Raw genomic sequence first — 143,342 nt, forward strand, 5'->3', positions numbered from 1 at the left:
GATAGGCCATCGTCCCAAACTCGGACACCACAATCCGGTTTGCCTCGATGTTGGCGGTGTAGGTGCTGCTTCTCAGGTATTTGCTCCTGTAGTAGACTTCACCTGAAAGAGAAGATGCAGCAGGTGTCAGGCTGACACTTCTGCAGGGATGAGCATTCCATCTCAGCCATTCCAGAGCTTTCCCTGAGAGGCATGGGGTTAGTTAAAGGACCATCTCATTTACTGCTCCTGAAACAACCAGAACTTGGGGGTGCTTTCAGCACATCTAACCTGAGACCCACAGCCATGTTCTCAGGGCTGAAGGAACTAAAGCTCTTAAACCAATCACCTCTCTCGGTGGTGCCCATTGGAGCGGCATCAAACCAGTCATGGACCTGCATTCCACATACTGGTGTCCCTCTAACTCAAGGCCAGATTTAGAGCACTAGTCCAGGCAGCTGCATATCTGGACTGGATTGCCCCAAGGGTACCCTCCCATCCTGTGAGCTCTACTTTCAAACACTACTTAGTTGACCACTGCAACCCAGTGGAGTAACATTCGTTATCTACTCCCACCAAGGGGTGATCTAACTCCCAAATCTGTGTTTGATAGAGTTAATCCATGGATGCCTACACCCTTGGGTTAACCAACCTGGATTCATGCACCTGACAATTATTATGAGCCAGGAAGTGTAGGTAAAATAACAATCATGATAGGCAAGTTCCTTGGCCCTGGGGAGCTTGAAGTCTCCGTATGGACTAGGATCTTTGCTGTGATTATTCATAGACTGTCTTCATGGATTGTCTATCAGCTATATGCTTGATCTTGTGTCCAGGTCAAGCCTCACCCTCTTCCCTGGACATGAGGGTCAAAAGGCTTTTTTAAGAGGTTGCTGTGTCATTTAAGTCTTATCCAGTGGGTCCAATGAGGTGGACAGACGCCACTGCCACAACAAAGAACTCAAAGACGCAAAGGAACAAAAGATGTGCAGGGCCAGAGAGCACTTCAGTGTGTTGTACACAGATTAGAACTGACTCATGGCAGCGGGCACCACACCACCAAAGGCGCCCAGAACACAGTAAGTGTTCAGTAAAGACTAGAGTGCAGCTTGGGAGTGCAGTGGACATGGCGGACAAAATCTTGGCTCCAGGGTCAGTTAGAATCCACACTATGGCCTTTTCAGGATATCTCTTAATATCATTATGTTTCTGCTTCCTCATCTTGAAATTGAGAGCCTCTTATTCCACCCCTCACAGGGCTGGGAGTTTTGAATGAGATGAAAGAAGATATTTAACTTAGTGGTTAGCACACAGCATGCCCTTGATAGGTGCAGGCTGCGATCATCATCAAAAGAATTCTAATGTCAAAGAGATGCTCCTGGAGGTTTATTTTTTTTTATTAAATTTTATTAGTTTTAATGAACATTTACAGGGATTTGGGGTTTTCATTCCTTCATTGCTGCACCATTCTCTCTACCCTCCTCCCCAGTTTGTTCTTCTTCCCTGCCATCCGAATGTCTGTTTTGCTCCTGGAGGTTTATGAGGCACACGGACACCTGTCTCAGGACCACCTTGGTCACTTTCTGAAGGACAGTGTCTACTAGGCACTGACTGAGGCTCTGAGAGCTCTGGAGAGCACTTTGTCTGACACACTTAGTTCTGTTCATTTGAAATGTAAACACTCAACCTATTTCCTCTGACCAAGCACCCTCTGAGCTCCTGGGGACTCGGAATAATGTGTCTCTGGAATCACTCAAGTTTGGTGCAAGGCTCTGAGGTCCAGCGGAAAAGGGGAGTCCTGCACATCCCTCCCATTCTGAGAAGGGTGCAATTAACACATTCCTCCCAAGGCAGATCAAAGAAACAGATATGCTACAGCCAGGGAGCTCCTAGAATGTATACAAATGTGTATCTTTTTTGGTGGAAGGAGGGAAGAATTTTATCTTGGGGGGGAAGGGGAAGGGTAAACATTCCAAAAGGCTACTTTGGAACAACCATGGCTGAGAGGCCAAGCTGTGCAAAGACAGAGTTCTCAAGAGCTCATCTAATCTGAGCCCTAGTGACTCTGAACCTTGGAATCACATGTTCAAATCTACGCAGGACAATGGCCACAACTCTGTTTCAAACTAGACTCTTGGACATTATTTTCCATGGGAGAAATGGCTCTGTAATTTCAATGCCTAGTTAATATGTGGCATAAGTCTTTTTTTTTAAAAGTGATTTAAATGAAAGTTTACAAAGCATACTGATTTTTTTTGCCAATCATTCTCTATACTTACATTAAAAAAAAATATTAACGACTATTTTAGACCCTCGGGGAAAACCTCTAGAAAAGAGAGTTCCTAGATATCATTTATGCACCTTGATCAACTCCATCCAATTTTATTTGTTCATTTTGTAAGATGAACTTGCTACTTGGCCAAAGGACACTGGCCACCTTGCTAAGGAAAAACACTTGTGCTGGAGGTAGGCTAAATAATGGACCTCCAGCAAAGTTCTCAGCCTAAGTCCTGAACTTCTTGGATATGTTACTTGGCATGGCAAAAGGGACTTTTCAGATGTAGTTAAGGATTCTGAGATGAGAAGGTACACCAGATTATCCATGGAGGTCAATGTAATCACAAGAATCCTAATAATAAGGAGAAAGGAGGGTCTGAATCAGAGAGAAGAGATGAGGATAGAGGCAGTGAGAAAAAAGAGATTGAAAAAATGTTATGTTGTTAGCTCTGAAGGTAAAGATGGGGCCACCATCCCTCAGGAAGGCAGGTGTCCCCCAAAAGCTGGAAAGATCAGGATGGATTCTCCTCTAAAGCCTGCAGAAGATATGCAGCTTTGCCAACAATACCCTGAGGTTCTTTTAAGCTACTTAGTTTATATTTTAAGTTGTTATATCAGCAACAGGAAACTCATACAGGTCTCTTACTGTCTCGAATCGTGAAGCTGTGCAGCAAGGCCAGGCCATCAAACCAGTGGTTGTACCTGGTCTCTCCCACCGTGTGCATCCCAGGCCCATTCCGAAGCAGAGTGCCCTGCAGCCATGTTGGGATCTTGCCTGTTAAGAGAAAGAATACTTAGTTTCCAGTTTACAAGGCCAAGCCTAAAAGGCTGGAAGACTTGGCCTTGGCACTGAGGCCACAGATCATCACGAGAACAACTCTGTCTTGGAGAAGGCGCAGCCAGAATGCTCCTTAGAAGCAAGGATGATCTACAACAATGAATGAATGGAAATTCAAAGCCTCTGTAAATTTTCACTGAAATTAATAACAAATTTAAATTAAAAAAAAAAGAATTAAGTTAGAGTAAAGATGGTAATGGAACCACCTTACCTCTGTAACTTGATTTGTGCCACTATTAGAACCTCTACTCAGAATATTATTGCTTTTCAATTTTTGACTCATGCACTTTTAACTTGTTAGTTAAATTTTGTATCTTCTAGGCTGCAACACTTCCATGATACATCTTCAAGGATATGAACATGTACGGCTAAGCACAACTGATAACAGTGCATCTAAATTCCAAAATCAATCTCCATAATAGTCTATGTGTTTCCTACTGCCAAGGGGGCCCTTTAGAGTAGTGAGAGAAGACCTTCACCCTGAAACCCACAGCGTCCCTTTTCAGCAGGAAGTAGCTAAGAGAATACACCATCCCCTTTTCCTTATGAACCAGGGTGAAGTCTCTCTCAGGGAGGAGTGATAGGGAATGGCAAAGGACACACTAACAAAGGAGATTAATCAGAACTGACTTTGACAAGCACTGTGGCAATTGGATAATTAAAACAGACATGGGGGGGGGAAGAAGAACGAACTGGGGAGGAGGGTGGAGAAAACAGTGCAACAATGAATGAATGAAAACCCAAAATCTCTGTAAATGTTCATTAAAACTAATAAAATTTAATAAAAAAAAGATCAAAAAAAAACCCCAAGCAAACAAAAAAAAGAAGCAAGGATGGTATCGCTCCTCAGCCTTTTACTAAGATCAAGTATGGAAGGAAGGATGGTGAGGCTTGATCTTACACACTTTGGTCGTGAATTGGGGGGGCCAGTCCCTTAAGAAAGTCACTGTGATTGGTAAAATAGTGCCACTGAGTGACTGTGAACACCAGGTCATGCAGCGTCCTCATAACCTCCGCCATGGTCAAGTCCATTGTTGCAGTCCATCTCACTGAGGGGCTTCCCCTTTTTTCACCGCCCCTCTAAAGTCTAGATAAAAGGTCATGAGAAAGAGGAAAGCCCTGAGCGAGAGGGTTCATACAGAGGCTATGACAATGAGCTCAAGCTAGCTGTGATGGTGAGGCTGGCACAGACCAGTCAGTGCTTCATCCTGCTCTACACAGAGTCGCCATAAACACAAACCAACCGGACACCTAACAGGCATCACCTCGGTTATGTGGGGGAGCCAAGTCTAGAGCAAATGTCATCAGACTTGGAATCATTTGGAGGGTTTGTGGGAACAATGTCAGTCCCCACCCCAGTGCCAAGGGGTCTGTAGGGGGGCCCAGGAATTTGCTTCCAACCAGGTCTCATATGATACTGATGCTGCAGGTCTGGGGACAGTATGCTAGGAGCTGATTTGTATTTACTTCTATGTTATCATTTGTACTTCTTAACTTTATATACAAATGGTCAAAGCACTCAGCTGCTATCATAAGGTTGGAGGTTTGAGTCTACCCAGAAGCAAGGTCTGCAAATCTAGTTTTGGAAAACCAGTCACTAGAAATCCTACAGAGGTGGCTTATTGTATAATGGACTGTGCTGTCAGCCCAAAGGTAGGGAGTTCAAATCCACCAGTTTCTCTGAGAGATAAAGATGAGTAATTTCTTCTCCTGTAATTTATAGCCCCTGAAAGCCCACAGGAGGGCCAGCAATGAGTCTGTTCTGACTCAACAGCAACAAATGAGTGAATGGAAATCCTACAGAGTACAATTCACTCTGACATGCAGGAGTCAGAGGAGGTCAGTACAATTCCACGTTGACACGTAGGAGTGAGATGAGGTCAGAGGATGTTTCTCATTACAAAGGTAAGGTACAAAAATACATTGACTAATATTTTAAATATGTATATTTCTATTATATTGTATATAGCTACATTATAATTTATTATGTTTATGTTCTAAAAATATAATATAGTTGTACATTTTATTATCACTTAATACAATATAATAAAAAATAATATTTTATATCTATGATTACCTTTATAATCAGAAAAAATAATTCAAGACAAATCTCCAGTTAGAAATCTCCAGTTTTCCCTTCCTGCCCCCCTCAAAATGTGGAGTTTGTCCTCAGGGAGGTTCACTGCTAGCCCAAAGGCCACGCTTTCCTGGTCATTCACATCCATCAGTGGTTTCAAGGGAGAAAGTTGGCAGTCTCCTCTCGTGCCTCAGAAACCCAATGGAGAGTCAACTATGGGTTGGTTCTGACCCCGGAACCGAGAAAGAAAGAGAGAGAGAGAGAGAGATTGTCCTCTTCTGAAAAAGCTTCATGCCTTTAGCCAGAAGATCCAACACGTCCCCCACTCGCCTGATGCCATCTCACTGCTGCAGTCAGCAGCTACCCTCAGACCACTGGCCAGTGCCACTAACACACTGATGCCCAAGGGTTCAGACCCAGACACTGCCCTTCAGAGTGTAAAACAAAGTGGTGCCAAGAAAGCAGTACCCCAAAAGAGGAGAGAAAATAGGAGGTGAAGAAAGCTTTGTTCCTGAAGAGTGCTCCTCTCTGGGCCTTTGTTATCAATTGTGCAAACACACACATATTGAAATCACACCCATGGCGACTGGAAAGAAAATGACTGACACCAGCAATGCCCTCCATGTGTGCACACGCAGGAGTGGGACCCGTGCAAGCTCCCTGTCTGTTCTGAGATGATGGACTCGTGATGCCTACATTTGCACAATACATCATGCACTTGGAAGAGCTAACATTTTGGAGCATAGTCTGATTGTAAATATATATTACAGAATATGTTTTACATAGCAATTATGGATTTACATATTGTTGTTGGGTGTCACAGAGCAGATTCCAAGTCACAGTGACCCTGTATCAAAGCAGAACTGTCCCATAGAATTTCTGGACTATAATCTTTTCATTAGATCTTAAATCTCAGAGTTACTGGGTGGGTTTGAACCACCAAGATTTTTCATGTTTTTGTCACTTTATAATGATGGAAATTAAATGAAAATCTATGTATTGAATGTGGGAGGATAAGTGTGTGATGTGTGTGAACGTGGGGCATCAATTTGGAGCATTCCTGGAACTTTCCTTCTGGACATAGTGATGGTTACTCTGCCCTCAGGCACGGGGAGCATAAAGCAAATCAACATCCCTAGATTTTCACCAAGAATGTAGCTGAGTTATAGGTCCCTTTGCTCTATATACTGTCCTCTAGATATTACACAAATTATTACACAGAAAAAAGGTCCAGCTCTAACCACACAAGACAGACTTGATTTTGCACAGAAGTGGCCAATGCTCACCCGTCACGTGGGCCTTCACGGGCTCCAGTTGTTCCTTCTTATTCCTGCCAAATATGAGCTCCATGTCAGGTGTCCAGAGGGTGACAGTGCACAGTCTGCAGCCTTCAGAGAAACTGGCCCCAGTTCCTCCTCCCTCCCTCTGGCCAGCTTCCCTTGCTCCCCTGCCCCTCCGCTGCCTCCTTCACCTCCTTCACGCTCCCCTTCCTGCCCAGAGGGCCTGCTCTCCCTTCCACACTGGGAGAAGCTGCACTGGCTTATTTCTAAATGAATGGCCAAAGGTCAATGCCCTGGCCCTGGGCCAGAGCTAATCTTTAATCCTCTCCCACTCTGTCCCCAACTCTCCCTCTTCAGTTTCACTTTTGACTCAACCAAGACAAGCCTGGGTCTGAACCCACCCCCAGGATCAGCTTTCAGCTCAACAGCTGAGAGGCCTACAGAGTGAACACCACTGTGCCAAGTGGGGAGCTGACTCAAAATACAGACCACACAAGACCCAGAGGATAGCGTTTGCCCAAGGACAAAGCTCAGAAGGCAGAAAAGGATGAATGGAGATGAGGAAGCCAGAGAGGAAGTAGGAAGAAGGCTGATCCCCTGAAGAGACTGCAACTAATGTGATGAAATAAATCACTGTAACTCACTTGGGAGGAGACTGCCCAAACGTCTTCCTCAGAGAAGCTGGTGGATTTGAACCAGCTGTGGACTGGCAGTGCAGCTCCTTCCTCCTGGACCACCAGAGCTTCCTGTCAGTTGTTGAATGGGAAGTTAATATGCTCTGTGAACTTTCATCCAGAGCACAAGAAAGAAAAACAAGTCTCTTGCTAGTCTCTAGATTGGTGGTGCCAATTCAGTGTTTCGAGCTTGACGATGCTGCTGACATGGTCCATCCACAGAGATGGAGTTGGTTGATATCTACAAGTAGAGAGAGCAGATCAGGGTGAATGCAAAGTCACAGAGACTTCAGGAAACCCAGAGCTGGTCAGCCCCATGAATTTCTGATTTTGGGGAGGATGGTAATAGTGATACAAATGGAAACATTTTATTGGCAGTCTTTCATTTACTCCCTATGTTTCCCTCTGAGAGAGTTACTGTTACTTGTTAGCTGCTGTAAAGTCACTTCTGACTCACAAGCCCACAGGAGGCCACAGGCCCTGTTGCTCTCACCACCTTGTTGTGTGCCACCCTCACAATCACTGCTTTGCATCCATGTGTCAACTCATCTTCTTCACGATCTTTTACATTTCTGCTGACCCTCTAGGTTACCATCTATGATGTCCTTCTCCAGGGCTTGGTAATCAAAGTATGTGAGCTCAAGTCTCATCACTCTCACCTGTAGGGAGCGTCTTGGTTGCATTTCTCCTGAGACACTTTTGTTTGTTCCTTCATCAGTCAATGGGATACTGAGTACAACTCAAAGACCTCAATCCTTCTTCAGCCTTTCTTATTCATTGTCCAACTTTCACATGCACATGAGGAAACAATTGGAAACACCACGGCTTGGGTCAGATGCACCGTGGTCTTTAAACTGACAGCCCTGCTCTTCAGCACTGTCAATCTGTTCTTCAGTAGACTCACTCACCACACCTGTCATTTGACTTTGTAACTGCTGTTCCCATGGGTGCTGGTGGCCAAATCTTCACCTTTTCTCCATTCATCACACTGTTGCTTATCTGTCCACTTGTGAGTACTTTTGTTTTCCTAATGCTAAGATGGAAGGCTCTATTCTTTGATCTTCTTCAGTAAGTACTTCAAGTCTTTGTTTTCAGCCTGCATTCTTGACTCTACAACTCCTCAGATGCAGAAGCTGGCCTGCACCATTGTTTTGGGGGTTGGGGGTGATCATCCACTGTTTCAGAATGGGACTGGGCACTGATCACTGTGTAGGAGAGCGCAGGGCAGTGGTAACACATAGCAGACGTGCAGTCCCATGCCAGACTCTTGGTTATTTCTTGCTGTGCAACAAACTCCCTCTGTGGCTTCAGACAACCGCTGTGTCTATTCTGCTGCACTCTGCAGTGTGCTGTCTGGGCTCAGCTGGGCAGTGCTTCTGCTTCTCCTCCTTGAGAACACTAATGCGGTTGCAATACAGACAGCAGTTGATGGGGACGCTGAGAAGCCTAGACCTGGGCTGTTATGTCTCCCAGGTAACTTCAGGACCTTCCCTGGAGTAGAGATCTCTCCAGCAGGGGACTGCGTTTCTTAAAAGGGAGCTCATTCAGCACTGAGGTCCAAGCTCCCAGGAAGTGTCCGATTACTCAAGAAACAAGCGTGCCCTTTCTCACTAATGTGGATAAGCAACTTCTTATTTTTTGCCAAAGATTCTGCTTCCAGGTACGGCTGTCTTCTGTCCCTCCCAACCCCACGACAGGATTCAAAGCCCCTTTTCCAAGTCTACATTCCCTCACAGGCACAGAGAACCCAGAAAGCAAGGCAAACCAGGCTCACTTGTGCTTGCTTACTAATCTGTAGTGGTCAGTTTCACAGATCTGGTCGTTTCTCCTTCTCCTTCTTCTTACTATATCCAAGGATATGGTGAAAACCATGTGGAATCGTTCACTACAGATAAGCGTGTTCATTAAAGATGAATACGTACGCACAAGTAGGCCCATGCTCTGACCTTGCTCACTGGGTAATCCACCCTGATCCCAGAACAGAGGACAAAAATGTCAGTCTCCTTGAAGGCTAGGCCCAAACTGAAATAGTCTCACATCCATGGGATTCTACTGCTTAACGCGAGTCTGAGGACCAGCCCAGGTCCACTGAGGAGGGGGCTACATCAGTGCAGGTGGGTCTGGCATAGGAGGTCCGCTGGGAACCATCTTTGGGGACCAGTCAGCCTATGAAACCCATTTGGATTTGAGCCTCAGCTCTTGCTCCTCTCTTACGGTTTATGGCCTCAAGCCACTTACTTATGTCTTAGACCCTAAATTTCCTGATCTCTAAAACAGGAATTGCAAGAACTGCTTCACAGAGAATCCACAAAGTTTAAATTCAATATTGTAAGTACCACTTTTCAGGTCTGTCATGGTGCTTAGAAGATAGTAAGCACTCTGCATATTCCTTTCCCAGCTCTTCTTTAAAAAGATCACCCAACAGGAGAATTCAATTATTTTTTTTAAAGTGTGCGTGCAAAGAGGTCTGACTGGTTGTTGGAAGGAAAAGACCTCATCTTGGAAGTCCAGTGTCTTCTAATCTGGCTGTAGAGTGAAGATGTGTCCACAGGACTGCATAACTGTGACCTAACACATATTAAGAATCTTAAGGATGCACTAGGAGGAGAAATTGCTTAAACTGAGAGAACTAGGAAAGAAGGCTACCTGGAGGAGGAGGCGTGAAATACAATCCATAATAGCATGCATTACTAGAGTGGGCAAAGAAGAGAGCCATTATGAACAACGGCATGGAGGTGGACCAGGCTGACCAGGGACAAGCCTTTCTTCTGTGGCACCTCTGAGTGGTCTTGAACCATCAACCTTTCGGTTAGCAGTGAGAAGAGAGGGCTGGCACGTCATGGAAATGTTTGCGGAAAAATCCCTTCTCTGTGTTGGGTTGAGCAGCTTCTGAGGATCCTCCCAAATTTCATGCATGTTTGTACGAGCTGACAGTGCCATCCTGGAGAGCGACCCAGAGACCCAGCACGCGAGTCCCACCTTGAGGAGAAAAGACTTGGGACAGAATCACATAGTCTGCTCTTCAGAGACTTGCTCAGAGGAAGTGGGAAAGCGTCCTCTCCTCTTTTTAAGATAGAGGTAGAACATGAACATTGGGGTTAGACAAAGACGAGACTCCACTTTGTCATGTGCCCCTGGTCTGGATTTTGCACAAATATGTCTTCTAAGTATCACTCAAACTCTGAGAAACAGATTACTATGATTCTCTCCAACGTAAAGACAAAGCAACTGAAGCTTAGTGAGGTTATGCCCCTGGAATTGTAAAATAAGACTTATTTTTTTCATAATACAAAAATAGTTTATACTTCTCCCCCCTTCCTCCCCTAATTCCGCTTTCACTTCTTTACTTCATGACTATTCTATAAATTCAATCCATCTCAGGCAAAGTATGACTTTAGGGAAATGTAGCCTTCTCTCCCTACTCCTCCATGGAAATGTTGTTGTTGTTGTTAGGTGTCATCATACAGTAAGGGGCAGAAGTGAAAGATCTGAACAAATGCAGGAAATATAATCAGAATGGATGGTGAGACTTTATCTCATGTACTCTGGACAAGTTACCAAGAGGAACCAGCCCCTTGAAAGGACATCATGCCTGCTAAAACAGAGGGTCACTGAAAAGGAGGAAGGCCCTCAATGATACGGGCTGACATGTGGCTGAGAAAGATGGACTCCAACACACCAAGCACTGATTGTAAACACTCTGTAGGACCGGGCAGCATTTTGCCCTGTGTACACAGGAACGCTATGAGTTGTGGCCAACTTAATGCACCAAACAGCAAAACCTCAGAGCAGGCAGGAATAGAGAAAAAGAGACTATCTTTCCCTGAAGGTACATTTGGCATGAAATGGATTGTACTTATGAAGGTTAAAAAGTGAAAGATGAATTGAGAAAAAAACATTTTTTATGCTATTAAAAAACCAAGAATCTTGCTTTTCAATTTTGTAGTTCCTATCATAAAGTTATGGCCTAAAAGAAGTTAATATTTTCCTTTTAAAGGTAAGTCATCATATCTAAATTACAGTGCTGTTTTCCAATTAAGTTAGCCTTTAAATGGTGTCTCCAATTAGCCAGCCAGATAAGCTCAGGAGATACTGTTGAAGTTGTGGATAGCAGGGTTGAAGGTGACAGGCAAAGTCCCTGCAGAGCAGAGGGACTGAGAACAGCTTTCCTGAGAGAGCAGCCTCCCTGAGGGAGAGCAGCTTCCCTGAGAGAGAGGAGCCTCCCTGAGGGAGAGCAGCCTCCCTGAGGGAGCGCAGCCTCCCTGAGAGAGTGCAGTGCTGGTGCCCAAAGAGTAAAGCTTTGTTGTTGTCACAATGTGAAGAACGCAGTCAACGTCCCAGAACTGTACGTGTTGGTATAAGTTTTCTGAATCCATTTTTTATATAACAGTGGGGTGGGGAATATAAAGGAACACTGAGTTATCAGGGAGCTCTGGTGGCCTAGTGGTGAGGAGTTGTGCTGCCACCTCAGATGCACAAGGCTTGAATCCACTTGTTGCTCTGCAGATGTAAGATGGGCAGCTCCCTCCTAAGCAATTTACTGTTTCTGAAAAGCTGCTGGAAGGTCAGCTCTGAGTTGGTTTCCACTGAGTGGCACATAACAGCAATACTAATGACAGCAACTGAGCTACCTTCTGAATTCTGATCCTGAAATATCTTCCTCCAAGTAACCTTTCAGGTGTTCTACCGGCCAGCCCCCTAATCGCTGCCCTCACACTTCTTGACCGCTTGGAATAGCTGCCTCGCAGGTCTCCCAGAGACCAGTCCCAGCCCCTCCAGCTCACATTTGCCTTTTCCACCAGGTGGCCTGGCTGTGATTTGACCCTGACTGTGTCACTCTTCTGTGTAAAATCCAGAGTTTAGCTAAGTCTCTAGCACACAATAGGTACTCAGTAAATTATTACTGGGTGTGCCGAGTAAAGAAATGAACAAGTGTGTGAATAGCATGGTGCTGCCTGAGGTAACCACAATCTTAAACTGGTAATAGAAGAAGCTACAAGTGGATTTTTCTGTTTTCTGTGCTGCTTTCCCTGCTTTTTCTTTTTCCTTCCTGTCTTCTGCATAAATGCTGCCCTTTTGATCTTTAATGGCTGACTGTTCTAAGGACTGATCATTACAGGTCTGCTATTTGGCTAAAATTTGTGCCATGGGGGTGAGTTCAGTTCCAGGCTCAAAAGGTCTCTAGGGGCCTCTGTCTCCAGGATTCTCCCCGTCTTTGGCCATCTGCATGACTTTGCATTTTTGTCCCAGTGTTCTCTCCCTCTCTAGCTAAGATCCTCTACTATGATCCTTTATAAGAGCTCAGCAGTGGCAGCTGGGCACCATCTAGTTCTTCTGGTTTCAGGTCACCAAGGTGGAAGTTGATAGGTGTGCCTCTAAGTCAGAACCAACTCATGGTTGACCTTCCAGCAGGTTTTCGGAAGGTGTACGTTGCCCAGGAGGAGACCGCCCGTCTTTCTCCTACAGAGTAACTTATAGTGCTACGACTAATGATTTTCCATATGATCTTGGTTTCCTTCACTCTTTTTTGCTCCAAAAGAAAGGATCAATAGTTCACCTTAGATGGCCTCTTGTAAGTTTTTAAGATCTCATTCTTTCCTCAGCAAAGCAGGATACAGATACAGGATGTTGTCTTTTGGGCTATGCCATCCTGCCATGCCAATAACTTGATGTCTCTCAACACAACAGTCATGAGGCCTCATGATTAGTTGTAGGGTTTTTTTGTTGTTGTTGTTTGTGTTGTTTTTTTTAATAGCCCAGTTCTGGTAATTTCTCTTTCACTGTCTCTTACACATCTTTATACAGTGCTAAAATAGAAGCACACAGAAGTGTTAAAATAAACTTTCCGTAAGGTGCAGAAGATGAGGCTGTTGATTCCAGCACACCTTGGAAACCTTCCAAGAAGAAGCTGAGATTTAAGTGTTTATGCAAGTGCACAGGGAAGGTGTTCTCAGTAGAGGAAATACACACAGAAGCGTGGAGATGACGGGGAGTGGCCACCTTCCCAACGGGAACTTCTGTGGGATCCTTGTAGTGTAGGAAGGACCAGGACCAGGACACAGAAGAAACGAGGCTTCGGTTTCCAGGGACCTCTCTCATTTCCACTAGCTCTCTCCTGACCCCAACCTCAACTTATCTAGTTTTTCAAGATCCGTCTTGAGAGGCACCACACAAGATTAGTCAATCAAGCAAAGTATGGATCACCTACATACTGGTTCAGAAAACCAAGAGCATGCCACACTCCATGCCACTCCAGACCTAATGTTATCAACTGCTCTGGCATAGCTCTCAGTTGAAACAATCAGGAAATAAAATTCTTTCTCTTTGTGTGTGTGCGTGTTTCCTAGGATTTGATAAGAGTCTGAATTCATCAGTGGGCCCAGCACCATGTGCAACAGAAAGATAAGTAATCTGGTTTCAATAGGGCATTGAGTTAGTAGCATGAGTCATGTCTGTGCCCTGTGGTCCATCATCCCAGTCCTAAGAATATGCGTGTCCTCTGTGGCATGAGGAGGGCTGATATCACCAGGGCAGTAAATCATGTGCCACCCACCTGGTGGGCAGGGTGGTCAGCACATTCCTCCTGAACCCTGATGGTCCAGCTCCTTCTGATCTGCCCCTACGTTGAGCCTCCCCAAAGTGTCCCACCTCTCTCATTGGCCAAAGCAGAGATTCTCCTGATGGCAACTTGACTGATCGGAGGTGGGTGACAAGTTACCACAGTGGATGAATGGCGACACCTGCCTTAGCAGCCCTCCGTCACTGACCCACGCCTGCCCATCACTGCTGCCAAGGAGCCTCAGGCCATTTTGGCATCACCTCTCTGACAATGTTAAGGGGTGTAGTCACTCCCTGGGGGTGCCACTACCTAAGTACCCAGACTGAGATAAGGATTCCCGTCAAAGTACTTTATTTTGGAGATGAACTAACATGTCCCAGCATGTATGGAAAAGCAGCCTTAACAGTATATTCTCAAGGGCCATGTCCTTGTGCTTTTGGGGACACTCATGACTTTGGGGTGTGGCCCAGACTGACAGGTACACTCTGAGCCTGGGAGGTCTGGGCCACCAGCACACACATCTCTATTGTTCTTTCCATGGATCCCTGCTCAGCCCTACCCACTTTCGCTCTCCTGTTTGCATGTTGCTAATTCCGCTTGTAGGCACAGGCACCTGGACCAGACACTGGAAACCAGCACTAGCAGGACCAGTCATGTCCTGCCTGCTCTCAGCAGAGTGCCATTTGCACAGAGCTCAAGGGAAGCTGGGAGCTGGGAGCTGACATCACCTAGGCCCATCCCATGTCGCGAGCCTGCAGACTGTCAGGCCGTCAAGCAGAGTCTAGCCTGTCGACTTGCATTTGTTATCAGCCATCTCCAAGCACACTCTGTGCGGGAAATAAACGAAGCCTTTTCCCAGGAGATACATTATCGCTGCACGTGACTGGCCACATAGTTTTCTAATGGAAGTCATTAGAGGTTCGGCCTCAGAGACAACAGGCCAGCTTGACCCAGTCTGTGAATTAGCCACAGCACACACACATCCTTTCCTGGATATAGGCCCTCTCTTTGGCCATCTTCCAGCTTTGTAGAAGGTCAGCCAGGGATTCTGGGAAAGGGAAGGCCAGAGAGGTCAGCACTAGTACCCCAGAGATGGGGATAGGTGGGCAAGGGCTAAAGGGACAGACAATAATGAAGAGGTGTGCCCCTGGAAGCTTATCAGTGGTCACCAGGGTCTGGAGAGAGGGGAGAGGTGGAGTTATCATAAAGGGAACACAGAGTTTCAAGAAGGGTAATGGAAAAGTCTGGAAATGGACAGTGGTGATGTTTATACAATGTGATGATCAGAATGGAACATCCTGGAATTATACACACAAAAAAGGTAAACCTACATACATTTTACACACACACACACGCAGATAGTATGGATGCACCACACTGACTGCATGGGGGACACTGAGGTGGTCTACTGTGTGTTTCTTGAGAGGAGAGACTCAAGTGCCCCCAAGCTGATCAGGGATACATAAGCACAGTACATCCACACAGCAGAATGCTATTCATAGATAAACCAGGAAGGAATTACCACACATGGACAGGCCTCAAACACGTGATCATCATCTCACTGCCACTGGCAGACAGAACCATCTCACAGCTGACCCCCTGACAGGTTTGCGAGACTGTAAACCTCATGGAAGTAGATGCCTGTCTCTCTCCCTTGGACTCTCTGGTGGTTCTGAACCCCCAGAGGGGCACTGTCTTTCGGTTAGCAGTGCAACTCCCTACCTCCGCATGTCTTTTCCAGGACAGGCCCCTCCTGACAACATGCCCAAGGTATGAGAGATCAAGTTTTGCCATCTTTTCCTCCAGCGAGCACCCTGCAGCCACTTCCCATCAGCAGAGCCACCACCTGGCAGTGGAGGCTTGTATGTTGCCATGATGCTGAATAGGCTTCAGCAGAGCTTCCAGACTAGAAGAGACTAGGAAGAAAGGTCTGGTAATCTACTTCTAAGAACTCATCAATAAACATAGTTCACAGAGATCTGAGCAGCATAGTAGGTACATTGTATCTCAGTAAAGCTGTTATGACAAAGGAAAAAAAGGACTCCAGGAATGACAGCAGTAAGGAGTATGATATGAGACAAGCTCTGCAGCGTCCACAAAGGAGCAATGTTTTGAGATGAGTCTCTGAGGATTGAAGGGTGGGCAGGGCAGGAGAGGGAGAAGAGGGAACAGCGCCCCCACAGGTGTGGAGGACAATCTCCACAATGAGTTATAGTAATTCCAAGGAATTACTAAACCTTTTGGGTTTATGGAGGGGGACAACGGGTCAAAGAATTTTTTTTCCAAATTCATTCTTTTTGAACAGGTAAGGCAGTCCCATAGCAAAAATTAGGAAATCTGCAACAAAGTAGTTAATGTAACCAAAGAGGCCCCCCTTCCTCTGTCTCCCACCACTCAGTCCCCCAGCCCCACCTCAGGCAATCACTGCAACCCAATTCCACTGCCTTCCAGTAAATTTATACTCAAAGACTGTGTAAGATCAAGTAGAACTTCTCTAAAGAGTTTCCAAGACTACAAATCTTTGCAGAAGTGCACTGCAGTATCTTTCTCCCCCAGAGCTCCTGGGAGACTAGGACTGTCAATCTTCTCTCAGTCGCTAAGCACTTTAATCACCACATCAGGTTGTATGATACACATACAAATAAATCCTTACTCATGGTTTTGTATAAAGGGAATAGACTCTCTACTGTCTTATATTTTCTTTGTACTATTAATAAAACTCTTAGAGATCTTTCTAAAGTCATATATAATTTGTTCATTTTTTAAATTTTTGTGTGGAATGTGTCACATTTTGTTAATCATTTAGGTACAAATAGGCTTTTAAGGCTGTTGCCACTATTTTCTTCTTACAAAACGATGCGATGAGTGACTCTATACCAGGGCCATTTCACACAGGTTTGAGTGTATCTGCAGGTAGAATTCCTAGGCCGTTGTCAGTGTGCTGTCCTGTGATGGTTTATGTGTTGCTGTGATGTTGGAAGCTATGTCACTAGTATTTAAAATGCCAACAGGGTCACCCATGGTAGACAGGTTTCAACTGAGCGCCCACATTAAGACGGACTAGGAGGAAATGCTGGTGGTCTACATCTAGTCATTAGACAATGAAACTTTATGGATCAGGACAAAATATTATCCAAGCTAGTGCTGCAAGATTAGACCCCTGGATAGAAAGACAAGCCATACAAAAGTCACAACGAATTCAAACACGCCAGCAATCATAAAGAAGGCACATTTCACTGTTATATAGAAGGTCGCAGTGAGTCAGAGCCAAAGTAGCCAACAACACAAAATTTCAGCCAAAAAAACCAAAAATTCCTAGAGGTGTGACTGTTGGGCCATAGAGTTGTGCATTTTAAGCGTTGATATATACCGTCCAACCGCCTGTTATACTGGCAACACCAATTTAAGATCCTCATCGCCCATAGGTTAAAGTTCCTGTTTCCCCACCCACTGTTTTGAAGTATTGTCTGGGCCCTGATGGTACAGAGCATTGTATGTAAGCTTGAACTTGATTCACCTACCGTGGACAGCCATTGGAGGGATTAGGCAGGGGATACGGGTGGTCAGGTTTGATTCTCTAAAGGAAGCCTGTCTTCATGATGCCATCGAATACATTTTATGGTTAATTTTTATTCTCCAGCAGGCCTGAGTGATAACATGATGAATCGAGGGGCTGCAAATAGCCATGAAGATTTAAGCCATGCTGGGGAGAGAGAGGATGGTTATCATTTGAGTGCAACTACTGCTGAGAACAAAAGAGCTGTGCATGAGTGCACCTTGGCTTCTTTGCCACCCCATAAATCTAACCATCTTTCCATTTTTATTTTATCACATGCTTCCCACATGCTTATGAGTCCTCAATAAATAGCACCCAAGAACAACGACAAAGATCAAGAGAAAAGAATTTTTTATCAGAAGTTAAACACTTGACTGAATGACAGAGAGGTGACAGAGCAACAATATGGTTCTCCAGAAGACCATTTTGCTAATTAATTAGAATTGGAGTGTTGAACAAAGAGCTGGGTGAGGCAAAATGCAGACACATTCATTCAGAGTCTTTTGTGTACAGAACCAAAGGAAGTCAGCATTATGTGAAGCAAAGAGAGCAGGAGAGATTGCTGGTGGGTGGTAGTGAAGCACCAGCATATGAGGGACCGGGAGAGCACCCCAGCAAATGCGCCAACAGCCGTTCAAGGATGAGCGCCTTGCACTTAGCACTCTTGGGTTTCCTTCTGAGTTTTAGGGCCACTGCTGCTGGACCAGAGGGTGACTTTTGCTCTAAGAACCAGGTGGCCTTCAGAGACAGTTGCTATGACTTTGTACCACTTGGACGCACCTTCCATGGTGCCCAAGCCTGGTGTGAGGGACAAGGAGGCCACCTGGTCTTCATTCAGAATGAAGGCACCCAGAAATTTCTGCAGAAACACATCTCCCAGGACAGGGAGTGGTGGATTGGACTCACAGGGAGCTTGGCGCCAAGTGAAACTGTAGAAGGTAAGGGCTGGGCTGGCCATGTTTTCTGGGAGGCTGTGGTTATCACCATCTGTCATTTCTCATCTGGAGCTCCACAGAGCAAAGTGATCTTTTCAGCTGTCATGGTAAGTATACCTTTCTCTGTGACTGAAAAGAAAGGAAGTCATTCAGGCACAGATCTTGGTACAGGAAGAACGCAGATGGCATAATGGCTAAGTGACCAGCTACTAACTAAACAATCGTTGGTTTCAATCTACCTAATAGCTCTTTGGGGGAAAGGGTTGGTGGTCTGCTCCTGGAAAGGTAAAGCCTGCGGGGCAGTTCTGTCCTGTCACTTGATGTCATTATTAGCAGAAAACTGACTTGGCAGCACGCAGCAACGGCAGCCACCCAGCACAGAACACAGCACACAGAGGAGAGACTGGCAATGCCCACAGGGAGCAGTGGCAGGTTGGAGTCCAACAGCTGCTCTGCAGGAGAAACAGGGGCTGTCTCCTTCTGTTAAGAGCTATAGCCGTGGCATTCTGAAGGAGGGTTTTCATGAGCTGGAAATGACAGCAGGTGCTTTTGGGTGACTAAAATAATAACTTCTTCCTTGACGTGTGCGGGACACTCTCCTGAGTGCTTTCTATGCCTTGTTGTCTTGAATTCTTAGAAGTGATGAGATCATTTTCATTGTCATCAGTGATGCAGAACCTGAGACTCTGAAAGTTATTGTGCAGCATTTTCAAAGGGCTTCCATCTGTTCCTACTTGTAATGAGATGAGAAAGGTTGGGTGTCCAGCCCTGCTCAATGCACACTGCAGTCTCAGTTCACTGGGCTCCCCGGAACCTCTGACAACATTCACACTGCAATCCACTCAGCACCTGTCCTGGCTGCAGGCAGGGAAGCCCTTGGTGTGCCTGCGGGTCCTGTCCACTCTTCTTGGAGGACACTCAGGACCTGACTCAACGTCCAGGCATCTCTCTAGCCATCCAGCCCCCATGTGGTGCTATGAGTCCTTCAAGGAAAGGAAGCATATTCTGGCCAATTTTGTTCTCCTCTAACACATAGCAGAGAGCAAACTAATCAGCATTTGCATTTCATCTTTATGCCAAACCCAATGAGATGGACATTGATACCCTTGAAATAATTTTTTTCCACTCTTCACTGCTGGCTGTCAAGTAGATCTAACTCCCAGGAGTGCATCATCATTTCTGAGGCTGTAAATCTTTACAAGAGGGAGCCTGTCCATTTTCTCCTTCAGAGTAGCTTGTGCATTTGAACTACTAAGCTTCCAGTTAGCAGCCAAGCACATTAAGCACTGCTTATATTTGCTGTGGAAAAACATAAATAACAAATAAATAACCACCTCTCCAATTTGGTGATGCACTTACATATGACTGCATGAAGACGACAAGTAGAAGTGCCCCTTCCCTGGCAGCGAAAAGAGAGCCTCCAGCCCCTCAGCATTAATGAGCCCCTACTGCACACCTGGACTTGCACTCTCCAGGTGAGCTCTGCACACAGAAGGGTGAGTAGGAAGTTGCTGATCATGTTCCCCTCACAGGTCCAGGGACCTGGCTGGATGCCTCCAATGTGACCTACAGCAACTGGGGTGGAGGGCAGGCCATGGCCGCCCCTGGCACCTGCGGCTACATCGGGAGAGGCCCTTCCTCCAGGTGGGCCGTCACAGACAACTGCTCCCAGGATTTTGCCTTTATATGTCAATCAGGTGAGGTACTTGCCACCACCACCTCCGCTCCATCACCGCCTCCCCACTGCCCCGGCCTGCCTCTCTGCTAGGCCTTTCTTTCCTTCTTCTGCCTCCACTCTTGGCATCTGGCTTTCCCTTCTCCCCCTTCCCTGTCTCCCTTCATTAGCTTTCTTTCCTTCTCTCTGACACCTTCTGCTCCCGTGCCCTCCTGTTCCCATGTCTCTGGCTCTGGCCCTGCGTCTGTGTATTCTCTCTCTCTGACTCCTGTTTGAGTGTCTGTCTCTCAGGCTTTCCTTTATCTCTCATTCTCACTTTTTAGTCCCTGTCTTTCTTTCCAAGGTCTACCACCCTCTCTTGCTCCTCAGCACTTTGGAGCAGTCCCTAACAGTGGGCTTGCCCAATGCAATACATCTCCCCTCCTCACCGCCCTGTCTCACATACTGTGGGCATGTTGTTAGGAGAGGCTATTCTTGGAAAGGGATATCATGCTTGGAAAGGTGATGATGGGTCAACAAATGAGAGGAAGACCCTCAGTGAGATGGATTATCACAGAGACTACAGCAATGGCTTCAAGTGTATCTCCCTTTCACACTCACTCTGTGTGCACATGCCCACTGTCCTGTCTTGACTCTGTGTCTCCACTCATACACACACCCAGAGGACAGCACTTTCAGCTCCACTTACCCCGAGATCCTGTAAGGGGAGACAGGTACTGTTGGGGGCTGCCCCCATCACCCCAAAACCTTTATTCTGCCAGCCAGGGCTTCCTCTCCCACTCTGACCTCCTCAGTCCCCTAAATGCCTTTCCTAGAAATGCCCACTTGGGCTTCACCTGCAGGCCCTGGTGGCCTCTCTTGGGAACCAGTGTGAGGGTTCCAGCAGCAGCCACATGTGGGCCCCATCCAGGTGCTGCTTGCCATGTCAGGCCTCTCTGGTAGTTTGAACCCACCTGCAGCTCTGAGAGAGAAGGAAGAGCACTCCTCTGGGCCTCGGAAACCCAGTGGAAGGCCAGCCCTGAGCTTTCAGGCAGATCAACTCAAGAGCAAGGAGTCTGAGTTTTCTGGGTTTTCTAACTCTGTATGTGGAGCCTGCTGGCACAGTCATTAAAGTACTTGGTTACTTGCCGCAAGATCCGCACCCACCAGTGCTCTGTGGGAGGAAGCGGAGGCAGTTTCTCCCATTGAGATTTAGTCCTGGAAACCCTATGGGGGCCATTCTATCCTGTCCTACAGGGCTGCTGTGAACCAGAATTAGCTTGAAGGCTGTGCAAACAATGGCATAAGGAGTTCTGGTGCCACAGTGATTTAGCAATTGGCTGACAGTCAAAGGGTTAGTGGTTCAAACTCACTCAGAGGTATCTCAGAAGATGAGCTGGACTGCTTCTGAAAGGCCACAGCCTTTGAAACCCTGTAGAGCCTGTTCTGTGGTGACACGTGTGGTGAGAACGACACCAACAGCTCTGTGGGCACTGGTCTGTCAGAGGAGACACAGTGCTAACTCTGGTGGCCACACAGCCAGTGCGGCGCTGGGCTGGACCTGAGCTGCGCAGTCTGGCTCCACTGGGAAGATCCTGACCATCACCTTGCACTTCGCCCACCTCCTGACCCCTGTGGAATCTCAGTCCAGACCCCTGAGAACCTTCCAGACACAGCCCCTGTGGCATGCACCTTCCCACGGTGTTGCTGTTTTTCTCCACAGGGCTTGGATGGAGCCTGGCCTGTGACGGTTTCAACGCCACCCTGTACTGTGGCTCGGGGGAGGTGATCCAGATGCAAGACGCCTTCTATGGGCGCCAGAGCCCTCATTACTGTGCCCGGCATGCTGGGCATCCCATGGGCCTGGACAACAAGTGCAGCTGGGTCAGCGTGAAGGATGAGGTGGCAGGTAGGACCCCAGGGCTCCACAGTTCCTGGATTCTGTGCTGAGAGGGTCTGACAAAGGCTCCCAGAAAGCTCTAACTCCCTTCACCTCTGAGTCTGGGCCTCAAACACTCAGGGAAATCAGCTGTTCCTGTCCACACCACAGAGCAGGGCACAGATACTGGGCTCAGTGGATCGATTGAGCCTTTTGCTAGAAACATCACTCTATTTTCCACATTTTTTAAAACTTTAAAATGTTCTAAATTAACTTTCATTTAAAAAATCACAATTTTAAAAATAAAAGAAAGATAAATGTTTAAAACTACCGACAGAAGAAGCAAGTTCAATGAACTTGTATACATCCCTGATGGTATCTCTCAACCCGATGGGAGACTCCCTGGAGGACTCAGTTTTTCAGAATCACATGAAATCTGACTCTTTGAGGCATTTGATACAGTGACAAGGATTCTAGGGGGTCTCCCTGTGCTTCTCAGGGGGTGTGATGGCCTCAGGAATCCCGGGCCAAGGCACTGGAAGCCCCACCTCTCTCTGCTGTGGCCACTGTCCAGCTGTAGGGTTCTGTGACAGCAGGTGGCCTGCTTGTAACTAGGGGCACATGCCCTTCAGCTATTTGGCAAGGCTTGGCGTCCACTCAAGGAAGAACCAGGACCCCAGGAGATATTTCCATGGCACATAGACCCTGCAGCTGGTCTCCCTCCCCACATTGAGGACACACCCCTCCTTGGGACAATGTCATCCAGGCTCCCCCCAGAATAGCAAATGCTGGAATCAGTGGGCTGTTTCCCTCCACATCACCTTGTTATCCCGGCATCCCCACAGCTGTGGTTCCCCATTAAAGGAGGGCTCTGGACTGCAGAGGTTGGTGGAAATATCTTCCTCATTGGGCACTGATGGGCCAACCAGATGGCTTCCTAAAAGGTCCAGCTGTAAGTTTCCAGTCAACTTTGCAGTCAAGCCCTAGAGAAAACTGTCAGTAGGAACCTCACACCCAGCTGTTAAGGGTCCACAGAGATCTGGGCTGGCCCTGGGGGTGTACATCTGTCTTTAAGTGCCCCACTGACTCATTCACTCATTCATTAAATCAATCAATAAATATTTACTGAGTGCCAGCATTGAACCATCAACTCCTGGCTATGTGCGTACAAACCAAAACCCTCCAGAACTCTCTGCTGTAAATTGATTCTGGCTCCCAGTGACCCCATAAGGAAGTATGGAACTGCTCCATTGAGCTCTGAGGCGTGGGGGGAGCAGAGAGCCTCATTTTTCTCCAGGGATGTTGCACATCCAGAGATTACTGAAGCAGAGCCTGTTTTCCAAAGAGCTCACAGCTTCATGGGAAGACAAATATGTGCACAGTTACATAACCTTGTGCCAAAGGCTGCAAGAGGGGGAGCAAAAGGTACTGCTTATCAGCCCATGTGGAATTGTTTATTGAGTGCTTGCTGTATGCCAGGGACTGCCGCATGTGCAGGGGAGATAGTAGTGAACAAAGAAAATAAACCCTCAGTTGTCTCAGAGATTGGAGTCTAGAGCAGAGGCTGCGCACAGTAGGAATACACCCTTCCGACTGAGGTGTGTCAACAGGTCCCATCAGGAAAGGCGCATCCACGCCGGATCTTTCATCAGAAGGAAGTGGAAGCAAGGAGTTGGCTTCTCATCTGATGGAGATGAGGAGAAGCCCAACAGAGGCTGACGGTGGGACTCTACAATCAGGGCAACACAAAGTGGCTGCTACCCCGAGGGGCTACAGGGACAACAGAAGGAGAGATTCTTGTCAAGACTGGAAGGCAGGGCCTGTAGAGGATGCGGGAACCAGCGGCGGGGTGTGCGGTTTGAGAAAGCTCTTAGTGCTTCTTTAGAAAGTGGGAATAGACATTCCATTTGATCCTGCAATTTCCACTACTATGTATATGTCCCAAAGAAATAAAGGCTGTGACACAACCGGACATATGTACATCTGTGCTAGAGTAGCTTTCTCTATAAAAGCAAGGATTTGGAAACAACCCAAGTGTCCATCCACAGTGGTGTGGTGGTTGTGTGTTTTCTAATAGGAACCCACTCATAGCTGACCCTCCAGTGAGTTTTCAGAGGCAGTAAATTGCATGAGAGGAGATTGTCCACCTCTCTCCCAGGGAACAGCTAGTGGAGCTGAAGCCCATGCCTTTGGGTTGGCAATGCAACTCCTTACCCACTAGGCTGCTAGAGCTCTCAGTGGACATGTGGCTAAAGAAACTGTGGTACATTCACACAATAGAGTAGTATGCATCACTAAAAAAGTATCGAGAATTTGTGAACTACTTCACAACATAGATAAACCTAGGACAAATTATGTTGAGTGACGTAAGTCAGTCACAAAAGGACAATTATGGTGATTGCACTGCTGGGAAGTAGCTTATTCTGTGCAGCTCTGTCTGAAACACATTCTCTTTTTGTCTTTTGCCTTGCTCTTGCTTCTGCTGGGATGTGGGTGCCTCCCAGAGCAATGCCAGGGGCTGCAGGCATGCCAGGTGGCAGCGGACAGTACTTACTTTGGAGAACTTTGTCCCACTCTGGGCAGCTACCTGTGGGTGCACTACCAGTGTCTGGAAGGTGAGTCCCTATCTTGTTGGGGGTGGGAGTTTCCTTCGCATTTCTGCAGCAGGATGCGCTTCCCTCTGGAGACGGCTCCCATTTACATGGGTCCACTGTGCCCCAGAGACTTCCTCACCCAAAGGAGCTGCCCTGAGGCCAGACCGTCCACCTCAAGGACCCTCTTAGCATAAACCATCCAAGGCTCCCATTGCACGTGTTTTTAACAGAAACAAACTAGAAATTTAAAACATTTTAATCCTAGGATCCTTCTAACTAAATCACATGGGTAACCCAGTAAGTAACCAAAGCAAACCCGACTGCCTTCGAGCCTACACCTCCCCCCAGCAACCCTACAGCAGGAGCGGAACTGCTCCACAAGGTTTCCAATCTTTATAGAAGCAGACCACCACATCCTCCTACAGACTGGCTGCTGGGTTCTGTATGAGAATCTAAAATCAGAGCCACTGGGTTTGTGAGTAAATCTATCAGGCTAAAAGCATAGTTTTAACTCCACCTTCAAGTCTTGGCATGAGTCTGGAATCCATATTGGACTTTTCAGATGGCAGTTCCTTCAAGCTTGATGGCTGGCTTGACCATCTATCCCAACGTTCCTTTTCTCAGATATCTTGCAGCAGAGGGGTATCTCATCTATTCCCAGTGGGTCATCATTGTAGTCAAGCTACCTCTTGCCCTAAGGGTCTTGGTACACATGTTAGTGGTAGATCTTTATGATAGATCCTCAGAAAGAAATAGGATTGAGGAAGCTAGTTTACCAGCAGGTTACCAGAAAACCCATCTAGGTATCAATCTGTGTTATTGGAGTGACCTGTATTTTTGACCAATCATTTAATTCCATTCATGTACTATGGGCCTATCACTGCCAACGTCTCGCTTCTAGGTATTCCACCTTTAACTCCCCTGCTGGTCTTTCAGCCCAGTTATGAATTCCATAACCTTTAGTTCCTACTCCAACAATATGTTACCTCGCCTGTGGTCTGGCACAGAGGTCATTTCTTACTCTGTGACAATGGCTGTTTCCCCAGCCTGGTCCATCTCTATCCCTCAGTCTGCTTCATTTGCTTTCACTTAAGCAGATTCCATGATGTTCTATGGAAGTGTGAAGCATCACTCTTTCAATTAGCAGCTCAATGGTTAGGTTGGTCCACTGTACCATGAGAACCCCTAATCCAATAAATACGACAGAAGGAAGGCTGTGTGACTGAGAGGAGTGAAAAAGTAACTCATTCCCACATACCAGACTCCGTCAACCAACATCCTTCCCATTTTTTAAACATAAAAATACAGAAATCCGTGAAAAGAACCCAATTTATAATCATTTAGGGGAGCTCTTGTGGCATAATCTGTAGGGCACTGTACTACTAGCCCAAAGGCAGGCTTCACTTGCAGTATGAAGCCATCAGTCACTCCAGGGGAGAGAGATGGGAGATCTCTTTGCATGTGATTTTTAGCCTCAGAAAACCCACTGGAGAGCCGGCTGTGAGTTGGTTCCAATTTGGTGGTGATGAGTCTGAACTCTGATCCCCGTTTCGAAGCCCGGACAGCACAGTGGTCAAGCACTTGACAGTTAATGAGCCAGCTGTGGGAGACTGGTGCTCGCTCCCGTAGAGTCCCCTGGATGTTTACACAGCACGCCGTTAATGGGACACAGCAAACACACTTTATAGAAGTTTTCTAAATTAAGAAATAAAGTCACTCCCTCATTGCTGTGAAGTCAGAGATCAATTCACAGCCGACCCTTCAGTGAGTTTTCAGAGGCTGTAAACTGCACAGAAGGAGATTGCTCATCTGTCTCCCATGGTGCAGCTGGTGGATTCAAACCATTCACCATCGGGTTGGCGGTGCAACTCCTTCTCACTTAGCCACCAGAGTTCTCTAGAAAGAAAGTGCCTCCCTTCAATCCTACAGTCCTGCTATCCATCAGGAGCTTTGAAGGTCTAATGCGTAAGGAGATGTGCTGTTCACCCAAAAGCAGGGAGTTTGAATCCACCAGTTGCACCATTTGAGAAAGATGAACAATCTCTTCTCATGCAATTTACCGCCTCTGAAAACCTGCTGGAGGGTCAGCTATGAGTTAGTTCCGACTGGACGGCAAATAAGGATGACACCATTGCCTATAAGGAGCTTTAATGGTAGAGTGATTAAGAGTGAAGGGAACTTTTAAAGGGGCCACCACTGCATGGAGACAGCTGAGGTGGTCAGCTTCCCTATGGTCAACTTCCCTAAGGACTTCCAGCCTTGGTGGGCCCTACTAGACTGCTCTGCTCTAGCCTGGAGTGTCACTCTGATCCAAATGGACTCTCTATCAGGGAGGCTTTAGTCCCCATAAGGAAACCACAGTTAATTGCTGAGAATAAATTCTTCTTTTTAAAAATGTTTGCATACACATGGCTATCTGTATTTATTAATGTATATATATCATTAATATTTTTTCCTAAAAATATAATCCTATTAAACATTTTGGTCTACAACTGTTTTGGTTTTTTTTTTCACTTAGTCCTATATCCTGGCTATTTTCCCAAACTACTGCCTTATCTAGTGCATGACTGTAGAATTTCCTAATGTAAGACTATATTGAACTTTAATCAGGTTTCGCCCCACCCCCCTGGTTAGTTTTTTCTAATATGTCATGATGCAATGTTTCTTCTCTGTGTCGATCTCTTGACTGATGTATCTGGTATTATTTTTAGAGAAGGGATTCCTACTATCAGGGCTGCTGAGTCACAGATGATGTGCATTTTAAATGTGAAAAGATATTGCCAAGTTTCCATCCAAAATGATTGCACCCATTTAAATTCCTGAGAACAGTATGTGAGAGTGCTTCCCTGAAGGGTGTGAAGTCATAGGCTTAGTCATTGTCAGGTGAATGGATAGGTCCAAACAACTTCTACTGGGGGCAGGGGCAACTGGGCAAACAGCTTAGAAAAGATGACTCAGGGAATGTTGGGGTGTCAAGGAGTCCAGGTTCCTTGGGACCAAGGGACGAGAAGCACACCGAGAGGAGGGTGGGGTGACACTGAGCTGGACCTGCCTGCATGAAAGAAGAGTGGGCAGGATGCTGCTGTCCCACTTTCTGGGAACACTGGACCATGTGCCCACTGGGAAATTTTGCTGATAGACAAAGGGTGCAGTGTCCTTTGGAGAGCTGGCTGCCATAATGGTGCCATCATCACATAGATATGTAGCTTAGGGCAAGGAATGCATTATGTTGACCCTCCACACAGACCAGAATGCTGAGCTCCACCCTGATTTCCAGGACGCTGCCCCCCTGTGAATCAGGATGTCTTGGCTTCTGATCCCTGAGGAGAAGAACTTTATCCAGCCCCAACTGTGGTCAGACAGAAGGGTCTCCCCGTATGCAGAACATTCTCTGGTAGTCATGACTCACTTGAGCCTCAGAATAAAAAAAGGATGGCTTTCCTGTGAGCTCAAGGAAGTCCTTTTATTGTCTAATTATGATTAGAGTGATGTTTACAGACCACACATTCAGCGTTCACACTCATTTTGTTCTAGAACATTAAATCACAGTCCCCACAATGTAACTGCACTCTCCCCACTTCCTCCCTGTAATTCTGATTTCCATCATTCCTTCTTGGAAGAATGATTTTTCCCTTTCTTTAACGTGCTGATCCTTCTCTATGGGACACTGCCTTTCCCTTTACTCATCTTAAAGTGTCTGCTTATGCCTCTGTCTCCCTCTTGCATGCAGTGTCTTACATCCTTTCCCCTCTCATAAGTGATCAGAAACAGAAACACTGAGCCAGTCAACAAGCACAAGTTCTGTGAATGGCCAGAGCCCGTCTTCCTTTACCCCATCTTCCTCGCCAGCCTTTGAAGCTCAGGGTTTTTTTGTTGTTGTTTGTTTGTTTGTTTGTTTTGAAGCTCAGGGTTTTGTAAAATCTGATGGATACTAAAGGGCTTACTGTGACTCACTGGCTGCTTCAGCCAAAGGATTTTCTTTAAAGTGCTTTGCCTTTTGCCTTTTTAAACATCACAGAGTACATCTGAGAAATCATAGGATGCTGGCTGAAGAAATGAAGCAACACTGCATATTGCATAGCAGCTAAAGAGCCCTGGTGGCAGAATACATTAAGTGTTTGGCTAATAACTAGAAGGTCAGCAGTATGAACACGCCAGCTGCCTCTCAGGAGAAAGAGTGTCTTCTTCTGTTAGGATTAATAGCCTCAAAACCATGACCGATGTTCGCCATGAATCAGAACCAACTTGCCAGCAGTGGGTTTGGATTTTGGTATGCTTCCGCTTTAAAGAACAAGGTAGTTCTTTCTGTCTTCCTACAGAATAATCTCTAATATATACGCAATACTGTTTAAAGAGCCCAAAAGTACACATATGCTTTGTGCATGTTTACCAGGAAACTGTAACCCTGGCTGCCTCTAGAAGTGAGAGTGGAAGAGATAGATTTTGGTTTGTTTGTTTCCTTTCTGTCTACACCCTTTGATACATTTGGAATTTTATATCTTGGTCTGTGTTTGGAAAAGGACATGCTTGGAAAAGCAGAAGGTCAAGCAAACAGGGAAGACACTGAAAAAGATGGACTGACACAGTGACTGCCGCCAAGGATGCAGGAGATTGTGCGGATGGGGCAGGACAGAGAGGGTTCTGTTCTGTCTTATGTGGGGTCACTGTGCGTCAGAAATCACCTGACAGCACCTAGCAATTTCTTGGCCATAAGATATCTATCTTTTTTTTTTAAAAAAAGCACAACAACAACAACAAAACCCAACCAACTAAAACTAGAAAAAAACCCTAACCCCAATTAAAAACTTTCCAGAGTAAAATGTAAAAATCTTTGAAAGTCCTACACAAAAATCCACCTGTCAGAGAGCAGCTGGAACCCTCCAGTGACTCCACAGGAGAATGATGGACCTTTGTTCTGGAGTGATTTACAGCCTGGAAGCCCAAGGTCAGCCGGGAGTCAGTTCTGGCTCAATGGCAGTGAATAGGAAACAAATAGAAATAAAGGACACAGGGGGAGAAACGAGGAGTTTTAAAAGCAAGGCAGGCAACTTTGCTTTGCAGGGACACATGGTGTGTCACATTTTGACCTGCAGGCCTGCAACTGACTGTGTCCAATGAGAGTTTCATCTTTGAGAACATCACCATCTCTCTGACGTGGCTCCTCTCTCCCTACAGTGGAAAACTGTCCTGTATAATTAATATGGGAGATGGACACATTCTTGACCCCTACTATCCCCCCAGGTAAGAGGAATCACTGAACCTCAATTCTGGTTGTATCGGTGAGTTTGTGATTCATAACGGACAGTATGAGAACTTAGTGACTTAAAACAGCAATCTCTTGCTCATGGTCCTTTGGGCCAGCTGGGTGGTTCTCCTTGCCAGGGCCGGTTCAGCGAGGGACGAGGGGCATGGACAGGCCTTCCTCACATGTCTGATGGTTAGATGGGTGTCAGCTCCTGGCAGGTGTCTTTCATTACCCAAGTGACTAGCCTGGGCTTGTTCACACACTGGAGAGAGAGTTCCTAGCAGTGCAGTGAGCTTCAACATGCAAGCACTCTCTATTCCAGTCTTTGCTTGTGTTCTGTTTCCTAATGTCCCAAAGTGACTTCCGCTGCCAAGCCAACCCAGATGAGAAACAGACTGGCAGACGGAAGGAATGGCAGAACTAAACTCAGGGGATCTACGTGAGCCCCAGAGCGAGTCAGTGGAGAAAAGCCAGCGGAACCAGCTGCTTGACTTCCTCCTGCTCAGTGTTTTCTCTGTCATGACTGTTAGCTGGGTTGAGTGAGTCAAACTCATGGTGACCCTTGTTATGGAGAAGACCTGCTCCTTATGGGTTCCTCTCTCATCGCTTAAATGGAGTAGCTCTCCAGGCCTTTTCTTCCACTGTCCCCCTGGGTGGATTTGATCCACAAATGTTCAGGTGTAACAGTTGAGTTCAATAGTATGCACCGAGGAACCTTATTGCTACCCCTTTTCATGTCCTCCTGGACATGTCAATGTAATCTTCCAGAGTTCTAAGAGCGTAGGTTGGCCATGCAGTAACTTATTTCTTAGTCAAGTAGGAAAGCGTGAGGTGCATGAGTGCACACATACGTGTGTGAACGTGCATGGCCAGCGTTGGTCACATTCCTGACAGTTTGTCCAGCAATGTGACCCACCAGTTCACATCTCCCGGGGAGTTCACCGTGTTTGCTGAGTGCACCACCAGCGAGTGGCACGTGACAGTGCAGAAGCAAGTGACCATGCGAGCCAAGATGCAGCGACTCAGCGTGACTGGGTGTTCCAACCTATATACATCTGGGAAGAGCCCTCTCTGTCGAACCGTCTTTGGAGACCCTCTCTGGATTCAGGTGGAATTCGATGGAGGTGAGTGCTCCAAGTTTGATCTATTTTGTTATTGATAAGAACACATACAGCAAAATACACACTCATTCAACAGCTTCTACAAGGACAATTTAGTGATATTGATTACATTCACTGAATTGTGCAACCATCCTCTCTCTCCTTTTCAAGGATGTTCCTCCTTCACTAACATAAACTCACTGCTTCCTAATATTCCTACGTAATCTTGCAAGTTGCTGTTGTCAACTTGACTCTGTCCAGATAGTTCTTAAAAATATCTCATGCTTAAGGTAAAGCTTTTTACTAGGTAAGCTAAACTACTGTTTTGTTTGAAGATGATTTCCAGGGATATTTTTTGTTTAAGGTTTAAAGATTATCTCAAGGTAAGTTTCAGGGGTTCATCCACCCTCCCTGGCTCCAGAAGTTCGCAAAGATTTGAAATTCTGTTCTGCATTTCTACTCTTTTGATCAAGATTCTTCAGAATCAAAGATGCTGCAGGATCACTGATCAAAATGTTCAGCAAGGGTCTCGTGGCAATGGAGGCAGTTGTTCATGGAGTCCACTAGCCATTCCTTATTCCCTATACTCTCCTCTTACTCCAACTTCACCTGGTTCTTCCATAGTTTCAGGTGAATAGAGATCAATTATTGTGCCCTGGATGGCCACTTGAAAGTTTTTAAGATTCCAGGAACTATGCGGTGAACGAAGAGAACAGAAATATTGAGCATGTTGTTAGTAATGAACTGAGATGCCCTATGATCTTAAACCTTAAGTGAAAGAACCAAATCCCATGAGGTAGTTGGTTATAAATAGGCTCAGTAGTTTCTCTTTTTAAATATTTTTGTCATTATTGTAACTATAACTCGAGGTTGCTGTGATGCTAAACACTGTGACACTGATGTCACAGATGGGATAATGGTTACGCAAGGTGGATAGTGTTTGGTGGAGCTCCCTGATTAAAACAGACTTGGAATCAGGAGTGGCATCCACTTCTAAAGCAGCTTCCCTCCGGAAACTCTATGAACTTAGAGAAACGAGGAAAGTTATAGTGGTGTTCAGGTCTTTCATTCGTAGTGTTGCTATGAGTCGTTTATGACTTGATGTCACTTAACAATATTTTAATTTTATCTGCCATATAACTTTCACTAGTTTAACTTTTTTATAAGAGTAAACGGTGTAGATAGCCTTTTCTTGTCTATTTATATAAGTATGGTTGCATAATATTTGTGCTTTTATGACAGGCTGATTTTGTTCAGAATGTCTTCCTGCTCCACCCATACTGCAGCATTTATCTATCTAGATGTCACTTCTCCTAGTGATGTAGTAGTATTCCATTGCATACGTGTACTACATTTTGTTCCATTCATCTGTTAATGGCATTAGGCTGTTTCTGTCTTTTGGTTAAAGTGAATAATGGTGCAATTAATACTGATGCATGTAAAATCCTTCATAATGGGCTCCAAGTCCTTTCATCAAACTCCTACCAGTTATGTCAAGTAAATTCTCACACACAGTGCTGTCATGTTAGAGCCATCTCACTCTTCTTGTTGTTAGGTACCATCAAGTTGATATGGCTCATAGAGACCCTACAGACAACAGATCAGAAGCTTGTCCTATTCTGTGTCATTCTCACAATCTCCATCATATTCAAGTTCACAGTTGTTGCAGTCATGTGTAACAGTTCCTATGGCTGGAGACTATCCTGATCGGTCAGTGTCTTTTTAAGCTGGCTCAGAGGCTCTTCTGATTGGATAGCTTGTCTATTTTGAGTAATAAGGGTATCCATTCTGGTTCTTCATGGTATCCATTCTGACTGGTCAGTGTCTATTCTGATCCACCAGAGAATCCATTCTGATTGACACAGTTTTAGTTCTTAAATATTTTAAGTATTATTTTCTTAAATATTTTAAGTATTATTATTGCTCTCCATAAAGAACTCCCTTGCTGAGACCTGCTGTCACACAGAAGAGCATCTTTCATCAAAACAGAAACTTAGAGGGAGGTACGTCGATGTAAACAGTGGCAATGAGGACTTGTCTCAGAACTCACATGCTACTCGGGGCCTCATTCACAGTCTCACTCGTAATAACTTCATGGAGCTCTAAAGTGGCTTTCACAGAGCTCCCGGACATACTTTCTGTTCTTGTAGCCTCCTTGGTTGAAGATGGTCAATACAGACAATTAGGGAAATGTAAGATAATAATAATTTCTTTATTCCTTCAAATATAATTTAGAGCCCAATCTTTTGACAGGTGCTGGGGAAGTGGGAATAAACATGAACATGAGGGTCTTGCTATCATGGAGATGATATCATTTTCATCGTCTCTGTCATCATCATCTTTATCAGACAAACCAAACGGCTTGTCTCTTCTGGTGGAAAGAACTCTACTTTGTGGGTTTAAACCAGATTTTTAGAGTCAGCCATAATATCCAAAATCTAGTTAGGACAGTCAACCAGACTCTAAGGGGCCACCCATCCCAGTGAGAACATGAATTCTCATGTTGGCAGGGCTTCAGAGTCATCAGTGGATTTCAAAGCAACTGAGTTCACTTGCTCAGGTTGGAAAGAAAATTTAAGATTAATCTCAGGCTTGAAAACAAGCCCTTAACTATCCACTGCTACTCAGTGCTTCTCCATTGTACATGTGCCAACAATTACCAAGGGACTTAGTTAAAATGAAGATTCTGAATCAATATGTCCAGGTTGGGTTTTAAGACTCAGCATTTATAACAAGCTCCAAATAGTATCGATGCTGGTGGTCCAAGGACCAGGCTTTGAGTCTTAAGGCTCTAAGGCTTGACTTTAAAGGATGGACTCAAATCACTCCCTCTTTCCTACCCCCTAGGAGCGTTAGTGGTGTGGTCCACAGTGAGTTGCACTGCTATGTATTTCCAGGGGTTCAAATCCACCAATAGCTCTGAGGGAGAAAGATGGGCATTTTCCATTCCGATTGGCCACCTTGGAGACTTGATGGAGGGTTTCTCAAGAGTAGGTGCTGAGTCAAAAGCAGTGGGGTGGTCTGGGTTTTTCAGTCCCCCCTCCTTGCTGCACCACTACATAGTCTGTGTTTAGTTTCTCATTTGTGATATCATGATTCCTTCAAGCCTTCTAAACACACACTGGCTTTGGAAATTTACTCTACATGGCAGGAAGGAGGCAGTGGGGAAGGAAATGGGGGCCCACATCCACAATCAGTTGTAAGTAGCCAGTGAGCTGACTGACTCACAGCAAATCAATGAGCAACAGACTGCGACCTTGCCCTATCCTGTGCCTTCATGCTCAAGTCTCTGTGCCAATCCATCCCACTGGGGGCCTTCCTCTCTTTTGCTCTTTTCCTTACCTTCTTTCTACCTTCCTCAGCGCAATGACTTTCTTCAGGGACTGGTCCTTCCTGGCAACATGTCCAAAGTATGTGAGATGAAGCTTCACCATTTTTGCCTGTAAGAAGTACTTTGGTTGCACTTCCTCCACGATCTGTTTGTTTGTCCTGTTGGCATTCTATGGCACATCCCACACTCTTTGCCAACACCACTATTCAAAGGCATCAATTTTTCTTCTGTTATCCATCCTTATTTATTGTCCAGCTTTCAGCTGCATAAGGAGCAACTGAAAATACCATGGCTTGAATCAGGTCCACCTTGGTCTTTAAACTGATACCTACAGCCTTTCTAGCCTTTGAAAAAATCTACTGGAAGGTCAGCTGTGAGTTGGTTCCAATGTGATGGCAATGAGTTTGAGATTTTTCTGTAGTCACACTATAATCGGTGGGTTGTTGACTGGTTGACAGATGACAATGAGGACTTAACTGTTACCAACATTTTAATATTGTTTATCCACCTAGGAACAGGAGTGACTTACACTGTGCTGTCGGGTAACATAACCCTGACAGAGTGTACCACCTCGAGGGGCCCATGTCCCTGCAATGTGACACTGGACAGAGGAGCCCAGCAGTTGATGGGTGCGGGGATGCACCACTTGGAGATACGAGCCACAAGCAACACCACCACTTCTGTACTCTCCAGCAATGTCACTGTGCACCTCCTGGAGCCCTTGTTGGGACTGCAGGCCTCGTGGGCTTCCGACCACTTGGAACTTGGCCAGGACCTGTTGATCAACATCTCAGTGGCTCAGGGCACCCCTGAGGAGCTGATCTTCTGGGTGATTGGACTCAATGCCAACTTCTCCCACAAAGAAGAGACCTCTGGGGAGCCATTTGGAATGTACCATGTGGCAGTTCCTGTTGAAGGTACTTTGGGCTGGTGACTCTCCTTCCAAACTTCCCTGCCCTTTGCTTTCTTACTTGGTGCCTGAGATCTTACTAGTCAGTTTTTTGGTGTGTCCTGGATATAGACATAATCCTTAGCCTCCAGTCTGGGTCACAGTATAAGTAAGAGCTGGATATCACCTGTCCTCGTGGAGCTTAGAGACACAGGTTCTCAACCTCAGCATGACTGAGATTGGAGGTTCAATATTTCTTCAAGTTGGGGGATGTTCTGTGCATGTTAGGATGCTGAGAAGCATCCCTGGCTCATTAGTCACAATAATTTTAAAAAGTCTTGAGATATTGACAAATGTCCCCTGTGGCGTGAGGAAAATTGCCTTAGGCTGAGAATCACCAGAAGAGAACGGGTGCATTCTGATTCCTTCCATCCTCTAGAGGGCAAAGTGGTTTGAGGCTGCAATCTGTGTCGTATAGGGAAAGATAAATAACAACGGAGAGGTGGCGAGCTAGGGGTCAAGAGGAGAAAGAGTCATCCTGCTACGATAGAGAACAGAGATCAAGTGGCCTGGCTGATGGGAGGACAGGCTGGCTGAGGGACAGAATGACTGAGAGAGAGAGACTGTCTGACTAGGGGACAGACTTACTGGCAAGCACAGTCATTAAATCTGGAGGCAATGGTGATTCTTGACATGGAGGGGTCATCAGGCAGGAATGTGATGGAAATCTCAGTGTCTTGAGCCCACCCACAACCCTGCCTCTCATATCTCAGAGGTTTGAAGGAACAGGGCTGAGATTCTATGCAGGTGTGGAGTTACCATGCACTCAACAAATGACGTGGCAAGAGAGGTGCCAGATTTGAGGAGAAAAACACTTGAATTCTGCCACGGTCCCAGGGTCCAGCTTAACACACAAAGGTTCCATAGGTCACCCAAACTGGAAATCAAACAAGCACAGTGCACATGATATCATCCACACTTCTTTTTGCCCCAAACTGCTTTTTAAAATGCACTAAGTGTGGAAGTTTTCCCTTGCAAATAGATCCTATCTTCGCATGTCCTATAACTTTTCCTCCCTTTACTCTCAGATTTTTACTCCCCTCTAAAGACCAACAGATGAGCGCTCAAGGGTAAGGAGGTAAGGAAGAGGGGAAAGGAAGCCACCTGGTCGTGTGTGGTACTGGCCCAGTGTTGGCTGGCTTGCCACACTGGAAGCTGCCTCTTATAAGAAATTCTGTGGGCTCCTGAGGCCCCCTGCTGGGCATGATGCAGTCCAAGTGCAGACTGGATTCATGATTCCCAGTGGCACCATTAGCATCTTCTTGCTAGTCAGGGCAGGAGCAGTACTGTCATTGGTGTCCTTGATCCTTCTGCAGTCAGAGTGCCAACCTGTGCTGGAGACTCCATCCTTCCTCCTCCTTCTCCTCCTCCTCTTCTTCCTTGCTTCTTGTTCCTCCATGACCCTCTGTGTCTGATGACAGTTGTAGAAACTAGTTCTTCCCTTAGAACAATGCAGGACTCTTCCACACAGGTTATGGTTACAGCATGAGCTGTGAGGCAATGTAAGGTGATGGTCCTGAGTAGGCTCGCTCAGAGCAAATCGAACCATTAACCACAACATCCTCGACTCTCTCCATTTCCTTTCTCCCTGCAGGCACCTTCCTGGTCACCGTGCTGGTGAGGAATGCCTTCTTCAACACGAGTTTGGTGGTCGGAAGCATCACTGTCTCAGGCAAGTGGTTTCTGTGAGGGGCCTGAAACTTGTTCTAAGGAACCACAGACAGTGCATGTACCTGAACCCAGTGAGGGACACCTTGGAGCAGTGCTCTGAACAATCCCCCTTGACCTGCAGATAAGAAGACGTCTGTGGTTACTCAAAGAGCCAATGATGTGTGCAGTAAAACGTTGAACCACTGAAAAAGAATTCTATAATGTTCGAATGTATACCAGTTACGATGCTGTAGTCTTAAAGTAATAGAAAGTCAAGCCCAAGTCAAGTCTTATGTTCAGGGCTTTACTATTTCAAATCATAGAAAGCTAAGAGAGAATAAGTACTCCAGCTGGCCAGTGAGGATGCAGGCTCAGATTGTATTTCTGCTCTGCCTTCCTGAGAGCTTTGGCTTTGCCTTTAAGCTTGTCTCTCCTGGAATCAAGATGTGTGCTGCAGCTGCAGACACTGCATGCCAATTCAACATTATCCAGACGCAGGAGGGGGTGAGGCATTTTCTCCTGAACACTACTTTTTTTGTCCATGGAAGAAAGCTTTCCCATTGGCCTCTCACAGTCTTCCCCTGAGACGCCACTGGATAGGGTCATGAATTCCAGCTTCAAGGGATGCTGGGAAAGAAACATCCAGCATTTTCAGGTTCCATGAGGGAAGGTGGATTCCACAGCCAAGAGTAAGCAAATGGTACTGGGTGGCTAGCCATCAGCAACAGCCCCAGAGCTCAAGATCATTTTGAATCTGTTAGCCAGGAACCAGAGCAGCAAAGAACAAAAATGCAGTTCTGGTAAAAAGAAACTGACCCCCTCCAAGGAAAGTCTGCTCCTAGGGTAGATCAGACTCCCAGCATTGATACAGTTACTGTAACAGTGGCTCTTGCATCTCAGAGATCATGGCGATGGTGCAGGAGAGGGCAACATTCTGCTCTGTTGTTCATGGGGCCACTGTGAGATGCAGTCTACTCCATGGCACATACCACCACCACCAACTTAAGAACTCCATGTTCAGTGAGGTCAGTGGGCAGCCTGAGGCCAGTCTCGGTGGGACTATTTGCACCATGGAAATTAACAAACACTAAAAGCTAGGGAAGACACTGCTGATCTAATGATAGGGTTCTCACCTTCCATGTAAGAGGTCTCTGGTGGCTTACTGATAAGGAATTGTGCTGCCAATGCAAAAGTACATGGTTCAAATCCATCAGTGGCTCCATGGAAGAAAGATGGCTATCTCCTTCCATGAGATTGACTGCCTCTGAAAACCCACTGGGCCAGTGAGGGGTGGTTCTGACTCAAGGATACACAACAACAACCACATGCAAGAGACTTGGGTTTGATTTCTGGTTGTCACCTTACGTTGTTACCCACCTCATGAATAACAAATAACCACTGAATTTGAATGGCTTTGAAAGGCCTTGTTATTTATAGGGAGAGCCCTATAGATCACAATGTCCTGCTTCACAGAGGACAGCACAGGACCAGGTTGGTTTTCATTCTGTTGCATGTGGGGTTACCATAGTAAACAACAACTAGAAGGGAACTAAGTCTTGGGTTTTATCTCTGCAGACAACTGCTTCTTCCTTAATGACACAAGTTAGGTCTTTAGCCCAGTGTTGAACTTAGTGTACTAGTTTTGGCCCCATAACCTGAATATCTCCTTGTGCTATGAGCTTTTGAGTCAGAACCAACTCATAGCTGACCTCCCTGGGTTTTCGGAGGCAGTAAATATCATGGGAGGAAAGTGTCCATCTTTCTTCCAAGGAGCAGCTGGTAGATTTGAACTGAGTGCCTTTGTGATTGCAGTATAGCTTCTTACCACTAGTTCTCCTAAACTCCTTCCACCCCCAAAGTTTAACAGTCATCCTACTGTGTTCACAGCTCCACCCAGTCTCCAAGAACCACTGGGAACAAAAGCCACAGAAAAGGATGTGAGTATGTTCTTTTACACTTTTAGCCTTATGAGAAAAAGATGTCCAAGCATCCTGTTTTAATTTTTCAGGGGTTTTTGGTGCTAATACCCAAATAAATTGGGAATCTCCAAGGTTTCCCCCACTTGAAAAACTTTCAAAAGGATTGAAATCACCCAAAAATATGTTCTCTTGCTACGATATGATTTGACTAGCCATCAAAAATAATGACCTATCCAGAATTTCTAGATGTTCCTTAAATATCTTGAAGATAAAACAGCACACTAAGTCTATGAGTTAAAGAAGAAATCCCAAGGAAGATTAAAAAATATTAAGAACTGAATGAAAATAAAAATAAAACCTATCCAATTTTGTAGGATGCTTTAGTACTAAAGCAGTGCTCAAGGGGGAAATTATAGCTTTAAATGCTTATAACTGAGAACAGCCAGGCTTTTTGCTAACAAGAATTTTTTATTTCTTACTATTGGCATCAATCTATCCATCCATGCAACAATAAAGATTTACAGGGTACTATAATGACCAAAGCTTGGTATTAGGTGTTGAGGATTCCATGATGTATAAAACAAATGGAGACCCTGCTTTCCTGAAGCTTAGTGGTTACGACTAATGAGCAAATTAGCATATAATTAGTAATGATGACAAGCATTCTGGCAAAACCCAATAGGATACAGAGATAGCAAGTAACAGAGAGTGGTCTGGAGAAGGCTTTTAGACAAGGTCTCTTTAGCGAAGACATTTAGGTGGGGACAGGAATATGAAAGAGTCCACTATATAGGAGAAAGTTAGACTAAGACTTTTCTTGACAGGGGCTCGGGATGAAAAGGCCTTCAGGCTGGGGATGGCCCAGGGCAGTGAGTGTGAGGAGATGTGTCCAGAGGTGGAAAAAGATCAGATTTTACAGGGACTCTGGTGCTAAGAGCAGGAACTTGGATCATATTCTGAGCCTACAGGAGGCCCTTGGGATCAAGTTCCTCTGAAGTCTCCTGTTATGCTGGGCCAAGACCTTTAGGACTGAGTAAGGGGCAGGCCAGCTTGAGCTGAATAAATAGGTCCTGCCAGAACTTCCTCCAGGAAGTGTCCCCTCCTGATCACTCTTCCTTGTCAATACCTCTACACATCCCCTCCATTGTTGCTTAACATACCCCTGCTCTTCCTCCTTTAAGATGGTTCTGGTCTCCGCTCCTCTGGTGAATCTTGCCCCTACACCTGCTGTCTGATGGATAACTAGAAGAGTTCTGAGTGTTTCCCCTGTGCCAGAATCAGTGTATGTCCATTTAATCCACAGCAACCCTGGGTATCAGATGCTATCAGACTGTGGGAGGACCTGGACGAAGGTCACAGGGCTATTGATCTGGTCTCACATCTGGCTGATGACCCCCAGGCTTACACTCCTTACCCTGTGGCCTCTGTTTTCCACACTCTCATGACCCTCTGGGTTCTCCTTTCTGTCACAACTATCACTTGGTATTTCAACTTCCTGTCTCTCTTCTCTATAGGGCCAGATGTGAGTGTATGCACATATGTGTGTATTGTTAAAGTAATCTATAACAAAAAGTTAGTAATTTTAACCATTTTGTGGTGTATAATTCAGCGACATTAATTAATTACAGGTGAGCAACAATCATCCCCATTCTCCATTTCTAAAAATCTTACATCAATTCAAACAGAATCTCAGTATCCTCATAAGCAGTAATCCCCATCTTCTCCTGCCTCAGCCCTTAGCTACCAGTGATAAAATCTGGTCTCTATGCATTTGCCTATTCTAGAAGGCATACAGTTCAAATCCACTAGCTGCTCCGAGGAAGAAAGACAGGTAATCTCTTCTTGTTAGATTTACAGCCTTTTGAAAACCTGCTGGAGGATCAGCACTGAGTGAGTTCTGACTCAATGACACACAACAACAATAACATATGTTTCAATTAGTCAAAGGACCACACAGTATTTATCCTCCTGAGCTGTTGAGGATATGAGCTGAGCAGGCTCTGTTAACACCGCTGAGTCCACGCTGGTCCCAGAGCACTAAACCCACCTCCTAACTCAAGGGACCTACCTGGTGACTAAAGCCACGGTCTCCATTTTCTTGAGGGGAGGCCAGGTGAATCCGATGGGGTCTGCCTCATCTGATGCCTTCAGCATGGGCCGTTTTGGGGCCAGATGCTCTGGGTGGTTGTTCGGAGTGCAGTGGTGACACTGGGCTACTTGTTGAGGCTCACCTCCTCAGCTGACTACCTTTTTTGCAGAAAGAGGAAGGAGGCGTTGAGGTATATATTGAACCTGGCCGATTTGTGGATCCTTTCACAACCGTGACTCTGGGCTGGCCGGACAAGGACGAGAGTTTACACTTCCAGTGGTCATGTGGTAGGTACTTTTTGAGTTCTGGAGGTTGTCCAGTCTCTAAGAAAGACTCATTTCCCCAGAAGTTCTACCAGCAAAACACTAGAAATAATTGTTGTTGTTATGTGCCATCGAGTCATTTGCGACTCATAGTGACCCTACGTACAACAGCCCTAAACCATGCTCTATCCTGTGCCAATTGCATTGCCTCTGACACACCCATTCCGATTACCCCAGTCACTGAATCAATCCACTTCATAGAGGGTCTTCCCCTCCTACGCCGTCCCTCCACCCTCCCAAGCATGATGTCCCTTCTCCAAGGACCTGTCTCTCCTTACAACATGTCCAAAGTATGTCAGACGAAGCCCCAGAATCCTTGCCTCCAAGGAGTAGCCTGGTTTAACCCTCTCTAGGATGAATCTGTTTGTTTTCTTGGCAGTCCATGGTACATTCAATCCTCTTCTCCAGCACCACAGCTCAAAGGCGTCAATTCTCCTTCTATCCTCCCTAGTCATTGTCCAACTCTCTGATGCACAACAAGTGATTGCAAAGACCATGGCCTGTATCAGGAGCACCTTATTAGGGAAAAAAATTGAATTCAAAGTCTCTGTTTGGAGCACATTTTCTGATCCATTGTCCACTGCTTCCCAAAGTCCAAGACAAGAAGGTGTGGCAGTGGGGGTTTCCCAGTAAGGCTCAGGGGTGGGAATAACATTTGCCTGTTACATGTTTCTCAGGCTGGTGCTGGGCTCAGTGGAATGACTGTGTTCAGAGGCGGCTCCTCCACACAGAACATAGGGAGCTGGTAGTCCCACCGGGCTGCCTGCCACCGCCGGACTCTGCCGTGACCCTGAGCCTGACTGTGTGGAGAGGCCAGCAACTGGTGGACAGTCAGGAGCAGTGCTTATACGTGGCCGCACCCCAGGAACTCAGCCCTCAAGTCAGGTGGGCTCTTGGGCACCCCCTCCCCAGTGCTGACATCCATCCACTTCACAGCCTTTCCTGCGGTCCTGGCTGAGGCTGCCACTGCTCCAGTGGTGAGCAAAGTCAGGCAGGCCTCAGTCTTCAAAGGAGTGCTGACAGCACATGGGTTAGCACACCGGCTGCTAATGGAAAGGTTAGCAGTCTGAACCTCTCACCTTGACAGGAAGATATGCCACCTGCTTCTCTAAAGGAAACGGCTTTGGAAATACTGCAGGGCAGGTCTACTCCCTAGAGGGTCAGCAGGAGTGAGAATTGACTTGAAAGTGATGAGTCTACCTTGGTGGACACCTGCCTGTTCCCCACAACACATCGCAGGTGCAAAAGAACCCTCGCACATCCTACGCCCTGCTCGGAGTCTGGTGAGATCAGATGCTCCCTCCAACCACAGGGGCTATTACTGTCCTGGGCGACCACTCTCAGAAGGGGATGCTGGAAGAGGGCACACTTTGTGACAGCTTCCCAGGCCGGGCTTCGGGAAGGCTTCTCTCAAAAACTGGGAGTCAAGCAGAGATGGAAAGATGAGAATGATGCAAAGCCGGCCGTATTAAGCGCCTCCTGGTCCCCAATCCTGCTGTATGCCTCCCCGTCCCCTTGATGCAAGTCACTGGTCCATAAAACCCCATAGATCCTGCAGGTTTACTTACAGTCCTGAGCAGGGCAGATAAGCTCTCATTTTTAGTTTGAGAATTCTAATATGCCACTCGAGACTCTGTTTCATTGACTATGCAAAGACACCCTGAACCCAGCTGCATGGATCGTAACAAATATGGGTAGCATTGAGAAGAACAGAGAATTCCAGGACGCTTAATTGTTGTCATATAGAACTTACACAGTGATCAAGAAGGAGCCATTCAAACAGAATAAGGGGTACTGCTTAATTGAAAATCAGGACCGGGGTATGTCAGGTTGTATCCTTTCACAACACTTAATTTATCTATATGCTGGGCAAATAATTCAAGAACCTGAACTATATTAAAGAGTGTGGCATCAGATTGGTGGAAAATTCATTTAACATGTAGATGTTAACCTGTAAAATGCAGACCTTTCAAAAGTGCTAAAGAGCAATGATGTTAATCTGAAGACTAGGGTGCATGCACCTGATCGAAGCCATGGTTCCCTCAACTGCTTGTTATGCATCTGAGAGCTGGACAATAACTAAAGACAACAGAAGAAGAACTGATGTCTTTGAGCCATTGTGCTGGAGAAGAGTATTGAACATACCATGGACTGCCAAGAGAACAAATAGGTCTGTCCTGGAGAGGGTGAAACCAGGTTGCACGGTGTCCAGCTCTAATGTTGCAGCATGAGTTTACTATTGAAATTGGAAAGAATTACAGAGACACGCTCTCTCTGCAGGAAACGAGGCTGAGGCTCAGGGAGTCCCGCACCTTGTCCCAGAGTGGACGCTCCGAAGTCAGCCTTCTTTGATTTCCACTCGTGACCCTCAGGAATGAGTGAAAGTGGGCATGGTCAGAGTAGGGGGAATCTCTCCACCTTCAGGACCAAGTCTACGTCCCTGTCCAACTGGAGTAGCGTGTCTTTTAGCCCAATGTCCTCTTGAGAAGAACAGAAAGACCAGGCAGGTGGTAGCGGAGCCTGAGCCCCATCCTCACTTGGCTTTTTGTCTCCTTTCCAGCTGTGAACAAAACTGTGGGTCAGTGAGCACGGACAAGGACATCGTGCTGCGGGTCACGATGGGAGGCGGTGACCCCAGGGCCACCTTCAGCTGGTATTTAGATGAGACCTCGGCAGAGAAGGTTTGGGTGCTTGCTTTACTCACACGTAAAAACCTTTCCCTCATCTGACCCACCCAACTTGGGTGACAAGTCCTGAACGGATCCCAGGTCACCAGGCCTCTCAGAGTTCTTGACAGGAGGTGGGAATCGAGGCTCAGAGCAGGTACTGCCACACAGGGATAAGCAGAAGCCCAAACAGGGAGAATGCTACAAGATGGAAGGTGCCCCAGACAGCTCCCCCGACCAGATCAGTGGGTGAACTCTCATTACCCTGGAGTCCCCAGGGTGGTGACTGACAGATGTGGGGTCTCATGGCCCACCCATTATGTCTGAGAGGCACAACTCGCCCTCCGGAGTCCCTGCAGGATGAGGCCGAGGTGGTGCCTCCTGCGAGCATGACCATCTGGCTTTGTTTTCTGTACTGTCTGTCTTACTCCCTGCATTCCCCTTCTGGTCTCCACAGAGATCTGCCCCCCAATAAATGAGCTACACTTGAAACTCCGTTCTGCTTCAGGGAACCCTGGCAAGTCCTCCAGCCCTATTTAGACTGGGGACTGCCCTCTGGGTGCAGTGGGGCCTACAGTTTATACTGAGTCCAGCCTGAAGCCCTATCCCTTTACCCAGCCCAGGCCCTGATGATGCTCTTTTCCAGGTCCAGCCCCTCCCAGCTGCCTGCGCACTGGGGGGATTTTGGCCCAGTTCCCTGACCCTGCTCCAGAGCAATGCCTCCACGCTGCGCCTCAACACCTCCTTCCTGCAGACACAGGCAGAGGGTGTGCACCTCAGAGTCACAGGTATGACGCCTTCTTCAGAGTCACCTGCCTTCAAAGGGACCCTCGACATGCCCAGACACACTAAAATGTGGGGAAGCAGTGTAGATACGGCACAGGGCCCAGGCACCGGTGAGAAACAGCCTGGGCGCAAGTCCCACCGCCACTTCCCATCTAGGTGACGTCTCCCCGTATGTAAACTGGGGGTGGCAGGTATGCCTGCCTCATAGCTGCTATTTGTCTGAGCTGGTTCTGACTCAAAGCAACCTCACGTACCACAGAACAAACCCTGTCAGTCCCATGCCATCCTCATGACTGAATCTATGTTCAAGTCCGTGGCTTCCACCACTGTGGTGATCTATGGCACTGGGCACTTCCTCTTCTGCCTCATTTTCTATTTTCCCAAGCGTTAAGGCCTTCTCCAGAGACTGGTCCCTCCTATAACATGCCCAAAGTTTATGACAAAGCCTAGCCATTCTTGCTTCTCAGATTATTCTGGCTGCACTTCTACTAAGACACACTTATTTGTTAGTTTGGCAGTCTAAGCATTAATCAATACTCTTTGACAACACTACATACAAATCAAAGGTCTCATTCCTCTTTGTTCTTCCTTCGTCACTGTGCAACTTTCACATGTGTATGAAGCAACTGTAAATGTCAATGGCGAGCGGAGGTGTCCCTTGTGTGGGTAGCTGCTATCAGGAAGAGTTAACATAGTGATGCACGCAGATGTGGGTGAACAAACAGGGCATCGCAGTACTTCTGGGTTAGAACAAACTGCGTGTGGAGCACAGAGATCTCCAGGAAGACAAAGGGCTGTGTGGTTAGTCTTTCAGGGAGGGTTCTTTTGACTCTTCAGCGATCACAGCTGTCCACAGACTATCTATACCACAGGACTTACTACCTTCAGCTCCTGCTGAGTCAGCTCTGACTCACATGCCCTTTACATACAACAGTCCGACTCCTCCCCCATTTCTCTCTGTAACTCATGGGAGGTTTGAATCCATTATTGCAATTAGCATGTTAACCCATCTCACCCAGCGTTTCCTTCATTCGTGTTCACCTACTTCACCAAATCTGACGTCCTTTTCTAGTTACTGGTCTCTCTTGATGGCATGTTTAAAGTAAGTGACTCCCTGCAATCTTGCCATCCTCATTTATAAAGGCTTTCTGTCTGGAGCCTTCTGGCCAGTCTTTCAATTTAACCTTGGATGCTAGTGAAAAAGTACATCCCCTGTTTGTCCCCACACCTTCTGAGTACAGTCTAGGTGTCCTGCAGGTCAGCTGAGGCCCGCTGGCAGTGCTGTGGGATCCTGGGAAGGGCACGGACGCGCAGGTGGGCTCAGGAAGCCAAATCCTGGCCCCGACCCTTAGCTCTCTGATCCTAACTCAGTCACTGTCCCCCAGTATCCTTACTCCTCAGGAAAGCTCTGTCAACGTGTCATCATTAGCCCTGTTTCACAGGTAAGGGACTGACTCGCAAAAAGGGAACACCCAAGACCGCATGGCTTTTAAACAGCACACTGGGGTTCAAGCTCAGGTCAGCCTGATCCTGCTTCTCCACCTGTGTGTACTCTCTCAGAGTGGGACCCTTGATCCCCCTGCACTGGGGAAAGGTGGCTGAGACACGGATTTCAGGGTCCCACCCCAGGATACCCAGAGACAGGCCACAAGTCAAGGTGAGCTTGAAGCATGATGAGAGGCATGTGGCCCACACTGCCCCTGAGCACATCCTGTCTTCCCCTCCAGCACTGGCCGGGCACGCCTACGGAGAAGACACTTATGTCATTAGCACCCTGCCTCCCCCTGAGGTGCCAGCCTGCGTCATTACCCCGGACGAGGGCACCGTCCTAACGAGCTTCGCCATCCTGTGCAGCGTCTCCATGGCCCCTGACCCTCTGGAGTACTGCTTCTGTCTGCAGTCAGGTGCGCCCCTGCCCAAGGCACTCTGCCCTGGCCACATCCTCTCCAAGAACAGGGTCCAGCTGCCTCCGGGGGCTGAAAAGAGTGTGTTCTTTGTAAGAAAGGGGTTTGGAGAAGGATGGCTCCCCTACTTTAGCCCCAAGGCCCATTATCCCCAACATCACTCAGAAACATGGCAGAGAGGTAAGGAGGAGGTTTGATTATAGCTTTAACAGGAAGCAAGGAAGTGGCGATCACTTAAAACAGAATTCTTTCTATTGCTACCTGGCATTTCCTGATTGTGTGCCCTCTGCAGGGTGGGTTAGTGACTCCAGTGATAAGGGAAATGAGCTGTGGTGATGTGGTTTGCAATATGTTACACTCACTGCCAACCAATGCTAAGGGGTCACACTTAAGGGTACAGGAGACACTTGGTGGTCCATTCATCATTTTTACCACACATGTATGGAATGCCAGGCCCTACTCAAGACACCAGGTGCAAAGCAGTGGACACAACAGAGGGCATCTTTAACCTCAGACACTCAGAGAAGGGCTATAACAAAGGAAGTATGTAAAGGAAGATTCTTTAAACATTTATCAGCTTAAATGAATAACAAACCAAAAATGCTTATAAGTAGGGTATTTCCTCCTAGATTTTTGAAAGTTCTTCCAAAGTCAGTCCAGCAGGAGGTTGCAGGGAAAGACAGTGGGTCGGGATGGGGACCTCCTTTTCCACACAGTACGAACCTAGCGGGCCGGCTGTCCTTTCCTGAGCTGTGGCTGGCCTTTCCCTCATCCAGCTCCTCTCACACTGTGTGCTTCCCTTGATTGGAGGTAGCCCTCATTGCCTCATTCCCGCTTTTCCAGGCTCCTGCCTACACTGTGGCCCCGAGCCTGCCCTCCCATCGGTGTATTTGCCACTTGGAAAGGAAAGCAGTGGCTTTGTGCTGACTGTGGTCATTTCTGTCACCAACCATGCAGGGGGCAGGCAGCAGACCCAGGCCACGGTGAAGGTGAGTGACAGCCACAGCCATTGCTCCTTGTGTTAAGATGCATCTGCAGCTACCTGGGCCTCCCCTAAAGGCAGTTGGGTAGACAACGACGCAGGGCGAGGCCTGACTCATTCCTTCACTCACTGAGTATCCTTGGAGTATCTCCCATGTGCCAGGCCTTGCCTGAGCCTCCGTCCCTACAGGTCTCATGTCTTAGTGGCCACAAGAGAGTCCTGGGATTGGGGTTAGGAAATCTTATGAGAGGAAGGACCTGAGTATGAGGGAGGTCCATGCCTTTGGAGAGTTCCAAGAAAGGAGCCAGGAGACCAGGATCCGCTTACAAAGCTACAAGACAGAGGCAGGTCAGTCCTGGAGCACAGCCTGGTGCAAGGGGCAGGGACGGAGCATGACTCAGACAGTGAGGGGAAATGAAGACTTGTCCAAGGCTGTGTGTTATGGTTCCCAGCTGCCTTAAAGCCCCATGAAGGGTCCAGAGTCCCTAGTCCAGGCACAAAGGCTTCCACACCTGCTCTGGTGTCCAGGTGAAGACTCGTGACTCCAGGCACCAAGTTCTTGGCCAAAACCTGCACTAAACACATTTCTGCTTTCCCTTAGGTGGGGTTTGGAGACCCGAGCATGGAACTTGCCACGTTCCCGACTTCAGTGACAGAGGCCTTAACAGATGCTCTAGAAGGGCAGCATAGCCCTGAATGGCTCTTCCAGCTGGCGAAGGCTGTGTCCTCTGTGCTGAACCAGGGGCACTCGGAGGAAGGCTTTGGGCAGAGGCTGGAAGTAGACACCCGGCAGAAGGTATTGAGATGGGATCCTGTCAAAACCACACTGGGGTCTGTGCTCTGTCATTTGAACTATAGAGTAGGACCAAGTACCAGTGGCAATGCCCCAACAGTGGATATGCCCTCCCTCTTCTGGCCCTCAGTGAGTGGGCCTGCTTGGTCAGTGGTCAGCTTCCCATGCACTCTGGTGGGTCATAGGATGGAAAGTAACTGAGAGATTGTCCCTAATATTAAAGATGAAAGACTGAGGTCCAACCTAGAATTGCCACCTGGACTGCATCATATGACTAATGGATCAGGCTAGACAATGGCCCTGTCACTCACTGTCTGTGGTGTCACAGGCCAGGGACCAAACGTGAGGGTCACTCTCCCCTTCACCACTGCCAAGTGAGAACTGACTCCCAGCTGACCTCCCTTCAGGTTTCCAAGGCTGTAACTGTGTGAGAGGAGACTGTCCATTCTTCCAGTACGTTCCTCACAAGGTCATGGCAGGTGTTTCATTAAAAATCACATTAATGGTAACTCTAGGTCATACTTTGTGAGCCCACACAGCCCACATGAAGCTGTTGACACTTACCCACGGTCATTGTGGTTTACAACTCAAGGCTGCGCATGGCCAGGGCAGAACACATGGATTAGACCCACTCCCCAGAAGCAGAGAGTGAGGGTGAGTGCGGCCACACGGACACAGCAGACGTGGCAGCCGTCATCCAAAGCTAGCACACTGATGGCTCAGCCCAAAGACCCACGGCCGGAGGCCAGAAGAAGGCCCTGGCCATGGGCTGAGCGTGAAGGCTGTGGTCTTGAACCACATACCACCCTGAAGACACTGACAGCTGAGCACGGTGACTTGTACAAGCCGCACACACACACACAGTTACACCCACTGCCTGGCTCCTGCCTTCCCCTCCAGGCATTCTGAGCATCAGCTATGACAGCTTCCTCTGCAACATCCTGTGTTCACTGAGCACTGGAGCCAGGCATCTGAAACAAGGTCTCCCTGTGGAATATCGGGGTTGTTGGCTAAACTACCTCAGAGTCAACCTGAGCAAGCAGAGACTTTAATACAGGCCTGTTGAGGAGAAGGGGTGAGAAGGGGCGAGTTCAGGGAAGAAACAATCTCAGGCTGCATGTGGTGTGAGGACCCGGCTAGGAGGAGGACAGGGGGAGAACAATGTCTTCCATTTCTCTCCCTCCACTCCCATCTCCTGTTGGGACCTCCCACTGGACAGAGGGTAGGTGCCATCAGAGGAGGGGGTAGGGTGAGGAAGGACAGAGGTTTCTTCATACCTTCGTTCCCCTCCCCACATTCTGAGAAAAGCATCTTTTTTTTTCCCTTTGGGGGAGTCCTGATGGCTCAGTCAAATATCAGTGTTCAAACCTGCTGGCCGCTCCACAGGAGATGAGGTGGCCTGCTCCTATACGGAAGGACAGCTTTGGAAATGCTTCCGGGTAGTTCTAGGCTGTCCAACAGGAGCTCTGTGGGTCTGAATTGACCAGATTAGAGTGGGTTTGGTTAAATTTCATTAACCACATTTAAAGATCTCCATTGGCACATGTGGTTAGTGGATACTGGATTGGAAAACTCAAGTCTAAATCATTTCCATTCATCTGGAAAGTTCTATTGAGGAGCATGGAGGCTACACTCAGTTCTCCTCTGCTGATGTCCAAGCCAGCCTCTGGCTGCCTGCTAGTGCTGGATACGTATGACTTAGAAAGCACGTGACCCAGAAGACAAGAAGGTCCACATTAAGACAGGGGCAAAGGGATGGGAAGAGGGAACCTGTCTCCTATTCCTCCAAACACATCCAGCAACACCACACCTCCAACGAGATCTCCCGCCCACGCTGAGCCAACTAAAGCAGACAATTTCTCAACTGCATGCCATTCTAGGCACAACTGCCATCCCAGGACATGGTTTGTTTGGTTTTGTTAAAAATAATGTCAACATTTATAATTTTGATTTGGAGAAACCTCTAGACATCCCATATTAGTTTCCTGTTGACCCTACAAGCCATGGTGTACTTGGTTGTTGTGTGCAGTCAAGTTGGCACTGACTCACAGCCGACCCTCCAGTGGGTTTTCAGAGACTATAATCTGCACGGAGGAGAGTGCCTATCTTTGTCCTGCAGAGAGGCTGGTGGATTTGAACTGCTTGTCTTTGGGTTGGCAGCAAAGCTCTGTACTCCCTAGGAGATCTATAATGTCACACATGAATCATCTCATTGCCAAGATCAGCAGTCCACACAGATGCTGCCGGCTAAAGCTCAGGTGACCACTGGGCTGTGGTCTTCCCAGAGGCTCTAGAGGAAAATCCATCCCCGGTCTTCCCCAGCTCCTCACGGGGGCTGCATCCCTTGATCCACGGCTCCTTCCTCTGTTGTCAAAGGCAGCAGCTGAGCATCTCTGAACCTCTCGAGCCTCTGTTTGACTAGGTGTCCCACCTCCTCCACAAGGATGCATGTAGGGTCCAGGGGATCATCTCCCCATCTCAGGATCCCTAACGTAATCACCTCTGCAAAGCCCCTTTGGCCATGTGAGGCCACATGGTCGCAGGTGTTGAGGGCGGGGACGTGAACATCTTTGAGACACAAAGCTGTCCCTCACACGTCATGAGGCAAATGGAGTTTTGGGTCACTTGCACGGATCACATGTCTTTCTGAAATGACATCTCCTCTCCTCTCCACCCCTCCACTGTGCCAAGATCCGAGAGCGTGTGCTGGGGTCTCTGGCTGCCATCGCTGTCCCCCAGGAGGAGATGCAGCCTGTGCAGAGGCTGGCTGAGGTGCTGAGAGAGGTGACCTACGGCAGCGAGGAGCTCACACCTGGGGCCCAGGTGAGATTGTTCACCTAGAGCTATATGTGCCTCCATGAACGAAAGAGTGACAGCGCCCTGGAATGTGCGCAAGGGGTCAGCAGGCTTTCCTGGAGCTTGCAAGACCTCTGCCACCTTCTTCCTCAGGGTCCTGCATGGGACCAAGAGCGGGAAGGTGCCCTCTTCTATGTCCTGTACTCTGGGTGTGGTCACCTATCTTCGTAATCAGCTCACCAAGATGTCCCAGATCCTGTGCTAGTCACTGAGGATTATTGTTGAGCCCACAGACACAGTCTTTGGCCTCACAGAACTTTCAGATTACTGAGGTGACTAGATATTTTAAAATAATACACAAATATTTAGTGTTATATAATTACAAAAATAAAATAAATGTTGTCCGTCTCTCTACATCCACCCATTGTCTATCCAGCCGTCACTGATCCAATCATCCTCCACATACCCACCCACTCATCATCCATCCATTTCTCAATCTATCCACCCAACCATCAATCTATCTGCCATACATCCACCACCTAATTCACCAAATATTACTGAGTATATACTACAAACTCGCAAAGCACTCTGGGAAGGATTCAATGGCAGATCAGTCCTAGCTTCTCCCCTTAAGAAACTTGGAGCCTTGTAGAGAGGAAGGAGGTGGCTTACATGACAGCTATGCACAGCTCTCCCCGGGGCTTACTCTTCCCATTACTGCAGTCATTGCCCCTCAAATGGTATAGGGGATAGTCTGTCCTGGGTAAGACCTCACATGTGCTTCCTCCTCTTTGGGGAGCCCAGTGGGAAGCCAGCCAGGCTCTCCAGAAGGCCAGCAAGGCTCTGCTGGCAGCGAGCGCCAGGACCCGTCCTCAGGACCAAAGGCGCCGGGCAGCCACCTGGGACCTGTTTCAAGCTGTGGGCAGCGTGTTGGAGGCTTCCCTGAGCAACAGGCCACACAAATCCACAGAAGCTAACAGCAGCCAGGTGGGTGACCTGGCCAGGATGCAGGTGACCCTGCAAAATGTCTTTACTTCAGGCTTTTCATGACTCAGGGTAATCCCTGGCGGGGGTGGGGGGGTGCTGGGACAGATGGAAAGGCAGCATACACAGTCTGGAGCCGGATGACTTAAGATCGTGGCTCTTCCCCAGTCAGCATACTACCTCTGTAAGTCACTCATCCTCTCTGCACCTTGATGTCCTTTAGACGTGGAGTGCGAGGACCCACCTCACTGAGTCGCCATGAGGATCAGAAGGGCCCATAGTCAGTGTCTAGACTCTTCCTGGGGGCTGGCTCTCATCACCAGAATGGTGCAATCACAATGTCTGTCACTGTCTTCCGGTCTCATACCCTGTTCTTCCTGGTCCCCGCAGTAGGTGCCTAACTAGCCTGGGGACAGCCACAAAGGGTGTCATGGGGACATGGGTCCACGGTAACATTGTCCGGTTTCCTCTTCCAGGCCACCACAGTGTCAACACTCCTCCAGGTTGTGGAGTGCGTGCAGAGGGCCCTCTTGCTGGGGACCTTGCCAGGGAGTCTGCCTGCCACACTGGCCACTCCCTCCATCTCTGTGTATACAAACAGGTAACGGGGCAACATCTCAGGTCCCCGAGAAAACTTGTTCCCAGATTGCATACATTGCACACACCTGCCCCTTTGCTAAGAGCACAGCCCAGGAGGCAGGCCTGGGGCTGGGGAAGGCATGAGACCTGACATTGGAAAGGGCTTTTCACTTAAAGAAGGCTCTTGATAGGGAGCTCTGGTGGCCTGGTGGCCTGGTGGCAGGAAGCTGCATTACAATCCCAGAGGTGCACAGTTCAAATCAACCAGATGCTCTGCTGGAGAAGGAGGGACAATCCCTCCTCTATCAGTCAGATCCGATTTAATGGTGCACACACAAAAAATAATAAAATGAAAAAAGGGGGGGAAAGAAAAGAAGGCTTTTGAGCCGGCTCTTTGCACAAAGCAGGAGAGGAAGCACTGAGTGCCGAGCCCACTGTCAGAGCACCTGAGATGTGAGTCATGCTGGAGCTGGCAGACAAGGGACAGCCTTGCCTTTAACCAGCCCCCATGTGTCTGCCACCCCACTGACTGCAGACCTGTGGGGGTGAAGGTAGAATCAGTCTGGGAGTCTCACCACAGAGTGTCTCCTGCTCTCACTGGGTTTGCACCCAGCATCTGCAGTCGCCCTCCACTCTGCACTGCTCGGCCTGAGAAGCAGGTTCTGGACGATGCTGCAGGCGTCCTGGGCAGTGCCCCACAGTCCCTGCACCAAGAGCCATCTCCCAGTCCTTCTTGCTAGGGGTGCTCTTCTAGGTCCCAGGGGCAGTGTCACAAAGCTACAGCCTGAAGCTGACCAGAGCTAAGAAATTAGAAACCCAATGGAAGCAAAGAGGGCAAGTTCAAAGGGCAGTCAAGACTGCTGGACAGTAGTGATTTTGGTATGGATGCAAATACGCATAATTATCCACAGGATCAACACAGAGCAGACTCCCCTGCTGGCAAAGCTGGGGTCCCCTGGAGAAGAGTGGGGTGAGGACATTCCTCTAACAGTAACTCCCTCCTTTCTCTCCTGGCATTTCTGTTCTCACCATGTGGCCAGGTTACCGCCACGGGGTTGGCAAGGCCCCTCGATGCTCATCGCCGCTGCCAACTCTGCGTCCTTCACTCTGCCTGCTGTCTCTTCCCTCCACTCGCTAGCTAACCGCTCCGAGCCCGTGGACATCCGGGTAATGGTCCCCATAACCTCAAGAAGGGCCCTTCACAGTTTGCAAAGCACTTTCACAGATAGCTGCTCACAGCCCTGTTGATTACTGTGTCGTTATGCCCATTTTACAGATGAGTCACTAGGGCACAGACAAGTTCAGTGATTAACCCAAAGCCTCTAATGAGTGGAGAACTGATAGTCAAGCCCATGCCTCTGGCTCTCAAATCCAATTTCTCACTCTGCTGAAACGTTTCCCCAGAACAGCCTTCTTTGGTCTGTTTATTGGAAAAGAAGCTTTTTAGGTTTGGTTCCACACTGGGAAAAGGTAAATGCAAGGCTGCAGCAATTTATGCTTTTCCATGCCTGGATGTGGGCTTATTGGCTGGTCCCTCTCTGGTCCTAGTGAAAGCAGAGAAGTATCTCTCTCTTAGAGGCTTGCTGGTTCTGCTGTGCAGAAGAGCCTCGTCTGCTCCACCTTCCAGTAATTGCTTAGTCAAGGCAAGTCTCCCTTGGATCACTGAAGCCCAGCTCTGCAAGGCTGTAGCCCTGGAAGACAGACACATGTATGGGAACCAGAAGCTGCTCCATGGGTGCCCTCAGCAAAGGCCAGGGGCGGCTCCTGCACCCTCTCCTGGGAACACTTCCTGTTCATACTGGAGTCTTTCTAACACTCCCTGCTCTTGGTTTCAGATGATGAGCTTCCCAAGGACCCCCTTCCCAGTCTGCAGTGGCTTCAATGTCAGCGGGACTATTGGCGGCCTCTCTCTGACCAGCCCAAGTGGACAGCTCATACCTGTAAAGGATCTGCAGGACAGCATCATCCAGGTAGAAGTTGGCGTGTTCTCAGGAGTCAGAAAGGGGCTTCTTCTGTCTTCAGCTCTGTTGGGATTAAGAATTGATTGGTTGTACAAAAATGGATAAAGAAGGGAAACATCAAAAAATTTACTCTTTACATCCTCTTCCTCAAAAGACAACCCCTAAACCTTAAACCAAACACATTCCCTTTTGTTTTCTTAAAAGCAAAGAATCTCTCGTTCCCTCACTGTCACTGAGGCGGAACCAACCTACAGCTAACCCATGACTGGGCTGCTGAGGCTGTAAATCACTCTGGAGAAGACCCATCTTTCTCTCATGGAGCCACTGATGGATCCAAACCACCAAGAGAAGTGCTGCCTTTGGGTAAAGAGCACAGCTTCCTACGCATTACACCATCAGAGCTTCTAAACGCAGATAATAGGTTAACTAGTGAAAAATGCTGTCTTATGCATGTAAGTGTATGTATGTACTCTTGAGAACTAGCTTTATAGGATATGAGCTCTGGTGGTCTAGTGGGTAGGGAGATGTATCACCAAGCCAAAGGCCCATGGTTCGAATCCACCAACTGTTCCTTGGAAGAATGATGAGCAGTCTCCTCCCGTGCAGTATACAGCCTCTGAAAACCTGCTGCAGGGTCAGCTGTGAGTGCATGCCAACTTGATGGCAATGAGTTGATGGAGTTACACAGCAACAGCAGAGGAAAAAAAGTAAGACAGCCAACTCAGGAGGAGGTGAGTGTCTGTTCCTGGGAGAGGGATCGCTGAGAAGGGGAGATGAGAACGGCCGCACCTCTTAAAGAATGGAACCCCCATCACTGAACTGGACGTGTGGAAATTGGAACTGGTCTATGTCTTTGCTGTACATGTTCTCAGTAACAACAACAAAAAAAAGTACGCTTTTAAAAAAATTACCCTTACCCTACTTAGACACCTTCACTTAAAACATAAAAACACATATTCATTAGCCAATCTTTGGATACACAGCAAAGAAGATTTTAAAAATCTGTTTATTGAGATTTAGCCATCTTCTTTGTTTAAGCCACTCCCATGGTGAAGCCTCTACTTAGATTTTCTGTAATGCCCACTTGGATTTTCTGTAATGTTAAGAAAAAACCTTCAAGGATAAAGCACAGAAGGCAGAAAGGATTAACAAAGAAAACTTAACAGAATTGAGTATTACAGGGACAAAACAGGGAAAGTTTGATTGCATTATGGGCATTGACAGTAAGTCATAAAACAAGATGTGCATGAATAGAGGAATAGAAAATCAATCTGATCTGTAGTTTCACTCAAATCTCACACACACACACAAACACCCGCTCCCAAAGATTGTAAACAACCTAAAATGCCACAGTGCACTGAGAGTTCACATTCCTTGAAGATTTTTATGATTCACCCTCATACTCATGTTCTACAGTTTTCTAATGACTAATTAATATTTTAGCAATTTATTGAGTTTTCTCAAAGCATTTAGCCTAAGTTTTCTCATGCAAACTATTCTTTTTGTTACAGTAATACTGTCATTTGAAATAAGTAATTAAAACAGGGAGTGGAGGGGAGCTCTGGTGGCCTAGTGGCAAGAAACTGAACTGCAGTCCCAGAGGAACACGGTTCGAATCCACCAGACGCTCTGCCAGAGAAGGAGGCGCAATATCCTCCTGTACCAGTCAGATCTGATTTGACGGTACACGTACACAAAATTAAAAAAAACAAAAAACAAAAAACAGGGAGTGGCATCCACTTCCCAAATAACATGCATCTGGAAAACCTATGAACTTTGATAAATGTCAATAGTAGAGGGGCTTCAAGCCTTTTGTTCACAGGGTCACAATGAGTCGTGCTCAACTAGAAGGCAATCAACAACAACAACAACAACAATGTAACATCACTTATAAAAAGTTTGAGGACCAAACATAATTGCCTATTGGTGAGCACCCGGCTCACTTAGCAAGAGGGTTGTGTGGTTACTGCAGGGATGATGTTTGGGGCTGGATTCTCTGGAGCAGAGTCTAATGCCTGTGGTTGCGACGGGGACAGTGGCTGAGGCTGAGTTCTTGGAAGCAGATGCTAAGAGATAGTTTGGGGCACAGACACATGCTGGGAATCAGAACCTGGCATGAATGTGGAAAGGAAGGGGGACTGAGCAGGCAGAGGGAGAATCGGGCTGCAGTGCAGGCCTGGCCACGCCTCCGACAACCTGGACGGGAGCTATGGAACGTAAGCTGTCCATTGGAGTGTCCCACAGCAGTCCACACATTGGGCTCTTCGTATCTTTACCCTCACCCAGTCTGGCTGTTCTGGGAAAGATGAGCCCTTCAGCAAGGTGGGTCTCTTAGTTGAGGCAGACCCTGAAGCCTGCCTGCTGACCACAACTCCCATGCTGGACAGTGAGTCCTTCCTTGAAGGGGGAGAGCTGGGTGACATATTTCCATGGCTACAATGCATAAAAACTGGACCCAAAGTCCTGCTGTCTAGTGTACTTTGATGCCTGGTGACCTCCTATTGAGCTTTGGGTTTTTTGATAATTTAGTTTGTTTATTTTTCATTTCCATGAACATCTACAGAGATTTTTGGGATTCCATTCATTCATTGTTGCACCCTTCTTCCCGCACAACCCCCCCCGCCCCCCCCGTTTGTTCCTCTCCTTGAAAAGCAGAAGAAAAACTCCCTCATTGATACACAATCCCCCCGCACCTCCCCAAACCCCACCCCCTACCCCCAAATATAATCCACTCTGCAACCCTCATTGCATACTCCTACGATAAAAATAATGCCCTAAAATATAATACTTTTAGACTATTCTCTCCCCAATAGACTTCAATGCCGTAAGCATATTTCATCCAGTTTTTCTCAGTCTTACCCCCACCCCAATGCCAGGTCATAAATCTTCATAGAAAGAGACTGTTTCCTCCTCCCCCCATGGAGTAACCGGTGGTCAGTTACTGACCTTTTGGTTAGCAGCTCAGCACAGAAGGCACTACCACATCAGGGCTCCAACGTCCCATAGAATGCTACCGGTCCAGTTGCCACTGGTGGTGGTGTCACACGTCATTGGGTCAGCTATGGCTCACAGCAACCCTATGAGCCACAGGTCTGAACCTTGCCCTATCCTGTGCCAGCCGCACCACCTCTTGGACCTGCTGTTACCATCACTGTGTTGTCTCTCTTCACAATGTCCTTTTCCACAACTTGTCCTTCCTAGCAACATGCCCAAGGTATGTGTGCTGAAGCTTCACCATCCTTACCTCCAAGAAGCACCCTGACTGCACAGTCTGCAAGGAATGTTTGAAAGTTCTTTTGGCAGCCTGTGAAATACTCAGTATTCTTACCCAACACAACTCAAAGGCACTGATTCTTCTGTCCTCCTTCATCACTGTCCGCCCTTCAGATGCATAGGAAGCAGATGAAAACCCTGCTCCAAACAGCTTGGATCAGGTGCCATTGAGTCAGTTCTAACTCAAGGAAATGCCCTGTGTGTCACAGTAGAATTGCGCTCCGTGGGGTTTTCATGGCTAACTTTTCATAAGTCGATGAGGATTGGACTAAAATCCACCACCTTTGTGTTAATGACCAAGTGTCTTAACTGTGTGTACTGAGAGGAACCTGGTGCAGCAATGCTGCTGTTAGTTGCCATCTGACTATGTGTAACAGAGGAGAGCTGCTCCATAATGGTTTTGTAGCTGTTAATCTAAACAGGAAAAGAACATCAGGTCTTTTCTTCCACAGTTCTGGTGAGTGACTCTGAACCTACAATACTTAGGTTAGCAGTTGAGCTAGGAACTTGTTCAAGCAAAAGCAGAAAACCTAAAGACACTGTCTTGAGTCAATTTCAACTCATGACTGTCGGAGAGAGAAGTCCAGAACCCGGGATGCTGCTGCCTGACACAGCAACAGGGGACGTGTGGATGTGAATAAATAAAAGACCTCCAGGTGGGAGCTTGTTTGGGGTTAGCCAAAGGGATGAGGTAATCACAAGGGTCTTTATAGCAAGGAAACAGAGGGGGACTTGGCTACTGTGGCAATTATGATGGAAGCCAGAGATGGGAAAGATGTGAGGAACTGGACATGAGGCAGGGACCCGTGGAGGCTGGCAAAGGTCAGGAAACGAATACTCCCCCAGACCCACGAAAAGCAACCAGCCCTGTGGACATCTTGATTTAACTCCATAAAGCTAACTTTGAGCTTTTGCATTCCAGAATTGTGAGCTAATAAGTGTGTGCTGTTTGAGGCACTAATTGGGACAATAGGGACATCATACATTGAGCAAAGGGCAGGATGGATTTCAGTTCCCCCAAGGCTGACCCTTATCGGTGCAAAACCTTCACAGCTGCACAGAGCAGCCCTGCTGCTCCCTGCATATCCTTCCCCATAGCCCTGACTGACTTTCTCATGGCAGATCCTGCTTCCGCGGCGATCGGAACACAGTGAGCCGACTGTGTTGAACCTGAGCAGCTCTGAGGCTTTGCAGGTGAACCTGACTTCAGGGGAGGCAGCTTTAGGGATACACCTGCACTGGAGACCCAGAGTCCCACTCACACTCAGCCTGGGCTATGGTTACCACCCTAACGAGACCAGCTACGATGCCAAAGCGTACTTCCCAGCTGATCCAGGTAGGTCCTGTTACCCCCGGCAGCCTCTCGAGCTGCTTCTGGATGTCATCAGCTCATTATCTGACAATCAGAAGCCACAAGGAAGAAACAAAGGGAAAACTACATGCCCCACTCAGTGACTTGTTTTTCTTGCTAATGTGTCATTAACTTACAATGAGTCATGAAAGGTGTCTCGGTGGCGCAGGGTGTTATGTGTTGAGCGAGCCCATGACATATGGACAGCCTCCCCCTATAATGATTACAGCCCTGAGGACCCAATGGAGGGTCATCCTGAGCAGGAAGTGACTCAGGGACAGTGGGCTGAGTTGGGTTTTTTGTATGTGAAGAAGCCAGAAACCGCCTTACGGAACCAAGGCCGTTAATATTCAGGACAATCTCTGAGGTGGCGGCTACCAATCTCTGAGGTGGCGGCTACCAGAATGTCCACTTTGCAGAGAAGGACAGAGAGGTGGAGTAACCGATCTAAGGTCACACAGCCAGAGCTAGAGAGAGTCAACCGACCTGAACGCTGACCCAGAAGTGACTCTACACTCATTGTCTTGGGGGTCCAGAGAAGAGGGCAGTCCTAGGATTTGAGGAGACATGGGGTCTGCTTCTCTGCTAGGAATCCTCCATTACCCTTTCCCCAACCTACCAGTGCCCCCCTTGACAAAGCTTCGAGCTGACCTGAAGCCACCTTTCCTGCAGATGGTGTATCCACGTGGATCCTGAACCCCAAGGACCTGCCTTTTGGGGAAGGTGTCTACTACCTGATTGTGGTCTGTGACCTGGAGCTGGCTGCCGGCAAAAACCTCACTGTTGGCATTACCACCTTCCTGTCCCACTGTGTGTTCTGGGATGAGGCCCAGGAGATGTGGGACAGCTCAGGGTGCCAGGTGAGGATGGCATCAAGGAAGCACCAGGACAGCTTGGCTGTTGTATGCAGCTCATTCAGGGTCACTGGGGTGACGTGGGTCTTGAGATAGTGCATATGGTTAGTGCACTTGTGTGAACACTGAAAAGTTGGAAGTTCAAACCCACCCAGAGCTCCCTGGAGGAAAAGCCTGGTGGTCTACTTCCCTAAACACAGCCACTGGAGACCTCTCTGATGCAATCAGGGTTGATAACTTGGCAGTGACCGGATTTCTGAGGGGTCTTTTTGGTGCCTCTGCTTCACCACACTGGCCCCTCCGCAGGGCCTTTGCACATGCTGTTCCTTGTCTGGGATGCACCTTCCCCACCTGCCTAGCTAAGGCCCCTTCAGCTCTTCCCTCAAGGGTCACTTCCTCTTCTTACCTGTTCTCTTCCCACCAGGCCAGGATCCCTGCCATGAGCTCTCAGAGCACCCATAGCACTATTTCCCCTGTCCCCCAACCCCACAAATCCAAACCTACTGCCACTGCGTTTCCAACTCATCGCTGCCCTACAGGACACAGGAGAACAGCCCCACAGGGTTCATAAGGTCATAAATTTCTACAGAAGCAGACTACTTTCTGCCATGGAGCTGCTAGTGGGTTCAAACCACTAACCTTTCAGTTAGCAGACAAATTAATTACCCTACCACCAATGCTTCTTCAAAGAACCAGAACAAATAAAACAAATCCCCAAGCCCACTGTCACTGAGCTGATTCTGACCCATGATGAGCCTCCACTGGGTTTCTGAGGCTGTAAATCTTTATGGGAGGAGACTGTCCATCTTCGCCCTGCACTGGACAGGGTGGTAATCTTCTATTTGCATGTGGGAGGGTTTAATCTACACCCCCTGGGCCCCTGTGAGCCCGAGGGAAGAACAGTGTCTGTGGTCTCCGCTGGGAAAACTGATGTGGAGGCCTGGGGACTCTGGAATGCCCAGGGACGTGGACTGCCATTTTCAAGGCAGTGACTCCTGGGTAAGCGTTCTGCCATGTGTCAGGGGCCAGGCTGTGTTCCACTCTTCCCTTGCACAGTCTCATCAGATCTTCTCAGTAATCTTCTCCACTGGCGATGGCATTCAGGCAGAGTTAGAGAAAGGTGTAGGTATAGAGGTCACTGACAGATAAGTAAATGGGACCATCATGTTTGGATGGAACATCCTCTGTGGGTCTCTAAATAGTTAAAGGATATTTCCAGCTCCATGGTACAGACTCTGACCAAAGGGTAAGGACAAAATTACAGCAAGAGGCTTGAGAGGCATATTTCTGGTATATATTTTCTCAGAAGATATTACAGGAGCAAGCATCATGAGGGTTCCTTCCCACTGGTGAATTTCTGGTGTCCAGAGGGATCTTCCCGCTGGAGACGGGTGGGAAATCCACCACACCAGGCTCTGTGAAAGTCCAGGTGAACAGAGACATTAGCAGTGAGGCAGGCCTGCTCCCCGGCGCCCAGCTCCGAGAATGTCTTACCCTGGCATCTGCCTGAGTTTCTTCTCTGAACTGAGCCCCATCCATTTGAGGTGTGTCCAGGTAAGTTCCACAGCTTTGTGCCAAACTCTGGCCAAGCCAGGGAAGAAGCGAGGAGAAAAACAATGGAGCAAACCCAGAGCTAAGAGTTACAGGAAGTTCATGAGTGAACATTGACGTTGGCACCATGCCCCCATGGACAGGCCTTGTGCAGGGTAGCTTGTTTGGGGACAAAGGCCAGTTACTCTTGGGACAGCTTTGGGCTGTGGGAACTTTTCCCACCAGGTGTTTGTGCAGAGAACTTTCCAGATGCATGTGTCCTTCTCCTCACCACTTCTTGGTGAGCCCGGGAATGAAAAGGTGGTGCTGAATGATGTGGTAGAGTTACATCTGTTCTGTCCACCACACGGCAGTGAAGTGGGGGATGGACAGTGTTAGCAATCTGACTGAGGGCTTCCAGGAAAGTCCATCCTGATCGCAAGGGTTGTGACACGAGAGGGTGTGACACGAGAGGACCAGGAAGTGTGTCCCACCTGACCCATCCCTGTCTCTTCCTTCTCCCAGCTTCACTGTCCCACATCATGTGGCCCCTCTACACATGAACCTACACTTTCCCATAGCCTCTTCTTGCCCCCGTCATACCAAGGGGACAGCCTACTTTGAAAGAATGAACTGGACGGGCATATTGTGCAAGTCTTAGGAGCACAGAATTCTGGGTTCATTGAATTCTTAAGTCCAAGATATCAAAACATGGTATAGAACTGGGAGTCCCAGGACTGGGACAAAGATGAAGCCAGTGAGCTTCCTGGGACCCAAAATTTAGGGATAGAGTTGGGTGCTAGGAACTCCAGGTTGGCCTTGGCCCCATGATTCCCCATCCTGTATAGAGGAGTACAGCTAGGGAAGGGCTGGGGTAGAGCCCTTCAAATTACATGTCCAGGACAAGAGGCTGCCTCACCTAGATACAAAGAGTTAAGTCTAGGGAATATAGGGAATACCTTCCAAACAGTGAGATGACATCTTGGGGTTTACATGTGTCTCTCCTACTTCTTCCTTCGGGACCCCCAGACTCTTGTCTTTTCAGTACAGAGAGATCAACCATCCTCATCCTCCTAGAACTTGAAGGGTTCTTTGGAAGTGTTTCACTCATTACCTGGCCCATTGCCTGGGAAGTAATTAGCATTTAACAAATATTCTTTAGATGAATGAGCCTCACGGTGGAATGAAGGTACTGGTAGGAAACACTACTTATTTTTAGAATGGTTGCTTATGGAGAGTAGGGAGACAAAGGGGACTTCACCTTGACCTGCAAGGTTTCTGCTCTAAGAAGACACTGCGCATTGATAAAATGGATAGGGCTGTTCATTGGAGATAGAGGCACAAAGATGCTTGTAATAATGTTCTCTGATCTTTAACTCAATTTTTCAATAGAATAAGGCTCTGGGTCTTTTTGTGTGTGTGTGTGTGTGTGTGTGTGTGTGTGAGTGTACCGTCAAATCAGATCTGACTGGTACAGGAGGAGATTGTCCCTCCTTTTCCCGGCAGAGCATCTGGTGGATTCGAACCGTGAGCCACTGGGATTGTAGTTGCAGCTCCTTGCCACTAGGCCACCAGAGCGCCCCAAGGCTCTGGGTCTTGCGTCTGGTGTTACAGCTACCTGCTCACCCCCATGACTCAGAGTTATGTCCATCCTTCAAAGAGAAATCATTGTCATTCTTCTCCCTTGGGCTCATGCCAGGGGGCATGCTCAGTGTTCTCACCCCGAACCTCTCTGGGTATTGCAGGTGGGGCCACAGACCACCCCCTCCCAGACCCACTGCCTGTGCAACCACCTCACCTTCTTTGGAAGCACATTCCTGGTGATGCCCAATGCTGTCGACGTCCACCAGACTGCCCAGCTCTTTGCCACCTTCGAGAACAACCCTGTGGTGGTGACTACAGTGGGCTGCCTTTGCGTGGTCTACGTGCTGGTGGTGATCTGGGCGAGGAAGAAGGACGCTCAGGATCAGGCCAAGGTGAGTTCATGAGGGTCCCCACACACGGGAGGGAGAAGCAAGGATGTCGCCTTCTAGGAGTTTCAGGGTGTCTCAGGATGAGTTCCAGGGTGTCCCACAATGAGTCCAGGATGGAGACCAGATAGGGAGGGAAGAGGTGAGTCGCTAGTTCAGTCCTTGACTACTGAAGAAGTCTTAGGCAGGCAAACAGCCTCTGTATTTGCAAGACAAAAAGGATTCTCTATCACCTTTAATCAAATTGTCCACCATTGTTTGAAGACTTAACTACATTCCAGGCATTATTCCATTAGTGCTCACAGCTGTCCTATAAGGACAGTATCTGTGTTAATTGTTCCCAAGATAATCTACTTTCAAGTGTGGTGATTTATTGGAAGGACACACCAAACTCAGAAATGCGGCTATACTCGCCGTTACTATGTATTGCCACCAATGGACACAGATTGAAATTGGCAAAGGAAAAAGGCACATGGGACTGAGTCCAGAGGAGACCAGGCAAGAGCTCTCCATTGTCCTTTCCCAACACAGTCACAAGAGGACTCATTATCCAACACTGTGTGATAGCACATACAGAGTACTACCAAGCAAGGAAGCTCACCCAAGCACTGGTGACCAGGGTTTATTGGAGGTCAGTGACATAGAATGAAGACAATATTCTGACTGTCCTTAGCTACTTATCCCCCAAGGCTCCCTACAGAGATCAAACTGATACAGTGTGGTTTATGGTTCACCTCGTAAAGCACACTGTTAGAACAGGCAGATCTCATTTGACTACACTCTGCTTTATTGTGCTTCCCAGATATTGTGCTGTTTTTATAAATTGAAGATTTCTGCCAACCTGGCACCTACCAAGTCTATCAGCACCATTTTTCTAACAGCATTTACTTGCCTGTGCCTGTCATGATTGGTTAATTCTTCCAATATTTCAGACTTTTCATAATGTTGCCCACTTGACAGCCTACTGTATAATGCAACAAAACTTTTATATACTCTGGGAAACCAAAAACTTCTTAAGACTCACTTTATTGCAATATTGATTCTATCGAGGTGGTCTGGAAGGGAATTTACACGTCTCCAAGGTATGTCTGTATAACCATCTGCAATGGTCCAAGGACCCAGGTATACAAAGAGGCCTATCAGGCAGGATATTCTAAGGCCCCTTCTTCACGTTTAGTAATTTTCCTCCACCTGCCAGTGAGTTTCCATTAGCCCATCAAGTGTCAGCGCGTCATTTGGAATGTAGACTTGAACACCCAATCCTGCTGAATTAACCTTTTACTGAGTATGGTCTTGATGAGCTTAGAAAAAAGACAACTGGAGATCAGAGAATGTAATTAAGTGACCCCAAACCACCTCCTGAGATCCAGAACAATTCCTCAAATTGTTGGGGGGAAATGTAAAGTTCTAATTCTTTTTTCCAGTATATTCATTATATCTGCTGCATAGCAGCAGTAAGTATCTGTGAATGAGTGAATGAACGAATAAATGGATATATTTGCATTGTTGCAAAGCTCTGTCTTTCTAACTCTTCATCACTTGCTCTCACTGTTGCAAACACTCTCTCCTATGCTCCATCGCACCATACACCAACACCAACTCAGGATAGTAATAGGGTATGAAACATAATAAGAGTTTCAGCATTTACGTTGCCGTCTTTGATTCACCCATGAGATTAAAGATGAATACTGTACGTGCCTCAGTGACTGATTGGTTCCCTGGGAAATGGACCCTGAGACGGAGCTGAGAGTGTGGGGTGTTTTCAGAGAGTTCCCTGGGATCAACGCCTATGGAAAGCAGGGAGGGGGGCAGGACGGGCAGGGGAAGTTTTGTGCTGTGACATAGTCCAGTGATAGCCTAGCTGACCCCATGGGGAACTCTGGAGTTGTCTCAAGTTGGGTCAAGATGCCTAGGTCTCGATCATGTCCAGGCACTCTATCAACCGGCCACTGAACGTTGGAAACCAAGCCAGCAAGCCTTCCACTGATGGGAAAACTGGAAAGTATGACCTTTCTTGCTAAGCCATCTGCATATTCGTCTCTTATCACATCCCTCAGAGGTATCCTTTGGCTACCAATCTTATGATAATTATATGTGCACAGCGTTTGTACGGCTCATCGGATCAAACAGTGAATATTTTCAGTCTCAGTCTCCTTTCCAATTTACGTGTCCGTTGGGCCATATCTAATAAATAGCACAACTCACACACTTGCACAAATTTTACCATGTTCTAGGACTTGATACTCTGATTTCACAGAGTGGTCCTCCCTTGCTGTATAGATATTCTTGTTCTGTCTCTTTAATGACTGTGGATGGTCAGCTCCCACCTGGGTGCCTGTGGTGGGTGATCCTGATAACACTGTCCCTCTATGCAGGTGAAGGTCACAGTGCTAGAGGACAATGATCCCTTTGCCCAGTACCACTACCTGGTGACAGTCTACACTGGACACCGGCGAGGGGCAGCCACCTCTTCTAAGGTAGGTGGCCCCATCAGACCCATGGCTGACTCATGGACGTGGGGGTCAGTAGATATCCATTATTCTATGGAGCTGGCTGCCTGATCTCTGGTTTCAGGTGACAGTCACTCTGTATGGCCTGGATGGAGAGAGTGAGCCCCACCAGCTGGCAAACCCTGACACCCCAGTTTTTGAGCGTGGAGGAGTGGATATCTTCTTGCTCTCCACCTTGTTCCCCCTGGGGGACCTGAGGAGTCTCAGGCTGTGGCATGACAACTCAGGGAACCAGCCATCCTGGTGAGTCATGGCAGGTAACTCAAGACAACCTACTGCCCCCTGACCCAGGGCTGACATTCTCGATTTGCTGCTCACTGATCTTTCACAGGATTCTGAGACACATACAATGTATCTCCACTTCAGAGAAGAGACCGAATCTCTGAGCGGTTCACCAGCCACAGTGCACATGGACTGAATGGGTGGTAGGAGGAATCCAAGTTAGAGCCCCACCATGCACACCTTCCCAGCATCAGCCTCTCTGCAGGCTCCCCGTCAGTAAAGGAGGATGGGCGCCTCTGGGTGATAGAAATGGTCAACATGCTCATCCACCAACAGAAAGCTTGGGGTGTGAGTCCACCCAGAACATTGTGGGAAATAAGGCCACTTAAAAAAAAAATCAGCCCCTCACAGCACTACAGAGCAGCGTTCTTCTCTAACACGCTGGGGGTGCCATGAGGCAGAGCCACCTCGAGGGCCACTGGTAAAAGCAGGGATAGATTTACTCTGAGGACAAGCCCTGACTGATAGAGGACATGAATTAGCAGTGGGAGACCCTCCAGCAGATGAGAACAGCTGCTGCTTCAAACACAGACTAAGGCCTCTGCACATCTCCTCACAAGGACCATCAGCTACAAGTACTGTCATTCTCCTTTTATATGAGAAAATCTAAATTCAGGGAACTAAATGACTCGTTCAAGGTCACACAGCTGGGTAGGTTACAGCAAAGACTCTGTCTCATCCTATCTGAGGCTGGACTAGTGACCGAGGCCACTGGTCCGCTGGCTAACTGTCCACTAGCACCAGGTGAACGGCTTTAGGGAAGCTCCGATTCCTGGGCTCTGCCCCCAGGCTGCTGCCACTCAGTACAATGTTTTCAAGGGTCATCGTTATCACTAAATCATGCCTTTCTATGGTTGAATTACCAAGTTCCACCATCAGGAGAGACCATGTTCTCCAGATAAGCAGGAGGGAGCAGTCCCTATGCAGGGTATCATACTTGGGAAAGTAGAGAGAGGGTCAGTGAAAATACTGGAAATCCCTCGAGGAGCTGGGCTGACAGTGTTTGCAGCAGCTCACGCACAGCAGGGGTCGTGAGGATGGTGCAGGAGCAGGCAGAGCCTCCTTCCCTCATGGGGCTGCTGTGACGATGGGCCCCTGCGGTGACACCTAACACTGCTTGGCTGAGGGTCACGGGGTCAGGAGTGCAAAATGCATATCTCTTCCTGGGCACAGCCAGGTTAGACAAGCTGGCCACACAGGCACACCCCGTTTCACAGTAGTTCACATGCTTCACAGAGACTACGTTTTTCACACACTGAAGATCCAATCAAGTGCAGTTCTGTATGAACGAAGCCCATCAGTGCCACATTCCGAACAGCACGTGCCCACTCCCTGCCTCTGTGTCACACTCTGGTCATTCTTACAATGCTCCAAACGCTGCCATCATGCAGCGTTTTCTGTGTGTTAGAAAACAAATGATCAAAATTGGGTGAGATGTTTTATTGCAATGTTCGCTTTACGGCAGTGGCCTGGGACAGAACAAGCAGTGTGTGAGGCCTGTCCATACTCCCCTAAGGCTGGGATGCTGGGATGCTGGCCCTGGACTTGGTGTCATGCCAAGGGGATGAGAGTTTAAAAATACACCCTTCTATATCCCATTTGTGATATCTTGGCTGCATTCCTGAATTAACTTTCCAAATTCACCTGCTGAGTATCAAGAACAATGAAGAATTACAATGAGTGTTTTGTTCCTGGGTTCAGTTCTACAAAGGTGTCACCACTATAGTGTTTAAAGAAGTCATGTGTCCACTTTATCCTCAATTGTGCGGGTCCCTTCTCCAGGTATGTAAGCAGGGTGCTGGTCCATGATCTGCTAATGGGTAAGAAGTGGCATTTCCTCTGCAACTCTTGGCTGTCTGTGGAAGTTGGGGACTGCACCCTGGACAAAGTGTTTCCAGTGGCCACGGAGCAGGACAGAAAGCAATTCAGGTACCTTCTTTTCATTCTTTTAAGCAAACGTCCTCTATTCATTCTCTGTTCCCCAGAGAGGTGTTGTCACAGTTCAGGCTCAGCCCAATCAAAGTGCCTTTTCACTGCTGGATCCCCACTGGACTCTGTGTGTATTAGAGGAATCAGCTAGGTTTCCTGCTGGGCCCCTTGAGGGACCCAGTCCTTCATGACGGAATTGTCTGATCATGGTGTGACAGCTGGGACACTTTCCTATTTCTTTGTGAATGTCATAGAGGGGTCTGTTTTTAAAAGCTCAGCACATTGGCTGACTTGAGTGTTACTCCACTACCTGACTAGCTGGAACTCTTTTTTTGGATTGTTTTATCAACGTTCACTTCCCTTTGCTTCACTTCCTTTCCAATCCTATTTCCTGCTGTGCAGCCTTCTACACCTGCCTCAAGACACACACAGGCAGAAAAAGATGTAAACGTGCATGGGCGTACACACACACACAAAACTGTTGCTGTTATTAACAACATACTTTTAAATGGTGCCTTGCTATATAGATCAAGAGACCTGGTGACACGGTGGATTAAGCCACAGGCTGCTAACTGAAGGGTCAGTGATTCTAATCTACCATCCGTGATAAGAAAGACAAGACCTCTTCTGTCTGCAAAGATTCACAGCCTTGTCGATGCTTTGGGACTGTGCGGATTCTTCTCAGTGAACATTCTCCCAAGGCAGTGTGCTGGGTCCAGAGGCTTCCTTCTTGGCTGGGTCATACTCCATAGAGCAAACGTCCCCCACCGATCCTGGTGTTCTCACATCAGGGACAGGAAGGCACTCTCCAGTGTGTTTCCTCAGGTGACTTCTCACCCAGCTGTCACCATCAACAGCTCTTCCACCATAGGAGAAAGGCTAAACCAGAGACCTGGACAGCAGAGATGGACACCAGACACGGACACAAAGGCTGCGGAGACCATCCGTTTCGTCGATCCACCACATGATGTTCGCTGCACCGTTCCACCTCTCCAGGGCACAGCATCCTCATCACAAAAATGAGTCACTAATGTCCTTGTCCCCAAGGGATTTGGGTGGGGTCCATGATGGGATGTATGTGAAATTCCGCTGCTTTACACAGGGCATGGCTCAGAGGTCGTGCTGGGCCACATGTTATCACCTAGATGCTACAAACTGTGTTGCCTGGAAACTAGACAGCACTCTCTGAAGGCAGAGCCATGACACTCACCTCCCAAGCCAGGTGTCCAGTGCACACCAGGCTCAACAAATACCTGTTAGGTGGATGGAGCCATGAGTTGTTGCAGCGGGCCTCTCTTATGTACAACCTACACAAGAGAGCCGGTGGGTATGTGAGAGTTCAGCTCCAAGTTCAGCCCACCTGCACAAGACTGAAGGTCAAGGCATTTTGCAACCCCAGAGGGCAATGGCACTGACCAGCCTGGAATGCCAGCTCTGAACACTCTTGGGAAAATCAGGGTATTGAGCGACAACTGGTTAAATGACAATTTAAAGGTAGTTGCTGTCAAGTGTGGCTCATGGTGCCCCCCATGTGTTAGAAAACTGGGCTCCACAGACTTTCCACAGCTAACTTTTGAAGGAAGTAGATGACCAGGGCTTTCTTCTGAGGCACCTTTGGGTGGACCTGCAGCCTTCACCTTTTGGTTAGCAGCCAGTAGTGTAACTATCTGTCCTTTCAGGGACTCCAAATCACGTTCTACTTTTAAAGAAAAACATTAACTCTTAAGGAAAAGGCAATGCCATTCTCAGACCTGCTTACAATATTAGTCATTCAGGCTGTGTCTCAGCCCAGAGTCTGAGTTTTTAACCATCACACCTTGGTGCTCTAATTATAAACATACTAATGATAATAATCACTAACATCAAGTCAACACCCACCACGTGTCTATTACGGTGCCAAACATTTTCTAAGAGTGTTTGCTTTTAATCCTTTCAACAGTTTATGAAGATTACGTCCTATCATTGCCTCTGTTTTGTAGACAAGGAAACTGAGGTACAGAGACCAAAGAAGTGTGCCTGAGGTCACATGGCTCCTGGGAGAGCAGTGAGGGGTTCCAATCCAGCATCTCCAGCATGAACTCTAAATGCTCCCTTTTGTAGTGGTTGTTGCTGGGGACTGTGAGTCAGTTACAGTGCACAGTGGTCCCGTGTGCCATAGAATGGAGTACCGGCGGCGGCTGCTCTGTCCTCACACCACTGCCATGCTTCAGTGTATGGCTGCAGCCACTGGACCAACCCAACTTGCTGAGTATCGTCTTTTTGTGCAGACCTTCTCTGCGTGATCAAGCATGACATCCTCCTCCAGGGACTTGTCTCTTGATAACACATCCACAGGATAGAGCTGAAGTCTCACCATCCTTGCACTTGCTTTTAAGGAGCATTCCAGCTGTATTTCTTCCAAGACCTGTTCCTTCTTTTTTTGGGTTTTTTTTTTTAAATATTTTTTTATTGGGAAAAACATATTGGGGGTACAAGGAGGTGAGGGTTGGGGGCAGAAGGGTGAGGATGGGCCAGGATGCAGTTGCAGAGCTGCACAGTTTGGTCGGTGGGGGGAGCAGGTAAAGGAAATGATGAGGGTCCAGTGGGGACCAGATGCTACAGAGGAATGACAAGCATTTTCCAATAGTAATTAAACCAACTGACTTATTGATGGGAATTGGATGCCGACTCTCTGGCTTCTTCATGCTGAACAGGGGTGTAGATATAAAGGGGGGAAGGGAGGACACTTTATCACCTTACTGGTGGTCTTGGGTTACAGCTGCTTGCCTTCTTGCTCCTGAGGGCCGCGACGGTTCGCCCTGAGCCGGGGGCCAAGCACAGCCCGCCCCGGGCAGAAGGCCACGACGGCTCGCCCCAGGCAGAGGGCCAAGGGCAGCCCACCCCGGGCAAAAGACCTGTTCCTTCTTGTGGCAGTCCGTGAAACAAATATTCAGTGTTCTCTGTCAGCACCACCATTCAAAGACACGAATCCCTCTGGAGCCTTCCTTAGTCATAGTCCAGCTTGTGCGTGCCCAGGATCCCTCTACAACTATTTCTTCTATAGTTGCTGTTGTTGTTGTTATGTGCCGTCGAGTCGTTTGCGACTCACAGCGACCCTATGCACAACAGCCCTAAACCCTGCTCTATCCTGCGCCAACCGCACTGCCTCTGACACACCCATCCCGATTACCCCAGTCACCAAATCAATCCATCTCATAGAGGGTCTTCCCCTCCTGTGCTGTCCCTCCACCCTCCCAAGCATGATGTCCCTCTCCAAGGACCCGTCCCTCCTGGCAACATGTCCAAAGTATGTCAGACGAAGCCCCAGAATCCTTGCCTCCAAGGAGTAGCTTGGTTTAATTCTCTCCAAGATGAATCTGTTTGTTTTCCTGGCAGTCCATGGTACATTCAGTACTCTTCTCCAGCACCACAGCTCAAAAGCATCTACTCTCCTTCTGTCCTCCCTAGTCATTGTCCAACTCTCTGATGCATAACAAGCAATTGCAAAGACCATGGCCTGTATCAGACACATCTTAGTCTCCAGAGAGACACTGTTGCTCCTGAGTACTTTAGAGAGGTCCCTAACAGCAGACTTTCCCATTGCGATACGCTTTTTGATTTCCTGACTGCTGGTGCCAAGAGTGTTGACTGTGGAGCCGAGCAAACTGAAGCTGTGAACAATCTCAATCTCTTCGTCATCCATCCTGACGCTGCCAATTGGTCCAGTGGTGAGAATCTTTGTCTGCTTGACATTGAGCCCCAGTCCATACTGAAGGCTGCACTCCTTGACCCTTTGCAGCAAGTGCATGAGGTCCTTCTCAGTTTCAGCAAGCAGGGTTGTGTCATCTGCATAGTAGAGATACATAACAAGTCTTAGGAGTTTTCCATAAATCTTCCTCTTGCACCAGGACTGCAAGCACAGAGACCAGCCTCTCTCATTCGCAGCCCCCTAAGCGCCCGTCCCTCTGCCCACAGCCACCTGTTTTCCCTGAAGGCCTCCGCAGGCTTCCAGGATGGACATATCTGGTATTCCATCTTCAACCGCTCTCCTCGGAGCAACTTCACCCGTGTCCAGAGGGTGTCCTGCTGCTTCTCCCTGCTCCTCTGCACCATGCTGACCAGCATTATGTTCTGGGGTGTCCCCAAGGACCCAGCAGAGCAAAAGATGGACCTGGGTAATCCCCCCCTTCATGCCAGTTGAGCTGGAGCTGGTGGCACTGAGCCTCAGTGCCCAAATGTTACTTCCTGGGAGGGTGGGAGGGCTGGCTCTGGTGGTCCTCACTCCCTTGGACAATACTCCCCTTCTTCTTCAGGCAAAATTGAGTTCACTTGGCAGGAAGTGATGATCGGGCTGGAGAGCTCACTCCTCATGTTCCCCATCAACCTCCTGATCGTTCAGATCTTTCGAAACACCCGTCCTCAGGCCACCAAGAAGAAGACTGAGAGATGGGGCTGGGAAGTCCCCACCCAGGTCCTCTCCTCACAGCCAATGGAAGAGGGGCTTCTGACCTTTGAAACAGTGATGAAGGTATGCCCTCCACTCCCCCTGTGCTGTTGGGAGGGGAGAAGTGTGGAGGGGTACGGGATAGTGCCTGGCACCATCAGTTGCCAAAATTCATCAACTGAATATACTCATGAGCTTTCCAAATATTTCCTGTGTACAAAATTGCACGAGTTACCTCATATGCCAGGCTGGAGGCACACAGAATGGAATCCTCTGGAAGTTAGGCATCCCCTAAGCATTTTTGAGCACCTACTATGTGCCAAGCTTTGAGAAGATTGCCTGGAATTATCTCATTCACATCACAGAAGGGGGAATTAGAGGTGAGAAAACACAAGCTGGGTACATCCAGTACAGTATCAGCAGGCAGAGCTGGGATTTGAACCCACCAGGGCATGTGTTCTCACTTCGGTGTTGAATCCCTTGCCTATGCTCATGACCTGCCTGCTGTGACTTGCAGGATATGTGGCGACTCGTTAGCAACCTGTTTAAAGCTCTCCGGTTGCCGTCACCAACCTCAGGCTGGGACCCAGCAAACTCAATGGACATCAACTCTCTCCTGGCCTTGGTGGAAGACGCCATTTGTCCGCAGACTGCAGCAGGACAGGTGGTCAAGAAGGAAGCTGAAAGCCAGGAAAGCCCTCTAGGGGCTGTTGGGTCCACTCGCATCAAAGGTAAGGAAGGCCTGGTGTTTCTGGGTCCTATGTGAAGAGAAGTAGCATCTCGCAGTCAGGTGGCAACAGGAGCAGGGCCATGTCAGTATCATTCTAGTGACATGACATTGTACTGGAATCTCTTTACTGGCTTCAACAGAACCCCTCACCAGCTAATCCTGCCCACACTCTCCTTCCATGGAAAGCCTCGCTCTGGCTGGTTCCTCAGTTTATGCTTGTCTTTTCCTTTCTTCACCTGGTCAATCCCTACACAATCTCTAGGCTCATCTTAAGCATCAATTTCTCAAGGGAGCAATTAAACCTGAACAGGGCCCCCCAGGCCCTCTAGTCACACGCTCTTTTGCTCTAAGCTTCCCCATCACATTCTTGGTGGCAGTGGTGCCATCAGGTCAGCTCCAGCTCACATCAACCTTATGCAAACAGAAGGCAGCCCCATGTGGCCCTGACCCAGCCTCGCATCTCCATCGCACTTAAGCCCATTGTTGCAGCCACTGTGCCCGTCCATCCTTGAAGGTCTTCCTCTCTTTCACTGACCTTCTGCTTTTCCAAGGAGAATGTCCTTCTCCAGGGACCGGCCCCTCCTGACAGCACACCCACATGCCTGAGGGAGCATCCTAGACAGGTGTGTTGGCTCTCTGCAGGCCCCACACGGTATGTGTGTTCAGAATTCCTCACCAATACCACAAGGCGAAGGCCTCAATCTTCTCCGAGGGTATGTCTGCGCAGCAACTGAAAACGCCATGGCTTGGGTCTGACATACCTTAAGGTGTTTTTTTGTTGGTTTTTTTTTAAAGTAGTGTGTGTGTGTGTGTGTGTGTGTCTGTGTGTGTGTGTGTGTGTGTGTACCATCAAATTGGATCTGACTGGTACAGGTGGAGATTGTTCCTCCTTCTCCAGTAGAGCATCTAGTGGATTCGTACCATGTACCTCTGGGATTGTGGCACAGCTTCTTGCCACTAGGCCGCCAGAGTTCCCTCATAGCTTAGTTTTTAAAGTGACTTTAGTTTTTGTTGTTTATTACATTCCTTTTGCTTGTCACTTAAATGGCCTCATAGAAAGCATGTAACAAACATCATGGGATGGCAAAACAGGAAGTCTTTATGGGTGACATAAATCAAAAAGATGTGTTTTTCTCCTACAGTTTAAAAATGGTGGCTGGCACAATAACTTGGACTCTTCTGAGAATCCATCTTAGAGCCCAGGATGTGCCGCGAACCATCCATGGGACCTTGAATTCGCTATCTCAGTCCTCTGTGCCCCAAGTTTTTCTTTCTGTAATGTTCGAGAGGATGCAAAATCGAACCACATGCTTCCAAATGTCAGGGCTATGACATAGAAGACAGACAAGACAATCCAAAATATTACAAGAACGTGGATCGGTGACATGAAAAAGTTGTACCGTTCCCCCTTCTCTTCTAGTCCTAATTAAGCAAGGAGAATCTCTCAGTTTGCTGCTGTCGAGTCTTTAACACAGTGGACTAGCCATACAGAGCTGTGCTGCTGGCCCAAAGACACATGGTTTGAATCTACCAGCAGCTCCATGGGAGAAATATGGGCAACCTTCTCCTGTGAGATTTACAGCCTCTGAAAACTTGCTAAAGGGTCAGCTATGAGTCGATTCCAACTCGACAACACATGACAAGAAGACACTCAGGAGGTGTAATCCACAGAGCATTGGCTGCAGAGTCCGAGACGGCACCTCTTTGGCAGTTCAAGTTGATGAGTGGCTCTGAGGGAGAAAGAGGGGTAATCTCTTCCCATGCAGTTTACAGCCCCCAAAAAACTAGTCGAGACTCAGCTAGGAGTCAGTCCTGAATTGATGACAATGAGACATTTGCTCTGTTGGGCAAAGAGAGGTATCTTGGATTCAAGAGTTTTTTAACTCGTTTGCAGCTCGTGTGCTCTGCCTTATTAATAATGTATGGAACTTACTCTGGTTCAAATCTGGCTTCCCTGACTCCCATCTTGCTACTTTTCACTTATATCAAAGCAGCCAAGGTTAAGACCAGCACTGTCCAACAGAACCTACTGCACTGACACAAATGTTCTCCACCCATGCTGTCCAACACTGCAGCTGGTAACCACAAGTGACCTTGAATTGCGTCCAGCTTATCTGGAAAACTGAGTCTTTAATTTAAATAGTTGTCAAAATGGACAGTGCAGGTCTAAAAGCATCATTTTTACGTGTGGGGCTCGTCACTGTCAAAACCTTATTTAGAGCCCAGTGAAGAGTCTACAGAAACAAAATGGGGCACTTGTTAGGAATTCACACCTCACAGTCCCATGCTTGATATGCTGGATTAAATTTTCTATGGTGAGGCCAGAAATCTGTACTTTTAATGAGTCTCTAAGATGATTTTTATGCACATCAGATTTTGAGAGGCACTGCCCTTGAGGCAAAGTCACAACTGCTCCCTGTAGCAGCCTAGACCCTCCTGGTCAAGCGCACACTGACCACAGTCCCACTTCTTACCCTGTGTGCCTGCCCACGCCGAGGACTTGCCTAAGTCCTGGGCTCCGCCTGCCTGTGTGGGCCATCCTTACAGAGGCTCCATGACGTCTGCACTGTCCACCTGGAGTAATTCTGAAGACTGGGAGGGAAGCAAAGCCCAATGCTCAGGGATGAGCAGGCACCACTGATACAAGCTTGGAGCTTCATGGTCCCCACTGCACACACTTGGCAGAGCAGCACGGAGCTTAGGGACAGCTTTGAGTTTAGGGACAGCTTTGGAGGGGCTCTCACAGGTGCTCAAACACTCTGAGACTTAGTTTTCTCTCCTATTAAATGGCAATATTGATGCGCCTAACTGCTTGGGTGGTGGTCAGGTCTGCTTGAGATCATAAGATCAGAATGCTTAGAACAGAACCTCGCACAAAGCAGGTATTCATAAGTGGTGTTATGGTAAGTAGATAGAATCTTTGTAAAGTTCGTCCAGACACTTGCCACACTAAAGGTGTTAATGTTGAAAGTCTTAATGAGGAAATCCCAGGATAAGGAGGAGGCGGTGCTCACAGACAAGGCAGGCATCAATGCTGGCCTTTCCTCAATGTCCCAGCTTAGTCTATGAGACACAGACTTTGTGGCAAGCCTGGGCCAGTCTTAGACACACACACACACACACACACACACACACACACACAGTTACCACTCCTCCTCAATGATGCTTAAAGATCCTTGGGGATAGTGTGGGTGCCCCATTCTGTTGCTCCCTATGTCCAGTTTCATGAAACTTTTGTGAAGATAATCATTAATCTAGAAATGACGTTTTACCACCTGTCTCAGTCACCTCCTCTTCATCTAGCATTATGGACAGGATCAAATACACTGGATGGATGGGAATGCCCACAGCCTGAGGAAGAGGACTTTCCTCCAGGAAGACCACATGAATTGCACTTGGGAGCACAGTGAACAAGCAGGAACTGTGGGCAGCAGGTTCTGTGGAAACAAGAGGGTAGCCACTGGTTCCCCAGGAGAGGATGGGTTTGAACTGTTGACCTTTATCCCACAGAGGTTGTACAACACCTCTCATCCTTTCTCATTTTGGAAGCCTCAGCTGACCTCCCAGGGGCTGTAAACCACATAGCAGGTGACTTCCTACCTACCACTCCCACCCCCACAGAGCTGCTAGTGGATTTGAACTGCCAGAAAAGCACCACTTCGGGGTAAACAGATCAACTCCCTGCACACTACACCAGCAGAACTTCTTAACTACAGTCCAGTAGTGTAAACACAACTTCTCTAGGAAGTTGTGCTCTGGGAAGCTGAAAAATTCTTGTGGTCGCTTCATTGTGATGGTCTGGGACTGAACCTGCAGTATCTCCCCTTAAGCTCTTCTACGTGGATGGAAATTTTGACAATTTCTTCTTCCCTTCCCCTCCTCTCTGACTCGTGGTGTTCTCACAGCCAGGCGCACAGGAAGTGCTCCCCACGCCAGCGCTGTTGTTTTGCAGCAGGTAGGTGCTGTCATTCAGCTCCTGCTGAGGTTCAATTTCCCTTGTCCCCAGAGAAAATGCAGTGCCCCCTGCCTGAGGTGTCCTCTGATAGCCCTCTGGAGGTCAGCGCCTACCGCCAGTGTCTCTACAGCCAGCTGGAACAGGTGGAGTGGGGGCTGCGGTTGCTGGGGCCCCATGGGTTCCCCCGACCCCAGAGCCACGGCCAGGCTCTCCGACAGCTGCAGACCCTGAAGAGCTGCCTGGGGGAATTGCCAGACACCTCAGGTCCAGCATACTCCAGGTAACCCACTGCACCAGGTGCCCAATGGATGCATGGTCTCCTTGGCCTGGGGAGGTAGGAGAGCACCCTCGATCACCTTGAGGGGACACTCAGATTCCCCAGATTCCAGCATCATCTCAGGGAAGAGCTCTGTGAAAGTTTTAGGAGGCATGAATGTTTGTGTTGAGTTGGGACTCTCCTCATAGCAGCATTGTGGCAGAAAAGCCCTGTGACGGAGAAAACCCAACCCTGTGGGGCAGTCTGCCATGACTCAGCATCTACTGGCTTTAGTCTGTTTCGCCTATTTGCCAGGCCTGGGGCTGGCCCTTGGTAAGCTGAGCGAGCAGGAGCAGTTTTCACTCCTTTATAGGATTTGTGTATAGGTTCAGTAAGCTCTTCCAGGCACCCGAGTTCTCAGATGGGTACAAATTACAGAGGAGACAACTGAGGGTCTGAGCGGTCTAGGAACTTGGCCAAGGTCCTGCGGCTAGGGAGCTAGAGTGGGACTGTAACTAGTGACTGGCTGGTCTGCACCTGTCCCCCTCCTTTGCAGGTCTGCCCGCAGCCTGCCCTGGTGGTGCGCCCTGGTGGGCTGGCTACTGGTGGTGGCCACCAGCGGCGTGGCAGCCTTCTTCACCATGCTCTACGGCCTGCACTACGGCCGAGCCAGCTCCCTCAAGTGGCTCCTCTCCATGGCTGTCTCCTTCGTGGAGAGCGTGTTCATCACACAGCCCCTGAAGGTTGGCCCCCCTCACCCCACCCGCCGTCCTGCTCCCTTGCCCTCCTGCCCCCATCCCATCTGCCAGCATCCCTGACCCTGATCTTCCATCATTTCTCCATCCATTTATTCCACAAACTCAATCGGAGCACCCCCTCTGTGTGGGCACGGGGGGCAGGACCAACAATGATGGTAATTGTCAGAACAACCAAACCACTGGATACCACGCCTGCCAGGCCCGAGGTCTAAACCTAACATCCTCCCGAGGATGGCAGAGGATGGGACAAGGTTCAGATCAACTGTTCATAGGGTCACTACGTGTCATCATCACTCAAGGGCACCTACCAACGACAGAGCTGTCCCCTCTGCATTCTAGACGAGAAAGGCTCAGACGCTAAGGGCACAAACATCTTACCTTGTTCCTAAATATCCCACATTTTCTCAATTCCCAGTTGCTCTTGGTTGTGAGCCAGGTCAGCAGTTTAAAGCAACTTCCCCACAAAAACACCAAGTTGTTCAACATGCACATCAATTAGGAGAACTGATGCAATTTCAGAAATGTGAAACTGCATGAGAGAGCATGTTAGAATCAAAGAAATTCTGACATCAGCTGAGGAAGAAGAAAGCAGAAGGACCCCAAGGGAGGAATATGCTATGAAGGAGGCAGGGAGAGCTCAGGAAAGGAGGGGACATTTAAACTGACTCTTCATGCCTAAGAGATGATGTCAAACTCCTCAAGCCAAACTACTCTTTGTTCCCCCATCCTACTTCCATTCTGCTTTAAGTCTTTTTCAGAGACTTAAAATGCTTCTGACATGCCCTGCCTGCCTTGGGACCAGACCATATAAAGAATAGGTGTGTCCCAAGAAGGATGGTGCAGTGGTTAACAGCTTGACTGCTAACTGAAAAGGTCAGCAGTTTGAGTCCTGCACTGGAAAAATGTGGCAGTCAACTTTCGTAAAGAACTTTCGTAAACAACTTTCACCTTAGAAACCCTGTGAGGCGGTTCTGCTCGGTCCTTCAGGGTCACTCTGACTTGAAATCGACTTGCTGCACAAGAAGCCTTATTGGTGCAATGGTTAAGTGCTTGGGTTCTAACCGAAATGTTGGCAGTTTCAGCCCACCACTGTTCCTTGGGACAAAGATGTGCTGACTGCGGGCACGCATGGAAACCCTAGGGGCAGTGGTATCCTGTCGGCTGCTGTGAGTCCAAATGGACTCAAGGACAGTAGGTGGTGGCCTGTGAATTTTGCCCCCCAACCACAGAACCCTGTGTGCACCAGGTGCAAAGAATGGATAGCGGAGTGAGTCAGCTAGAGAGGAAGGCAGAAGGCAGAGGCCAGGCTGAGATGAGAGAAAGGAGCCCAGGTTAAGTGCTCTTAGCCCCAAGGCCAGAACCCACGCAGCAGCTCCAAGAAAGACAGAGCTGGTAAAATGCCCCTGTGAAGATTACAGCCTAAAAAACCCTGGGGGCAGTGCTGACAACAACTGGGAGAGAGAGAGGAGCAGACATGAAGGTCAGGGGTATGGAAGCAGTTAGCTCAGGGACCGACCAGCCTGTCTGCCTGGGGGCCAGGGATGCAAGCTGGGGACTCACTCTGTCCATTTCCCACCTGACTTCCTCTGAGCTTGGCTCCTGGGCCCAGTGTACTAATGTGGCACTATCCCCTCCCACCTCAGTCAGGGGTACGGGGCTTGAGGTTCCCAGCACATGTTTTTCAGGTACTGGGGTTTGCAGCTTTCTTTGCACTGGTCCTGAGGAGCGAGGAAGACGAGGAGGAACCTGTGGTCCTACCCCTGTCGGATCCAGGTAATGGTGAGTCCCATAGAGGCAGGTGTGTGGCCAGCCAGGGGTCCTTGTGAGTCCTCTGACCCCCTTAGGAACCAGGGTTTCAGTCAGCACCTCACTTCTTTACTCCATCAACCTTTCACTCCTAGTATGTGAGACCAAAAAACAATCCAGAAAAAAAACAGTTCTTTTGTCCCCCAGTATTCCTGTACCTTCCCTATGCAGGCGTTCCTCCTCACAGCCCGGCAGACCACTCAGCCAGCTGACACACTGGGGACCACGCACTGCCATAGCTGTCATTTTCTGTGCAGTCCTCAGTAAGCAGTTCTCCAAGACTCAGGGCCCTGGGCTCCAAAAGAAAGTGAGCTTGGCATGGGATGCAAGACGCACCTCTAAGTTGGACCTTTGGACAGGACTTGGCAAACGATGGCCTGTGGACCAAATCTAGCGCAACCTCAGTGCAGCCTGTTTTTGTGAATCAAGTTCTGTTGGCACACAGCCAAGCCCACTGATAAAAGGACTGTCTATAGCTGCTTTTGTGCAGAGGAGGGAGACTAGGCCTCTTCAGCTGAGTAGACAGTGCTGTTGAGGCCATCGCCCTCCTGGGTCCTCATGTCACGTCCACAGCCGTTCCACAGCCACGCCAAGCTGTTTATGGTCTGTGTCCTGACCAAGCCATGGTATTTTCAGTTCCCTACTGCACTTCTGAAAGTTGGACAGTGAGTAAGGATGACAGAAAAAGAATTGATATCTTCAGACTTTGGTGCTGGTGAAAAGTATTCAAGAGTCCAGATCAGGGTCTGCCAAAAAACAAACAAGTATCTCTTGAAGGAAGTGCAACCAGAGGGCTCTTTTGAGGCAGGGATGGTGAAACTTCATGTCACATCATTTGGACATGTCCGGAGGGCCCAGTCCTTGAAAGACATCATGCTGGGAAAGGCGGATAGTCAGAAAAAGAGAAAGACCCTTACCAAGATAGACTGACGTGGTGACTGTGGCGATGGGCTCAAGCATACCTGTGATTGTGGGGATTGTGCAGTGTAGGGCAGGGTTCAGTCTGTTGTTCACAGGGTTGCTGAGTCTGAGTCAATGTACTGACAACTAATAACATTTTACTGTTTTCCATAATCGAACATTCATGGGAGCATCAGTCAGGAAATCTAGACTGTTGCACTATGTAAATCTACTACAGATCTCTTTTTAAAGAGCTCAGGAGTAAGGAAATCACTTTCAAGAATAATGTGCACCTGACCCAAGCCATGGTTTTTACAAATACATGTGAAAACTGGATCATGATTAAGGCAAATCAGAGAAGAACAGCTATCTCTGACTTGTGTTCTAGAGAAGAATATACGATATACTATGGACTGCTGAAAGTACAAATAGGTGTCTTAAAAGAAGTGAGCCAGAGTACAAAGCCAGAATAATCAGATTTTCTCTCATATACTTTGGCATGTTGTCAGGAAGGGCCAGTCCTGAACACCATCTGCAACAGTGGACTTATGCACAGTTAAGATCATAAGGATGGCACAATGTCGACCACAGATTTGTTCCGACTCACAGGGTCACTTGACAGCACCTCACAACTGCAGCACTGTAGGCCTAAGGAACCCTGGTGGCATAGGAAGTTACATGCTGCACTGCTGGCTGAAAAGTCAACAGTTCAAATCCACCAGCCCCTCCAAGGAAAAAAAATATGAGGAAGTCTCCACCCATAAAGATGTATCACCTCAGAGGCCTGATAGAGTTTCACCATGAGCCAGAACTGACTCGATCACAGTGGGGTGTTACGTGTACCAGGCACTGTGCTGACTCAAGGTCACCATCCTTGGAGTTAATGTGTCCTTTTGGAGAGACAACATTAACAAGTCAACAAACACACAGATACATTCAAATCGTGATCTGAATGAGGGGGGGAGAATAATCAAGTACAGGATTTCTCTGTTAAAGTGATAGCTAAGCTGCATCAAATATAGGGCATGTGCAAAGGTCCTGAGGCAGGAGTTGGAATGTTCTAAATGGGAAAGTCAGTCTGTTTTAGAGTTTCTGAAAGATTGCAGTGACTGCTATGGAGATAAAAAATGGCATGGAGGCAATGCTGGGTGAGGGTGGTTGGAATGGTCTCAGAAGATAGTGGGGTTACTACATGTCTCTCAAAATGGCAAAGTTCATTTTTCCTAGAGAAGGAAGTGTTTTCTAGTTACTAGGCAGAGGCTGGTTCCACTACCCATTTGGGACTGTTCTTGCACTCTTGTTTTCCCAGGCACCTACGCCTTATACCAAGCACGAAGAAAAAGCAGAAAGGACACCTACCAGCCGCCTCTCCCCTCCGATGTGGAGAGGATGAAAGTCACGCACCTCAAGGAGCAGAAAGCATTTGCCCTCATCAGAGAATTCTTGGGTAGGCAACTTACTGGTGATATTCCAACCCCTGGTTCCCAAAACAGACCTGAGCTTGGGATCTCATGCTGTAACATCTGGGCCTCAGTTTCCCTAGACTTGCTCCAGTTTGTCTCTTACACATGAAATCCTGCAGTGGCTCCCCGAGGTCCCCAAGCTCCACCCACATCAAAGGGCCTCTGAAGTCCTGAGCTCTGAGCTGGATCTTAGTGGTCTCCAAGCTCCTAAAACATCGTGCCCTCTCCCGATCCTGGCCTTTGCCCGAACTGTTCCATCTCATCTGCCTGGAATGTGCTGTCTCTCCCTCGACCTGCTGAGTGGTGATTCCAGGAAGCCCTGGGAGGGAGGAGGAGGTGCACAGCAGGAAGAGGAGGACGACACACACACCCCTCCAGCAGTATGTCCCTGTGCCTGGGCAGGTGTCTAGCAGGGCGGCTGGGCACTGACAGGAGGGAAGGGGAATCATGTGAGGAAGTGTTCAGGGCAGCACTGGCTCAGAATGCAGATTCCCAACCCTGGGCTGAGAGATTCCCCCTCAGCAGGCGTCCACCTCCACATGACCCTGCTGCTAGGACTCCTGAAGAAAGGGTCCCTTGCAGCATATGCTCCTGTCTCCTCTAAGACAAATGAGCCCCACGAGGCCAGGAACAAATCCAGCTTCTCCACAGCTGTATCCTCAGCATTGCAAGTCAGTGGATTCCCCCATTTAAAGAAAAGCACATAGTTAACAGACATTTATACTGTAGGGACTCTGCACACACAGTTTCAACTGTTTTGTATTCATTATTGAGCCTATGCAACTCTGCAGAGTAGAATTATTATCCCCATTTTACAGACGAGGAAAATGAGACCTGGAAGAGGTAAGTCACTTGTTGAAGTTACACACATAGGAGTCGTTATCCCTGGGATTTGAGCCCAGCGGACTTTACTCTCTTGCTTCTATCAGAAGTAGTTGCATTTCATTAGAAAAGTGTCTTCGAGTTCTTGAGAGAGAGCACACACACACACACACACACACACACACACACACCGCACACACACTCTCACATGTGGAGACTGATTTTAGGAATTGACTCATGCGGTTGTAAGGTTAGGTCAAAATCTACAGGTTGGTGACAAGTTGGAGTGAGGAGTTCTTGCATTGTATTTATTGTCTGGGAGCTGAATTCACTCTATGGGAAGCTCCCTTTGTGCTCTTTAAGCCTTCAAATGATTGGCTGAGGCTCACACACAAAATGGAAGGTAATCTACTTCACTCAAAGGCAATTAATTCAATCACATGTAACCACTTGATAACAAGTACACCAAATAGTTTGGTAATACTTTGTAACATGTGACCAAACAATTAGGCACCATAGTCTTTCCCCCCCACCCCCACCCCTCCAAGCTGACACAGAAAATTAACCAGGGTGCAAGTGGCTGGACTGGAAGTCCCTGAGGGTTCTGAGCCGTGGCCTTTCCACTTCCTGCCCTGGATTCACGGCCGTGGTGGTTGTAGAGGACCCCGTCTGACCAGGCCGTGCCTCCCTTCTCAGTGTACCTGGGCTTCCTTTGGATGCTGCTCCTGGCGGCCTATGGACAGAGGGACCCGAGCGCCTACTACTTCAACAGACACCTTCAGCACAGCTTCAGCCAAGGCTTTTCAGCTGTGCTGAGCTACCAGGGGTTCTTCACGTGGGCCAACACCACCCTCGTACACAACCTGTACAGTCACCACCCAGGTACAGTCCTCTCGATCTGGGACTCTGGCGTCTGTCCCTTGAGCATATTTGCATACTCCTGTCTGGAAGCAGGTGAGGGTCACTGTGAGCCCAAGGAGTCAACTAGTCATCTTAAGACCATGCTCTGAAGGACAGGCCTTCAGAAGGAGATGCATGCACAAGGCAGGGGCCCCTAACTTCTCTGGATGAAGGGAAAACTGCCTCTGACCAGGGGAAACTGAGCCTGGACCAGCCACGCAAACACAGACTGTGGGAAGGAGCAGCCTGAGCAAAGACAAGAGGACCGAAACATCATGGCCTGCTCTTGAACTTCAAGAGCAGAGGCTGTCTGTCATGGAGGGTAGGAGTTAAGGACTGAGGAGTGACAAAGGGGGCCAACTGTGAAGAGCCTCAGGAATTCACATTCTATGCTCAAAGAGATGAGGAACCAGGAGAGGCGAGTGATTAAGAGGGGAGTGACACCAGCAAATCTGTGGTGTGAAATGATCTTTCTGGAAGCACGTAGACTTTGGAGTGTTTTAGTTACCTAGTGCTGCTGGAACAGAAACACAAGACAGTGGCTTCACCCAGCAGGAGATGCTCTTCTCACATGGGAGGAGGCTGGAAGTCCACTCTGAGGGGCAGCTCTGGGGGAAGGTCCTCCTCTTTCCATCATCCACGGGGGCAGCATTCCTTGGCTTCTCAGTGATTGTCACATGGAGGAGCACCTCTCTTCCCTGAGTTGTGCTTCTTCAGAGATCTCAAAAGGCACATCCTACACTGATATTGTCTAAGAGAATAAAGAAAACACCATTTCTCAAGGCGATGATAATCACAAGTGTCATGGGATTTATGGCATGTATTTTGAAGGTGATGCAACTGGGTGGGCACACTGGAATTCTTAGAAAAGTGAGGGGCCTGATCCAGGAACATGGGGCAGGAATGATGGAGAGAAGAGGTGCATAACACATTGACCAGGTAGAACAGGTGGGGCTTGGTGACCACCTGAATGTGTGGGATTAGGAGAGCAGGCACAGGTGGAGGTGGATGGCTGGGTGGTGAGGGTTCCACTCAACAAGAGGAGTTATGCAGGAAGTAGAACGAGCCCAGGCAGGGAGACGGCATGGTCTTCTGGGGGCCACCTGGAGTACTGCAGTTGATGTTAGCCATGAACTTCTCTTACTGTCTCTAACAGGAAACAGGCATGTGTGGTGTTGATTCTGATTGCTGGTCTTATTCGTCTGGTCTCCATCTTCAGGTTTTGTCACCGACGGGAATTCCAAGCTGCTTGGCAGCGCCCAGATTCGCCAAATGCGGGTCCAGAAAAGCTCGTGCCCTCTTGCAGAGCAGCTGCTTACACCTCTCGACGGCTGCCAGGCGCCTTATTCCGTGGATACTGAAGACCTGTCAGATTATGGGGAAGGCTGGACTGCCTGCACTCTCAACTGCACCAATGGCTTTCCCCAAGCTTGGCAGTACCAGAGCCAGAGCCAGCGTCAAGGGTACCCCACCTGGGGCAAGCTTGCAGTGTATGGGGGAGGAGGCTACGTGGTCCCCTTGGGGACTGATCGCCAAAGTGCTTCAAGGTAAGGTGGCTTGATTCACTGATCTTTTAGCTCATCAGCAGAAAGATGGACAATCTCTTCTGTGCCATTTACATTCTTGAGAAGCCTCTTACGGGTCAGCCATGGGTTGGTGTTGACTCAACAGCAGTAAGTTTCAGTTCTGAGCAAAGGGTGCTGTCTCCACAACAGCGCTGAGCCAGACTCACTCCTGTCTCTGTGGGAGGCTGGCAGATGTAGAAGCGTCAATACTCTCCAGTCCCGGAAACCGCAGAGTCCTCAGAGTTGGAAAGAAAGTTCTTCTCTAGCATTTATCTTGGTGGACGGTCAGCTTCAGGCAGAGCCCTGCCCTGGTCCAGCAGCATCTTCAGCTCCCATCAAGGCTGTGAGGCCAAGACCAGACAGCTCATGATCACACAAAGCAGTGTGTCACCAGGAAAGAGGGCTGTGGTCAAGGCTCTCGGTCGCTGAGATCATATCCTTATCACAAGCTAACAAGTGACCCTGTCACCATTCCATGGATCAGATGACACGAGACTGCATAATGGAACATTACTTGTTCATAAAAAGACATGAAATACTTAAACATGTTACAATGTGGATGAATCCTGAAAACCTCATGTCAAGGGCAAGAGGTCAGACACAAAAGATCACTTGCTGGACAGTCCCACTAGCTGAAGTGTCCAGGGAAGCAAATTCAAAGAGATGGAAAGCAGAGCGAAGGGAGTGAGAAAAAGGGAATTAACACTAATAAGTATAGGTTTCCTTTGGTGGTGATAAAAATCCTCAGAGATTAGAAATGATGGTCACACAACATTGTGACTTTACTGAAAGCCACCAACAATTGACCTTAAAATTATGAATTAGAATGTGAACGAAATCTCCATTTTAGAAATGAAGTGATGCACTGCATTAAGCAAATCTGCGGTCAAGAACCTCTTTAATTTGCTACCGCACAAACATGTCCATTTAATACTAAGGTCCACTAACGTTTTCAATTGCTTTGTATGCATGTGAGACTTGGACCATGAGGAGAATCGGCCTTTGAATTGTGAAGTAGAGGAAGAATACTGATGCTCATTCAAAAGAATGAACAGTTCTATCTGAGAATAAGTGCAATCAGTGTGTTCCCGAGAAGTGAGGCTGGTGAGACTCAGCCTCATATACTTTACGCAGGTTGTCAGGAGGTTCCAGCCCTTGGAAAATAGATTCTGCGTGGAAAAGTAGAAGGTCACTGAGAGAAAGAAACACCATCAGTGGGATGTACTGACTGTGAGGCTGGCACAGGACTGAGGAAGGTTTTGCTCTGCTGCACACAGGATTGCTATGAGTTGGAGTCAACTCAATGATGCTTAACAACACTTACAGTTTCACACAATTTGACTCTTTTTTTCACACATATTGGACAACTTGTCCTACTCTGTGTAAAGATAATGATTAAATTTCATTAAAACAAAACAAGAAATCATCCCAGTGTCTTGGACTCAGTAGGTCCCTGTCCGATGCCAATGATGCTAGAGGAGGACCACACTTTGAGAACCTCTGTTCCAGTGGCCAGGAGACCACAGACCCCAAGGCAGTGCCCGTTGGGCTGGTCAGCTGGAACCACATCCAGGTGCAGCCCTAAGGCCTTATGGCCAGGGGTGCAGATGGGAGGCTGAGGGAAAGGTTAGGAAGGGAAGATGGCAGTAGCACCTGTGGGTGGGAGAATCTCTCAACGTCCATCTCTCTGCAGAATTCTCCAGTATCTCTTTGACAACACCTGGCTGGACACCCTGACCAGAGCTGTGTTTGTGGAGTTCACAGTCTACAATGCCAACATCAATCTGTTCTGCCTCATCACCTTGACCTTGGAGACCAACGCCATGGGTAGGCATTGTTTGTGAATCTGAGTACAGAGTTCTAGAACACAGAACTGCTCCCCTTGGGTTAGGGCCTCCTGATTTAGCTGGCCTGCCAGCCCGTGGGCTGAGCTCTGAGGGACATGTCTGAGAAGCCTGAATCTGGACCTTGATTCTCCTGGCTTCCCTGAGCAGGCGAAAGTGAGGCACTGGAGCACTTTAGCCATCCTCCTCCCCCTGCAGTGTGCTTCCCACTGTGCCCCTTCCTCCTTCCCTCCCTCTTTCTTTCTCTCCCACTTTCTCACTCTCTTTTTGGCTTTGTCTTACAGATCACCTGGAGGAAACTAAACTGGGGTCTGAAGGGAGCTTATCTCTCCAGTTGGGGGGACTAAGGAGTAGGGATTGGAAGTGAGGTGCTGGGGAGAAAAGTGACCTTGTAGCAGATCACTTGGCCTAAAGCCGTATTTAAAATTTCTATCTCAATTCTGTGGTGTTGGAGAAGAGTATTGAATATACCATGGACTGTTAAGAAAATGAACAGGTTCATCCTGGAGAGGGTTAAACCAGACTGTTCCTTGGAGGCAAGGATCCTGAAGCTTTGTCTGACATATTTTGGGCATGTTGCAAGGAGGGACCAGTCCTTGGAGAGGGACATCATACTTGGGAGGGTGGAGGGACGGTACAGGAGAGGAAGACCCTAGATGAGATGGATTGATTCAGTGACCGGGGAAATGGGGGTAGGTGTGCCAAAGATGGTGAGACTGGCACAGGATAGAGCAGAGTTTAGGGCTGATGTACATAGGGTCGCTATGAGTCGCAGGTGACTTGATGGCACATAACAACAACAACAACCTCAATTCACAGCAAAAGAAAGTGTTACATTTAACTTAATTCCCCTGCCTTCATTCACCACCCATACATCACATATACCACTGAAACACCACTGCTAGAAAGAATATTTACTTTAGTTACAAAGTTGGAGGCCACCAGCTGCTCCACAGGAGAAGTCTGGGCAGTCTCCTCCTGTGTGAAAACCTGCTGGAGGGTCGGCTAGGGGTCAATTCTGACTCAACAGTACACAACAACAACATATGAAGTACTCTGACATTTCCTGTCCTGCTCTATTTCTTGTTCCCCATCCCACCCTTTTTAAATGACTAGTGACCATCCAAGCAGCTCTGGTGGCATAGTATGTAATGTACAGTGTTGTTCCCGGAAAGGTTGGTAGTTCAACTCCATCAGCTACTCCGAGAGAGAGAGAGATGGGTGGTCTTCTCCCCTTTATATTTACAGCCTGAGAAATCTGCCTGAAGACTGTTAGTGGGTGGTGGAGGGGCTCTGGCTAGAGGACCACCACCACGGGAAGAACTCAGCAAGCAGGTCCTGTGTCCTTTCTAACAACCCCAGGGCTACAGTGTCCCGGAGTGCTTATGTCCAGTTCCTCGGGTCTTCCACCTGAAGAATTTTCTCCTTCTCTTTTTCCCTGGCTAGTTGGAGAGAAGAGGTTTGGGTTTGAGTCAGGTGACCTGATGGTTCTAGAGTCAGAACTGGCAGCTCTAAGTGAGGATGGCTGAGTGAGCAGAACGCACTTTGCTTCCAGGAACTTTTTTCACGCTCGTGGACGTGAGGAGCCTCCGCCTGTACCCCTTCACTGATGGCTGGCACCCCTTTGTGGTGGCAGCAGAAGTCCTCTACTTCTTCTTCCTCCTCTACTACATGGTGGTGCAGGTAAGGGTGGACCTGGGGCTCTGGGGGGGGGCAGGGGTAGGGGGGGTCCCTCCCCAGCAGGGAAAGACAAGTCTGTTTGCTGGTTTGCCACAGCAACCTTCAGGTCCTCCTGGTGGTCTCCAAGGCTGATGCAGCTGACTGACCATAGCCTCAGGCTTGGGTGGGGCCCAATATTAACATCATGCAGGTAGTGGGAACTCAGACGATGGTCACTGGTCGCACCTGGGTGGGGGCAGTGGAGGAGGAGTGATTCTACTGGTGCTGAATGGAGAACTTCTGAAAGGCTTGTCCCACAGCAGGACGTCTCTGAACTTAGATTGTAGAGGTTCCTGGCAGTTTTTGTTGTTCTTACCTGTGGTCCCAGGAGAACAGGAAAACTCATCTATCATCCCTTCCACTGGGCTGCATAATGAAGGTGCAGATGTTGACAGTGAGGTTTGAGGATGCTGGAAATCATCTGAAGCTGATTCTAGGGACACCTACCTCACTACTCTCCACGGAAAAACACAATCCAGATGGAGATCTCTGCTCTCCACTCCCTGCTCCAACTACCTCTTCACACTAAGCATTATATCTGATCTCTTGCTCTGCAGAAAACACTGTGCTAAGAACATGACATGGATTTTTTCTGTTAATAGACAAGTTCTATTGGCTCCAAGTCATGCAGCAGGACACTCAAGTTCAGAGACGTTACGTAGTTCATGTGAGGTCGGGTTTGAACCCAGAGGGTCTGACTCCAGGGCCTGCAAGGTCTCTGGGCACTGCAGACGCAGACTCAGTCAGGTCTCAGGAAGCCACTCAAGCCTTTTCCTTGCATCTCTAAGATCAGAAAAGGCCTCCTACTACGCACCTCCACACATTTTTCTTTTTCTCACTGTACCCTAGTCTGTCTATAGTTACTTCAAAAATAGCTTTCCTGTATCCTTAAGTTTCTCTCAAAATGCTGCTTGGGCAGGTTTTAAGATCTGTCCCCGTCCCATCTCCTTGTTAGAGAAGTGAATTTAGCCTCTTACCAGCCAAAGGAGGCTTGCTTTAGAGTAGGCAGGAGAACGGGAAAATAACCAGCATCAGAAGATTCTGAGCAGAAAGGGAAGGAGGAAGGGGAGGAGGCTGAGAACAACATGCGGGGGGGGGGGGAAGTGTTTTGACCTGTGACACCCTAAAAGTCTATTGCCCAGGTTGATGATGGGAGTAGATGGGGGCATGCCCAAGATGGGAGAGGGAGAGGCCCCCAGAACTGTGCATTTGGGCTGGAACTGAGGAGGGCTCTCTGGGATCCCCTAAGTACCTGGTGGTCAGTCCTCCTGGGCTGTACTGGGAACCAGCATATGTGTGGGGTGAGTATGGCGAGAAGGTCTGGCCACAGCCTCTGTCAGAACGTTCCTCTCCTTCCCCAGGGCAAGCTCATGAGGAAGCAGAAATGGGGCTATTTCTGCAGCAAGTGGAACCTTCTGGAGCTGGCCATCATCCTGGCCAGCTGGAGTGCCCTGGCAGTGTTTGTGAAGAGGGCTGTCCTGGTGGAGCGAGACATGCAGCGTTACCGTGGCCACAGGGAGGAGTAAGTGCCTCTGCCCCACATGCCCACCACAAGCGCACTGCCCTTGGCTCTGTTCTGGGCTCCGAAGCCGGAGGCCACAGACCAGCTTTAGAAATCTTGTTGACCCTTAAAGGACCAAGGGTCACACTTAGCAAAAATACCTCTAGCTGCCATTTAGACAGGTTTGGGGCCTAAAGTTTATGCAGTTAGAGAGAACTCTCTAAGAAAAATAGAAAAAAAATCTTGATTTTTGCAATTCTTACCAAACTGCTGGTCTTTATGGCACCCTGGTAGGGTCCCTTCCATCCTCCTGGGGAGTGCTTCTGCAACCACTACCACACCAGCTAACCCACCTCTACAACCAATTACCAAGTGTCCACCACGTGCCAAACAGAACGCCTAAGCCATCAAATCCTCATAAGAACCCACAGCGGCAGATGGCATCATTACTTCATTTCATAATCAAATGGCTCAGAGAGGTAATGCAACTTATCTAAAGACATGGAGCTAAAATGTCATTTAAACCTAAACTTGTGTGCCTCCTTAAGCTAAATCTTTATATTTCTTTTTAAAATTTTTTTTTTTAAATCTTTATATTTCTTGATTCATTCACTTTCTAGACATAAAACAAGTAGAAAAACTGTTAAGGCTGACTCAGTCCCAACTCACGGCAACTCTGAAGAGCAGAGGGGTTGTACACAGGGCTTCCCAGGGTTATAGCTCTTCTTGAAGGAGACTGATGCCTCTTTCTCCACGGGAGCAGTTAGTGGATTCCAACCTTTTGCTTTGCAAACAATCACTTTAACCACTGTGCCCCCAAGGATCCCTTTTGCTCTACGAAGCCACCATTTATTTGTGTCTGGATACCATGCACTACCATAAAACTATCATTCAGAAGGCAGCACCTCACCAACCACTATAACAGAGACCACAGCAGATGATCCTGGAGAGTGGAGGAAAACAGAAGACGACTAAAAAATAGGGAAAAGGCCAGGTTTACTTGTCTGATAAAGAGTGGCAGGCTTCTGAGACTGCGGCACTCACCCTTTGGATCTGAAGTGGAACTCATGCCTGGAACTCAACTTTCAGCCAACAATCTATAAACCTATCTGGTGATCAACGCCAGGGAAGAGGCACACACTCCCTAGACAACTCAACCACCTGAGATCCAAAGAACAACGTTTGCCCAAGGATAAAGCTTCAAAGATAGGCAAAAGCAGGACAGAAAGATTAATAGAAATGGGAATTACAGAGGTGCAGCAAAAGTGTGATTACACTGTGGGTATTGTAATTAATGTTATGAAACAAAATGTGTATGAAGACTGAATGAAAAACCAATCTGCTTTATAAACTTTCACTTAAATCACAATTTTAAAAATAAGGCAAGAAAGCCATGGGTGTATCTACTCTGTTGGGGGGGGGGAAATCTCACTTACTTTAATCTTAGTCTGCCCAATCTTCATCCCAAATGAAGCCAATTCCAACTCATAGTGCCCTCAAGTCAATTCCAGCTAGTGGTGACTCTCCAATCAGTCTCTGAGGCTGTAACTCTTTATGGGAGAATGATTCCTCTTTCTCCTGCATAACATCTCGTGGATTCAAACTGTGTGTCTTTGGGATTGCAGTGCAGCTTCTTACTGCTAGACCACCTGAGCTCCCATAATGGTCGTAGGTTATAAGAAAACATAATCTGAAAAACAATGTACATTAACTTTGTAAGTAAACTAGTATAAAATAACAACACATACTAAAAAAAGAAAGAACATATCATCTGTCATTTTCATAGAGAACTGTGTGAGCCTAGCTATGTTCATTCTTTTTTGGTCCCACAGGAGGGTCAGTTTTAGTGAGACCGCAGCAGCCGACGCGGCCCTGGGCTACATCATTGCATTCCTGGTCCTCCTGTCCACAGTGAAGCTATGGCACCTGCTCAGGCTGAACCCCAAAATGAGCATGATCACATCAGCCCTGCGGCGCGCCTGGGGGGATATCTCTGGCTTTCTCATCATCATTCTTATCATGCTCCTGGCTTACTCTATCACGGTGAGAGACTCTCTCTCTTTGGAGAAACCTTTAGAGTCGGTCTCCCTGGAAAACAAGGCTTCTTGGTGGTGGGTTTGGGAACCTGAGGGAGATGGCTGGTGGGTCTCCTGAGAATGAAGGCTTTCAGAAAGGACCTCAGGTGACAGCAGACCTTCTCCCACCCTACCTCTGTTGATCTTTATTCAAATATACCAAGGGATCACCACCAAGTTCATGTGTTTTTATAGTTCGTTCTGCTAAGATTAGTAGCAGACCAAACTCAAGGGACACAGAAGAGCTAGAGAATTGAACAAAGGAAGAGCTATTGATGCTGGAATTCATGGACTTATATGGCAGGTCAAGCATTTGGGACACTATTGATTCAACACTTCTTGTAATTGGTCTGCTACAAATCTTAGCATAATGAATAACAAAAACAATTGGCATCAAGAGTGGGATTCATTATTCCAGATGCATAGAAACATGGTTTGGTTTTGAAAATGTGAGTCTTGGGAAGATGTACAGTTAAAGCGATTATTGTTTCTGTGATACTGTCTTCCCCACTTGACTAAGCCCTACAACTGTGAGGAAAGTTCGTGAGTCAACAATGAACTCAGACCCAATGATTGACTGAAAAAGGTGTAGGAGCATGTGGGCTGGTATGTCTGACTATATAGCTATGTATGTGGTGATATGGATATTATTGATGGGGACAGTTCCCTTTTATGAAGCAGGAAGAAGTCAGACTTGGCCACCCTCACATTGCATCTGCTTCTTTTGCACCATGATTCCCATAATATCTCTGATCCATACTAATTTCTGACCCTTCATCCTATTTTGATCCACTCCCCACCCATGGTCCCTTTGCCTATCCATTCTCACCTGGCACTCCAATCTGTCTGCATCCCTGCTTATCACCTCAACCAAGACCTGTCTATTCCATTCTATCTTCCTCTCCATCTTTTGTAACGGGATGGGGTGATAGCATACGGTGGCTTCTCAAAAGCTGGAAAGTTGCAGTCTGCAATTTTTTTTGAAAAATCCCTGCCCACATGTCCTAATTACATGTATGTGATCAGTCCTCCATTCCACAGTACATAGGCCATTGGGATGTTAGCAACTCAGAGGTGGGGGGTGCTGGGGTTCTTTCTGGCATGGCAGACCTGGAGGAATCTCTGGGGTGGAGGTTGAGGGGAAATGTAGTCAGGGAACATGCCCAGGGAGAGGATGCTCAGGTCTTCCTGACCATCACCCTATCCCAGAGCAGAGATGAGACCTACAGGGGTCTCATTTCACATAGTGAGTCTTTGATGGACCATCTGGGTGGCCACAGCAGCATCATGGGAGGCGTGTGCATGTGGCCAGACTTGCCCTGAACACTCTCTCTTTGCTGAGAGATGCAAACAGATACTTCAAATGGCCCCTCAACAGATTCAGAACAACAGAAAAGACCTCAGTCAAGGCTGTCCTACACATATACACTAGTCCATGTGTGTGACACTGACAAGTCCACTCATGCACACTCACAAGGACATGAACGTGACCATGAACACTCCCGTCCAGGCTGACTGTACATACATGCACTCCTATGACCCTGTGGGCATCGACAGATTTTGCCAGGCCTAGCTGAGGATGTGGACCGCCCAGATCCCTACCTCTTCTGTGAACTGTTGGGGATGGGGAAGCCTTCATAATTACTTTCTCTGCTCAAAATGATTCTTTCCCTGACAGTCACACCTAGTATTTGGATGGAAACTCCACTCCTACAAAACACTCTTTGATGCAGCAGAAACAATGATCAGCCTGCAGCTGGGAATCTTCAACTATCAGGAGGTAAGGGGGCAGGATAGAGGGTGAGATGAGATGGAGCCTGCCTGCATGAACTGAAATTGTGAAAATTAGAAAAAGCACCCTGCTGGGCTCTCATAGACAGGCACAGGGCAACTCTGAACAAATAAAACCATTTCCCCAGCCCCTACCGCCCTGCAGGCAGACAATCCCACTCCTGGCTCACCCCAGGAGGGACCCTTAATTACTGGAGAACAGTGGCTATTTGTTACTCAGGGGAGGAAAGTACCAGAGGTCCCCAGAGGGAACTGCTCTGGCCATAGCCAGGCCTGGTGCCTGACTGTGGAGGTAGCTGTGCGATATGGGGCTACCCTTTGCCCTGCTCTTGAAAGATCTGCCTGGACTCTCAACCCTCAGGACAAAGGGGACCCATATCCCCCCAGGCTCTGCCCAGGTCGGAGAATCTGAGGATGTCCAGTAGGCCCTGGTTACAGACACTGTGTGGCTTCCTCTTGGCAGGTGCTGGATGAGAGCCCAGTACTTGGCTCCTTCCTGGTCGGGTCCTGCATTGTGTTCATGACGTTCGTGGTGGTGAATCTGTTCATCTCTGTCGTCTTAGTGGCCTTCAGTGAGGAGCAGAAATGCCATCACGTGAGTCCCATGGGCTTGCTCAATAGTGGCCTCCAGCTGACTGAGGCCACTCCAGTTGTGCCCAGGAATTGGGTGGGGGTCTGCAGGAGTCGGGGCTGGTGGGAGAGGTAGCCCCTTCTCTGAGCATGCCTTCCCTCTCCACTGAGCTGTATTTCTAGGATATTTAAATACTGTCAGCTAGAATCAAACCCTGCCCAGTTCTTACCAGCCCTGTGACTGGCTGCACATTGGATTGTTGTGATCCGAACATTTTGGGGAGTAGATCACCAGGCCTTTCTTCCTAGATTAGGAACTGAAATCTATTCTGCATCCTGTTGTTGTTGTGTACCACTGAGTCAGAACTGACTCATAGCTGGCCCTCTGGCAGGCTTTCAGAGGCTATAAGTTACACCAGAGGAAACTGCCCATCTTCCTGTAGTGGGACTACTGGTGGATTCAAACCATGTACCTGTTGTGGGAGTGCAATTCCTTACTTCTAAGCCACCAGAGCTCCCTGTTCTACATCCTCACAACGTGCAGGCCCGAACTGCAGATGGGTGGTGGCTGCAGGAAAGGAGCACTGTGAAGAGTGGACCCCATGACACCCCTGGGAAAGTTGGGAATTCCACCTCTCAGTCACCACTGCTTCAATTAAATGCAGCAGGCAAGCAAACAATCAAACAAACAAAAGAAAAACCAAACCACCTCTGTCTAGTTCAACTCACTGCTGCTTCACAGGGCAGAGAACTGCCCCAGGGGAGGGGTGGGATCCAAGGCTGTAAATCACTGTAGAGGCAGCTGTCTCAACCTACCACAAGAGTGGCTGATGGGTTTGAACTGCCAGTTCACTTAGGAGCTGAGTGCTTCAGCACTGCATCCCCAGGGCACCTCACTTACACATAAGTAGTTTATACAGGCAAAGCCCTCATTTCATAGCAGAGGAGCTTGACATTCACAGGCAGAAATTCTTTTTCTACAATAACAAGCAGAAGAAAACAGAGCCAAGACTAGAACCTGGGTCTTCTGCACAACATAGGGGTGCTCGCCACACCTGTAATTTTCAAAGACTCCAACTGAATTGCTGGGTGTGACTCAAGCATTTGTGATTTGTTTTTTAAAAATCATTTTTGTTATGTGCCATTGAGTCATAATGACCCTATGTACAACAGCCCTGAACTCCCTCTGTCCTGTGCCAATTGCACTGTCTCTGACACTCCCATCCCAATTACCCCAGTCACTGAATCAATCCACCTCATAGAGGGCCTTCCTCTCCTGCGCCGTCCCTCCACCCTCCCAAGCATGATGTCCCTCTCCAAGGACCGGTCTCTCCTCACAACATGTCCAAAGTAAGTTAGACAGAGCCTCAGAATCCTTGCCTCCAAGGAGCCACCCGGTTTAACTCTTTCCAGGACAAATCTGTTTGTTTTCCTAGCAGTCCATGGTATTCTCAATACTCTTCTCCAGGACCACAGCTCAAAGGCATCAATTCTCCTTCTATCCTCCTTGGTCATTGTCCAACTCTCTGACGCATAACAGGTGATTGCGAAGACCATGGCCTGTATCAGACGCACCTTAGTCTCCAGAGAGACACCACTGCTCTTCAGCACTTTGGAGAGGTCCCTAACAGCAGACTTTCCCATGGCAATGCGCCTTTTAATTTCCTGGCTGCTGGTGCCAAGACTGTTGACTATGGAACCAAGCAAACTAAAGCTGTGTACAATCTCAATCTCTTCACCATCCATCCTGATGCTGCCGATTGGTTCAGTGGTGAGAATCTTTGTCTTCTTGACATTGAGCCTCAATCCATACAGTTTCAGCAAGCAGAGTTGTGTCATCCGCATAACGGAGATTATTGATAAATCATCCACCAATCTTGATCCCACATTTCTCCTCATAGAGCCCAGCCTCCCGGATAATCTGTTCTGCATATAGGTTGAAAAGGTATGGAGATAGGATGCATTCCTGGCGTATGCCCTTCCCAATTTTGAACCATGCAGTGTTCCCTTGCTCTGTTCTGACGAATGCCTCCTGGTCCAAGTATAAGTTTCGCATTAGAACGATCAAGTGTTCTGGGATTCCCATTCTTCTCAGAGTCAAACATAATTTGTTATGATCTACACAGTCAAATGCCTTTGCATAGTCAATGAAACACAGATATACATTCCTCTGTTAAAAATGGCTGAATGATAAATATTTTCCACAATTTAAAAAAGGGGCTTGTGCACCACAAATAATGCTTAAGATCACGTCCAATAGCACTGCAGGTCTTCTCTCATCTAACCTGGGTTTTCAAAGGCTGCCAGGAGTGAGTGATGTCCACAGCACAAGAGGAAGTGGACGCCCACTGGCAGCCTAGACATGGTGCACAATCCTGAGGATCCCTGAGAGGTGTTGAGAGTTCACGCTCTCAGCTGCTACATTAAGGGGTTGAGTTCACCCAGAGGTGCCTCAGAGGAAAGGCCTGGCGACCTGTTCCTGAAAAACGGAAAACCCTGTGCAGCACAGTTCTGCTTTGACATACATGGGGTCACCATGAGTTGGAGTCAACTCAAAGGCAACTCCTGGGCTGCTTCCCAAATGAAGGTCATTCATTCTCAACAGAGAAGGAACTCTACAATGTAAAGTGACACAGCTGAGGCCAAGTCATTGGTTTCCCCTCAGAATAAAAAGCCCTTAAAGAGTCAAATTCTAAACACAGTGTATGGTTCTCTCCCCTGCAGCTATCGGAGGACGGAGAGATTGCTGATTTGCTGGTGATGAAAATACTCAGTTTCCTGGGCATTGGAGGTAAAAGAGAGGAACCCCAAAACAGCAGTGAGAAAACTAAGGAACTGACAGAAAGTAGGTGCCCTCCCCTACCTCCAACAGCACCCAAGGTTTAAGCAGTCAGTGCACGCAGGCCTTCTACAGAGTGTGGGGATGTGGACAGCCCAGACTACACTTAATAGTGACCCAATAACCAACCCAGGTCAGTGTATTTCTGTGTCCACAGAACAGTTACCATGCCCTCAAGGAAATAATAACAATGGTAATTAATAACTTAGCATACACATGCATGTATGTATGTGTATATATGTTGTTGTTTGTTGTTTTTATGTGCCGTCGAGTCACCTGCGACTCATAGCGACCCCATGTACAACAGCCCTAAACTCCGCTCTGTCTTGTGCCAATCGCACTGTCTCTGACACTCCCATCCCAATTATCCCAGTCACTGAATCAATCCACCTCATAGAGGGCCTTCCTCTCCTGCGCCGTCCCTCCACCCTCCCAAGCATGATGTCCCTCTCCAAGGACCGGTCTCTCCTCACAACATGTCCAAAGTAAGTTGGACGGAGCCTCAGAATCCTTGCCTCCAAGGAGCCACCCGGTTTAACTCTTTCCAGGACAAATCTGTTTGTTTTCCTAGCAGTCCATGGTATTCTCAATACTCTTCTCCAGGACCACAGCTCAAAGGCATCAATTCTCCTTCTATCCTCCTTGGTCATTGTCCAACTCTCTGACGCATAACAGGTGATTGCGAAGACCATGGCCTGTATCAGACGCACCTTAGTCTCCAGAGAGACACCACTGCTCTTCAGCACTTTGGAGAGGTCCCTAACAGCAGACTTTCCCATGGCAATGCGCCTTTTAATTTCCTGGCTGATGTGTATATAAGTATATATATAATCGGAATGACTGTGAGAGTCTGTTCAAATGTGTCTTCTGGAAATAAAACAAATACTGTCTAGAATTACTGTCTCTTCTCAATTCTTTCATTTTCTTAGTCAGGGGTCACCTTTAAAGGTTCTAGTTTGGGGATCCTCACAGGGTGTCTGAGAGATACTAAAACATGTCATCCCTATCAAGGGAATGATTTCCAAAAGAAGTCCAGAGGCCTCTTCAAGTAACTACAAATTTCTGACTCGGATATACAACAATGACACCAATACCAAGTGAGAGCAAGAGAAAGAAACTGAGGTTTATTAGACTATGAAAGGGTCAGGACAGACTGACCTCACATCTTTATCTTACAAAAGGATCATATATCTTGCCAGCAGAGAGTGGGGTTTATACAGCTGATGGGGCATTTCTTCTAAAAGAGGTATGATGATTTTCGGCCCTTTCATTTCTCTTTTCCTTGAGTCTGTTGTTTTGCCACATTCCTTGAGAGTCTGTTTTTATTGTCATATTGCTGCATTCCTTGAGGGTCGGTTTCTATTGCTGTATTGCCAGTCTTTGTCAAAACCAGTTCTGATTGATCTCCTTTGTCAGCGTTTCCTTTGCCATTCCCAGTCAATTCCTACTAAAGATTTCAGGACAAACAGATGGAAACACCAGATTAAATGAGGTTATAGGAACTCTGGTAGCCTTGTGGGTAAGGAATTGTGCTACCGTTCAAACCCATTAGCTGCTCCTTGAGATAAAGAGCACCTTGTACCTTTGTTAAAATGTCTATATGTATGATTTGTATTCTTGCTCTTCCCACCAAATGAGTCTGGAAAATCGAGAATAATAATTTGTGGGTGTGGTTGCACTGGCTTAACAACAGTAAGAGCAGGTTATTGGTTATTACATAGGTCCAAGGGGTGCGTGGTGTCACCACACTAAAGACTGAGGTAGCCAGGCAGGAAGGTGAAGACGTTTCTGATAGGCACACGTAACTCCACTCATTTTTTAAATGGAGCGAGGTTACAATCTGGAGTTTGCTCAAGCACTACCTTCGGGGAATCCTGGGTTCATGACACATTGGAGTAAAAGTAACGAGAGTGGCTGGGTTATTTACAATATTTTGAAAAATCTAAATACCCTGCATGTCAGCATGGCCTTGGCCGATGCCCAGCAATCATCTTTGACTCTCAAATGATTGTGGCTGGCTCTGGATGACCTTGATCCTCCATTAAGGTGGAGAGTGCATCTTCTAACCGGAGGAGGTGCCTTGTCTGTTCAGGCCTTGATGGCTACAGGCGGCTAGACTTGTCCCCCTTCCCCCAGCGGGGGTGCAGCCCCCTACGGTCTAGGAACCCTCTCGCTGACTAAGCACTTCCACTCTCCGTCCTGCGACCATAGGCGTGGCCCCGCCCCACTCAGCGCGGCTTCTCCGTGCCCGCCTCTCTCTCTCGGACCTGCCCCTTGCCCCTTGCTTCATCCGGAAACAGGCCCCGCCCCCTCCGCCTGTCACCCGTGCATCGTCCTATCCGGGACCGCAGCCTGCACGCAGTCCCCGCCCTACGCGCACGGCCCTATCGGCCGGGGCCCACGTGTCCCCGCCCCGCGCCGCGGTCCAGCCGGCTGGCTCCGGCCCGGGCCGCCCCGCCCCTCCTCTCCGGCCCGCCGCGGACCTGGAGTCCTGCGCCGCGACCCCCGCACCCTGCGAACATGGCGCTGCGAGCTTCGCGGAGCTTGGGGCCCGCGGCCTGCTGTCTGCGTGCGCTCTCGGCGTCCCGCGCGCCCTGCCCGGCGCGGCGCTGGGGACCCGGGCCTGGCGCTGTGCGCACGCTGCGCAGCGGCCGCGCTCTGCTCGCAGGTAAGCCAGGCGGGCGCCGCGGGACTGCAGTCACACGTGGGCGCCGGCGGGCGGGCGGGAGCCCTGGAGCAGTGCGCGCGGGACCCAGCCTGGCGCCCCGCGGAGGGCAGAGGGGGCCTGCCTACCCTGATCAGAGCCGGGACTGCCGTGTGCACACCCCGAGCTGTGTCCTGCGGATCAGACAGAGGCGTGCAGTGCGAGCCCGGCAGGTGAGCCGGCCAGAGCAGGAGCGTCGCCAAGCAGCGGGGTGGCTGTACTTTCCTTCGCATGCGTGCAGTCTGCGACCTCGGACGAGTTCACTGAGTGGACGGGTAACTGGGAATTGTGAGGAAAGTTAGAGCACCTGGAATTTATCACTCGCAGCCGAGCATAACTGTTTACGACAGTAAGGCAATCAGCTGGACGCCCAGCAGACCTGCTGGGTCCGGACCCGAGTCCATGATGCGCGCTGGGGCCGAAATGAGGCCTAGCTTAACCAGACTTGCAACACTGGGGACACCCGCCCATCAGTGTATTCGCTTTGGTGCTGCTGGTGCGCGCTGATCCTGCGGAACACCGCACTGAGAGGGGCGAAACACCGTTATCTTTTTTCACAAACACGGTCGCTCACTTCGTGGCTTAAGGGTCCGGGCGTCCTCGATCTCCGAGGGCTGTTGACTTGCTAATTGCTTGTTTTAGAAATACGTCTGAGAATAGTAGAACTGGCATTTATTCCAAACTCTGAGACATAAGGATTTCCTTCTTATTTGACATATAGCCAACACGACTTCAAGTTGAGTACCGAGTTAAAACACATTTGTAAGTCAAAAATGGAATGTCAAGCCTACATTTTTGTTTCTTATCATTACTCAGTATTTCATTATCTCTAGCTGTTTGCATTTTCAACTTATCTAGTTAAATATTGCCCAAAACATCAATACCCCTCGATCAGGTTAAGCTCCTAGGGTGTTGCTTTGTTCTGCCTTGTTTTCTAATTTCAGAACAGTTTTGGGTTTACAAATATATAACTCAGCTTATTGTTGTCCAGGTGGAAGTGACCCACTGCTCACCCTCCATCTTTGTGGGAATCAGCAGTTTTACATAGGCTTTCAGGAGATTAAATTACACAGGGAGAAACTGCCCATCTTTCTCCTGGCCTCTGGGGATTTGAACGCCAGAGGTTTTGGAGCCACTTTTGGGTTAGCAGCGCAGCTCACTACACATTATCCCACTAGAGCTCTCCCGAAAATACAGAGAACTCCTCAGACTGCAGCTTTAGTCATCAGTCATTAACATTTTGCCACTTGGGCTTTTGTCTCCTAGGCTGTGTTGGTAAGAGACATACATACCTACCTATCCGTTCATTTATCCATATTGATAAGCATAAACACAGTGAATCCTAGGAACAGGAACACTGTCCTCCTATCACAGTTACATATCAAAGTTAAGCACTGACTTCTTACCTAATCTAGCCCATACTCAACTTTTGCTAATTAAGCTAATAATGTTCAGGTCCTTCTAGATCAAGCCCAGTGTTATCCATTCCTATGATAGGGAACAAGCATCAGGTTTTAACAGACTCAATTCTGTTTCTTAAGAATTTTGGGAACTTGGCACATCAGTTCTGGAGCCTCCTTCTCTTCTCCCAGAAAGATAGAGATGAGAATACATTCCACACAGCACTCTACACACACCTGATAACTGTTGCTGGTCATTAAATAGTAACGAACGGCATAAAATGAGTACAAAATAGTTAACAATGTCATGCTAGGAAGACCCAAACAAGTCTTTTTTGAAGGAAGGGCAACCAGAGTGCTCTAGGACTTGGGAGAGAGACCACAGTGCTGAGAAAGGTAGAGGGTCAGCCAGAAAGACCCTCACCAGAATGGAGTGACACAGTGACTGCAGCTTGAGCATCGGACGGAGTGCAGATGGTGCAGGAGAGGGCAGGGCTCAGATCTGTTCACAAGGCTGCTATGACTTTCAGTCAGTGGTACCTAACAGTAACATTCATGGAGAACATTTTATCTGGCCAGTGACTTTGAAAGAAAGAAAATGTTAAATGTTTCTAAATTATTTAAAGTTACTAAACTAATTTTCTAAAAAAAAAAAAAAGTTACTTAATTTTCTGAAGCAGAAAACCATGTTTTTCCAAATGCAGTAAGAAAGTTAACATCTCCTGTCCATTCTCCCATTCTCCTCCACCCCCTTTAAATTAAGAGTCAAAGGAAGAACTGGACTAATAATTTTCTTAATAGCATGGTGTAATAAAAAGAGACTGGGCATTTCAGTCCAATGGATTTAAGTGCATTTTAGTTTAGAAATGCAGTTGCCTTTCACTCTAACTTTGTGGTTATTCATTTATTAAATACGGGTAAAAAAACTGCTCCTTAAGGTTATCTATGCACTTATGAAAGACAGCAAAGCCAAACAGTAGGTGAGGATGGGTTATCCCACTTCTACTTTAAAAAGACAAAAAGGTTTAAAATTGCTGTTAATTAAGAGCACAGATAACCACTTGGAGAGTGATAGCCGAGTTTCTGAGTGATACAAATGATTAACACACTTGGCTACTAACTCCAAGGTTGGAGGTTCAAGTGCACGCAAATGCCTCTGTCAAGAGAGGCCTGGTGATCTACTGTAAAAAAAATTTGGCCATGAAAATATACAGCCCAACTCTCTGAGCCCCTGGGGAGTTAGAACTGATTTGGTGGATGGTGAATAAGGATGATAGAATTGATGCCTTTGGGTTGTGGTGCTGGAGAAGTGTACTAAATATCCTGTGGACTGCTAAAACAACAAACAAATCTGTCTTGGAGAAAGTGCAGCCAGAGAGTGCCTTAGAGGCAAGGATGGCCAAACTTTGTCTCACTTTTTGGGCGTGTTGTTAGGAAGGGCCCATTCTTGGAAAATGACATCATGCTTGGAAAGATGGAGGGCTGCCGAAAGAGAAGATGACCCTCAACAACATGGATTGACAGAGTGACTGTAACAGTGGGCTCAAGAGCATCAGAGATGATGGCACAGGATAGGGAAAGGTTCAGAGCCACTGTTCACAGAGTCAGCGCAAAGGCATCTAATGACAGTATCTTAGAGTTGTAACGGGATGATGGGATGATAGGGAGAACCAAGTGTTAGAGCAAAACAGTTGCATCTTGCTCAAAATACCCTTTGGCAAACTTCTAAGACTTCCCCAACTGTTTCTTTCCTTGGCAATTGAATAAAGCTGCTTTCTGCCCCACGTCTCATCTTCACTTTTAAAATTTCTACTCCGTAAGGTTTTGCATGACTACCACATGCCATTATGCTTAGAACTGGGAATACAAAGGGAAATCAGAATGGATCCTTCTCTTCTGTGCTTACAGCCAGATTCTGGGAGGAATCTGACAGGTGGACTCTCCATCTGCAATTTGTCCAGTATCAGAGCCCTGGTGGTGCAGAGATAAAGAGTGTTAATTGGTTAACAGCACCCACCTAGGGGAAGAGACCCACCTGGGGAGAAGTGACCCACCCTGGGAGGAGGAGGAGGCAGTCTGTTTCTGTGAAGATTTATCTCCCTGACAACCCCAGAGAGCCATTCCATTCTACCTTGTGTGGTCACCAGATGTTGTAGCTACTCTCTCCATGGACAGGCTTGCAGTCAATTAAAATTTCAAGAGTTCAGTGAAGTCATTGTATTAGGGGTCCATTTCATTCTTGTGAAATTTCCTTTACTAAGGACTTTGCTGGGCCAAACCTATCACTCCAAGTCTGTTTTCAGAGGGAAGAGTTGTTTGATGAGTACGTATCTGGCGTGTTCCTCTGTGTGTGTGCTTGTATATGTGATTTAAGACTTGTTAGACAGTGCAACAATGAATGAATGAGAACCCAAAATCTCTGTAAATGTTCACTAAAACTAATAAAAATTGTTACAGCAGATAATCAGATCTCCAAATGGTGTGCAGGTCATGACACTTGGGTGACTGCTGATTTTGGTTGCTTCCAGTGCTATGTGCTCTTCTAAAACAGCATCAATTAGATCAATAAGTTAAACACAAATATTGGCAGTCTTTTTTTTTTTAAGCAGTGATGGTGCTATTTTCTGAAATATTGGTCTTCTCTTATAGTGCGTAAGTTCACAGACAAACATGAATGGGTGACGACAGAAAATGGTGTTGGAACAGTGGGAATCAGCAATTTTGCACAGGTATTGAATTGTCTTGAAATATTTGTGGCATGAGTTCTTGCAATTGGACTGTGTTTAACTTAAGCATTTTGTTTATTCTTTTAGTACTTGGGCTATTTTCACATAAAGGGCTAGTAGGAGAAAAACAGCCACAGATGAAATGAGAAAAATCAAATTGGGGAAGTATGTTAAAAGATCAGAAACATACCTTATTCAAGAAACAGATTCCCCCAACCCTTTGTTGGTAGCGGGAGTGGCATCCACTTTCTAAACAACATGCCTCCAGAAACTCTATGACCTTGAGTAAATGTTGATAGTTACAGAAAGGCTTCAGGTCTTTTGTTCATAGGGTCACTATGAGTTGTGCTCGACTCAGAGACAATCAACAAAATGAGAGAAACTGAAGAAAAAGGAAAACAGAGGCCCAGCCACCTACAGCCTTGTAGGAGTGGTGGATACGTAACACTAAGGGGTGTGAAGAAGAGGTGGGACCTATTTTAGCACAGATTAGTCAGAAGGAATTATTTTGCTTGTTTTTTCTTAATTCTTCTGTTCCCATATTGAGATGAGAAAATTTGGTGCTACTAATTGTCATATACAATAGTCCTTGTATGTTGGACTCTCAGGGTTTGGGATCCTGATACCTTCCCGAAAGCTTGTTATACCTCTGTATTTCTTAAGAGCCTCAGGATAACGGAAACGTTGGTTAAGATGTGGTCCTTGCCCTTCTGGAGTTTACCTCTGAGGGGAGAACAGTCATGTTCAGGAAAACAACACAAAAGCACTCCATGAGAGCTACCACATGAATGGTACTATGGATGTGATTCACCTGGTAGAGAGGCCACCTCTTATTGGAGGAAGTGCTTTGTACAATCTTTGTAAAAGCTGTAGAATCTTCAGATTGATCTGGGGTAGTGGCCTGCAGAGGTGGTAAAGCCCACAAGGAGCTAGTCTGGAATCATGTTTGCAGCATAAGGCTTGTGAAGGGGTCACTCTCACTAGATCTGACTATTTCTTACAACTCCTAAGGATAGTTTTTACATCTTTAAAAGATGGTAAACAATGAAAAATAATGTGTCCCCTCGAGCATAAAATGTGTGCAGAAAAGTTCTGCTGACTCCTGAATTATAGGGGTTTCAGTACATTCATTGTTCTTGTTTACTGGGGTTCTGAATTCTTCTCTCCTGTTTCTTTAGGAAGCTTTGGGAGATGTTGTTTACTGTAGTCTTCCTGAAGTTGGGACAAAGTTGAACAAACAAGGTGAGTCTGTTTCTTATCCGTGGTATGTGCCCTGAATCTTCTTTACCTGATCTTTCCCTTGAATAAGAATGTATTTGGCCCATGGTTTAATTAGAGTGCTTTTATCTCCAGAACAGAACACTGAAATGGGAAAAGCTTGCACAGTTGGGGTTTATAATCATCTCAAGAAAGCACTCTGAAGATAGGTGAATATAGGCTTGGTCCATGATGGGTCCTAGATTTACAGATGGCTGCAAAATCTTCAGTCATTACTTCCCCCCCCCTATATTTTATTTTCTCTCCAGTTAACTACACATTCACATTATAGTTCACATTTGACAACTTCCACACACATTGTTCAGTGATGTTGGCCATGCTCACCTTCTTAAGTGGCACCCTCTCCAAACTGGGAGTGAGGGAAGGAAGGAGGGAGAGGCTCCCTTCTACTCTTCTTCAGGAGGGACCGCCTCAACCAGAGACCAGCTGAGAGCACTTAACATGCTTCTGCATCACATTAGGCAGGTGTGGTACATCTGCAACTAGGACAGATGATCAGGAGCCCTCCCTGGTGGTGGAGGATGCAGTGCATTGGCTGCTCAACACAAGGTCAGCAATTCGAATCCACCAGCTTCTGTGTCGGATCGAGGTGAACGAGCTTCTCCCTTAAAGATTTATAGCCTCAGAGACCCAAAGAAGAGTCGCAGTGAGTTGGAACCAACTCAACAATGTGGGATATGAAAGAGAATGAGGACAAGGCATTTTCAGACTTCAAAAAGTGAATGGGAAGAAAAAGTGGAATGGAACCGCTTCTGTGCACACCCAGCCATGTGCACACTGAAACTGCACGATAGAGCTAAGGTGTGTAACTTTTAAAAAGGCAGATCTGCTTTTCTCTGGAGGCAGTAGAAGGTGCCCACAAAGAACACGATTCCAAGTCAGAACCTGGTTTGTTTGTTTTTTTTTTTTTTTTTTTTAGAACCTGGTTTTAAATCCTGGTCCACAATGTAGTAACTACATGACTGTGTGGAAATGATTTAATTGTGGTCTCATCTTTTAATAAGGAATAATAGTTAATATCCATCTTGTAGCATTTATGTAAGGTTTAAATGAGACCTTTCGAGTCCTGTTCCAAGTAAAAACTTGGCAAGTATTATTTAGTGGTGCCAGGCAGATTATTCAGCAGATCTCTGTTTAATCTTACATATAAATCAACCCAGTAGATATTAAGTATCTGCTTTCTAAATATTTTGACTGTATTGGCTATACCTTTGCTGATACATTTTAGCCATTACATATGTAGGTCTTGCCATTCTTTAAAAATCTTCCTAGAAGCCTTTTCTTAGCATGAGAGTGTAACTGATCGTCTCTTTTCATTTTTCCTTTTTTCTGTATGTAATGGGGAAATTGTGGAGTTTCTTTTTGTCTTATTTGCTGTGTACTCATTCTGTTTCAATATATTAAATATTGCTATCTGTTCCAATACCTCACACAGCTATCTGTTCCTATTTCATCATAAACATGAGTCCATCTGCATGGCTCCCAGATCACACATTTTGCTGTCCTGAGGTGCTGTGGAGTATTTAAAAATTTTCAACATCTTCTGGACCCTGCATGAACTACATTATATTAGTCTCACCACTGTTGTTAGGTCCGGATGAGTTGGTCCCAGCTCACAATGACCCTGTGCACCACAGAACAAAACACAGCCTGGTCCTGTGCTGTCCTCACCTGCTGGTATTGTGTTCTAGCCCACTGTATCAGCCACTGACAATCCACCCTTTTGAAGGTTCTTCCTCTTCTCCACTGACCTTCTACTTTACCAAGCATTATTTCCTTCTCTAGGGACTGGACTCTGAATACCATGTCCTGAGTTTGTGAAACTGAGTCTCACATCCTTTGGCTGCACATCTTTCTAAATCGATTTGTTCTGGAGATTTCTAGGTCTCACTGTGTTCCTTTAGATAACATCTCTTTGAAGAAGTACTGCCCAGAAATCAATGTGGAATCTCAAATGAGGGCAGTAGTGGTGTCCAGTTCATGTACAAACTACAGTACCAGTGAGCAAACCTATCTCTAATTGTACTTACTAATAAAAAAAAATTTTAAAATATATGGGTACTTACTCTACTGTTTGAGTGGCATCCACTTTCTAGACCACATGCCTCTGGAAACAATGATCAATGTCAATAGTTGTAGAGAGGCTTCAGGCCTTTTATTCATAGGGTTGCTATTAATTGTTCTTGACTCAAAGGCAATAAGCAAAAACAAATCTACTGTTTAGATGAAAATACTAACAACTTTGGATTTTATCTCATATGAAATTGTTAGTTGGTTTGCTTTTGTGCTATTCAATTGGCACTGACTCGTAACTTACCCTCTAGCAAGTTTTCAGAGGCTGTAAATCACACTGGAGGAGAATGCCTGTCTTTCTCCTCCAGAGCTGTTGATGGATTAAAACTGTGTGATTGGCACCATGATTCCTTACTACTCGGCCGCCAGAGCTCCCCACAGGTCTTGTTTAGGGGTCATTGTATGAAATCATAGAGACATTAAGCAGTAATTCTGGCCAGCTTTGTGAAGATAATTTTTTGTGTTTTCTTCTTAAATCTTTATATAGTTTCAACTTTCATATTGATGTATTGTGCATGATCTGAAGAATCGTATTTCGTTTATATTACAATTATGCTGACACATGGAATTATCTGCTGGTTCTAGCACCAGTGATTGACAGTTTTACTTATTCAATTGACTGCTATCCTTATTGAAAAGAATTTGACTGTAAGTTTATGTTTATTTTTAGACTCTTCAGTCTGTTTCATCAATCTGCTTGTTTTTATAACATATGACATCTTAATTCTCAAATATGCAGTAAGACTTGAAATCATTTAGTATGAGTCATCCAATTGTATTCTGCTTGCAGTATTCTTTTGGCTATCCTAGATCATAACTATTTCTATAACAATTTTAGAATCAGTTTGCCAATTTATATACACTGTAGATCAATTTAGGGAGGGTTATATAAACAACTTTGAGTCATCTATTCATGAAGATCTTTCCAAGTAATTAGGTCTTTCTCTTTGCAGTGTTTTGTAGTTTTCAGTGTTGGGGGTCTTACATATAATTATATTTTTTATGCTAATACAAATGAAATTTTTTATTTTCAATTTCATTTTCCAGTTTTTTGTGACCTAGTAGTATAATGAGCTAAGGCTTGGCAGTTCAAATTTAAAATCTGTTACGAAGTAGAAATATGAGACTGTTTGTTTCTGTTGAGATTTATACAGCCTTGAAAATCCAGTGGCGAATTACCATGAGCTGGAATCAACTCCATGGCGGTGGGTTTAGTTTTTTACTAAATCTACTTATTCTAATAGTTTTGTAGTTTTCTTGGGAGATTCTAGGTAGATGATGATATAATCTGTAAGTAGAGACAATTTTATTTTTCATTATAGTCTTCATGCTTTGTATTTATCTTCTTTGCCTTGCTGAAGGCTACGATTGTCAGTATACTGTGGACATCACTGCTTTTTCCTTGATACTATTTCTTACCTACGATGTTAGACGTTGGTTTTTCCTACATGTTCTTAACCAGACTGAGGAAGTTCCTTCTTACTCCTAATTTGCAGAGGGTTTTGTGTATTTGGCTTTTTAAAAATCATGATTGTTGTTGTTGTTTACCATCAAGTTGGAACCAGCCCTCCAGCCAGTTTTCAGAGACACAGGGGAGGAGATTGTCCATCCTTATTCCGCAGAGCACCTGGTAGATTCAAACTGCAAGCCTATCCTTCGGGATTGCAGTGCAGTTTCTTACCACTAGGCCACCAAAGCTCAGTCATGATTGTTGTTGTTATTGTTGTTGATTGCCTTGAGTTGAGCACGACTCATAGTGACCCTATGAACAGAAGGCCTTGAAGCCCCTCTACAACGGTTGACATTTATAAAAGTTCATAGAGTTTCTGGAGACATGTTATTTAGGAAGTGGATGTCACTCCTGCTTCCAAACCTCTCATAGTATGTTATTGCTGTTAGGTGTCATTGAGTTGCCTGTGATGTATTATGACCCTATGTATAGCAGCTCTGAACCCTTCCCTGCTTGAGCCAGTCTCCTCATAGCCATGATGGAGGAAAAATCAATTTGCTACTTTAAGAATTGTAGGACAGAGCATTATGCTTTTGAAAAGTAATAGACTTTCTCCCTACCCCTTGACTTCCTTAACAAACAAATTTCTTCTGCTTTGTTGGAGGCTACAAGTCAAACTTCAAGTGCCAGCTCTAGGAGAAAGCATGCACTGTCTGTTCTGAAGGAAGCTTCTTTATTTCCTTCATTTTCTTGGAGATCTCCATGTGTCCTGGCCTTCCTTGATGTCAGGGAGCTTCCTGGCAAAGAGATGGAGTCCAACAGGGTGCAACCAACGCCTAGAGATTACTTCTTTGTAAGATTCAGCTAGCTTTCCTCCATTTTTTGTCTTCAGAGAACTAAAAGATGTTCAGGCTACACCCTAACGAAATTTCCCTGACCTCTGATCAGGGCTTTGCTCTATTCTACCTGTAATCCTCTTGTAGCTGTTCATGGAATATTATTCCATAACTTCCATATCACATTGTTGTTAGGTGCTGTCGAGTATGACTCATAGCGACCCTGTGAACAACAGATTTGAACCCTGTCCTATCTTGTGCCTCCCTCATACTTCCTGACACAGTAGAGGCCATTGCTGCAGTTACTGTGTTAATCACCTGGTAGGGGGTTTTCCTCCCTCTCACCATCTCCCTACTTTTCCAAGCCTGGTGTCCTTCTCCAAGGAATAAATAGCCTCTTCTAGCAACATGCCCAAAGTATCATTAATCCTTTATTAATCCTTGCCTCCAAGGAACAGTTTGGCTGCACCTTCTGTGAGACACATCTTTTTGTTCCATTGGCAGTACTTTTCTCCAACGTAACAGTTCAGAGGCATCAATTTTTCTTCTGTTATCCTTATTCATTGTCCAGCTCTCAAATGTATAGCAAGTGATTGAAAAGACAATGTTCTGAATCAAGCACATCTTAAGTGTTCAGACTAACATCATTGTTCTCAGTGATTTGAAGCGATCCCTGACTGCAGGTTTTGTCAGTAACTGCTGGTACCAAGTATATTGATTGTGGATCCAAGTAAGATGAAGTTGTTTACAGTTTCAGTCTTTTCTCCATCTATCATGATGTTACCTATCAGTCCAAAGGTGAGAGTTTTTATTTCTTAACACTGAGATGCAATCCATATAGAAAACTGCAGTGTTAATCTGCATCAAATGTCTCAAGTCCGCTTCACTTTCAGCAAGTAAGGTTGTGTCATCTGCATAACATAAGTTGTTGATGAGTCTTCCTCCAATTCTGTTGCCAAATTTTCTGAACCCATCTTCTGGAATAACTGTTCAGCATACAGATTAAATAGATACGGAGAAAGGATACAACCCTGATGCATATTTTTCTTAATTTTAAACCATGGAGTGTTTCTTTGCTCTTGTTTGCACAAATTTCTTGGTCTAGGTTTCCCATAAGCACAAGTAAATCTTCTGGCCGGGATTCCCATTCTTCTCCAGATTAACCATAATTTGTTATGATCTACAGCCAGATACTTTTGTATAGTCAATAAAGCACAAATAGTCATGCTTCTGGTACTCTTTTGTTTCAGCCAGGTTCCATCTGACATCGCAGTGATATCCTTGGTGCCATTTCCTCTTCTAAATCCAGCTTGAACTTGTAGTTCTCTGTCTTTGTACTGTTCTAGCTGTCTTTGAGTGATCTTGAGCAATATTTTGCTTGCATGTGGTATTAATGATATTGTTCAATAATTTCCACATTCTGTTGAATCATCTTTCTTGGGAATGGAAATGAATGTGGATGTCTTCTAATTGGTCAGCCAGGCAACTGTCATGGCATACACTAGTGAACACATCCAGGGCTGCATCTGTCATTTGAAAAAACTCAATTGATACCCCCTCTATTCCTGAGGCGGCTTTTTTTCTTGCCAGTGCCTTCACTGTGGGTTGAACTTCATTCTTCCTCACCATTGGTTCTTGATCATATGATATTTCCTAAAATTTTTTTTTTGTGGAGACAAGCTGTCTTTATTGCTGGGGCGGCTGGTGCTCAGGAGCTCTTGGTGGGGCGGGTTCGCTTCCTCTTCACCATCACGGGCTTCTTCTGGCTGCAGTAGGATGGCGCTGGCCCTGCGGATGGCGGCCACGCGCAGGTCGGGCCGGCACTTGTTTTTGCAGATCATGTAGCGGATGCTGCCCAGCGTGGCCCGGGCGTTCTTGTGGATGGTGGTCTGCACGTAGGAGGAGGTGGCCGGCTTCCTCTGGCCTGACCTCCGCTTCACCACCACGAACCCTTGTTGTCGGGGCCGGCTCCACGCCCACGGTCTTGCGGTGGATCAGCCCATTGTAGCGGAAGGAGTTGCGGGCTTTGAGGTTTTTGGGCTCGGTTCTGTAAGTCTGCTTTTAATCAAGAAGCTGGAGCAGTTACGCACGACCATCCATTGCAGATGGGCAGACATGGCTGCAGCTCCTAACGCAGCGACTGCCGGTGGCGGAAAGAGACATCTTTTTTTTTTTTTTTTGGTTAAAATATTTAAGTGTTGACCAGTTCCTTCTGTTATAGTGATTCTGTATTCTCTCCATCATCTTTTCCTGGTTCCTGGATCATTCAAGATTTTGCCCATAGTATCTCATAAGTACTATATAGTTCGAGGCCTGAATTTGTTTTTCAGTCCTTTCAGCTTGAGAAATGGCAAAGGCATTCTTCCCCTTTTGTTCTCCAGTTCTAGGTCTCTGCATATTCTTTTACAACAGTTTGCTTTGTCTTCTTGAGGTTCAATACCCTTCCTTTTGTTTTTGCTTCTTACCATTCCACTGCAATTTTCAGGGTCTCTTTTGACATCCATTTTGGTTTGTTTTTCCTCCCCTGTCTTTGTAATGACCTTTGATGTCGTCCCACAATTCATCAGGTCGTCGATCACTGGTGTTGGATGGTTCAAACCTATTCTTAACATAATTTTTAAATTCAGGTAAGATAGATTAAAGATTATATTTTGGTTCTCATGGACTTGTTTTAATTTTAATTTTCTTTAGCCTCACTGGAACTTGAACATGAGTAATTGATGGTCTTTGCCACAGTCAGCACCTGGCCTGGGTATTGATTGCTGATATTGAGCTTTTCAACAATTCTTCCCACAGATGTAGTCAGTCTGATTCCTGTGCAGTCCATATGGGAATTACATGTGTAAATTTGGCTTTTGGGGTTTTTCCCATTTGTGGTTTTTAAAAACGGTATCTATGATGAATAAATCATTGACTGTACAAAATTTAATTGTTCTGTTTCTGGTCTCGTTCCTGTCACCAAATCTATACTTTCTGACTGTTCTTTCTTCCGTGTTTCCAACATTCCAGTCATTTCCAAGATCATTGACAAACCTTGATTGGCTATCTGGTCAATTTCAGAATGAAAACTTTATAAAAATCTTCATTTTCCTTCTCTTTGGTTTTAGCTGTTGGTGCATATATTTGAATAATAGTCATGATAACAGGTGTTCCTTGTATGCATATGGATAATGTCCTATCACTCATAACACTGAACCTTCAGGATAGAACTTGAATTTGTCTTTATAACTATGAAAGCAACTCCTTTCTTCCTCTGTTGTATTTTAGCTGCCTTCCACCATAAGGTAGACAGTGTTTTGTAGTTTGAATAATATATATATATACACACACACACACACACACACACACACACACACTCACATACATATGTGTGTATATATATAGTTTATGTTTACATGTAATTCATATTGTTTGTATAATTTAGTTTGTCAGTTTTCCCCTATATTATACACATGAATACATGTATGTAACGTCTCTTCCTCTAGAGGGACATTATTTCTTGTTATGTACCATTGAGTTGCTTGCAACTCATAGCGGCCCTGTGTACAACAGCTCTGGACCCTGCTCTATCCTGTGCCAACCTTACTGTCTCTAACACACCTACCACCATTAACCCAGTCACGGAATTAATCCATATCATAAAGGGGCTTCCTCTCTTGTGCTGTCCCTCCACCCTCCCAAGCATGACATCCCTTTCCAAAGACTGGTCACTCCTTGCAGCATGTCCAGAATATGTCAGACGAAGCCCCATAATACTGTTATTACATACATGTGTTCTGGAGGGACATAATTCAATCCATGACACTCTACTCTTTGGCCCTCTAAAGTTCATGTCTTTGCCAAAAGCAAAACACTTTAACCCCATCATGTCATTTTAGAAATGTTAAACTTGAAGTTCCACTTCTGTACTAAATCACAATTATTTTTCTTTTGTGATTCTAGAATCCAAGTTAACTACTTTCAAAGTACGATGGTAACTCAGGCAGACCGTGGACATTTTCATTATAAATGGGAGAAGAAATTGAAGGAAAAGAAAGTAGGCACCAAGCACGCAGATACTCAGCAGCACAATTTACATTTGTTTTCAAGGCCTGAAAATATTTCTCAATTCTCTGAGGCCATCTAGACACTGGGTCTGCCTGCTGGTCATACTCCCTGTGCTCAGCAGGGAGGCCTCGTGTCCTCAGGTTTCAGCTCTGCCTTCGTGCCCACTGGGACAACAGTGCTGCTCCCTCACCTTGGGGCAGTCCCATTCCCCTCGTGCAGCTGCGTAGTTACCCTGCCCACTTGAGCATAACAGTCTCATACTCTGGGATTAAGCTGGCAAAGATCATTTCTTCTGCTTTTTTGTATTTAATTTTTCTACTTTTCCTAGCTTAAGATAGAAACTTGGATTATTGGGTTATGTTAAAAGTTGTTAAGTGCCGTTGAGTCGTAGACAAGTCATAGCAACCCTATGAATGAAAGACCTGAACACTATATTGTCGCAGTTGTTTTGTTTTCTATCATTGAGTTCCCCTCAACTCATGGTGACCCTATGTAGTATGGATCAGATCACAACCCTAAGATCAAGCTTTCAGCAGCCCCCCACCATAAGGGAGACAGTCTTTTTACAGTTGGCGTTCAAGAAATAAAGTACCTAGAGTAGGATCTGATCCCATGGTAGCAAACAACTGTGACAATATAGTACTGCCACCCACGATGAAGGTGGCACAGGACTAGGCCGCTTATACACATACATGCTTATGTGGGGCCCTCCCTTTTAGTTTTTCCTTTCTGGGATCCTCACCACATATTCCTGTAGTTGTGTTGGTGCTAAACTCTGCATTCAGGTTCTTGAAGCTACAGAGACTAACAACTTTCAGAATTTTGATCACCCTGCCCTACATGGCAGACTGGCCCCTCTCAGGGTATCATATCCAGAAAAAGATATCAGTTAAAAAACACCTCTTCCATGTTATGTCCTCCAGTATTGTCTCTTCTCAAGAATCCACTATTACTCATTTTCTATTGTCTTTCAAACCCAGATTGTTGATTTTTAAAATTTATAATAAAAGGGTGAAAATATAAATTTCTCCAATAGCCTACAGATTTTCCTATTATCAGTGAAGTAACTTCTAATTTTCCTGTAATTTCTACTTTGACTCCTGAGTTAATGAATTATTTAGTGTTGTTCAATTTCCAAGAATTTGGAGATTTTCCACACAGCTCATTGATAGTAATTTCACACTTAATTCAAATGTGAAGAAATCATAAGTTAACATCTGGCACATGATAGACTTTGGTGAATGCTCCATGTGTACCTAAAATCAGTTCTGACACACAGAGAGACCTTATATGACAAAGTAGAACTTAACCATAGGATTTTCAAGGTTGTATGTTGCCTTAAAGAAGAACAGTGTTTTGAATTGTTGACCTTTTGGTTAGAATCTGAGTGCTTTACCACTGCACCACCAGAACTCATGTCTAAAGCAAATAGATCCGTATACTGAGGATTCTTTAAGTTAGTAGAGAGAGGAAGATCTTACATGAGAGGGATGGATACAGTGACTTAAACAGTGGGCTCACATCCAGCAGACTGTGAGGAAAGCTGGACTGGGCGAAGTGTCATTCTGTTGAATCTAGTGTGACTGTGGTTCATGGTCAGCTCAACAGCACCTAACAACAACATATCCTTGTCATAGGTGAGAAGAGCGTGACAAGGCCGCATGCTTTATATTTAATGAAGTATATTCATAACCTGTTATTATGAGTGAGCACTTTTGACATCTGTTTTTTCTTTCTGCATTTAGATGAGTTTGGTGCTCTGGAAAGTGTGAAAGCTGCTAGTGAACTCTATTCTCCTTTATCAGGAGAAGTGACAGAGGTTAATGAAGCTCTTTCTGAAAACCCAGGACTTGTTAATAAGTCTTGTTATGAAGATGGTAAGTTGTTGCCAGAAAAGTTCCAGAGAATTATTGCTGTAGTTAAGAGTTAACATGTAATCTAGACTTTAAGTAAGCTTACCTGATTCTGACTTCACTTTTCTTTTTTCCACTTCTTGGTATTGGGATGTTCTCCTTTAAAAAGGAAAACACAAATAAGCTGGATTCATAGGTGGTGTTCAAAATAAAGCACTGTGAGTGTTGCATGGTTCTTAGCAATGTAACAGTGGACTCCTGAATTACTACAGTGTGTATCTTTTTGGATTTAAATCATGTACTCATGCCAATGTGGTGTGAATGGTGATAGCTTAATACCTCACTGCATTAATTTTCACATTTTTAACTTGATAATAATTCAATAAAATAGTCCAGTAGCAGTGTCACTAGATAATGGATAAAGAACCTGAGACCTGAGTCACCGACGAGGATCACACAGTCAATAAAGAGCAAAGCACAGCTAAGCAGTAGTTCTGTTACCTGCCATTCATCCCTTCATATTCCTGAGTACGGCTTCTTAGTGCCTTAAGAGTTACCATGTGGCTGTTCTTTTGTTAAAGGAAAAATATGCCTTGCCTTGTATTTTTGGATCCCTTAAGATTTTAAAATGCTACTTGTTTATTCTTTTTTCTAGCCCAAGAATTCTCAATCCATTATGATAGAGTGTGCTCTAGGGGTAATTATTTTTTAAACAAATTTTTTTTCCCCATTGCACATTTTCTTCTGTAATTCTTCTTGACTGTTATAGTGAACTGTTCATTTAATTCGTAAGGCTAAAGTGTAAAAGCTCTTTGAACAAATTATGGTCATGATCTATTCTATTGCCTGAGGAAAACTAGATTAATTTTTAGGCACTCAAGATATTTTACATTTTTAATGAACTTGAGTTTTATTCTTTAGACAATTTGGAATGCAAGATGCAGTGCTTTTTTGTATTGTTGCAGGTTGGCTGATCAAGATGACACTGAGTAATCCTTCAGAACTTGATGAACTAATGAGTGAAGAAGCTTATGAAAAATACATAAAATCCATTGAAGAGTGAAAACAAAACCACTAAAAGTAGTCGTCTAAAACAACTTACTCCAGCATTGCTGTCCTAAATTAGTAGGGGTTGAATTAAAGCAGCTTTTAGCAAAACATAGTGGAAAACAGAAATGACATGTTGCTGGAAGAAAGTAACTTTATAATGAGTAAAAATAAACCCAATATACACTTTTCTTCACATTACCCTGTGATTTTATAGTTATAATATCCAGAATTTATTCATTTACGTGTGGTAAGAATAGTTCTACATCTTATGGGTTCAAGGATAACAATGATATCTTAAGTCTGATATCATTAGTACCTACTGCTGACATCTGTATCTACGTGTGGGTCAGAATACTTAGCAAGCTTTCCACTAGAAATGATAAGTTTTTGTTAGCTGTCCACTGTCAGCTAAAGAACAATACTGTCTTAATTTTGCCATATACTGCCTTTGCTGGTGCTATTTTTTTACAATGAAGCAACAGCCTTGCAGCAAAATAAACAATTTAATAAAACATTCAACATTTTTTTTTGGAATTCAAACTGCTTTATATAAAGTCCCTTGTAAACAAAAACAGAATAAAAAGAAATAAAAAAAATAAAGGAATTGGATTCAAAAATAAAAAGAATTCAGAAAAAAAGGAAAGGGAATAAAAGAAAGTAACCGAAGACCATTTATTGCTTCTCTTCCGCCTTCTCGGCCTCCTCGCCTTCAGAAACATTCAACATTTAATCATGCTTTGTGTTGAATGAATAATTCTCAGTGAATACATTAGTATTTCTGGAAGTGCTACTTATAGAGTCCTGTTTTAAAAGGGAATTTATGCTCTATCAATGAAAGGTGCTAAGAAAGTACTTTAGTACAAACAGATTTTCTTAAACTAAGTTCTATGTGCTTAATATCTTTAAGTACATAGTTTATTCTTCTTTTAGAAGTATTTTCTGTCATGCAGGGCTCAAAACAAACATGTTGTCATAAAGTGTGAACCACTGTGTCCATAAGGCTATAAACTGCGCAGGAAGTTGGCCACCTCTTTGCTGTGGAGCCGCTGGTGGATGTGAACAGAGAGAGAAGTGTGGCATTTGGGTTAGCAACACATCTCCCCTAAGGACAGGGCATCAGGCCTCTCTCTCTTTCTTATGCTTAAGCTACAAGAAGAAATAGAACAAGGAAGACTAGACGTTTGATGCATAGCAAATAGTATATGCATAACTTCACAAGTTAAACCATGTAAAGTTTGCACGTCAGTCAGTAATAAATACTATTCTGTTGTTTAATTATAAAGATTAAAATATAGGATATGGTATTACAGCTCAGGTGGCCTAGTGGTAAAGGGTTGCATTGCCAAACCAAAGCCATGCAGTTCGGGTCCACCAGCTGCTCTGAGGGAGAAAGATGGTTTATTTCCCAGGCAGTATTTATAGGCTGTGAAAACCTGCTGGATGGTCAGCTGTGGCTCAGTTCCAACTTAATGTTTGACACATAACAGCAAAGGGAACTCCAGTAGCATAGTAAGGTAAAGTGGTTAGCTATTAACTGAAAGGTTGGTGGTTTGGATCTACCAGTACTACAATGGGCAAAGAAGAGGGAGCCTCCTAGATTTATAGGCTCAGAAACCTGGTGGAGGGTTACCATGAATCAGAACTGGCTTGGAGGCAGTGGATTTGCTTTTTTTAGAACAGTAACAGCTCTAACGGAGCCTTGTGGCACAAAGGTTAAAGTGCTCAGGTGGCAACTGATAGGGGGTTTGTACTGCATTCAGCTGCACGCCACGAGAAAAGGCCTGGCAATCTGCCCTGTAGACTGCAGTCCTGGGAACCCTATGGCGCAACTAGGGTGTGAGCCAGAGTCAACTCACTGGCACATAGAGTAAAGCATGATAGCATCCACCTCTGTGGCACAGTTTGTGCTTATTTCCGAACTAAAACTGATGGTTCAAACCCCAAAAGGACAGACTGGTGAGCTGCTTCCATAGATTCATCATCTCATTGCTGTAGGCTGAAAATTACAAGGGAGAAGCCTGCCCATTCTTTTCCTTAGAGTGGCTGGTGGATTTGAACTGCCAGAGAGGTGTTGCCTTTGGATTAGAAGTACACTTCCCTACGACTAGCTTAGTGGAAAGGAATTTCACTGCCAGCATAAAGGCAAGCAGTTCAAATCCACCAGCTGCTCCATGAGAGGCGGGGCAGCCTTGTTTTATGTAATTTGCTGCCTCTGAAAATCTGCTCGAGGGTCAGCTATGAGTTGCTTCTGACTTGACTACGTAACAACAACATAGCACCAGTTCCACAGCCAACAAACTCTTACGTAGCAGTTTTACTCTGACATGTGGGAAGACGATGAGTCAGAATCGACTAGAGGACAAGAAGTTTGGTTTTAATACAGGCCCTCAAGTGCAATCACTACTCTTCTGTCAAGAGGCTTGTGTGAGCTTGTGCTGCTGGAGAGGCTTTAGTTACACCTGCAGACTAAGAGTGGGAAGGAAGTTTTGGTGATGTGCTGAAAAATGAGCCAATGAAAACCTTACGGGGGTCAACTAAATGGTGAACAGCAACAATATAGCACTACAACCTATTATGAAGGTGGTACAGGACCACCCATTTCATTGTGTTAAGCCATGGCTCAAAACCAGTTTGATAATTTGTCAGCAATTATGATAGCAAATTGTTGCTATATGCCATTGAGTCAACTACTACCATTCATAGTGACCCTATGAACAAAAGCCCTGAACCCTGCCCCGTTATCCTGTCTCTGGCACACCTACACCCATTACCTCAGTTACTGTGTCAATCCATCTCATTCAGGGCCTTCCTTTGCTGTGCTAACCACCCTTCCAAGTATGCCATCCTTCTCCAAAGACTCCCTCCTGGCACCAAAGTATGTCAGATGGAGCTTTAGAATTCTTGGCTCCAAGGAGCCACTTGGTTTCATCCTCTCCAACACAGACTGTTCTCTTAGCAGTCCATCTTCTCTAGCACAACTCAAAGGCACCAATTCTCTGTCAACATGGCACACTATTTAAGCCAGCCATGACATGTTGATATTCTAAAAGAGCTACACTTGCCCTTTAATACCCACTCTTCTGAGGCTTTCAAAAGGGTAGACATTGTAACTACTTTTTCAATACTAGAATTTAGGGTCAATTCCTCTATCATTTCTCTCCTAGGATGGCTAAAGAAATAAGGCTTTGAAGAGCTCTCCAAATTAACTAAATCAGTAGGGAATTTAATTCCTCTTACATGTTCCTTTTGAATGGTTTTAGCTTTATTATAGCAGCCTAGAGAATGCTTCCTAGTAACGGAACCTCAAATGGAGTGGGTTGTCCTGGAAGTGTTAAATGTTTCCCTGTGGCTGTTTAATGTTGACAGAATTAGATGTTAGGAAGCCACTAGAGGGCTCTGCACAGGCATACTTGTATTCCCAACTCCACCAAATCTGGATTTGCAAATTAGATGGCATCTCAGAAACAAACTAGTTCAACTTGACAAAGAGGAAAATGGAAAACCAAGGAGGTCGAGTGATTTGCTTAACTGCCTGGGATGGAGGTGAAGTGGGAAGGTAAGTTATAGGCTAGAAAGACCCGTGTTATTGGCTCTCCTGCTTCACTTGTGCAGTTATTTTGGTCTTGGCATCTGTGGAGCCACTAAAAGTGCTGCTTTTCTCATATTTAGTATTGTATATTAATTACAATCAGTTCTGAGTTTGAGTTCTGTTTAAGATGCTGAAGAGTGAGTTTCAGAGACTCTTCTAACATCCTTTGTAGTCTTTCCTTTCTTGTCTTTTAAGTGACCTTTTGCCTTCTTCACGGATGGTATCCTATAGCTGATGTGGTCTTTAGTCATTAGTGTGCAATGCATACAATTTTTTCTTGAGACTTTTAAATTCAGGTGGGATAAACTCAAGATATGTTTTGGCTCTTGTGCACTTAAGTTTATTCAGTTTTAATTTGAACTAACATGAGTGATTACTGATATGACCTTGTATGTCATGTTTCCACAGATACAGTCAATCTGATTCTCCTATATTCCATCAGGTGTGGTTCATGTGCACAGTCACCCTTTACATTTGTTGTTGGGCTTTTTTTTTTAAGTATTTGCAATGACTGAGTCATTAATTGTACAAAATTCTACTGTGACCTCTAGTCTCATTTGTCACCAAGGACTTATTTTTCAATCCTTTGTTTCAAACATTTTATTTTAAAATTACCTTTTGTGTGTGTGCCATCAAATCCTATCTGCCGGGCACAGGAGATTGCCCCTCCTTCCCCAGCAAGGCATCTGGTGGATTTGAACTATGCACCTTGGGGATTGCAATGCAGTTTCTTGCCACTAGGCCACCAGAGCACCCTTCGTTTCCAACTTTTGCATCCCTATCACTAATTATATTATTCATGCATCTTGACTGCATATTCAATCAATTTCAGACTGCAAAGTCAGTAAAAACCTTCAATTACATCATCTTTGGCTCTACATTTGAATAGTAATTGCATTAACAGGTCTTCCTGGTATGTGTATTAATCCTACCACTAACAGCACTGTACTTCAGGAAAGAATTTGAAACAAGTCTTTCTACTGATTCATTGTGATACCAGTGCACCTTGTCATTCCTGGTATAGTAGAGAATATGCTTCCCTGAGTCAAAATGGTTAATACCAATCGGTCTCAGCTCATTAATGTCTAGGATCTCAATTTTTATGAGTTCCTTTTCAATAACTTTTAGTGTTCCTAGACTCAAACGTCATACATTCAAGGTTCCAGTAATTAATGGTTGTTTGCAGCAGCCTCTCTTCATTTTTGAGTCTTGCCCCACCAGCAAATGAAGGTTCTTCACTGGATGAAAGCTTTGCTCCACTCACATCATTACTTGGAGAAGGCAGCTCTTCTTCTGGTGTATACTAAGTGGCCTCCAACCAGAAAGTCTCCTTTTCAAGCACAATCTCCAACAATGTTCTTTTATAATTCAAAGGGTTTTCACAGGCTTGTTCTTTCTGAAGTGAATGGCCAATACTGGTTCTTGGTTGCCTTAGTTGGGGAGTTCTGTTGAACACCTGTCTGGCATGGGTGGCCCTGATTATTATTATTTTTTCTCTTATTTTTTTTTAAATTTTATTTCCTTTGTGTGTGTACACCTCTGGGATTGCAGTACACCTCCCTGCCCCTAGGCCACCAGAGCTCGCCTTTCTCTTTTATTTAAATAGCATTCAGTTTATTACAGATATTTAGTATTGGCTTCCCATATTTCCCCCTTTTGTTTTTATCATGTTATGATCGAGATGAGCATGGCCCTGATTATTTTAAATACCAGTGTCACTGCCTCCAGAGCAACAGGTCAGTCACCAGAGTCCACTGGGCTGACGGATGAGCACACGGAGAGACTGCCCATCTTCCTTCTGAGCTGCTGATGGATTCCAACCACAGCCTCTGGCTCGGGAGTCAGAACCCAGCACACGTTCTGCTCACCAGCAGCCTTTAATTCATCTTTTTTTTTAAAATTTTGTTATTTTTTATGTGTACTGTCAAATCAGATCTGACTGGTACAGGAGGAGATTTCCCCTCCTTCTCTGGCAGAGCATCGGGTGGATTTGAACCGTACACCTCTGGGATTGCAGTGCAGTTTCTTGCCACTAGGCCACCTGAGCTCCCCTAATTCATCTCTTTTTAACATTCAGCATCTAACGCACTGCAATGTGTACTCTGCTGCCTTCTGGACTGGAATCCCTGATTTGGGGCTGTTTCTTTTTTTGTATTAAAAAAGATGTCACGCACAGGGCTGTGGTGGTGACACATGATGGAAACTCACGAGGGCTAGCTGGAGGCTGCCAGAGCCATGGTGGCACAGTGAGAACCTCAAATGTTCAGCCATTTGAACCTGGAGGCAGCCCCCCCAAAAAAAAAAATTATCCCTCCCACGGGTCAACAGTGGCTGGGAGAAAGGTGGGCAATCTCCTTCCATTTTACAGCCTCGGAAACCACTCAGTTCCAAGCCGAGGCCGGTGCTCAGACGGAAAAGGCCTCGCTAATGCAGTTGTGCCGGGTCCTTAACCCTGACGTCGGCCTCCCTATCTGGTGACCAGACCGTACCTCGCAAAATTTAAGTCGTAAAGAGATCGGGCCCGGGACCCCCACGCGCTAAATGCAGCATCGACGCCATGTTCACTCGCTACGAAGCTAGCACCCGCGCATTGCCTGCCAGGAGCACGCGGCAACCTCTAACCCAGCGCCTATTGGGCAGCTTTGTTACGCAAGCCGCGTCCCTACGTCACATCCGGTTCACGAAAGCCCGCCCCCCGCGCGCGCCGGTAACCCAGGGCGACTGCTCGCCTGACAGCGGGGCAAGCCTTCTCTTTCCCCGCCGGCCGGGACTAGCTTCGCTGGCGGCCTCCCCCCACTCCGCTGCAGTCTACATGAGGGTGTGAGTCGCTGCGGCTCCGGCCGCGTCCCCACCTCAGGACAAGGACCCAAGTCTCCCGCAGCGCAGAACGAGCGACTCTGCTCAGTAGGAAGGAAGGGGCATTCTGCGGGCAGCGAGCGAATCCGAGAAGTAGTAAGGCTCAGGGGCTGGAACGGAAGTGGGCGGGGCCTCAAGCGGAAAGGCCTGTGTTGGGCGGGCCGGTGGGCGGAGCCGTCGGGAGGGAGGAGCTCTGTGAGGGAGGTGGCCATGGTGAGAGGGCAGGACCATGTCGCTAAGACAGATTGCTCATCAAAAAAGGAAAGGCTCTAGAAAGGTAGGAAAGGGAGATGCTAATGGAGGCAGCGTGGGGCTCTGGTGACTTAGTGGTCAGAAGCTGCGCTGCAGTCCCAAAGTCGTGCAGTTCAAACCCACCAGCTGCTGTATAGAGGAATGATGCTTTACTGCCTCTAAAATGCACTGGAACCGGTCAGCAATGGTCCGGTTCCGACTGGAGGAAGAAAGGGGAGGGTAATGAAGTCGCTGGTAGGGGAAAAAGAGGACCTAGATGAGAAGAGAGGGAGCTTTGGGATTTTGTGTAAGTGGCATGACAGCGGGGAGAACAGATGTCTCTTTACCATCTTAACGATATTGGGCAGTTAATGAATGTGAGTTGACCAAGGAGTAAAGCTGAGGACGGAGATTGGCATAGAAATGGTCTAGTGGATTAAGATGCTGGAGAAAGTGCCATCAAGGAATTATCCTGTGAATAATCAAGGCTTAATGGGTACAAGTAAGATTCCCACTCATAGCAACCCCGTAGGGAAGAGCTGAAGTGCTTTCTAGGCTTCCCAAACTATACATCTTTACAGAATCAGACTGCTTTATCTTTCTCCCATGGAGTGACCATTAGGTTCAGAACACCAACCTTTTTTTTTAACACCTGAGTGCATTAACCCCTGTGCCATCAGTGGACTTTGCATGCAAGTATAATACACAAAGAATTAGCACTGGGAGAGTTAGGGTCTTGAGTATATGACAGCGTTATGCAAGTTGAGTGATATATGTGCTTAATTTTGAGGCAAAGGTTTAACACTTACCAAGTTGTGTTCTAAAACTGCACCTCAGGCCAAAGTTCCAATGATGTTTTCCTGCAGAAACTGTGATCTATGGTCAGCATAGTCAGACCAATCTTCAAGACCTATTTAACCAGTTACACAGTCCTTGGGAAAAGTGGAGGGTCAGCTAAAGAGAAGACCCTCAATGACATGGATTCACACAGTGATTGTAACTTTAGGCTCAAATGTGCTAGTGATGGTCAGGATGGCACAGGATAGGGCAGAATTCAGATCCATTGTCCAGAGGTTCACTACTTGTTGTAGTCAACAAGAAAAACAACAACAATATATGCCCGAAGGGATTAATCATAGTGTAGAATCAAGGATGGCACAGGATCTGACAAGGCTTCAGTGTGTTGTGCACAGGATTGCTGTGACTCAGCATTGACTGAAGGGCACCTAACAATACATATACCCAAAGTTGAGTTAGGAATCTTAACTTCTACCATGTTTCACAGTGATTCTTTCCATTTACTCCGTTCACTCAACACATAATGGGGAGCCACAACAAAGCAGTCATTCAGAATTCCAAGTGAGCTGCCTGAAGCCCATCTACCTCTGGCTGAAGTTCTGACAGTTGATTCAATATTCTTCTAATCCTGTAGTTTCTTGGAAGATGGGAAGTATGCATGGAGGTTGTATTATAGAGTCAGTGAGGAATTGGGGTAAAGCACTAAAGAATTCTGAGGTTTAGAGAGCTGTGCCCTGGGCCTTCACTTCTCCTTGACCATCAGCATTCCCGTGCTCTTAGTATGTTAGGAATGTGATCTTGTGTAAGACACTGTAGTCTGATTACATAGCCAGGCAATGATGATTGTTGCGATAACTCTACATCCCTCATTCTCCAGCCGATTGTAACTACCAATAAAGTTTTGTCTCTCTACATTTTGTTACTGTGAATATTTCATGTATGTGGTGTGGTACAATACTTATCCTCATAGGTCTGATTTATTTCACTCAGCACAATGTGTTCAATCAAGGCTCATGTCCGAGCACATAATGGAAGAACGTAATTTCGTGTGTGTGTGTGTGTGTGAATTGTGTGGCAGGAGATTGCCCATCTTCCTATCAAAGACCTGTGCTAGTGGAGCAGAACTGCCAGTGAGAAACAACCTTTGGTTTAGGAACATAACACTGAATGGATTATGCCACCAGAGCTCGCTTAAGGTCCCTGTTGTGATTTTGTTGTTATGTGCCTTCGAGTTGGAAATTAATTTCTTTTTATGGAAGAGTAACACCGAGTTTTGTTTATCCATTCATCTGTTGATGGTCACTGTTGTTTCTCACCTCAGTTTAGGAGAGACTTTGACAATGAAGAATTTGGCCTGCTTGTCTGAAGAAGTGTAAGCTGTCTTCAGATATTTTCAGGACTGTCATATGTTGCTTTTTCTAAGAACACCAGAACTGAGTGACAAAATTTGCAGGCTTGCAATTGTCTTAATTTGAGAACATTCCAATCCTTACAGGTGCCAGTGAAACAGAAAACAAGAAAATAAAAAAGCTTGTAAAGTAGTGCGCTCTCAGTCATTTCGTTATTTGACAGAACTTGAGTTCTTTTCTGTGATAGTTTTCTCTTGTTGCCCTAAAGTCATCACAAATTCAGCAACTTAAAGCAGCATCCATTTATTACTTACAGGACTGTATAGGTCAGAAGTCTAGTGCAGTGTGCCTGTTTTTTGCCTCAGCTGACAGGGTTGAAACCAAGGTGTCAACCTGGCTAGTCCCTCGAGTCTGGGGGAAAAACCACTTCTTCATTCATCAAATTGTTGGCAAATTAAAGTTTCTTGTAGTTATCGTCCTGAAGTCCCATTTCCCTTGGTGCTGAGCTAACTTTTTAATGCAGATTTTATCCACGAGAGCATCAACAGAGAATGTGTTTCTTTTACTCAGTTGTGATATTGGTTCACCTCTGCAATTGACCACTAGAGGCTTAATGGAGGTCTTTGTGGCTTCCAGAGGAAGACACTGCCTTCTGTAAGCCACAGATCAGTTAGAGTGCTCTAGCTACTTTGACTGTGCCAGCTGTGTAACAAAGAGACATTTGGTAGACTCTGTACTGCTCAGTTCATTAGCAGACGTCCATGAATAATCATATGGTGCCAAAGATCCAAACAGTAATGTCTGTTCTTTTTCAGAGTCTACACCCCCCTCCCCCCTTTTTTTTCCAGTACAGTAAACTCAATGGGAAGGCCTTGTGTACTTTGATTTAAGAGTAATTGGACAATTTCTGTCACCTTCATAAGCTCCATTGTGTGGCATTATATACCATTGTTGTACAAACTTCTTTTTTTTATGTGTATTTTTTTTTCCAAGACCTTATTCACTACTGTACAAACCACATTATCCATTCTATGACAGATGGATTTTCCATTTGCCCAAGAAATTCACAGTATCCTTAACTTCACTATTTTTCTACATTTCTTGAGGCACTCTCATTTCATAGTGACATTTAAAAGAACATTTGTGTAAAAGTGGAGATAATGTTAAGGGAATTTCCATGTCCTCCTGCCCATCTACAGCACACACAGTTCAGAGCCACTTTTATTCCGTCATTCCCTCTGGAGCGACCCCCTCCATGGACAGTAAAATTTTGAGGCAAGTTGATGACTAAGGTCTGGTGAAGGATAGGGCAAGGTTCTAAACTTTTGTTTCAGGGCCGTTACTATGAGTCATAGTTGAAAGCACCTAACATTTCCATTCTGTTACTCTCTTCAAATGCTGTTAGAGAAGATATTTTCAGAACCATCCTGGATTTCTATTGGTTATGTTTCTTAGACTCTTGCCTTCTTTGTTTCATTTCCAAATATCTTAAGTTCTCTGATTAGGTTTTTTAGGGGCTTATAAATTCTTTATGGAACTCTAGTGGTGCATTGTGTTAATTGGTGGCTTGCTAACCAAAGAGTTTGAAGTTCAAATCCACCACCTGCTTTTTAGGAGAAAAATGGTATAGTCACCTTCACATAAAGATTTTTTGTTTTATTTTTATTTTATATTGGCTTGCTTAAAAAATTCATATGTGTTGTGTTTTACACTATCATTTACTTTGTGTTTAATACAGCCATTCCAATTCATTGTTTTATAAAATTAATCATTATTGAACTTTGCCCTCCATTACCCTGTCTTTCCAGATCCCCACTAAACCTTTCTCATTTCGTTTATCCACCCCATCCTTCACCCACCAAATTGTGCAACCCTTTGATTTCCTCTCTGTCCATCCTCACCCTTCTGCTCCTACCCTCTCCCCCCTTGGATCTTCATACATGTTTCAGTAGTTATCTTTCTACTTCTATTATAATGGTCTTATGCAGTACTTGTCCTTATGAGACTGAATTCACTTAGCATAGTGCTGTCCAGTTTCTCCCAAGTTTTGTAGTCATTTTCTAAATCATTGATCCTGAGTGTTGCATAGTATTCCATCATGTGAATGTACCACAGTTTCTCAATCCATTTGATTGTGGTTAGACATTTGGGCTGTTTCCATGTTCTTGTGATAGTACCCTCCCATAAAGATTTAGAACCCTGAATATCTGTTCATCCTATAAACAATTACAGAGTTCTATAATATAGTAGACAACAAAGCCTGGTGAGGATGTGGAGAGATTGGAACTATCAGACATCACTGGTGGGACTATAGCAAGTGATTGCAAAGACCAAGGCCTGTATCGGGCACACCTTAGTCTCCAGACTGACATTGTTGCTCTTCAGTACTTTGGACCGGGAAAAAACCCCATGGCTCAACTTTCAGCCAGGTAATAGACAAGTCCATGAGGTTAACAGCAATGGAGGATTCACTTGCTCCTTAGAATAACCAACTCTGTATGGTCAAAAGTGCAGGAGTTGCTCAGAGATAAAGCCTTAAAGGCAGGAATGATTATTGGAAATCAGAATTACAGAGAAATGGTAATAGCATGATTACATTGTATCATAATTAATGTTATAAACTAACGTGTATGAATGGTTGAATGAAAACCAAACATGCTTTGTAAACTTTCACTGAAATTACAATTTTAAAAGATATTTACAGTGTCAGAGACCCAATGGAAGGTCACCATGGTTCACAATCAGCACAAATGCAGCAGCTTTGTGTATCCTCGTTTGTCTACACGTGTACTGTGGGTTACTGGAGCTTAGTCAACAATTTCCTCTGTCAATTTTGATTCTAGTCCCTTCAGTAGCTTGTGTAAGCAGTTTGTTTAATACCTTCTGGCCTAAATCTCTACTTTCCTGCTTTGTACTCCAAATCCAATTTTCTAGCTACATCTGTAAATGTATTTCCCTTGGCAGCATTTTCCCTGTTTGTCATCTTTTTATCTTCTTGTAAAATAAAAATATGGCCTTTGATGGAAAGTTTTTATAAGTGATTCTCAAACTGAATCAGGTTGCAGAGCTTGCCACATGTGAGAATTGGAACATCATTAGTTTGTAACTTACTCCAGTGATGTTAGTTAGGTACCAGTTCACTATCAGAAAGTATGAGTGTGATCCAAGTTCGTATTTCTGCATGCCAGCATAAAGGGGCATACAGTTTGTAAGCAGTTGCACTTCCACTTTGTTGTTGTTGTTTGGTGCTGCTGAGTCAAGTACAACTCCTGGTGACCTTACGAACAACATCTGTGTCCTGTCCTCCTCCTCCTCCTTTTCATCATCCTCTCTGACATACTTGAGTCCATTGCTGCAGACACTCTGTCAGTCTGTCTCATTGAGGGTCTTTCTGTCTTTTGCTGACTCTCACCTTCCCAAGCATGATGTCCCTCTCCAAGGAACAGCCTCTCCTAGCATCATGCGCAGTTTATGTGAGATGAAGCTTTGCCATCTGTGGCTGCAAGGACCCTGGTAACTCTTCCTCCAAGACCGTCATGGGGTTGTACAATTTGATGGGTGGGAGGTGAGGGAAATTGGAAGAATCTGTTCTGTAAAACAAGGTGTTTGAATTTTGTAAATAAACTAGTGTAATAAAAAAGTTTTTGAAAAAAGAGACATGTCTGTTCTTTTGGCAGTCCACGGGATAGTCAGTACTATTCTCGTACACCACAACTCAAAGGCATCAGTTCTCCTTCTGTCATCCTTATTCATTGTCAAATTCTCTGACACACAGCAAGTGGTAGAAAAGGCCATAGCCAGAATCAGGCACACCTTAGTCTTCAAACTGACATCATTGCTCTGGAGTAATTTGGAGAGAATCCTGACAGCTGACTTATCCAGTGCAATATGTCTCCTAGTCTCCTGCCTGCTGGTTTCAAGAATGTTGACTGTGGCCCCAAGTAAAATGAAATCATTGACAGTTTCAATCTTATTATTTTTTTAATTGCATCTGCCTGTATGCACTGGGAGGAGTCCTAGTAGTGCAGTGGCTTGAGTTTTGGACAGCCTCTGTGCAGGAGAAAGACAAAGCAGCCTGTTCCCTTGGAGATCAGAGCCTTGGTGTTCTGCTCTGCTCTGTAGGATCCCCATGAATTAGAGTGTTCTTGACAGCACTGGGCTTGGCTTTGTGTGTTTTGGTGGAGGTTTTGGTAACATGCACTGAGAGACAAGAAATGAACTCTGTGGCACAGTGCATTATGTTGTCAGGCTGCTAAGTGAAAAGTCAGCAGCTTGGATTCATCAGCTGCTCCGTAGGAGAACAGTGAGCCATTTCCTGCCATAAATTCAGGTACTCATGGAGGGTCACTCGCCGTGAGTCACAGTCTGCTTGATGAAGGTGGGTTTGGACTGCCTTTAGAACACAAGAGCAGTAAAACGTCAAGGTTTGTTTACAGTAGGGAAAGCGTAAGATTCAACCTATTCTATCCATTAACTGAATTTCCTTCTTTTTAGGAAAAGAACACCTGTATTCTATTTTAGTAGTCTACGTCAAAGAAGAGTGGTGATCCAGAGGAGCTCCTAGAGAGATCTGGTATGCAGCAAGCTGACCATTTAACAAATAACTGGGCTTACTGACTCAGAGGTGACCATTGATGTATTCTCCGTAGTCCCCAATTCAGTGAGTAACAAACCCAAACGAAACCCATTGTCATCGAGTGGAGTCAAACTCCTAGAGACCTTACATTCAGGTGTATCTGGAGGCTCTGCTGAAGTGTGCTGGGTGACACTCCAGCCCTGATAACAGGGGACTGTCCATGAGATCTAGTGGCTAGAAATCACACTCAGGTGTCCTCCATCGAAATCAAGGATTCTACCACTGAAGCCCCAAACACACTGCCATCAAGTTGATTCCAACTCTTGGGTCCCTGCAGGATAGAGTAGGACTGGTCCGCTGGGTTTCTGAATCTGGAAAGCCTCGCAGGAGCAGGCTGCCACAGCTTTCTCCCCTGGAGTGGCTAGTGGGTTCAGACTACTGCCTCTTTACAGCCAGATGTCTTCCCCATAGTGCCAACAGAACACCTACCTTAAAGTCTGCAGTGAAATCTCAAAATACGAATGAAATAGCCTGATTTGCACATCAGCCTGGTCCTGTGTCATGCTCCTCTTGCCAGAGAAACCACACTTCTCCAGTCACCTATCAGATCCCTTCCAATTTTATTAATTTCATTTGGTGTTTGAAGATACCTGACCTGTCCATACTTTGTTCACTCTCATCAAAATGCTACTTTAATCCAGTTTTATAAAAAGTAGCTTTAAAGCCTATGTTAAAAGAAAGCTGAGAGAGTAATTAAACTGTTAATAATTTAAGAAGTACAAATCTTTGCTTCAGCAGAAAATTTAAAATTTAGGTTACTGGCAGGAGCCAAGCCTGAGGGAGAGAAGTAAGGTCAGTGACCCAGTGCCATCTGTCTTACCATGAGCAAAGACTTCTAGGAGTCACTGACTGTCCACACCAGAGCCAGACACTGTGGCCATCCTGTAAAATAAGCTTGGTGGGAGAGTGGGTCTCCCCAGCTGAGGGGACCCAGGAGGAGCCCCTGTCTGTGGAAAGGTCCTATATAGTCCTTTTTATAGGTGAGTAAACAGACTTGTAATTAGCTTGCCCAGGGTCACATAACCAGTAAATAGAGGACACATGATTAGTTCTTTCAACAATCAAAAGCGTGTTGGGTGTTTAGTCACCATCTGTTGGAAGGTTGTCCAGTGGGAGTTTTGACGCTTTTGCTTCTAGAAGCTGAAGTCTTTCCACCTCTTTCCACTGTCTAAACTCCAGGCTGGCTCCCTCATAATCCAGAAATGTTCCTAACAGTACAGAAATTACTTTAACCATCTCCTAGGGCCGTAGTATACATCTTCTTTGTGCCCACAAAGACCAAAGTGGTGCCTTGTCTCCTTAGTCTAAGACAAATTCCTTTTGATTGGACCAGTTTGGCTCACAAGCCGACCTGGAATCCAGTCTGTTTTGTTGCTGTTGATACAAAATTCACCATTATGACAGTTTTAAAATGTGTGATCCAGTGGGTTTGTTTTTCATAATTACAGCATTGTATAACCATTGTCATTAATGTGCTGCTGACTGTGACTCATAGAGACCCTATGAACGTTGGATATGACCCCTGCCCTATCCTTGAGCCCATTGTTATAGTCACTGTATCAGTCCATCTTATTGAGGGTCTGGAGTGTCAGAACCCTTGAAAATTGGTTTTTGTAGCCATTGTGTTAGCTTTTGGTGGGGCATGGTGTCCAGCTGTCTTAACTGTGGACACATGATCTTGCCAATCATCAACAGCTGTGAGACCAGTATATGAGAGTGCTTTCCACACTGAAAAAAGGTGACAGTGGTGGGTGGAGAGACTGTGCAAAGACCCTGCTGTGAAGAGACTGTGTCAAGGTTTAGGTCTCAGTTAAAGGTTTTGCTTCCTGGATATTTGAAGGAAAGTTGATTTGTAATTGCTCTGAGATAAAATTTGATGGACAATTGAGGAAACCAGGGGCTTCTTGCTTTTGTACTGCTGAACTGAACCTAGACATTCACTGGTTGACAGAGAAACTGTCTTTCACTAATTGAGAAATTGTGTCTAGCTGTTAATCTGCTTTGGGGTTGTTCGACTAAACATAGTTTTGTATTATGAGATATTATTTGCCTCCCCCACGTTCCTACCTATTTCCTTGATAAACCCCACAACTGTGAATAAAATCTCTTAAGTCTTGCAGAGACTCTTTTATCCAGTCAATCATAGGGATCAGTGCAGGAACATGTGGGGTGGCTTGTCTGACCAAGCAGTTCTCTGGGGCTATGGATATTATCACTGGGGACAGTTCCCCTTTATGAAGTGGGTAGAAATCAAACTCTGCCATCCCCACATTGTGTCTTCCCCTTTTGCAGGGTCATTACCACATCTAATTGCAGAAATTTCGTATTCCCTGAAAACCACTAATCTACTTTTGCTCTCTATGGATCGGACTGCTGTGCATATTTCATGAGGATGGAATCATGTAATACCGGCTTTTTTCACTTGGCATAGTTTTCAGAGATTCATCATGTTGTAGCATGTGTCAATAATTTATTCCTTTTCATTGCTGAGTAATACTCCATCAGCTACACTTCATTTCATTAAGTCATTCCTCAGCTGATAGACATTTGAGACTGTCACATTTTGGCTATTGTGAATAGTACTGCTAGGTATATACAAATTCATACACAAATTGTTGTGTGGACTTATGCTTTAGGTCCTTTTGGGTAAACACCCCAGAGGAATTATTGGGTCATATGGTAATTTAATGTTACACATTTTATTCTCATAAGCAGCTGTACCATTTTACATTCTTACCAGCAATATGAGAACTCCAACTTCTCCACATCCTCACTAACACTTGTAATTTCCCTTTTTAGTAAACCAGTGCTTCTTTTAGAGGGTGGAGTGACTTGTAGAGACAGAGGTTTGGGAAAAGGAGTACACTTAGTGACTTAAACTTACCACATGCTGTACTCCCTTCCTCAGAAGTTTAAGGGTCCCTGAAGCAGATACTAAGCGTTGTTGGGAAGAGGAATGAGAAGGCGGCCAGGGGGGTAGGAGCACATAGTATGACTGGGACAGTTTTGGAGTAGAGTATGGGGATGCTTCAACCTCCATTATGTAGTCTGCTCTGTACTTCTGACCTGGGATAGTAGCTCTGCTGACATCTTCCTGTCTTCTTCACTCCCAGTTTTGAGCTGAAATGAAATCCATTCATTGTTAATCGCAGTTAGCCTTACCTTGGATAATGTCGATGGTAGTTATGGATGGCTAATGGATACTTTGCTCCTAGTCTAGTCCTAAATGTGTCTTGACGCTATTTCACCTGAATTATGAGATTGCTTTTCCAACAACAACAACAAGAAAATCACGTTAAGAACTAAACTGTCTACATTTCAAACTGCAGGCAGAAGATGTTAGAGAAGTTTACAGAACCATCCCAGCAATGGATCTTGGTGGGAAAAGTGAGGCTGATTTAGAAAATAATGAAGAGCCAGGCACAAAAGAGACTGCTGTGACCCCCCCTTGTCCGGATGAAAGCAGCGAAAGGAATCCTGTTTGCTCTCTCCTCAGCATCAGCGACCTCACGCTTCAGCAGGATGAGAAAGTCGACTTTGTTATCGGAACTGGATGGGAAGAAGCTGTGAGTACCTTCTGGTCTTAGCTCTCTTGAACACCAGCGTTTTGATGCAAATTTGTTTTCAAAAGCAGAGTTACTGTCACCAAAAAAATAGCGACCCCAGTGTGAACATGTAGCCCTGGTAACGCCAGGTTACTCACGCCGCTGCTCACAGTCCCTTCTTGGACTCATTAGTCGATAGCTAGACAGTGCTCAGTGCTTCACACACGTAGCGAACGCGTCCTCGTGGAGGCCTGTGAAGCAGAGCCAACAGCCTCACCTTTCAGCCGCAGAAGTTGAAGCACCCAAAAGGTGAAAAAAACCTGCCTGATGTCACAACCAGTAAGTGGCTGAAACAGGCTTGCAGCTGGGTCTTCTGAATCCCAGAGTCCAAACTCCTTAGCTCTTCACTCCCAAGAGACCTGTACTCTCTGTCCTAATGGTTCCGTTCAGAACACTGTGATTGTTCTTAGAGTCAAGCATAAGAATCCACATTCTAGAACTGCAAGGAGTCTGGTCGGCTCTGGTGCTTCACAAATGCTATTTGGCCGTATCTTGAAGCCACTTTTGGAGTCACTTCTGAGGGGCTGCCCCTGACATCTGGTAAAAGCAAAGTGTATGAGTGTGTTGGAGTCTATCTAGAACATCAGTGAGGCCTTCTGAGGTGAGCAAGCTCTGGAAATAAACATAAACCAGGTTCACGCTGAGATCTGCCACTTAGTAATTAGAGAATCTGTGGATTCATTTCTCTCAGCAGTAGTTTCCTCATCTATAAACTCTGGATGAGAAAGGAAGACCCCCAACACACAGTCTGTGCTGCTGCACCGAGTTCCTGTAGGACACGGTAGAAATGCCCTGCCACATTTCCAAGCTGTAAGCCCTTATGGAAGCAGACTGCAGCATCCTTCACTCCAGGAGTGGCTGCTGGATTTGAACTGCAGCCCTTCCTGTTGGCAGTTCAGCATTGAACCTGCTGTCCTACTAGCTTGGGAAACTGTGTTGCCCTTCTGCTCTGTCTTGTTGGGTCTTTACCCCTGAGTCAGAATCTACTCATTTTGATGCAACAGCAAGTTTGCAGAGCACAGCTGGAGACTGACACACTGCTTTTCTTGCAGGTCCAAGGCTGGGGCAGCACTTCTCCTATGGCCTGCATATGGCCCAGGAAGAAAGTGAAGAAGGCGAGAGTGGGGGAAAACACCAGCACCTGCCTAGTGTGTGTCAACATCATGCTGGCCACTGCTGAGTCCAGGCCCCAGGCCGAGCCTGGGAAACCTGAGTCACGGGCTGCAGCTGGACCTGGGCCTGCTGAGGCTGGACCTGGAGCGGGGAAGGATCTGAGCAGCCCCTCCCAAGGTCCCTGCTCCCCGCAGGGCCACAGTGCAGCCTGTAGGGAGATCAGCAAACCCTGCTTCCCCCACCAGAGTCACAGCGAGAAGAAAAGTCTGCAGATAAAGGAGTATATCTGGTGCACAGATAACTTGACTGCCCCCAACACTCTTAAGGGCAAGGACCCCAGAGACCAAGAGCATTTTGGTGCAAGTGTAGACAGGAGTGTGTCTGTCGCGGGCTCCTTGACCTCCAAGGCTCTCTTAGTTCTGCCCCCACTGAGGGCTTCACTCCCAAACAGCTTGGATACTCTGGGTAAGAAGAATAAGAATGTTTTCTTGCAGCAGGAAGGAAAGGGGCTGAGTGAGGAACAGGGTAAAGGTGTGGCTTGTCCATGTGAATTGAAAAATGGGGATGAGAAATGTGAAAGGAGATCCGCTGAGCTGGCCAAGCACCCCAGAGTCAAGCACTTGGCGCCTGTCCCTGCCTCAGTGCCCCGGCCCGCTCTCCTGGCCCACACTGGGCCATGCTACCTGCGCTGGGCCCTGCTGCCCGAGCGAAACCTGCTGTGCCCTCCCACACCTGCCAACTTGAGCTACCTCACCACTCTGCATCTCCTGCAGAAACAGGGCATGCAGAGCTACAGACCCAAATTTAAGACCAAGGAGCTTCGGCCTCCCGGGCTCACCCACAGGCACATTCTCAGGCAGGCCAAGCAGGAGAACAGGCCCCAAATGCTGGACACCAAAGTATTCTCGAGACCTCTCTTGCCGTCTGTCACTGTGAGCAGAGTCGCTATTCCAGTCTCCTCCTATACACTCCTCTGAGTTGTCATAATAGAATTCCCTGGAAACAAGCTGGCTTGGAAAGTCATTCATCGCTCTATTTCTCTGCCCCCCTCCATTTCCCTGGGCCCCTTTCTCTTTCTCTCTGTCTCTCTCTCCTCTCTGTGTGTCTCTCTCTCTCCCCACCCCATCTCATGATTTTAGATGAGAACCAGATGAATGGACCTCAGTGGATGGAGTTTGGTTTGTCCTCAGAGAACTATTTCCATGTTAACCATTTTTCTGCTGCACTTAGCTGTTGACACAGTGCAGCCTGGTGATGCTGGCCCCGGCCACCCACTGCCAGTGGGAGCTAGGTGGGTGGTGATGACCTCAGAAGCCCTCCAGGGTGGCCTTGCTGCCAGCCTCGAGCCTCCTGACAGGCCCTCTTTTTACCAAAATCCAACTGGTCTTATACTCTGGACAACTTCCGAACACATTCCTTTTTGATTTTCAGGACCAGGAAGCTGTCTGTCTGCTGCCTCATTTTGTCCTGCAGTGAGACTCTGAAACTTGGAAGTAATGGAAAAATTTAGCCTGTGGCCAAGCTTCCTGTTTTCCTTATCTTGAAGCCCTCATGCTGGTCCTCTTGTCTGGGAAGTTTTAACCACAATCCTATAAAATCCAGCCTAGAAAGTAAGCTGAGGAGCGGTGATTTGAAAAAGACAAGAAAAAAGGCAGTGCCGTTTTTTGTTAATAGTCTTTTCCTCGTGCCATCACCTTGTGCCTGATGTGGAGGAACGCCACGACCCCAGGCAATCCCTCTCGCATGGAGCTGTTCTTCCTTCCTTCCCCGGCTCCCTTAGACGCCTCTGGATACTCATCTTACCCTAATGTGCATTTCCTCACGTCGGATGTGAACTTGTCGTGAAGATCATCCCTGTGAACAACAGATCCTTATCCCATCCTATGCCATCCTCACTCTCTGCGCTCATTGTAGCCACTGTCGGCCCCTCTCACTGATGGTCTTTCCTACCTTTCGCTGACCCTCCACCTTTCCCAGCATGCCTTTTTCCAAGAGCTGGCCCCTCCTGAAAACATTCCACCGTTCTTGCATCCAGAGAGTATCCTGGTTGCATTTCCTCCAAGACAGATTAGTGGTGGTCCATGGGCTAGTCAGTACTCTTCAGCAACACAATTCACAGGTCTTGATTCTTCTTCAGTCTTCCTTATTCCTTGTCCAACCTCTGGATGCATATGAAGCAATTGCTAATACCATGGCTTGGGTAATTGCACCTTCGTCTTTATAAACTGACACCCTTGCTCTTTAGCACTTTAAAGAGATCCTTGACAGCAAATTTTCCTGGTACAACGTATCTGTTGAGTGCTTCACTGCTGCTTCCATGGGTGTTAACTGTGGGTCCAAGTAAAATGAACTCATTGGCAACTTCAGTCATTTCTCCATCTATCCTAAATCCTAATGTTGATGATTGGCCCAGTTTTGAAAATTTTTTTCCTTGATAATGAGTTGTAATTCATATTGAAAGCTTTATTGTTTGATCTTCTTCAATAAGTGCTTCAAAGCTTCTTCACTTTCTGTAGGTAAGGTGGTGTCATCTGCATAGCATAGGTGGTTGATGAGTTTTCCTCAAATCCAGATGTCATTCTTTTACATATAGTCTAGCATCTCAGATTACTTGCTTAGCATATAAATTTAATAAGTATGCAGAAAAGATACAAAACTGATGCACACTCTTCCTGATTTAAAACTATGTAGTATCCCTTCTATTCAAACAAGTGTATCTAGATTTAAGGGCAGGTTTCATACAAACATGATTAAGGGTTCTGGAATTCCCATTCTTTTCAGTGCTGTCCATAATTTATTATGATCTACAGTCAAATGTCTATGCATAGTTAAAAAAGCACAAGTGAATATTTTTCTCACATTCTCTTCTTTCTGTCAAGACCCAGCTGACAACAATGATGTCCTACAGCCTCTTCTGAATCCACCTTGAATTTTTGGCAGTTCCCCACATTTATATTGTTCTGGCCATTTTAAAAGAAGTAATATTCAGCAATACTTTACTTACCTGCTTATGTTATCAAGGATATTGTTTGACATTTTGGTGGGTTACCTCTTTTGTAATATTGTGATTTAGTGAAAATTTACAGAAAGATTGGGTTTTCATTCACTGATACACAATTTCCTCCTTCCCCGTCCCCCAGGTCACATAGCAATGTACTTCTTGTTAATTGTCCTACATATACTGCCTCATTTATTCCTTTCAAATAGCCCTTCTCTTCACCTGTTAAATTGCAGTGTTCATTAACTATCCATTCTTTTCTTGTCCCCTCCCAAATCCCATTTTTAGAACAGTGTAGTATTTGTCCTTTTGTAATGGAGATATTCACTCAATATAATGCCTTACAAGTTTATCATTTTTCAGTGCTGCATAATATTCCTTTGTGTGTGAATGCATCGTAGTTTCTTTATCCATTCTGTGGTTGAATGGCAAAAGGCCTTCCATAGCTTCACTGTTGTGAATAATGCTGAATTAAACGTGGATATGCAGACATCAGTTTATGTCACAGCTCTGGCTTCTTTAGATTCTATTCCCAATAGCGGTTGTTGTTTGTGCCATCAAGTCAGAGCCAACCTATAACTGACCCTCCAGTGGGTTTTCAGAGGCAGTTAATTGCACAGGAGCAGATTGCCCATCTTTCTTCTGTGAAGCAACTGGAGAATTTGAACTGCATACATTTGGGGTTCCCAGCACACTTCTTACAATTAGGCCACCAGAGCTCCCTGATAGTAGGATAACTGGGTCAAATTGTGTATGTGTTTCTAATGTTTTGAGGAAGTGCCGACTGCCTTCCATGGTGACTGTACCTTTTCACATTCCCCTCAGCAGTGTGTGAGAGTTCTACACTTTCCACAGTCTCACTGGCATTTATTGTTTGCTATCTTGTTGAACTTTACTATTGTTGCTAAGGTGAGATGATAATCTCATTGTTGTTTTGATTTGCATTTACCTAATAACTAGAGATTTTAAACATCTTTTCATGTGTTTATTACCATCTGACTTTTTTATTTGATGAAGTATCCATTCTTGTGCCCATTTTGTGATTATTTGCCTTTTTCTTGATTATTCTATACATTTTAAATTTGAGTCCCTTATCCGAGATGTCATTGCCAAAATATTTTCCCCAGTCTGTGGCTTCCTTTTTTATCCAGTTGGAGAAGTTTTGATGTGCATAAGGATTTGCCTTTTAGAAGGTCATCTGTTTCTTTTCCTAGTTGTAGGGTTTTCGTTATGCTTGGAAGTCTGTTCATGCTGTAGATTAGGGCTTCTAGAGTTGTTCCTACATTTCCCCTGATGGACTTATATATAGTCTTTGGTTTTACTCCTATGTCCCTGATCTACCTTTTGTATATGGTGTGAGGTCTTGATCCAGTTTTCTGCCGGTGGTTGTCCAGTTTTGTCAGCAACATTTACTATAGAGGCTGTCATTTCCCCACCTAACTGCTCTCAAGGAGGACCGTGTCTTCCAGCAATACACCAGTGCTCTGGTGCTGTCCGTAGGGTTTTCAAGGACCTGTTATTGCAGAAGTGGGTGGCCAGGGCTGCTACTTAGTCCAGAAGTTCTGCCGAAACCTGTCCACCATCGACGACCCTGCTAGTATTTGAAATACAGGCATAGCTTTCAGTATCACAGCAACACGCAGGTCATCACAATATAGAAGACTGACAAACCAGTGGTATACGTGACTGTCAACAAGTCCTGTTTGAATTACCTGAAATCAAAAGGTGGTTGCATTGGGGAAAATGGTGTCAGGAACCTTTCCAGAGTCCTAAAGAGTAATGATGTCAGCTTAAAGACGAAGGTGCACTTGTCCAAGCCCTGGTCCTCTCATGCTTGCTATGCATCTGGAAGTTGGACAATCACGAAAGATTACAGAAGAATCATCAGTGCCTTTTAGCTGTGGTGTCGACAACTATCTCATGGACTGCCGAGAGAACACACAGGTCTGTCTTGGAGAAATGAAACCAGAGTGCTCTTCAGAAGCAAGATGGTGACGCTTCCTTCGCCTCACATACTTGGGGCATGTTGTTAGGAGGGGTCAGTCGTTGGAAAAGGCCATCATGCTAAGAAAGAGAGGATGATGATGTGTTGACACAGGATGGCACAGGATGGGGGGTGCGGATCTCTTTTTCATGAGAGTTGCACTTGACTCCACTTAACAGCATTGTTACACACAGGGGATTGCTCTAATAACCCACAGGCCACAAGTTTCTGGGGCTTTGAACCCACCAGTGACTCTGTGGAGAATGAAGTCTCCTGCGTGGTGTATCGCCTTAGAAAGCTGCTGGAGACCAGTCACAGGCCAGTTCTGACTTGGTAGCAGTGAGCAAACAACTGTGTTCAGAGACACTCAGAGCAAGTGCAGTGTCACGTGACTAAACAGACTTAGCTGCTTTGTCTTGGTTTGACTTTGCTTGAGGTGGGGTGCACTTGCATCACCTTAAATGCCGGTGTGGATGGGACACACATCTGCATGTGTGAACATCTGCTGACTTAGGCTTTTTGTTTTTAAGGAACACCAGCAATCCTGGAATGACTACAGCCTAACAGCCAGCAGTTTGAGGTTCTGTGTGTCTAGTAGTTTTGAGGTATCTTTCCATTCTCCGAATGTGCCATGAGGAGGTGGAGTCCCAGGGTCCCCCTATTTCTGTGCTGAGGTGGAAGACTGCAGCCTGCTGGAAGGCAGTGAGATGCAGAAGCCCTGGGACAGAGGGACGATATTGATGGTGCCCACCGCAGTCTCTCCTGAGGAGCAAGCGGGATCTGGCAGGTGGCTCATCTCTGCGAGGCCTTGGCCAGCTCAGTAAGCAGCAGCAGAGTGGGGGCCTCAGCTGGGGAAGTGGCTGGGGGGGGAAGGACTTGGAACCATCGCCGCCCTTAGTGCTGTGGTTTAGGGCTGCTGGTCAGTAGGTTGAGGAGGACAGAGGACTGCGAAGACCAGGACCTAGCACCATAGGGGACACTGGTTTGTGGACTTCATAGAGATGCAGGACCTAGCACTGTAGGGGACTTCACAGAGATGTGTAGTCCTGAGGGGCACTTTCTCGAGGGAGGCGTCTGTCCCTTATCAGGGTTGCTAGATGTGGGCATGCTCTTAGAATCATTCTAGTGAGTTGCTTTGAAAAACAACTTCGGTTGGTTTTCCATTTGGAAACTATGTGCTCCTGTTAGGCAACTGTGAGGTGGCTTTACCTACTTTTTCAAAGGTAGGAAGATGACAGCTTTATTTACTGTAAAGTGTTGAGTGAACATATTGGCAGCTCACCCAAAGGTCAGCAGTGTGAATCCACTAGCTGCTCTGAGAGCTAGGTGGCCTTGTCCCTTAAAGGTTAATGGCAGTGGAGTGTGTTTATTTATCCCCCCAGCTTCCTGTCTGCAGACTCAGAGCCTTCTCTCCATGGGGAAAACATGGTGTTTTTGCAGTTTTCAATATAAATCTGAGATGTAGATTAATCTACATTTCCATAGGGTGCCATGATCAGGAGCTCTGGTGGCTTAGTGGCAAGAAGCTGTGCTGCGATCGCAAAGGCGCTCAGTTCAAGCCCACCAGCTGCTCTGTGAGAGAAGGCTAGGCAGCCTCCTCCCGTGTGATTAACTGCCCCTGAAAACCTGCTGGCGGGGCAGCTACGGGTTCTGACTCGATGGTACACAACCACCACCAAGCTCAGAATTCTTCCCTAATGTTTTAAGCCGTATGCTCTTTTCCTTATTCACTGCTTGTGAGAACCAGGTGTACTTACCAGTAAGTGTTCCACCATGGCCTACTGCACATCTTGGGAGCCCCAGTGACAGGCTGTGTCTGTATAGAGGAAACTCCATTTCTCCCCATTTGGCTCAAACAAATCTTTCCTTCCTGTATGGCTTCTCTTTTTTAAAAAATAAATAAATAAAAATATCTCAGCTTATGAAAATGGAAGGGCAGCCAACTTGAAAGCATACTATGGCGTTTTATTTTCACACGACAGGAGGATTGTAACTTTACTAATCCTCTAAATGTGAAAGAGCTCTTGATGCCATTCATTTTATCCTGCATGAGCTCTGAAGAGAAGAAGAAGCGAACGCTTAATTTAGGATAAATGCTGATGGCTCCTAGATTAGCCCGTGATTCTGTGAAGGCCCAGCTTCTGTGGACAGTCGCTCAGAGCCCAGGATGACTGACTTCTCAGACATCAGTCCCAGGGACAGGATGTCAGCAAAGTCCCTGCCATCAGAGTGTAGATTCTCTGTAGTTGCTGTCAGGTGCCACAGCACCCACATATGACAGAACAAACACTGCTGGTCCTGCCCCATCCTCCCAACCAGGCAGTTAGAGACCTTTCAGATCTGAGTGGTTACTGTTCAGACAGCAGTTAGGCCCTGTCACATTAGAGTAATTGAAATGATTTAAAAACAGGCCACATCGTTAACCAAAAAAAGGTACAGAGGGAAAAAACAAGACCAGTTGATACCCTTTAATAGAATTCTGCTCTCAAATAGAGCAGATGAGATACCTTTTGCCTAGGAACTGAATAGAGGGACTCCTCAAACAGTTTGCCGAAGTTTGGATGGTTTCTCAAAACAGTAGTAAAGAACTCTTCACCTCATAGATGTACTTTTAAAAATAGGAAGCAGTTATAGGGGACAGTTTTGTCAGCTAATGTCCTCTTGGGGTGATGCAGATACACTTCCCACTGCTCTCTCGGTAACCCCCACTCGGCATTTTCTGAAGTCACTAAATTTCTTGTTACAGCACAGGAAAAAGAAGATAAAGTAGGAGAGGGATCACTTTCAGATT

The 143,342-nt window shown here is 46.5% G+C and overlaps 4 protein-coding genes and 1 pseudogene across 4 annotated transcripts in view; 3 read left to right on the forward strand and 2 right to left on the reverse strand.

Moving 5' to 3' along the window:
• Positions 1 to 6,531, reverse strand: part of BCMO1 (beta-carotene 15,15'-monooxygenase 1) — a 37,065-nt gene extending 30,534 nt beyond the window's left edge. Inside the window, exons 1-3 of the mRNA XM_006888884.1 lie at positions 6,458 to 6,531; positions 2,903 to 3,031; positions 1 to 102 (exon numbers count right to left, since the gene is read on the reverse strand). The exon at positions 1 to 102 is cut by the window's left edge and continues 28 nt beyond it. Coding sequence (XP_006888946.1) covers positions 1 to 102; positions 2,903 to 3,031; positions 6,458 to 6,521 — 295 coding nt within the window. The 5' untranslated portion in view covers positions 6,522 to 6,531. The remainder of the gene's footprint in view (positions 103 to 2,902; positions 3,032 to 6,457) is intronic.
• An 11,349-nt stretch (positions 6,532 to 17,880) lies between these two features.
• PKD1L2 (polycystic kidney disease 1-like 2) lies at positions 17,881 to 100,137 on the forward strand. The gene is made up of 44 exons (XM_006888885.1): positions 17,881 to 18,178; positions 19,708 to 19,872; positions 21,553 to 21,738; positions 24,213 to 24,323; positions 29,396 to 29,543; positions 30,442 to 30,671; positions 34,491 to 34,895; positions 36,522 to 36,599; positions 40,011 to 40,018; positions 40,755 to 40,872; positions 41,586 to 41,793; positions 43,469 to 43,589; positions 44,221 to 44,362; positions 46,088 to 46,264; positions 47,108 to 47,253; positions 47,848 to 48,042; positions 50,731 to 50,862; positions 51,640 to 51,822; positions 52,296 to 52,420; positions 53,439 to 53,565; positions 54,234 to 54,374; positions 58,755 to 58,968; positions 59,656 to 59,843; positions 63,113 to 63,343; positions 65,713 to 65,814; positions 65,912 to 66,090; positions 67,912 to 68,058; positions 72,013 to 72,212; positions 72,351 to 72,565; positions 72,999 to 73,212; positions 77,218 to 77,446; positions 77,979 to 78,165; positions 79,866 to 79,953; positions 82,196 to 82,333; positions 83,868 to 84,053; positions 85,291 to 85,618; positions 87,330 to 87,463; positions 89,036 to 89,163; positions 90,561 to 90,721; positions 92,533 to 92,743; positions 94,454 to 94,555; positions 95,030 to 95,161; positions 97,861 to 97,981; positions 100,112 to 100,137. The coding sequence occupies exons 1-44, from the start codon at positions 17,881 to 17,883 to the stop codon at positions 100,135 to 100,137; spliced, it is 7,305 nt and encodes a 2,434-aa protein (XP_006888947.1).
• Positions 100,138 to 100,495: 358 nt separating this feature from the next.
• Positions 100,496 to 117,405, forward strand: GCSH (glycine cleavage system protein H (aminomethyl carrier)). The gene is made up of 5 exons (XM_006888808.1): positions 100,496 to 100,643; positions 104,729 to 104,808; positions 105,984 to 106,047; positions 116,235 to 116,366; positions 117,308 to 117,405. The coding sequence occupies exons 1-5, from the start codon at positions 100,496 to 100,498 to the stop codon at positions 117,403 to 117,405; spliced, it is 522 nt and encodes a 173-aa protein (XP_006888870.1).
• LOC102867966 lies at positions 112,151 to 112,559 on the reverse strand (annotated as a pseudogene).
• A 16,814-nt stretch (positions 117,406 to 134,219) lies between the features above and the next one.
• LOC102872703 (chromosome unknown open reading frame, human C16orf46) lies at positions 134,220 to 136,546 on the forward strand. Its single transcript, XM_006888886.1, has 2 exons — positions 134,220 to 134,417; positions 135,509 to 136,546. Exons 1-2 carry the CDS (start codon positions 134,220 to 134,222, stop codon positions 136,544 to 136,546), a joined length of 1,236 nt encoding a protein of 411 aa, XP_006888948.1.
• Positions 136,547 to 143,342: the final 6,796 nt, after the last annotated feature.

This window comes from Elephantulus edwardii, unplaced genomic scaffold, assembly GCF_000299155.1.
Source record: "Elephantulus edwardii isolate Elephantulus edwardi_28Jun2011 unplaced genomic scaffold, EleEdw1.0 scaffold00072, whole genome shotgun sequence".
In the NCBI taxonomy this organism is placed as follows: Eukaryota; Metazoa; Chordata; class Mammalia; order Macroscelidea; family Macroscelididae; genus Elephantulus; species Elephantulus edwardii.

Bases quoted from the DNA above. Each gene is read 5' to 3' on its own strand.
- PKD1L2 (XM_006888885.1), top strand. From the start codon at position 17,881: ATGAGCGCCTTGCACTTAGCACTCTTGGGTTTCCTTCTGAGTTTTAGG. The intron at 47,254-47,847 runs GTGAGTGACAGC...GCTTTCCCTTAG, and splicing joins AGACCCAGGCCACGGTGAAG to GTGGGGTTTGGAGACCCGAG. The intron at 63,344-65,712 runs GTGAGTTCATGA...CCCTCTATGCAG, and splicing joins ACGCTCAGGATCAGGCCAAG to GTGAAGGTCACAGTGCTAGA.
- GCSH (XM_006888808.1), top strand. From the start codon at position 100,496: ATGGCGCTGCGAGCTTCGCGGAGCTTGGGGCCCGCGGCCTGCTGTCTG. The intron at 106,048-116,234 runs GTGAGTCTGTTT...TTCTGCATTTAG, and splicing joins GACAAAGTTGAACAAACAAG to ATGAGTTTGGTGCTCTGGAA. The intron at 116,367-117,307 runs GTAAGTTGTTGC...GTATTGTTGCAG, and splicing joins TAAGTCTTGTTATGAAGATG to GTTGGCTGATCAAGATGACA.
- LOC102872703 (XM_006888886.1), top strand. From the start codon at position 134,220: ATGGATCTTGGTGGGAAAAGTGAGGCTGATTTAGAAAATAATGAAGAG. The intron at 134,418-135,508 runs GTGAGTACCTTC...CTTTTCTTGCAG, and splicing joins GAACTGGATGGGAAGAAGCT to GTCCAAGGCTGGGGCAGCAC.